This window comes from Tasmannia lanceolata, unplaced genomic scaffold, assembly GCF_043159265.1.
Source record: "Tasmannia lanceolata isolate RefF3 unplaced genomic scaffold, GAP_Taslan_0.1 ptg000008l, whole genome shotgun sequence".
Taxonomy (NCBI): Eukaryota; Viridiplantae; Streptophyta; class Magnoliopsida; order Canellales; family Winteraceae; genus Tasmannia; species Tasmannia lanceolata.
In genome coordinates, this window is record NW_027518685.1 from 64,983,475 (window position 1) to 65,127,653 (window position 144,179).

The 144,179-nt window shown below is 40.3% G+C and overlaps 2 protein-coding genes and 1 long non-coding RNA gene across 7 annotated transcripts; 2 read left to right on the forward strand and 1 right to left on the reverse strand.

Annotated features, from left to right (window-relative positions):
• Nucleotides 1-21,220: 21,220 nt before the first annotated feature.
• On the reverse strand, nt 21,221-22,285 carry LOC143883167 (uncharacterized). Its single transcript, XM_077386520.1, has one exon. It carries the CDS (start codon nt 22,283-22,285, stop codon nt 21,221-21,223), a length of 1,065 nt encoding a protein of 354 aa, XP_077242635.1.
• Nucleotides 22,286-36,656: 14,371 nt separating this feature from the next.
• Nucleotides 36,657-91,213, forward strand: LOC143885476 (UDP-Glycosyltransferase superfamily protein). 5 transcript variants are annotated; one of them, XR_013253281.1, is made up of 17 exons: nt 36,657-36,793; nt 50,004-50,075; nt 50,315-50,408; nt 50,553-50,695; nt 51,195-51,265; nt 55,077-55,158; nt 65,364-65,465; nt 65,639-65,694; nt 67,067-67,101; nt 69,773-69,995; nt 72,649-72,870; nt 72,983-73,042; nt 73,199-73,238; nt 74,570-74,791; nt 80,665-80,755; nt 90,566-90,687; nt 90,803-91,213. XR_013253281.1 is itself a non-coding variant. In XM_077389680.1 (16 exons), exons 1-15 carry the CDS (start codon nt 36,725-36,727, stop codon nt 80,731-80,733), a joined length of 1,560 nt encoding a protein of 519 aa, XP_077245795.1. In that variant the 5' UTR covers nt 36,657-36,724; the 3' UTR covers nt 80,734-80,755; nt 90,566-91,213. The 5 variants fall into 5 exon arrangements, 3 of the variants coding, with proteins under 3 accessions (XP_077245795.1, XP_077245796.1, XP_077245797.1); XR_013253282.1 differs by having other exon boundaries at nt 74,562-74,791; nt 90,566-91,213; XM_077389680.1 differs by having other exon boundaries at nt 90,566-91,213.
• A 43,830-nt stretch (nt 91,214-135,043) lies between these two features.
• On the forward strand, nt 135,044-136,062 carry LOC143883735 (uncharacterized). Its single transcript, XR_013252496.1, has 2 exons — nt 135,044-135,312; nt 135,640-136,062. It is a non-coding gene; the product is annotated as an uncharacterized LOC143883735 (long non-coding RNA).
• Nucleotides 136,063-144,179: the final 8,117 nt, after the last annotated feature.

The window sequence follows — 144,179 nt, forward strand, 5'->3', positions numbered from 1 at the left end:
GAAATGGACTTGAGTTGATGATTCGAAATGAACTTGAATTTGGAGATTTGAGCATGAACTTGAAAATGATAAATTTTGAAGTTGATGAACTTTAGATGAGTGAAATTGGATTCGAGGACAATAGATATTGTGCAAGACCGAAATTCAAACGAATGACGAGACAACGTATGATAGGAGTAAAATGCAACGGCTATTGACATTTATCCTTAGAGAAGAAACGATGAAACATGACTTATGAGAATTGCTAAGAATGCTTTCAGGAACTTTTTAAGAAAATGTTACTGCCTAAAGACCATTGGTCTTCATTGCTGGAGATTCTTGGTATTCATAATTGAAACCCTGATCTAAATACCTGAACTGGTAATCTAGAACAATGGCTCTTTTGGATACTGAAATTGGAAGGCAGGATTTTTTTTCTGGCAGGTATGTTGACAAACATTTCTCGACGGTAATGATATGCAATACGCTGGAAAGAAATTCTGATTTTTAATGCTTCATCTTGTTGAGGAATCGATCCAACCATCGTCAAGTATGAGACTCTCCCAAGCCTATGGTGCCTTTCTGAGACATGGTCTTCTTATGGAAACTGTGCCTTTTGACGTTCTGCTTCTAAATTCTTTCTGAAGTGGCTTGCTTAAACCGAATCTTTCATATGACGACTCCTGAGGTTCTTCCATCAAGATTTGTATGGCTCAAGTGCAGTTGCAGATAAGCTGACGTCTTACCTCTTTCACCAAGACAGTTGCGACCTTTGGACTCAAAGACAATGACCGACTCTATTCAAAGGAGAAATCTGGTAAAAGACACTATTCGAATAATCGAGGATTTCTGAAACAATAGAAATGGATGGACTGACTAGATCAACTGAAAGTAAGGCTTCTGACTGTAGACACCCCATTTTGACCGCGCCCTGCACCTCCTTGTTGTGTGCGTACCTTTTTCAAATCAGTTTGTTTGGACCCCAAATTATACCCTAAGCTGGCTTAGGGTCCCACCAAGGTCCCTGTGAAATTTCGTCAAGATCTAAGCTGATTCGCCTAGTGAGCAAGCCTCGATAGTGTCGCGGTGCAAATTCAGATAGGGGGTTAAGTCATCCAAGAGGGAGTGCCCTGTAAGTGAATTAAAGAAGAGAGGATACATTAGAAAAGGTCGTCCAAGGAATAAATGGGGTCAAATATATCATTTCTCTCAGGGGTCTGTTCTACCCAGGCACCTCCTTCTGAGATTAAAAGAATAGTCAAATACACCATAGAGGGCTGTACTGGGGAGAAAGGGGGTGAGCATATATCATTATTTTTAGAGGTCCATTTCTTACTCAAGCCCCCTGCCGATATAGAAAAGTTTCAAAAATGCACTGGTAGGGGCTGCCCATTGAAACTGGAGGGGGGCCGAATATATCACTTCTTTGATTTTTTCCTTAAAAACCAGCGAACTAGGGTTTGGGAGAGGAGGATTTTCGTTTTTTTAGAGGAAACCCTAGCCGCAAAGAGGGAGGAGAGGGAGAAGGAGAAGGAGCTCGCCCCATCGTCATCTTCCCCAACCATCCGGCCATCCTTGCGAGAATCAGGCCAAACCCATTCTCTCCGGCCCCATGCCATCTTCTCCGGGCCTCCGGTCATCTTCCCCGGCCTCTCCCTCGCCGCCGATCGTCCCCATCCCCTCCATAGTCACCCATTTTCTCCCCATTCCACAGCCACCTCCACTACCCCTCTATTTTCACCATCCATTTTCACTATCACCTCCCCCATTAAAACCCGTCTTCCATTTTCTCCGGTAGCTCCCGCCGGAATCCGGCAAACCCTATTCCATCAAAACCCATCTCACCAAACCCATCCACTCCGGCCGGCCAACCTCCATTAAATCCGAAAACACCCATCCCTCTACCACCACCTGCAACACCCAAACCCAAATCCAGTCATAAACCTCGTTGAATCCGCTCAAACCCCTCGCCTTCTTCAAAACCCCCATAGAAACCCACTTCAAAACCCAAAATCAGTTCAAAACCCAGCAACCCCATTAATTCCATTATCCACTGCCCAACCCCCTTTTTTCCCTTCGACCACTCTTTCTTCTCGGTCGGTCTCGCCGGAGATCCGACCCTTTACCCCTTTCCTCCATTCTCCGGCAAGTTTGTTTTCTTCGGTTGATCTCAGGTGGGGGTCCGGCTAGTTATCACGTTCAGCTCATTGCTGTGGCCATAAATTGCTTGCAAAAGAGAAGAAGAAGCTAAGAGGATTTTTGAAGAGCCGAACCCTCGATCCTTGCCAGCCATCTTCAATCTTAGGTAATAATCTTCTTGCAATTTCCATCATTTTATTTTCATGGTTTATGAAGTTGGGTGATGTTTTGATCATTGGTAGCCTGTTTGATGGTGGTAGAAAAAGTCCACTATTTGGATCTAGCAGAGTAGCACTGTACAAGTGTGGCCCAAAATACAGTAGGGTTTGTATTATTGGAGTGGCCAAGTAATTCATTTGTTGGCCCCTGAATCAAATAGGGTATATTCTGCAAAACCTCTCCACAAAGTTGATTCTGATCCTATGGCTTCTTAGGGTGTAGATCAAAAGGATGCAACTCAGTGTAATACCTTATTTCTTTGGGTCTTTGTTTGTGAACTGGTAAGATTGCATGGTTAAGTCTAGGTATTTTAACCCTGTCTTCATTTGGTCCATTAGGGTTCCCATGTCAGGAATTTGCTATGAGCTACTTGTATTTCCTCGAGTAAGCAATATTTGGTAGTCATTGTTGTGGTAGGGTTCAGTTGTTTGGCTTGTGAAAATCTTGGGATTATCATATACTTTGAATAGATATGTTCTTTTACAGTCTTGATTGTTGGGGATTTGGGTTCGAATGCTATACTGTTGCTACCATCATAAGTTCCCATATTCTCTAGTGCTCATATCTAATTGTCCATGGAGCACCTGTTAAAGTTCTCAAAAATCTTATTTGATGTAGACAAGACTTAATTATAGTCGATGCATATAGAGTCCCCATTTTGGAGTTATGTACAATTTGATGCCGTGTGTACTTGCACTACAATTCATCCCTGCAGATATCAGGTGGCTATGCTTCTTGTGCATGCTTGAAATCATATTTGCCCATGATATCTGAGCTGCCATGTGTTGAAAATTGTGATGCTTCTTCTATGGAAATTTTAGACGCCATTTTTCTTGTCCATTGAAGTGTATTGAGTACTTTCTCTTTCTTCTGTTCCATGAGCAACTACATTTTTGTTTTAGTACAGTGGCTTGGTAATTTCTAATTTGTTTGTTCTTGAGAATACAAAGTCCCATGTAAGCCTTGGATTTGGAGCCTTCTTGATTAATCCCTGCCTGTTCGGACTGTTTGGGCGATGAAGGCGATAGCCCAAGCCCATCTTTAGGGGACTCGCTCAATCCAAGTAGCGCTCCCCTCTTTTGTTTAGTAGGCCTACCCAACCTTTTGGATTTCTTTTAACCATTTTTTTAAAAGAACTCTTCTCTGGGCAATGATAAGGTTACTTGGAGCCCGTCTTTATATTTTCTGGCTCACCGCTTCGCACTTGGATCTGCACAAGTTAATGTCCCCTGTATGCACTGAAATTTTTACTAATTGGAATTATCATAATCTTTTGATATTTCTAATACTCTTCTTATCTTAAGCATTGAGTTAGGTTCTGAAGACAATAATGAATGGACTGTTCAGGTGAGATTATCTTAAAGCTTATCATATTTGTTTAATTTTATTTAAATAAATTGTTTTAGGAAAGAAGGAGATCAGATGACTACTCTATTCGATATTATCGACATGAGTACTGTCTGATTTCAAGGCGGGATTAGAAATATTATCATGTGTAATATGATATCAGATGATTACTTTAGCATCATCTGATTTCATCCCCATATTGGGGTGGTGTTTGTGGTTGGGCATAGAAGTGTTTGATATTGTTTTTGCTTTATTAGGCTATCCAGCGGCTGGTCTGGACTAATTTATGTTGTTTATCATTTTATGATTGCTATAGGTTGTGTATTTTTTAATTGAAAATTCTTCTTTGCTTAACACTTGATTTATTTTGATAATAATTGAATGGTAATCTGAGTTTACTTGATAAATTTTTTCTTCACTTTGATTAGAGACTAACTCAGTCTTGTTAGAGCTTTGCTTGCTTGGGATCTTGGATCATTTTCTCTGTTCTTGGGGCACTTCTTTACGTGTTGTGGTTCGTCTCTTTGAGACGCTAGTTGCTTGTTCGAAGTTTTCCCTTTAGATTTAGGGCTTTGTCCTAGTTTGTGGTATTACTTGCGTGTTCCCTTTAAGATTGAAAATATTTAAAGGTCCAGAGCATTGGAAAAGCTTTAAAAATCCAAAAACATTAGAAATTTGAAACTCAAAAACATTTGAAAACTTTAAAAATATCAAAAACATTTGAAAAACATAAAAAACTTTAAAAAATCTGAAGTTTTGAGTGTTTCTTTTAGAAGCGTAGTTTGAGAGTTCGTTTCGAACTACGTTGGCTTGATCCTCTTCCACGAGGTACGTAGTGCAGCTTGGGATCTTCATCCCAAGTCCAGCCAAACTTTGTAGATAAATGCTTTAACCATTTTTCTCTAAAATCTTATTTTCGACAAAATCTTCCTCTAGAGTTAGGAGTTTGTCCTAGATAGAGAGTTTTAGAGTTAGGAGGTTGTCTTTTATTTGTTGTGTGCTTGTCTGTGTTGTTTTAGAGTTAGGAGTTTATCTTTTGTTGTGTGCTTGTTGCGTGTTTGTGTTAGAGTTAGGAGTTTGTCCTAGCTAGGAGCGCCTCCGTCCGGTCAGTTGGCGATTTACATCGCCGACTGATGACTAGGTCTAAGATGCGTTAGTCAACCCTTTGTTTTCCTTAGGAAATACAGCCTAGTTACACATAGGTTGTAGGAACCACCTGCATTAGCTTAGGGCTAACCTGCATTTAGTTAGGGCATGTAGGGTGTCCTAAAATCTACAATTCACTGGAATTTAAATAATCGTTCGAGAAGCTTTAATAATTAGTCCGGTCTTTTAGATCGAGTCTAAGATAGAGGTCTAGGTGTCTTAGGCATCCTAGTTTAGAATAGGTGCGAAGAACTACGTTGCCTTGATTCTCGTGGAGGCGGGGATACGTAGGCTTCTTTGGATGAATATCAGACCATCCGAGGACTCGGGCTAAATCGTTTAGAGTCTTAGGATTTGTTGTGTTATATTGTATATCTTGATGTGTTTTCTTACTTTCTTGTACTGATCCTATACTTTTAGCTGTAGCTTGCATGTGTATGTCCACCAGAATTTAGACACCAGTTAGGCATGTCACTCACAACCTAGTTGTCATTAGGTGACACATCTTTTATCTTACTTTAAGTGTGCTTATTATTTCATCCCCGAGTCATGCATGATTAGGTAGACGTTCACTCGGGGATATTTGTTCCCATTTCACGCGATTTTACCCAAACTTCTTTAGAGATTAATGAAAATGGCATAAGAGACCAAGTGCTCGCACTCGGGCGAATTGGGGGTGCTCTTCGGACCTTCTCCATTCGTCACCAGGCACGGACCTTTTGTATCTCTGGTTATCCATTGCAAACAGAGCATTTGTTTTGGTTCCATGGCGTGTCCATGGATGGCGACTCTGAGTTATTTTTAGATATATCTTGGTTTCGAGCCCTGGCTCCAGATCAGGATGTATCTCTTTTTTTTATATCGCCACTCATGCTATGTTGTGACGGTGGCACAGTTTCGAGAGTTCCTTGGTAGAGCTCTCCTTTCATTGTGGAGATCTTAGAGGATGGTATGGGGACCCGTTCTCTCATCGTCATCTCCGGATCGGGGTCCACAGGCTGGCGACTCTGCTGGGGAGTTCTTGAAACATTGCCTAACTCTATAAAAATGCCATTTTTACTAACTTTGGAGAAATTTGAGCTAAAATCATTTTAAATGGGAACTTTATCGTTAGAATCCAGGGGCACCAGATAGGTGCATAATTAAAACAAGGGATTCACACACTGCACATCATGCATTGTCATATTTTTTATCTCTTTCATTGTTTTTCATTATTTTTCATTATTGGCTCCACGGGATAGATTCAATGCATGCCTGCCTGGGATGTTATTACATCCTGATGGTGCTGTTGAATCTATTTCCAAGCTATGCGCCGGTGCTGCAGCTGTAAACACTAGGTGTACTTGTGTTTACAGCAGCCGATGAGCAATGAAGCATACTATGTATAACACTAGGTGTACTTGTGTTATACATGTTAGGTATGTTTCATGCGCATAGTACCCGATAGATTGAGTCCGGAGCCCTACTTTGTTTTATATATTATGTATATACGTACTGACTTAGTGAAACCCAACTAGGAAGTACCCATGTTTATATATGTATATTTTGCATTTATTTAGCGTTGAACATGTGTTGCTCACGCATGTGAAGCCTAGAGTTAGGAGCTTTGCCCCATTTGTAGACTAGGGTAGCTCATTTTATATGGCTACAGCACAGTCTTAGTACACTCATCAGGCTGTCTTGAGTCGAGGCTTCCTTGACTCCGCTAGATTAGAATTAGGGCTGGTGCCCCTGGTTAGGATTTGTGTGTATGTGTATATACCTATATATATTGATTATGTATATTTTGGTTCTCCTCTTAGTCAGAGATTCCTTATTCCTTTCAATTGGTTATATCCATTTTTTTGTTCAGATCTAGATCTAGTCAGTGGCTTTTGCTTGCCATTTCCTTGGCCGGGTTTTGTCCTTTGATCTGTTGATTATAGGATTTGACCCGTTGTCATATGTTCTCACCTATGATCAGTCCTTCATTTGGTTACCTTTCTTTGGTAACCTATTTCGTTTATCGATTATGAATTGATTTTACCACCATTATTTATATACCTTTGGTTGAGTTCTGGGAATCTTTTCTAGCGTCGTCATGCTGCCGGATTTTGTCCAGAATATTTTGAGCATGACCGCTATCCTTAGAGTTAGTTAAACCATGAGTTTACCTTACCTTGACTTTCTTGTCTAGTCGCTATGCTGCCGAATTTTTTGCAGAATATTTTGAGCATGACTGCTATCCTTTAGAGTTAGTTAAACCATGAGTTTACCTTACTTCAACCTTCTTGTATAGCTGTTATGCTGCCGGATTTTACCTGGAGCATTTTGAGCATGACTGCTATTCTCCAAAGTCAGGGATAGACCATGAGTTTGTTGTATCGTGATCTTTTTGTTTATTCCTATTTATTCATTTGTGGATTATTATCAGATTTTTTACTTTTGTCATAATCTCTTTTTTTTATCTTTTGTGCATATAATTGATTCATATTTTCCGTCATGGATTTACCCTTCTTATACCATGATCGTTGTTGGATTAGCTAAATTTTGCTTATCTGTCTCAAGCGCATGATTATTGTTGAGGTCTAAACTCATTTAGATTAGGGGTGTTTATCATTCTTAATTTTTTTCATACCTCAAAGGAGAGCGGCTCATATCTCAAGAAGACTTAAAGGATTGGATTGAGAATTCCTGGAGACCCTGTTGATGTAGGTCATGTTATCAATGCCTACCTTTCTTTGACCTTCATAGATGGACCTACTTGTTTTGTAATTCAAACGTGTTCAAGATTGTTTTGTCTCTGTTTGTACAAGATATTTTATCCCCGTTGTCATCCATTTAACCTAGTGTTTTAACCTCCATTTCAGGATTCTAAAGAGTGCAAATCACTGTTCCTAAAAAGACAATCCTAGCCAAACCTGCTTGGTCTAGACCATCTTCGGTATCTAGACTCAGTTGATCCTCCCATTACATCAAGAATACCTTTACTCTCTTTGTTTGAATTACCAGAGATTCATTCAATGGCTGACCCAGTTGATCCTATGATAGCCATTCAAGAGATGCTGAAAAATCTCACTCGCGACATGGCGAGCATGAAGGAGGAGATTACCCACTTAAAAGTTCAAAGTACTGACAAGGCCCCCAATTCTAGAGAGCCAATACCCCAATCTCCTCGAGTTGCGTCTCCAGATTCGAACAGACCAACCGTTTTGCCATTTGAAGTCAATTTAGAAGATGAGCAATGTGCTGAAGAATATTGTGTACCTGTGGTCAGTAAAGAGAAAGAGATGTATGACAAGTTAGAGAAGTAGATGTACAACAAGTTCAGAAAGTTGGCTCAAGATGTAGAGAATATGAAATTTCAGGGGCAGAAGAAGTTTGACATTTCTGAGTTTATGATACCTCCTGAGGCTATTCTGCCACCCAAATTCAAATCCCCAGACTATGATAAATATGATGGGACTGGGTGTCCTCGGAGTCATGTAGGATGGTTCATAAAGCTTTCCCAACAACATGGACTCAACCCCGAGCAGATGGCACAATTATTTCCTGTGTCCCTTGTGGGAATTGCAAAACAGTGGTTCTTGCGCTTGAAACCCGAAGAAGTCAGAACTATGGAGGCCATAGCAAACAAGCTTGGCGAACAATTTTCGATGGAGGACGGAATAGAGGTTACGAAGAGGGATTTGAAGCAGTTGAAACAAGGTCCGCAGGAGACCTTTACCTCTTTTATCAGGCGATGGAAAAGAAAGTTAGCGCAATTGAGTCAAGCACTCTCAGAGGCAGATCAAATCAAGCTGGTAGTAAAAAGCCCATCCTCCGAATATTTTCATTTCATGGCACCTCAGCACTACCCAAGTTTTGACCATCTGATAAAGACGGGAACTCAAATTGAAGATGCTTTGGTAAAAGGCCTGAGGTCCAAGACTTTATCTGATATTAAAGAAGGGAAAAGACCTATGGTCGAGCTAAAGGAGGTACATAATGTCAATTCTGTTAGGACTCCAGCCAAAACAGTATTGGAAAGGGAAGAGACAGCAGAAAAGAAAACAAGAAAATTTACTCCGCTTCCTTGCTCGTTATCCTATCTTCTCAGGAGATTGATCAAGGACAACAAGATCGAATTGCCTGAACAAAGAGTCCTACCCAATCCTCTGCCTAAGAATTGGAGAAAGGATTTATTTGGTGCATATCATCGTGGTTCGGGTCATACGACTGATAAATGTTATACTCTGAAGCATAAAGTGCAAGATATGATCGATGAAGACGAGATCACTATTGAAGAGCCTTCTGATGCTCATGCTGTCCCTCCACCAGCTTCGATAAATGTCATTTCTACTGAAGGAGCAATCTTGGATCCTGCATCTCTCATTCACCCTATTTCTGAGACCCAATTTGTCCCATCAAGCACCCGATCTGTAGAAGAATCTGTTGAGAAGACTACACTTGTCAGAATGGAAAATTGGATGGTCAAACTCTTTGGTCAGATGGCTATGCTAACTGAGGAAGTAAGAGAGATGAAAATTCAGATGCAGCACCTATCCATTAAATGTGACTCTGTTCCAAAACAGCTTGTTGATATGGGTACTATGACAGAGGAGGCCTCTGTTCAGAGTTTAATCCTTGATAGATATGTTGATTTGCATAATGGAAAAAAGCCTTGCATTGCTCCAAGGGAAGTTAAAAGTGTTGGACCTTCTCGCCAACATCTTAAAAAGCCTCTCATTGCTCCGAGAGAGGTTAAGAATGTTGGACCTTCTCGCCAACCTTTAAAGAAGCCAGTGGTAGAGGAAGAAAAGATGGGTCAGAAATGGGAAAGAGAATTCACTCAAATGCCTTGTTCTCTTATAGCCATCATGAAGAAATGGGTCGGTGAAGGTTGTTTGAGACTTCCAGATATTAAACCTGTGCCTGAACCATTCCCCAACAATTGGAGGATGGATCAACACTGTGAGTATCATAGAGGCCCAGGTCACCTGACGGAGAATTGTTTAGCTTTGAAGCATGCAATCCAGAACCGGATCGAGAAAGACTCTTCTGCTCTCGCTGAAATCTATGCTTCTGCGAACCAGGCACTTGAAAGAACCAATCAACCTCGCAGAGATCCCGTCACTTATGTCACTCCAGAGCCAGAGAATAAGTTGAAGGGAAAAGAAAAAGTGTCAGAGTTTGAATATCTTGAGAATGTTCAGGCAGAGAAGGTGATGTCTCCAGCCAGTTTTCAAAGACAATTTGGGCCAAGTCAACAGGACTTCAGATGACCACCATTTCCAAGGTTTCTGAACCAGGGTCGAACTTCTTAGCGAGCATTATCATGGAAGAAGGCGTGCTACTAGTGAACTTCAGTGCTAATTCCTTGCCTCTGTTCAAGTATTATGTTTCAAGAGTCATATGTCAAGTATCTTGTTTCAAGATTCATCCTTTGTCAAGTTTATACCAACTCCTAGGTTGAAAGTTGGTGAGTCTTGTAGTGTCAATGTAGAAAAAAAAAGGAAAAAGAAAGAATGTGTGTCTTGTTTGTTAAGTCTTTACTATTCAGAGTCAGTGTTTAATTTTTTGTCAAATCAAATGTAAAGCTCATAGAGGCGTCTCTATGAGTCATCTATGTACTTCAAAGTTTTCAATCCAATTAAGCATTTGGTTTCGTATTTTTAAATTTTTATGATTCACTCTTGGATTTAATGTTTAAAACAACTAAAGACCCCCTTCTCGGATGAGAATGCAGACGAAATTCACCTCGAGATATGAAAGATGGTCAAACGAGAGGAAGAGCGTCGAGCATAGCCACTTGAAGAAGAAATCAAAGCCATTGATAGTGGTATCGAAATCTGAAACTCGGGAAAGATGGATTGGCAAAACTTTATCTCCCGAGGAGCGTGAAGAATTGATAAACCTGTTTAGAGGGATTTAAGGTAGTCTTGCTTGATCCTATAAGGATAAACCAGGGGAATACCCTGTCGTTGAACAAAGCAAGACTTCATCGTCTTTAGACATCCAGTGGAAGTGTAGAATTTTGAAGAGATGAGCATCAGACATCCTGTGGAGCTGATGAGATATTGAGGGAATGCTTCCATGCAAGGAAGTCGTATTATAAATTTCAGCCTTAAAAAGAGCAATTGGGCTGCATATTTTTAGTATGATTGCGAGGTGGAACATTTCAAGAGTAAAGACATTCCGCATGTAAAAAAAAAAAAAAGAGACAAGGAGTTGTGGAACCTTGAGCATAAATTTAAGATCTTCGAGATAAGAGATAGAGCATTATGTTGAAGTCTTGCCTGAAAAACCGCCAGAGTCTTTTAAAAAATTTTCATAGTCTTTGAACCTTAGCATGTAAGAGCTTACAAGTTAAAACACCAGGAGGCCATCCTTGATCGTTTGAACTTTTATAGCTAAAATCCTAATATTTTAAAATCCATTTATAAACCCTTTGGCCCAAAAGCAAAATTAAACAACTTCTTTTCAAACACATTATAAACCCGAGGCATTTATGCACCCGAACTACGTCGGACCTGATCCCCAACTCTTCAGGGGTACGTAGGCAACTTAATTAATTCAAGTTCGGTCAAACCTTGGGATAAAATCCCTTTCAGAATTTTGAAGCTAAGTGCTAAACCATTCTTTGAAAAACACCAAAGCGAACTACGCGGATCTGATCCTCCATTTTTGGGGTACGTAGGTAGTCTGGCTAGACCAGATTCGGTCCAAATCGTTTGAACTTTAAATATCCTACCCTTTTGAACCGAAGCCTTCTAAGAAAGTCCTTCCGGTGAAATAAGCAAGAGTTGAGACAAGTGGTCTTTTAGACTGAAGACTTGGAAAGCAAAAATTGTGACTTCTTTGGAAGAAAGAAATCAAGGAGACGGAGAAGCAACCACTACACAGGGCAGGATCCTGGAATTCGAGTAGTGTCGACAAGACTTATTTTGATATCCTTTTAAACTAGGGGCATTAAAACTGGGCAATCCGAAGGGGGTAATAACCATGACGGATGTCCCGATGGAGGAAGCTAGAGCCTCTTGACATGGTTTTCGAGAGTATTCTAAGAGTGGCTAGCCTTACCATAATAAAATAACACATTTTATCTAAGGGTGAATCAAAAGTGAGTCAAGTCCCTTGAGTAATTTGAGTCTTCTTTGATTGAGTCTTTGGAAGTCTTTCTCTTATTTTTATCATTTTTTCTCTCTCAATGTCCGAAGTGTTTGGCACTGGAAGAGCGAGAGTATACCTTTTTAAATGTGAAGAAAATTCAGAGTAGATCCTGGTTTAGAAATCAAGGAAAGGGCGAGAGACATTTTGTTCAAACTTGCCAGATGCATCAAAGCCTCAAGTAGTGAGCAATGAAAGAAAAAAAAATTCTCAGACTCATCCATTGTGGATATCCTTTTGCTTATATACCAAAGAAAGAACCCATGCAAGCTCAAGCTTTCTTGCCTGTCCTGATTTTACTCTCTTATGAATCCTGTCATGGAAGTACATCGTACTAGGGGCATCTTTTATGACTTGCGTCATAAAAGATATCAAATACAAGATAATTGAGATAAATATTTTCAGCAAATAGAAGCAAAAGAAGCTTGAACACTCTCTTGAATCAAATTCATCAATTGAACTCATTCTTTGAAATAGTCAATGTTCCAGAAAATCCAGTACCCAACGGAGTCTAGAATTCTTGCTTTTGCAGTTTTCAAATCTTAGCAGAATGCTTTTCCTCTCTTTAAAAGAGTCAATATCCAAAAATCCCATCAAGTTTTTCGAGTCTGGTCTTCAGCAATGATCATGCACTCCCATTTATTCTCGGCAGGAGATAGCTATGCTATCAATGAACTCGATATAAGATCGATAAACCCATCAATCATGTTTGCAAGCCCTTTGGGCCCAAAAAACTCTTTGTCTTTGTTAAACCCAAACAAGGGGCATTTTTTTTTTTAAGAAGAAAAAAATCTTTTGATTGTTAATCAGTGAGGTGCCAAGTAGTGGCCTGTTTATTTGTTGCTTGGCGAAAAGTAGTTTCGCCTTGGTATTGAAAGATCGGGCGAGAAGTAGTTTCCCCGTTGTTTGGAAGATCGGGCGAGAAGTAGTTTCCCTGTGGATTTGAAAATCGGGCGAGAAGTAGTTTCCCCGTTATTTGGAAGATCGGGCGAGAAGTAGTTTCCCCGTGGATTTTAAGATCGGGCGAGAAGTAGTTTCACCGTTATTTGGAAGATTGGGCGAAAAGTAGTTTCCCCATGTTTGGAAGATCGGGCGAGAAGTAGTTTCCCCGTTGATTGAAAAATCGAGCGAGAAGTTGTTTCCCCTTGATTTGAAAGTTCGGGCGAGAAGTAGTTTCCCCGTTGTTTGGAAGATCGGGCGAGAAGTAGTTTCCCCGTTATTTGGAAGATCGGGCGAGAAGTAGTTTCCCCGTGGATTTTAAGATCGGGCGAGAAGTAGTTTCCCCGTTATTTGGAAGATTGGGCGAAAAGTAGTTTCCCCAAGTTTTGAAGATCGGGCGAGAAGTAGTTTCCCCGTTATTTGGAAGATTGGGCGAAAAGTAGTTTCCCCATGATTTGAAAGTTTGAAAGTTCGGGCGAGAAGTAGTTTCCCCGTGATTTGAAAGTTTGGGCGAAAAGTAGTTTCCCCGTGGATTGGAAGTTTGGGCGAGAAGTAGTTTCCCCGTTATTTGAAAGTTTGGGAGAAAAGTAGTTTCCCCATGATTTGGAAGATTGGGCGAGAAGTAGTTTCCCCATGATTGGAAAAATCGGGCGAGAAGTAGTTTCCCCGTGGATTTGAAAATCGGGCGAGAAGTAGTTTCCCCGTTGTTTGGAAGATCGGGCGAGAAGTAGATTCCCCGTTAATTGAAAAATCGGGCGAGAAGTAGTTTCCCCGTGATTTAAAGATTGAGTGAAAAGTAGTTTTCCCTTTTGATTTGAAGATTTTTTTTGAAGAGAAAAGTCGTTTCTCATTTATTTGAAGATTTTGGAGGAGAAAAGTAGTTTCTCAGATTTGGTTTTTGGAGAAAAGTGGTTTCTCAAAGATAGAGTTTTTGGGAGAAAAGTAGTTTCTCATGGTGTGAAGGAAGTGGAGAAAAGTAGTTTCTCAATTATTTGAAGATTTTGGTTTCTCAAATATAGAGTTTTTGAAGAGAAAAGTAGTTTCTCAATTATTTGAAGTTTTTGGAAGAGGAAAGTAGTTTCTCATGAATAAAGATGTTGGAGAAAAGTAGTTTCTCAGAGATAGAGTTTTTTGGAGAAAAGTAGTTTCTCGTGATTATGATGTTTGTCGGAAACGTAGTTTCCTTTTGGTTTTGATTGTTTGAGAGAAAAGTAGTTTCTTTCGATTTGGAATACTTGTTTGAAAGCAGTTTCCCCATTGTTTTGATTGGTTCAGGTGAAAAGTAGTTTCACCGATGTGGTTTGTTTTGCCAAGGTTAGAGTTTAAAAGAGAAGCCATCTCATTGATATATCATGATATGTTTTCTTGAGTTAAGAGTCGGAGAGAGGCTATCTCACCAATGCTTGCAGATCTTGAGTTTTTTGAAAAGTCTTTTTGCCAGTTTACCTTTGTTTTCAAAGCCAAAAAAAAATAAAATTTCTTTGCTTTGTTTTCGGGTCGATCAAAATGTGTTGTCTGTTCAGCTTTGCCATTCGCGTGTTGTACACGCTCTGCCAAAGAGGGGCATCTGTAGACACCCCATTTTGACCGTGCCCTGCACCTCCTTGTTGTGTGCGTACCTTTTTCAAATCAGTTTGTTTGGACCCCAAATTATACCCTAAGCTGGCTTAGGGTCCCACCAAGGTCCCTGTGAAATTTCGTCAAGATCTAAGCTGATTCGCCTAGTGAGCAAGCCTCGATAGTGTCGCGGTGCAAAATTCAGATAGGGGGTTAAGTCATCCAAGAGGGAGTGCCCTGTAAGTGAATTAAAGAAGAGAGGATACATTAGAGAAGGTCGTCCAAGGAATAAATGGGGTCAAATATATCATTTCTCTCAGGGGTCTGTTCTACCCAGGCACCCCCCTCTGAGATTAAAAGAATAGTCAAATACACCATAGAGGGCTGTACTGGGGAGAAAGGGGGGTGAGCATATATCATTATTTTTAGAGGTCCATTTCTTACTCAAGCCCCCTGCCGATATAGAAAAGTTTCAAAAATGCACTGGTAGGGCCTGCCCATTGAAACTGGAGGGGGGCCGAATATATCACTTCTTTGATTTTTTCCTTAAAAACCAGCGAACTAAGGTTTGGGAGAGGAGGATTTTCATTTTTTTAGAGGAAACCCTAGCCGCAAAGAGGGAGGAGAGGGAGAAGGAGAAGGAGCACGCCCCATCGTCATCTTCCCCAACCGTCCGGCCATCCTTGCGGGAATCGGGCCAAACCCATTCTCTCCGGCCCCATGCCATCTTCTCTGGGCCTCCGGTCATCTTCCCCGGCCTCTCCCTCGCCGCCGATCGTCCCCATCCCCTCCATAGTCACCCATTTTCTCCCCATTCCACAGCCACCTCCACTACCCCTCTATTTTCACCATCCATTTTCACTATCACCTCCCCCTTTAAACCCATCTTCCATTTTCTCCGGTAGCTCCCGCCGGAATCCGGCAAACCCTATTCCATCAAAACCCATCTCACCAAACCCATCCACTCCGACCGGCCAACCTCCATTAAATCCGAAAACCCCCATCCCTCTACCACCACCTGCAACACCCAAACCCAAATCCAGTCATAAACCTCGTTGAATCCGCTCAAACCCCTCGCCTTCTTCAAAACCCCCATAGAAACCCACTTCAAAACCCAAAATCAGTTCAAAACCCAGCAACCCCATTAATTCCATTATCCACTGCCCAACCCCCTTTTTTTCCCTTCGACCACTCTTTCTTCTCCGTCGGTCTCGCCGGAGATCCGACCCTTTACCCCTTTCCTCCATTCTCCGGCAAGTTTGTTTTCTTCGGTTGATCTCAGGTGGGGGTCCGGCTAGTTATCACGTTCAGCTCATTCCTGTGGCCATAAATTGCTTGCAAAAGAGAAGAAGAAGCTAAGAGGATTTTTGAAGAGCCGAACCGTCGATCCATGCCAGCCATCTTCATTCTTAGGTAATAATCTTCTTGCAATTTCCATCATTTTATTTTCATGGTTTATGAAGTTGGGTGATGTTTTGATCATTGGTAGCCTGTTTGATGGTGGTAGAAAAAGTCCACTATTTGGATCTAGCAGAGTAGCACTGTACAAGTGTGGCCCAAAATACAGTAGGGTTTGTATTATTGGAGTGGCCAAGTAATTCATTTGTTGGCCCCTGAATCAAATAGGGTATATTCTGCAAAACCTCTCCACAAAGTTGATTCTGATCCTATGGCTTCTTAGGGTGTAGATCAAAAGGATGCAACTCAGTGTAATACCTTATTTCTTTGGGTCTTTGTTTGTGAACTGGTAAGATTGCATGGTTAAGTCTAGGTATTTTAACCCTGTCTTCATTTGGTCCATTAGGGTTCCCATGTCAGGAATTTGCTATGAGCTACTTGTATTTCCTCGAGTAAGCAATATTTGGTAGTCATTGTTGTGGTAGGGTTCAGTTGTTTGGCTTGTGAAAATCTTGGGATTGTCATATACTTTGAATAGATATGTTCTTTTACAGTCTTGATTGTTAGGGATTTGGGTTCGAATGCTATACTGTTGCTACCATCATAAGTTCCCATATTCTCTACTGCTCATATCTAATTGTCCATGGAGCACCTGTTAAGTTCTCAAAAATCCTATTTGATGTAGACAAGACTTAATTATAGTCGATGCATATAGAGTCCCCATTTTGGAGTTATGTACAATTTGATGCCGTGTGTACTTGCACTACAATTCATCCCTGCAGATATCGGGTGGCTATGCTTCTTGTGCATGCTTGAAATCATATTTGCCCATGACATCTGAGCTGCCATGTGTTGAAAATTGTGATGCTTCTTCTATGGAAATTTTAGACGCCATTTTTCTTGTCCATTGAAGTGTATTGAGTACTTTCTCTTTCTTCTGTTCCATGAGCAACTACATTTTTGTTTTAGTACAGTGGCTTGGTAATTTCTAATTTGTTTGTTCTTGAGACTACAAAGTCCCATGTAAGCCTTGGATTTGGAGCCTTCTTGATTAATCCCTGCCTGTTCGGACTGTTTGGGCGATGAAGGCGATAGCCCAAGCCCATCTTTAGGGGACTCGCTCAATCCAAGTAGCGCTCCCCTCTTTTGTTTAGTAGGCCTACCCAACCTTTTGGATTTCTTTTAACCTTTTTTTTTAAAAGAACCCTTCTCTGGGCAATGATAAGGTTACTTGGAGCCCGTCTTTATGTTTTGTGGCTCACCGCTTCGCACTTGGATCTGCACAAGTTGATGTCCCCTGTATGCACTGAAATTTTTACTAATTGAAATTATCATAATCTTTTGATATTTCTAATACTCTTCTTATCTTAAGCATTGAGTTAGGTTCTGAAGACAATAATGAATGGACTATTCAGGTGAGATTATCTTGAAGCTTATCATATTTGTTTAATATTCTTTAAATAAATTGTTTTAGGAAAGAAGAAGATCAGATGACTACTCTATTCGATATTATCGACATGAGTACTGTCTGATTTCAAGGTGGGATTAGAAATATTATCATGTGTATTATGATATCAGATGATTACTTTAGCATCATCTGATTTCATCCCCATATTGGGGTGGTGTTTGTGGTTGGGCATAGAAGTGTTTGATATTGTTTTTGCTTTATTAGGCTATCCAGCGGCTGGTCTGGACTAATTTATGTTGTTTACCATTTTATGAATGCTATAGGTTGTGTATTTTTTAATTGAAAATTCTTCTTTGCTTAACACTTGATTTATTTTTATAATAATTGAATGGTAATCTGAGTTTACTTGATAACCTTTTTCTTCACTTTGATTAGAGACTAACTCAGTCTTGTTAGAGCTTTGCTTGCTTGGGATCTTGGATCGTTTTTTCTGTTCTTGGGGCACTTCTTTACGTGTTGTGGTTCGTCTCTTTGAGACGGTAGTTGCTTGTTCGGGGTTTCTCCTTTAGATTTAGGGTTTTGCCCTAGTTTGTGGTATTACTTGCGTGTTCCCTTTAAGATTGAAACATTTAAAGGTCCAGAGCATTGGAAATGCTTTAAAAATCCAAAAACATTAGAAATTTGAAACTCAAAAACATTTGAAAACTTTAAAAATATCAAAAACATTTGAAAAACATAAAAAACTTTAAAAAATCTGAAGTTTTGAGTGTTTCTTTTAGAAGCGTAGTTTGAGAGTTCGTTTCAAACTACGTTGGCTTGATCCTCTTCGACGAGGTACGTAGTGCAGCTTGGGATCTTCATCCCAAGTCCAGCCAAACTTTGTAAATAAATGCTTTAACCATTTTTCTCCAAAATCTTGTTTTCAACAAAATCTTCCTCTAGAGTTAGGAGTTTGTCCTAGATAGAGAGTTTTAGAGTTAGGAGGTTGTCTTTTATTTGTTGTGTGCTTGTCTGTGTTGTTTTAGAGTTAGGAGTTTATCTTTTGTTGTGTGCTTGTTGCGTGTTTGTGTTAGAGTTAGGAGTTTGTCCTAGCTAGGAGCGCCTCCGTCCGGTCAGTTGGCGATTTACATCGCCGACTGATGACTAGGTCTAAGATGCGTTAGTCAACCCTTTGTTTTCCTTAGGAAATACAGCCTAGTTACACATAGGTTGTAGGAACCACCTGCATTAGCTTAGGGCTAACATGCATTTAGTTAGGGCATATAGGGTGTCCTAAAATCTACAATTCACTGGAATTTAAATAATCGTTCGAGAAGCTTTAATAATTAGTCCGGTCTTTTAGATCGAGTCTAAGATAGAGGTCTAGGTGTCTTAGGCATCCTAGTTTAGAATAGGTGCGAAGAACTACGTTGCCTTGATTCTCGTGGAGGCGGGGATACGTAGGCTTCTTTGGATGAATATCAGACCATCCGAGGACTCGGGCTAAATCGTTTAGAGTCTTAGGATTTGTTGTGTTATATTGTATATCTTGATGTGTTTTCTTACTTTCTTGTACTGATCCTATACTTTTAGCTGTAGCTTGCATGTGTATGTCCACCAGAACTTAGACACCAGTTAGGCATGTCACTCACAACCTAGTTGTCATTAGGTGACACATCTTTTATCTTACTTTAAGTGTGCTTATTATTTCATCCCCGAGTCATGCATGATTAGGTAGACGTTCACTCGGGAATATTTGTTCCCATTTCACGCGATTTTACCCAAACTTCTTTAGAGATTAATGAAAATGGCATAAGAGACCAAGTGCTCGCACTCGGGCGAATTGGGGGTGCTCTTCGGACCTTCTCCATTCGTCACCAGGCACGGACCTTTTGTATCTCTGGTTATCCATTGCAAACAGAGCATTTGTTTTGGTTCCATGGCGTGTCCATGGATGGCGACTCTGAGTTATTTTTAGATATATCTTGGTTTCGAGCCCTGGCTCCAGATCAGGATGTATCTCTTTCTTTTTATATCGCCACTCATGCTATGTTGTGACGGTGGCACAGTTTCGAGAGTTCCTTGGTAGAGCTCTCCTTTCATTGTGGAGATCTTAGAGGATGGTGTGGGGACCCGTTCCCTCATCGTCATCTCCGGATCGGGGTCCACACTGACTTAGTTAACATTTTGTTTAGTAGGTTTAGCCTTTCAAAGAGTAATTTTACAATTGGCTTTTTTGGATATTTTCTCCTACCATGACCAAGTCACCTTTTTAAGGTTTTCAACTTGGCGGACCGCTTGACCTTAACTTTTGCCTAAGTTGCCCTTTCAGGTTTTCAACTTAACAGGCCATCCCCATAACTTTTGCCTAAGCTGCCCTTTCAGGTTTTCAACTTAGCAGGGGAATGATCTTAAATTTTGCCTAGACCGCCATTTCAGGTTTTCAGTCTAGCAGATCTTCAAACTCCGTTTTTTTTTTCTTTTTCTTTTTTTTTCTTTTTTTAAGGCCTAGATCTTTGATTCTGAACATCTGAAGGACTTTATAGGTAGGATAGGGCTTTTCAAAAAAATGGCTTAAGGTTCAACAAAGATTTCGACGGAACCTGTGAACAGGTTGCCTACGTATCCCAAGGTAGGAATCAGGTTGTGCGTAGTTCAGGGCGAATGCCCCTAGTTTGAAGATACATTGTTTGAAGGTTAATTGATATTTATTTTTTCTTTCTTTCTGGAATGATTGACTTCTCTTCTTTTGGAACTTGTCCCTCTTTTTTTTCTTGGAACGATTGAATTTCTTTTCTTTTTTTGAATCGACCGAACTCGGTTTAACCGAGCTGCCTACGTACCCCAGTGTAGGGATCAGGTCTCGCGTAGTTCGGGGCGGATGCCCCTAGTTTGATGGATTTTCAAGAAAATTTCATTCAGGCTCAAAGGGTTTGCAAACCGGTATTCTGTTGACACTAGGTTATGATTTTGGGATTTATTCGGCCAAAGGAGGCCTCCCGATGTTCAGATTGGGAATCATTCTAGGTTATTAGAGTCCCTCTGGTATTTTTTTCTTTTTTTTTCTTTTTTTTTTCACGGAGTTTGACGGCATTTCCAGGTAAGAGATAATGGATCTTCTTTTTTCAAGATTCTGATATGTGCTTTCGACTTTGATGGAGCGAAACTTGTTCTTTGACATCTTCCATCTATGGATCTGTAACTCTTGATATTTGATGATCGTTTTTCAATGATTGCTCTTGAATTTGTTAGTTTCATATTATAAATTTGGGAACTAAGGTCATTGACTGGAGATATGAAAGTTGTTTCCAATCCATGCCCCTTGTATAGCATATGTCTCTTACTTTCTTCATTCTCTTGAGCTTTCTATCTATGTCTTACCCCTGGTATCGGTTGTAGTGCTTCTAGACAATCTTCTTATCCTCGAAATGAGTTTATCAACTCCTCACACTCTAATGTATTTCCCATAGGCATTCACTGAATCAAAGTTTTAGTGCCAATGTTTATCATTTCAACTTTCTCTTTAAGAGGCTAGGTCTGGCGCTTCTCCTCTTGTTTGAACATATGTTGCCAACCAAGGGGAGTTTCGTCGGCATCTTTTTCCTCATTTGAGGCGGGAGTATTATTTTCATTTGAGTCAGAAACATACGCACTAGAACATAAACTTTATTGAATGAAAAAGATTACATCATTATAACTCATCCTGAACAGGCTCAGGATTCACAACTTTTAAAACGAGAAGAAAAGCAAAGATAATTTGCCTGGACTAGGCATCGACTCTATAACCTTGTAAGACTAGACTCAATTTCTGAACTAACATATTGACTGACTCAACACAAAATAGTAAATGACTGAAAATTTAACTTTAAACTCTGCAAAGGTCTGGCTTTGGAGGCTCAGCAAAGGCTGGCTCATGACTGGCACTTTCAACCCCCTTCTTCACTGCAACTGGACCTGTGCTTCTTTGAACCCTGGTTTGTCTTAAGCATTGGCCGGTGGCGGTGCTGCATGAGTCGGCATAGGATTATTGATGACGTTCGGCCTCTGCTGCAATGCCAATTTTTTCTCATCAATCAACTTCTGGATCACATACTTCAAGGCTATGCAACGATCAGTGACGTGGCCTGGGCCTTGATGGTAATCGCAGTGCTCATGGGCTCTCCAACTTCGGGGTAAAGGATTGGGAGGTAGTCTAATGGAAGGCAAAATAATGTGCCCCGAGGCTAAACAATCTTGTAGGATTTTAGAAGGTGGAACAGGTAGAGGATCAAAATCCTTCTTTGGTTGCTGCTGGGGTGCGACCATGGGCTGATCATAATCCATGACTATAGGGTTCTGAGGTCTCGGCAGTTGAGGATTGGCACGAGAGACGCTGCCAACCTCTTTGACCTGTGCGGGTGCAGGCTTCTTAAAATCTCGAATATTAGGATTACTTCGGTTATACACCCCTTGTGATATTGCTTCTTCAATTTGTATGCCAGCATTTATGAGGTGCTCGAAGTCAGGATAATACTGGAGAGACATGTGATAATAGAGCTGAGGGGACAGGTCTTTTAGTATCATCTGAACTTGCTCTTTCTCAGTAGGACGGTCAATCATCTGTGCTGCCAACCCCCTCCATCTTTTCACAAATGCCAAGAAAGACTCCCTTGAATCTTGTTTGGTCTTTTCCAAGTCTTTCTTAGTCATCTCTGCCCCGTCATCATACTTGAATTGCTTCACAAACTGTTCGGCAATGTCTTTCCATGTCCTATAGCGGGTCTTGTCAAATCCCAAAAACCACCTCCTGGCTACCTTAGTTAAAGAAACTGGGAAAAGCTGGGCCATTTGTTCAGGAGATAAGTTTTGAGGTTGGCATATGATAGTGAACATCTGGAGATGGGAAGTAGGGCACCCCATGCCATCATACTTGTCAAAGTCTGGCATCTGAAAATTCTTCGGAAGCCGAATTTCCGGGAAGAGCGTGAGATCATTTAAGTTAAAGGCCCCTTGCTCTTGAATCTGCATATTATCAACCTTCTTAGTTAGCTGTTCCAACTTCTCCATAACCTACTTATCAACTGGCAATGGGGCCGGGTTGTAGTTCTCTTCACCATATTGTTCTTCATCACTAACATCAAATGGGCCTTGAGGAAGGGGAATCACCATAGGCTTAGGATGAAGCTCTGACCTGACAGGGTTCATAGGTTCTTTGCCCTGTGAAGGTGAAGGAAATGATGGACCAAACTTCTCGGCGAATTGGGCTTTAAGAAACTGATTATCTTCTTTGATTCCTTTCATTTGTTCAAGGAGTGCGGCCATCATAACTTCAAGGTTATTGGTCTGAGGGCTCTCAACATGTTCTGCCATAAGAGTAGATGGAGATGATGAAAAAGCTTCTGAAGGAGATGGAGGAGGTGACTTCCTGACCAGACGAGAGTCTATTCGAATCCAAGTTGCTTGAGCGGGATCAATGGTGAATACTCCTGACATGAAAACAATAAGTACAAGGTATAAGATTGAGATTCAGCATGTGTTTCTTCTCAATGATTAGAGATGACTGTGGCCTTTGCAAGTAATGGGATGACAGGATGAATCCTGAAATGAGCAAGGTATGATAATTACGACATGATAGTAAAGGGGAATGCCACTAGTCTAAGGACTATGGAAATGAACACTCAGTTATTAAGAGAGAAGATTTGAATAATGCCCCCTAGTACAAAGTAACATAACCCTATACTAGGAATGCACTGAGCTCAAAATCGGGTGTCATGGAACGGACTTTCTTGACTAGAATGAGTCCAATGATTGTTCAAACGCAGCCTTAAGTATGAGAGACGAATGGGCAGACAATTGAGAGGGAATGACAACCTTGACAACGATCCGAACAAAGACTGACGAGGTAATTGACTTATGAAATGGACTTTTTAAACCTCAAGATGATGAAGATTAAGCAAGGAGAATTTAGAAGATGAAACTAATGAAAGCAACGGGATCAGAGGAATATGGAGATAGAATCACCGTTCTTGATAGATAGATCATAGACGAAGAAGGATACGGTCGAGATGAGATTGTACACGAGGGATAATCTAAGAAGACAACCTATGAGATCTTTAAAAATGATGAGATTTATATCCTAACTCCAAAGGGAAAGTTTTTAATCTTCGTACATTTTAACAGTGTTACCTGAAGGCATCAAACCCTAATCCTAATCTAGCGGAGTGGAGAGAGAATCTCGACTCATGACTTTGTTTGTGTACTTAAGGACCGATCGTAGCCATTTGAAGATGGACGACGGCCTAATCTAGACACAAATGGGTAGGATATCCTAAACTAGGCTCACACACGTGATGCACGTGTGTTCGTATACTACATGCATGCGTGGGTTAATCTAGGGGTAAGGCCAAGAGTTCCCTTAGCGCGAATCTGTGCTCAATAAACTGTACCAGTGTTCGGCGTATCAGTACGTGAACAAGAGATCCGTTTACGTACCATAAAGGTACTAGGCTAAGAGTGGAATGCTTCTCTAGCACAGAGGCACCAGGTGATGAAATCCCAGTCAACCATGCTAGATAACACTCCGGGTTCCTAAAATAGGACGTGTGTGCATGTGAGATGCAGGGGTTTAGATGCAAGTGATGCAAGTGTGTGAAATAAGTTTGCGCAATCTATGATGCCTTCAGGTTTTGTTAGATTAAATTTGAGAAAAATGTGATGAGAAAATAAAACATACAAACTAATCTAACAAGTATAAGATATAAGATAGAGTTTTTATGAGCCAGTTAAAATAAATTCAAATGAGTTATCCTTTGGAATTTTAATGAAGTTAGGTGGTCCCCAGCAGAGTCGCCAAACTGTGGGACCCGATCCCGCGAGAGGGGTGGGGCGCGAGCCGCCACGCTCTCTCTTGGTCTCTCGTACCCACGCGATTGGCGTGTGCTCTTTTATTATTGATTTTAATTCGTCTCTTATGTGAACTTGGGATCACTAAGGCAATCCGAAGTCCACACAAAAGAGAGTGATAGAGTCGCCACCTAGATGTAGGATCTAAAACCCATAATTAACCAGAAATCTAGACTCGTTACCTGGTTACAAGAATGGAAGGTATGGGGAGTTACCACCACATGCACCATTCCTTCCCGATAATCGGTCTTCAATTCCAAAAGTTAACTCTTTTGAATTTCTTTTAAATGGCTCATTTAACTCTATGTTAATGTGCGAACTATGTGACATGCATCCTATGATCTAATTTCAAAGTAAATCCTAAATGTGTATCTTGATTTCTTAATTTGTTTGAATTCAATTTAAGTGAAAGTTCTCCTAAAGTTCTCCTAAAATTCTAATTTCATGGAAAGTTCTAAGTGATTTAATTAAGAATTTATAAGAAAATTAATATACAAAACCCCACAATTTATTGTGGAGCCGACTCGTGATTGGTATGCCATCAAGCATCCAAGCTGCCTACGTACCCAAGCCTCACTGGGAACAGAGTCGACGTAGTTCGGTGCAGCTAAGCTAAGCTACTTATGCCTAACTCAACTAAGACATCGATCTAGACTAGTTTGACTGTTTCAAGAGTTTTATGAGAAGTTATTTAATTCAAGTTGAGGATTTTATTATCCTAGGATTTCATCTAAGATGCTATATGATCCTATCTAAGTGCAAGTTGTCCCTTAGACTAATGCAGGTTAACCTACATCTTAGGTAACTAGGCTTGTCCTAGGGAAAATTGGGTGACTAGTGTAACTAGACTTATGATACGGTTGCTATCCATAGCAAACGCCTGTGATGAGGCTGGACTCCTAACTCTAGGACTCCCTAAAACCTAGGACACGACCTGACGTAAGTGTTCCTAAATTGGGCTCTAATGGTTCTTATGACGGAAACCGTAATCTAACGATTCCGAAAGACACGAGGTAAATCGATTCAAGCTCTTGAATTTAATGAATTTTAGATTTCAGGGATTTTCGGTTTCTGAACATTTAAGGAATACCAAAGGTTCTATGGTTCACCAATTTCGGCCTCGAATAGCATCCACGAAATGGAATCGTGCGCTCTTTCCTTGTGCAATTTAATACTTAAGTTATAGCATCCTATTGCCTGGCATATCTCAGGATTTCCATGGACAGTAAACCTCGAAGCCAATAACATGCTATAGCTTAAATATTCAAATTGTCAAATATCGATTGCAATTGAGATACAATTATAGATACGCTGGCCATTTTACCAGGAAAATTTAAGACTCCTAAGATTTCTGTTTCAATGAATTAAGGAGTGAATATGTGACAGAAATTTAAGGTTCTTTAGAAAATTTCATAATATTTTTAATAAATTTCAATTTTTAGTCGATTTTATCAATTTTAAACCATATGAGTGATTTTACAAGTGAACTTATTGCAAGCAAATTCGAAATAAACTGAAATTTCTACAGCAACAAGATATGATGGAATGTAGCGTACGGGAAGAATTTTACAGATTTTTATATTAAGCTTCTATTTATTTTTGATTTAACAATAATGAGACCAGATTGTAAAAATAACATAGAAACTACTAGAAATAGAAATCTAAATTCATTGAAATTTATACAGTAGTAATATATGGGTAAACATAGCATGCTGTGAAAATTTTATGAATTTTAGAGACTATTTACTATCAATTTCGGATTTTTTAATTTTCAGACCAGATCATGAATTTACACTACATCCCATAGGAAACAATATCAAAATCAATTGAACATTTTACAGCAGTAGGAAATATGGAACATGAGACTACTGTAAAAAGTTTGTGAATTTTAATTGTGATTTGATGTTAGTAAAAAATCTCACAAAGTCTGATTGTTTTCAAAGAAAGCATCGAATAATATACCAAATAAAATCCAAAATTCTTTAAAACATCATGGTAGAATGTATCAGCACCATATTATTTTTCCAAGAAATTTCATTAATTTTGGAATCTATTTAGTATATATTTTATTTTTCTTCGTCAAAAAGATGTTTTTGAAGAGTTTTCTATTTTTAAAACATGATTTTTGAGAAAATTACGACTTCGAAAAATGTCCTTTAACCTTGTTCTGATATGATGAACACAAAGAAATTTTTCAATTCTAAAAAATAGATCATCCTGAGATAGCTATTTTTTCAGATTTCGTAATTTCTCGGTCATTATTTTAAATGAAATTCCATTCTTCAATCAAATTTTTGAAATCCTTTGATCCAATGTCCGATCCAATCCGATGGTTATTTTAGTTTATTTAAGTAGATCAGTGTATTAAATTTCGAGACGAATCGGAATTGAAACACTCATGTAGATCATGATTTTAAGCACACACATATAATATTGAATTAAATTCAATTAAATGCTAAAAACCATGCAAAAATATTTAAAAAATAGCAAATAATCCTGGAAAAATCTGAGAATTGTGCACCTACCTGTGATAGAGATCCTCGCCGAATCCAAGAGCCTGATAATCCGAAAAATCTCGCCGACGTGCAATCTGCTCCGCTTTTTTTTTTTTTTTTTTTCTTTACCACTGTGAGAGTGCCGTTCCTCTGTTGAGTGTGAGAGCCGCAGTGGGGAGCGAGAGATAACAGAGAGAGTGAGAGATATAGAGAGAGTGATAGTTAGAGAACAGAGAAAGTGAGAATGATAGAGAGTTGAGAGATAGAAGAGAGAAAGTTTAAGAGTGAGAGAGAGATTGAGAGAAAAAGTGAGATGAAGAGAGAGATAGAGAGACAGAGAGCAATATAGAGAAACAAAATGAGAGAGGGTGAGATGGAAAACGTGAAAACAGAGGGTGAGAGGGGAATCGAGAAACACAGAGGGTGAGATGGAAAACGTGAAACACAGAGGATAGTGAGGAGAGGGAAAACCAGAGGTTTGTGAGCGGAGGAAGAAAAAAACCGAGGGTGGTGAGCGTAGGAGAGAAAAACAGAGGAAGAGAGAAGAGAGCAATGGAGAGTGGCTGCTGTTGGGATCGAGAAACCGAGGGAGAGCCCAGAGAGCAATGGAGTGTGGCTGGTGTGTTACCGTTCTCTTCTTTTTTTTTTTTTCTCTCACTCTATATTAAGACCGATTTTCTCATTTTTATTTGAGAAAGTTTCCTCTTCAAAAATCCTCTTTCCTTCCCCATTTAGTGTCTTGCTAAACCCATCATATATGAAAAGAGTATTCGAATATTGTTTCTAGAAAGGGAGAAGATATTTCAAAAAAATTTCAATGACCGAGAGTAACTTTACACCATGCCTTTCTTAAAAAATTTCCTTTTCAAAATAATAACATAGGGAATCCCCAAACATTGCCGAATTTATTTATTAGGTGGTGGAATTACCAAACCTTATGGTCATCTACATCACGCACGTAATTGAGGGTATGGTGGGCCTCGCAGATCAGACCATTGAATTCTAATCATATTCGAAATATAAAATGATAGGTCTCACCCAATCATAGCTCGATATGTAATTGTAGGTCCCACACATCAGATTATGAAGCTCAAAATGATAGTGGCACCATCCATAAAAAAAATTAATGATAGTGGCCCCACAAATGATAATGGCCCTACCTTTAAATTTTTTATCATGGTGGCCCCATTCCAATTTGTCTAAATGCTTTACAAATATGGTGATGGGCCCACACCATGTTGAGCACATGGTGGGCCCCATCCCTTGGCTTAAAACACATGGGCACCTCCTCATAGAAATTAATGTTTCAATGTTAATTCCAAATAAAGCCGAAATGCATTTTTCATGGAAAAATGTATGGTTTCATTGTTTGACCCAAGTCTAAACAAAATGCTCAATGCGGGCCCACCGAATGGGTCCAAATTCCCCCCTTGCTCGGATTCTCGTGAATAACCTTTCTCAACACTTAGCGGAAAAATGTGAAACACGACAGAAATGATTGAAAAGATTAAGAAACTATAAGAGACGGAGACGGAAATAGAAAACACTGGAAAACCGATAGAAAAATACTAACTTCTTTGTTGACTAAGGCGGAGCAAAATGGGGGTGTCTACAGTCTCACTCCCTGTCTTTTTTCCGGTCCTTTATTTATCGTGGACCGGAAAATGGAGATACACGCTGCTTTGGTAGAAATGCTTTTCCATTAATTTGCAAAGGGAGAACATGCTCCTGTCTCTGGAAATGACAAGAAGAAGACAAACAAAACATTCGTCACATTCTAAAAGTAAAATATGGACATTACCCTACCTTTCTATTGGTAAAATTCTCGGAGGTTGTCCATGTTCCAACTTCGCGGGACTGGGGTCCCGTCGAGGCGCTCCAGTTGGTAGGCCCCGGAGCGGAGTGCTCGAATGACCCTGTAGGGTCCCTCCCATTTAGGTGCGAGTTTCCCGGTGTTTCGGGGGTCGGATACCTCCGCCCGCCGTAGTACTAGGTCTTCGGGTTTTACCGTGCGTTTTTTTACTCGAGCGTTGTAGTACCGTGCCACCCTTTGCTGGTAGGAGGCGGCCCGGAGGAGGGCCTGCTCTCTTTTCTCTAGTACGAGGTCGAGGGTGTTCTGGAGGAGCTCCGAATTTCCCTGTTCGTCGTAGTTCTCCGTGCGGAAGTTGGAGAGGCCGATTTCCAATGGAATGACTGCCTCGGCCCCGAAAGTCAAGTTAAAAGGGGACTCCCCGGTCGCAGTTCGTGGCGTTGTTCGGTAGGCCCAGAGGACGCTAGGGAGCGCTTCTACCCAGTTCTTTCCAGCTTCTCCCAGTCGCTTTTTGAGGCTTTGGAGTAAGATTCTGTTAGTTACCTCTACCTGCCCGTTGACCTGTGGGTGTGCTACGGAGGCGAAACGGTGTTCGATGCTTAGATTATCGCAGAATCTGCCAAACTCCATACTTGCGAACTGGGGTCCATTGTCTGTTACGAGTATTCTTGGAATGCCGAAGCGGCAGATCACATCATGATAGAAAAACTTCTCCATTGGTTTCGAGTTGAGTTTGGCCACGGCTTTGACTTCGACCCACTTGGTGAAGTAGTCGATGGCGACGTACAGCATCGTGTGTCCCCCCGGGGCTTTTGGGAACGGCCCGAGCAGGTCCATCCCCCACATGGCGAAGGGCAGGGGCCCTACCATTGCGGTGTAAGGGGTGGCCGGTTGAAGGGGGGTTGTGGCGAACCTTTGGCACGGGCTGCATTTTTTGACGAACTCCTTGGCGTCCCTGAGGATCGTGAGCCAGAAGTAGCCGTGCCTTACGATTTTCTGAGCCAGGGTCCGGCCGCCTCTGTCGTCCCCGCAGATTCCTTCGTGTACCTCCCGTAAGGCGTAATCCGATTCGGAGGGTACCAGGCATCGGAGGTATGGCCATGTGTACGACCGCTTGTACAGTCTGGGCCCGTGGGCGGCTCTTGGGGTTAGGCGTCGAGCTTCCAGCTTGTCTTCGGGTAGTATCCCGTCCTTCAAGTATCGCATGATGGGGTCCATCTAGTTGGGTCCTGGAGGAATTTCTAAGACTTGTACCTCGTCGATACTGGGGTGGGACAGTATCTCTGTGAGCACGGTACCGAAGTCATGGGTTTCTTCCGAGGCCATTTTTGACAGAGCGTCCGCTCGATTGTTCATGTCTCGTGGTACCTGGAGGACCTCAACTTTCCCATTCTTTGCAGTTTTTCTTTCACCTTTTGGAGGTATTTTTTCATTCTGGGGCCTTTGGCCTCGTATGCCCCGTTCACTTGGTTGCCGACCAGCTGGGAATCGCTATAAACTTTCAATTTTTCTACGCCGAGTTCCGAGGCTAGGTTTAGCCCAGCGAACAAGGCTTCGTATTCAGCCTCGTTATTGGAGGCTGTGAATTCTAGCCGGAGGGCGTACTCTATCGTGAACCTGTCGGGGCCGTGGAGGACCACTCCCGCTCCGCGTCCTGTTTTACTTGCTGAGCCGTCAACGTGCAGGGTCCAGTGGGTCCCGTCGCTTTGTTCCGTGTCTTCACGAGTCGTGTGCTCGGTGGGGCCCCTGGTCTCTCCTATTATCGCTGGTTCTGTGGCGGGGGCGGTGGATTCTACTATGAAGTCGGCGAGTGCCTGGGACTTGATGGCCGGTCTCGGTCGGACCTGTATGTCGAATTCTCCCAACTCGACGGCCCAACTTACCATTCTGCCCGAGGTCTCCGGCTTTTGGAGAATTTTTCTGAGGGGTTGGTCGGTCAAGAGTATTATGGGATGGGCCTGGAAGTAGGGGCGGAGTTTTCGGGCGGTGCTGACGACCGCGAGGGCGAATTTCTCTATGTTCAAGTATCGGGTCTCCGCCCCGTGCAGGGTCTTGCTCACATTGTACACCGGGTGCTCCTTTTTGTCGCTCCTTTTGGCCAGTACCGCGCTCACCGCCGTAAGACTTACGGCCAGGTACAAGAATAGTTCCTCCCCTGGCTCTGGTTTGGCCAGTACAGGCGGTGTTTGGAGGTACTGTTTCAGGGCGTTGAAGGCCTCTTGGCAGGCCGGGGTCCACTCAAATTCTTATATGTTTTTCAGCTGTTTGAAGAAGGGCTGACATTTCTCAGCTGACTTGGGCATGAAACGGCCGAGGGCGCTGATTCGTCCCGCGAGTCGCTGCACCTCTGCCACCGTTGCCGGGGGTTCCATGTCCAGGATGGCCTGGATTTTCTCGAGGTTGGCTTCGATGCCTCTCTGGCTGACCATGAATCCTAAGAATTTCCCGGAGGTTACTCCGAAGGCGCACTTTGCAGGGTTTAGCTTCATCCGGGCTCACCGCAAGGTGTTGAAGGTTTCCTGAAGGTCGGAGATGTGCTTGGAGGCTTCCAAGCTTTTCACCAACATGTCATCAACATATACTTCGACGTTTCTCCCGATCTGCTCCCGGAACAGTTTGTTTACGAGTCGCTGGTATGTGGCTCCTGCGTTTTTTAGACCGAAGGGCATGACGGTATAACAGTAGACGCCTTGGTCTGTAATGAATGCGGTCTTCGAGATGTCTGATTCGTGCATCTTTACCTGGTTGTAGCCGGAGAAGGCGTCCAGGAAGGTGAGGAGTTCGTGTCCGGACGTGGCGTCGATGAGCTGGTCTATACGCGGCAGAGGTAGGGATCTTTTGGGCAGGCTCGGTTTAGGTCTGTAAAGTCTATACAGGCCCGCCAGCCCCCGCCGGCCTTCTTGACCATGACTACGTTGGACAGCCACTCGGGGTACCGGATTTCTCTGATGAATCCGGCTTGTAGTAGCTTCTCTACTTCTGTTTTTATGTGGGCTTGGCGCTCCGCTGCGAAATTCCTTTTTTTCTACCGGACGGGTTTGAGGGTTGGGTTCACGTTTAGCTTGTGAACAGCCAATTTCCTGGGTATCCCAAGCATGTCTTGAGCGGACCATGCGAACAAGTCTCTGTTGGCTCTGAGGAAATCGATCATCTAGTCTCGCAAGGTGCCTTTTAACAAGGAGCTGATACGGACCAGCTTCTCTGGTTGATCCTCAGCTATGGGAATGGAGTCTAGCTCCTCGGCGGGCTCTCCTCTGATCGTCCAAGCCCGCTCTCGGGGGTCCTCACCCCCGATGGCGAAGTTTTCGGTCGGGGCGTTGCTTCCTTTCAGGCTCGCTGCGTAGCATTGGCGTGCTACCATCTGCTACCCTCGTACTTCCCCTATCCCGGTCGGAGTGGGGAACTTCATTTTGAGGTGGGGGGTGGAGACCACCGCTTCCAAGTCTCTCAGGGCGGGGCGTCCTATGATGGCGTTGTAGGTGAACGGTATGTCTACGACCATGAAGGTAGTCAAGATGGTCTTTTGGAGGGGGTACGTTCCGAAGGTTACGGGTAGGTCTATTTTGCCCTTGACCCGTACCGAAGCTCCGGAGAACCCGTAGATGGAATACTCCGCAGGTCCTAGTCTCTCTTCGCATAGTTTCATTTCTTCGAAGGTTTCGAGGTGCAGCACATTGACGGAGCTCCCTGTGTCGACCAAGATTTTTCCTACGTCGAAGTTGGCGACGACCAGCATGACGACCAGTGCGTCGTTGTGTGGGACTTGTAGTCCTTCGAGGTCTTCTGGGGAGAAAGTGATGACCTGGTCTTTATGTGGGGGATCTGTCCGGGCCCTTTTGGAAGGCATCTCCATGGAGAACACTCGTTCTGCGTATGCTCGTCGGCCGGCTGTCGTCGGTCCTCCTGCTGCGGGCCCACCCGCGATGACATTGATTTTTTTGATGACGGTGGGTGGCTCTTCCCGGGCTTGCGGGTGTTTGGCTGGCTCCTCTCTCTTGGGGCGCTGGTGGCGGCGCGAGTCGTGCCGGCTGCACGATCGGTGTCTGCTACGGGAGCGACACCTGCTGGGGGAGCGGTGTCGACTATCAGACCGGCGCCAGCTATCTGACCGACGCCTGCTACGCGTCGGGCGCTTATCTCTGGGCTCGTCGTCGTGACAGGGGGTCTCGTACGAGTTCTCAATAGGGTTTCAGAGATACTGGTTTAGGTGCCCCTCTTCTGCCAGTTTTTCTAACTAGAGCCGGAGGTGGAAACAATGGTCGGTCTAGTGGCCGTAGTTTCCGTGAAACTCGCAGAACTTTTTGATGGATCGCTTCTTTGGGTCTGTGGCCATTCTTTGGGGGGGGGGGTCAGGAGACCCTGATCTCTGATGGCGAGTAGGACATGGGAGAGGGGAGCCTTTAGGAGGGTCGCTTCCGAGCCTTTCGAAGACGGGAATGGCGTTCCGGTTGGCTGGCTCTTCCCTGGCCCGGGGCCTTGGTACCTTTCGGCCATCGTCGCCTTTTCTTTTCTCGGGGCCGGGTCGGCTCCGCTCTCGTACGCAGGCCTCTTCTGCTCGTACGAACTTATCAGCCTTGGATTCTAGTTCCTGCAGATCCCGGGGTGGCTTGAGGGTGAGGTGTAGCTTGAGATTTGGGTCGGTGGTTGCATGCTTCAGTGTTGCGACCGCTATTTGGACGTCCATGTTGGAGAGTTGGGCAAGTTCGGCGTTAAATTTCAACATGAAGTCTCTTAGGATCTCATTTTTCCCTTGTCTGAGGGCTAAGAGGGCATCCGTCGGATCGTGGCATAGGCGGTTGTTGGCAAACCTTGCATTGAACTTTCTTCCGAATTCGTGGAAGGACGCAATGGAGTCAGGCTCCAGCCTCATGTACCAATCGTTGGCAGTCTTTCTTAATAGGGATGCAAAGGCTCTGCACATGAATCCGTCCGACGCATCGCGGAGCGTCATTACCCTTTTGAAAGTTTGGAGGAATTCGAGAGGGTCTGTGCTTCGGTCGTATAGACCAAAACGGGAAAGGTCTATTCCTGCTTCCACCGGGGTCCTTAAGACCTCAGAGGTGAATGGAGATGTTATTTCTTTTTCCCATTCGTCGAGGATGCCGTGGGCGTAGGGTTTTTTATTTTCAGTCTTACTTCTCGGATTTGCCTTTGTAGGTCCGCTATCGGGTTTGGCCCTGCGGGTTGTGCTGAGGTTGCTACCTCTTTTGTCCGGGCTGGGGGCGGTTCCTGATGGCGAGCCGGCAGGAAGGGGGGAGCGCGGCTGAACGTCGCTTGCTTTCCGTCGGTTCGCTGGTGCCCCCTGGCTGCGGGAGGCAAGGGACTGTTGGTCGATGGGGAGGGCGTTCGGCGGGCTGGTGCTTGTTTTCGCCGGGGATAATGCTCTCCCGGCTGTTCCTTGTCACCTTCGTCGTAAGCCTCCGTCTGGTCGTGTGCTGTGGGGGGCCTCCCCGAGGCCGGGGGCTCCTGCGGGGGCAGGCGTTGGAGTAGCTCTTGGCGGAGTTCGTTGAACATTTCCATGGTGGGGACCATTTGCGGTGTGCTGGAGGAGGGGTTGCGCCGGCCCGAGAGCGGCGAATTTGGCTCCCGGGAACTTGAGGCGTGAGTCTGCGCGTGTTGGGCCTGGCTTCTGGTCATCACCCTTATTTCTTGCTGTTGGGTGTGGTTTCTCATCGCCATACGACGTTTAGTACTCGACGGGTCCCACGGATGGCGCCAATATGATGGCGTCTGAATCCGGGCCTGCGATCGCGCGGTCAGTAGAGGGCCTCTGCGGGGTCTGCAATCACAAACAAAGGGGGTCAGGACAGTCCGGGGTGGGTCCCGGACGACTACTTCGACACCCAAGTCAGATCCTTCGACCAAACAATATAAAGGACAGCAAGAAGGAAAGAGGGTTCTGGCCGGGTTTACCAGGACCAAGGCGCAGATTCTTTTCTGGGCGCGCAGGTGGATGGGTCGGAGGGGACTAACCGGGAGAGTGAGATTAAATTCCAGCCTCCTCTGTCGTAGTCCTGCCTCTTTTTTTCCTGCTGTTTCTGTGAGGAGTAAAAAAAAAAAGATCGATCCTCTTCTTCTTTCCCTTGCCTTCCTTTTAAAGGGTGGCGTGTGGGCATCTTCATCATTATGGAGAGAAAATCTTCCTTAGTAGGATTGGGCCGCCTCTCTGTCCGGACGGCGTGCGTGGCTTTGGTAGGATAATCCCTTCCGCAATTCGTGATGATGAGTTTTGAAAGACGAGAAGGTGACACGTGTCGTGGTTGAGCCGCCTTGCCGTTTCCCTACACCTTTCTTCATGATGGCGGGGCTCTTTAGTGCATGGGTGACACGTGTTGAGCAAAGGGGGCTGTGCCGTATTTATGTCCCATCAGGTACTAAGACTAAGTTGTGATTTGAATGAGCTCTGAATGCTCTAAGCCTAGATTTTCACCTCATTTAGTTTTGTGATCAAATGGTTAGAAATATTCGATTGGCGAGATCTTCAAACAAGGGGCCATTGGATTAAAGGATTTAGATCATGTTGACATCATCTCAAGTTCAAGTTTTTCTTATGCTTCTCCTTAGCAAGAGTTTCTCCAATATCACCTCTCTATTGCCAGTAAACAAAGTAGCCATTAATTTATTTTCTAAGAAATATGCTAAAAAGTTGGTTGCATCAGCTTATCCTGACTAACACACCATAGGCCCGGCTTGTGATCGAATCCGTTGGTGCCACTGGAGACCACCAGTCCAGCCAAATGGATATCTTGATCGGATTATCTTAAGTTCTTGATCACAAGTCCTTTATAAGAAAAAGGTTCAGCCTGCAAAAGCTAAACATGGGATGTCCGTTTTGCTTGGGAATAACACAATGTGTCGTCGTATGATGTTTTACAAGATCAACTGTCTTGATTGCACATAAATATCCCTGCCTGAGATCATAGAATTGGTGACCATTATTGACCCTGATTCCCGATTTAGTGGGACCTTCGTAATGGAAAATGAACTAAATATTTCTAAATTCTAACTAGAGGAAGTCTAAACTGAAGGGAGCCCTTGCAAAAAAGAGGTGAAAGGGCTCCCCCATTGGCTCCACATCACCACCGTGTTTGACTTTTCAGCCGTTATTAATGCATGATGGTGATGTGTAGCCAATAGGAGAGCCCATTCACTTCTTGTTTGCAAGGGCTCCCTTCACTCTAGAATTCCTCTTCTAACTATTTGATGATAGAAATTAGAGAACAACTAGGCAGACGTACTGTTGGATCAACGGTGAGGATTAATTGTAGGATCTCACAAGGGGACATGCCCTTCGCTGCTGTTTCCATTGCTGAGCCATGGAAATAGGTTATTTTCTTCGAATTTTCACTACTTATTGCGACCTAAACCTAACTCAAGCTCGAATCCACATCCAGTTAAGGAAAGCAACCAAACGGGCCCATTAGGAGCCAGCCCCACAATCCCAGTCTTCTTATCATTTTCTTGCAAATTAATGTAGAATGCTGTTCATTTTTCCTAACCATCCATTGAAAACTCATTGATCGGATAGCTAGGATCTTTTAAATCTATGCTATGCTTATGGGTTATGTCATCTACACTGTGGGACCTACGAAACTAGCGTCTTGATCATGCTAATATCATATTGGCGGGACCGGATTAAGCTTATCACGGGCTTCTCATATTATATTTTCATAGTAGAGAAATAATATTTCCAGTCCCATTACTTGGACCTTTCCCAAAAAATGAATGGTTTTTTTATATGGCGCAAGCCCTTTAAAAGGTACTGTACCCCCACACCATAAGCTGATCAAAACCGTCAATTTGATGGGCCACAACTTAAATAGGCTGTGCCCCAAAAAAATCATTTCCATAGATGATCATAGCACTCTGATCTATAGAGGAACTGCATATTATGGAAACCTCTATCAATCGGAGGGTTGGGATCATCCTATGGAAATGATTTTTGGGCACAACTTATTTACTTTGCTTGTCATCAAATGGACGGTTTGGATCATCCTACGGGGTGGGCCGTACAGTACTTTCTAAAGATCGGAGTGTTGGGATCATCATACGGAAATGATTTTTTGGGCACAACCTCTTTACTTTAAGGCCCATCAAATGGACGGTTTCGATCATCCTATGTTGTGAGCCATATAAAATCTCCCACAGGTTGACTTCACTCCCTTCTTGTTCCTAATATAGAAAAGACAAAACAAAAGGGGTGGATGTTGGAAAAGGGAGTGCAATGTAATTTTCCTTCACGATAATATCATTCCACAAATAATAAAGCTCGCGTTTACAACCCCATCCAAGTGAGTCATGGCGAGTTCAAGACCTCGAGCTGTTTTCATGGCTTTCGGAACCAAAGGCGACGTTTTCCCAATTGCGGTACTTTTTATTTTTCTCATTCATTTCCTCTCTCTCTCTCTCTATATATATTTTTTATTTTCTTCTCTCCCTTTCTATTGCTTTCTATTTCTGTTGCTTATGAAATAAATATAGAATCCTAAAACTTTTCGAGAATTCTTACATTCACGAAATTTTTTCTATAATTCTGATTCTTGAAGGCTGTTTGGGAATAAATGAAGTAAAACATTCGACTTTTAATGGTTTTTTATCACTTAATTCGTTTGAACATCTTGGATTAGGTCGGGAATATGTTTGCACATGCTTGAATCGTGAGCAAAAATATGCACTTTTCTTCCACTTGATGTCGTTTGGTTGCCAATGTAGCATCGAAATCCCTGGAGACTACCATACAAGTTTCAGTGGAAATAATTGCATGTCTGGTGTCACGGACCTTAAGTCTAGCGACTAGGTCCGTGCGGCACTCGCGTCGCCCTGGGCAAAGCAAGTCAGCCACGCAAAGGATAAAGGCTCAAACCTACAAAGCAGAGTTTAAAAGGGAAATTAAGCACACAAGCACACAAAGATAAAAGAGGCACAGACAAGCCAGAAGTAATCTTTATTGCTGATTCTCAAACAAGTTACATCTTGATCGCCCGTTGAATAGAATGGAATCCCTGCTAGGATATTCACTAGCAATGCACCACTCGATGGCCAACCAAGCTTTCAAGGTAAAGAGCTTTAGCAACCTACTCACTTAGCCAGGAGTGCCCACCAAAAGTACTCTAAGCGACTACTTTGGGAGACGCAACGAGACGAGGCAAGTTTGGGTTTTAATACCGACTACGTCCCTACTACGACAAGTACATTGACAGAACTAATACATACTACATTGATAGACAAAGTCACGGGCCATAGGGCATGTGAACAACGCTGGACGAAATGGCCCCGTGACACCCCCACCCAATTGCGTCAATGCCCTCGTCGACATCACGTCCATGTAATCGCATGCTTGATCTTCCGTTAGGTTGAGCTTTCCTTGGTTTCCCAGTTGGCTTCTGATTTGGTTAAGCCCTTCCATTTCACAAGGTATTCTGTTGCTTTCTTTTGAGAAGGCCCTCGTGTCACTGTGCACTCGGCTAGGATGCTTTCAACTTCGCGCATGAACGATGTTGCATGTGGCTTTTCGCGAAGGGACGTGTTCCTGCTAGTGTCTTCTATATCGGCATGATATGGCTTCAAACAAATGGAATGGAAGACAAGATGGATCCTCAGCCACGGGGGCAGTTGGACCCAGAAGGAGACTTTGCCAACATGCTCAAGGATGGGAAGGGGCCCTTCATACTTTCAAACCAAGCCTTTATGCACTATGCGGGTGAATTTGAGCTGACCCGGGTTCAATTTGACCTGAACCAAGTCACCAACTTTGAAGTTCTCTGGCCTTCTATCTTGATCTACCCACTTTTTCATCCTCCTTGAAGCTTTCTCCAAATACGCTCTAGCGATATCTGCATTCGTATGCCACTCTTTTGTCATATGATAAGCAGGGGGAGTGCTACCAATTTAACCAGCAACGATGGAATGAGGGGTGGAAGGTTGTCGGCCAGTCATTAACTCGAAGGGGCTTTGATTAGATGAAGAGCTCCTTTGTAAGTTGTAGCCAAATTGGGCTATATCGAGCAGATGAACCCAATTTCGTTAGTTGGCGCTAACAAAGTGCCTCAAGTATTCTTCAAGGAGTGCATTGACCCTCTCGGTTTGTCTGTTGGCCTGGGGGTGTAGGCCAGTGGAGAAGTTCAATTTTGTGCCCCACAGCTTAAACACTTCGGTCCACAAACGACCTGTGAATCTTGAGTCTCTGTTGCTGACAATGTTTTGGGGAACTCTCCAATACTTCATCACATGGTGGAAGAATAGTCTAGCTGCCTCCTATGCATTGCAATGTAAAGGTGCTGGTATGAAGGTTGCGTACTTGGAAAACCTGTCCACGACCACTAAGATGGAGCCGAACTCCCCCACCTTGGGTAAGCTCACAATAGTCAAGGGAGATACTCTCCCAGGGTCCCTTCTGCACTGGTCCTTCTGCACTGGCAACGGATCTAGCCAACGGCTTATCCCTTTCCACCTTATCTTGTTGGCATGTGAGGCACGTTCGGACATACTCTTCAACATCGTCGCCCATCCGGGGGGAGAGTGCGATGAATCCCAGGGTGCCCTGCCCACAGATTATCACGACACTCCCTCAAAAGTTCCTTAGGTCACCTGATCGTGGGATGTACACTCGACTCCACTTGGTTAGTAGGAGACCGTCTTGAATCCAAAAACGCTGTGATTTTCTCCCCTTAACAAACTACATGATGGTTTGTGCGAAGGGATCTTTCTCAAGCCCTTCACGGATACGGTCTTATAGGTTGCTCTTTACTCGACACATGGTGGCTTGTTCTTCCAATTTTAAGGTCGTCAACTCAGCCTTTCGACTGAGTGCGTCTGCTACTTTGTTCGATTTGCCCGCCTTGTATTCTATCACCATGTCAAATTCTGCAAGGAAGTCTTGCCATCGAGCTTGTTTTGCGGATAACTTTCTTTGGGCATGGAAATAGCTTGTGACCACATTATTGGTCTTGACAACAAATTTGGAGCTAAGAAGGTAATGTCTCCAGACTCGCAAGCAGTGCACTATTGCGGTCATCTCATTTTCTTGAACGGCGTACCTTCGTTCAGTGTCATTGAGTTTGCAGCTCTCATAAGCAATCGGGTGCCCTTCTTGCATGAGCACACCCCCAATAGCATTGTTATGGCGGAGCTGCAACATTGGCTCCGCCATAACAACATTCTTTAGATCTTGGAAGGCCATGTCACACTTTTTAGACCATAACCGCGAGCGATCTTTCTTCAACAAGTCCGTCAAAGGGGGCGCTCGACTTGAGTATCCTGATATGAACCGCTGATAGAAGTTAACAAGCCCGAGGAACGATCGGAGTTCTCCCACCTTGGTTGGGATTTGCCACTCTTGGATGGCGTGAACCTTCTCATAGTCCATGTGAATTTCTCCTTCACCCACTTCGTGACCCAAGAACATAATGCGTTCTTGAGCGAATGAACACTTCCCTAGCTTCACATAGAGTTGGTTATTTCGTAGTACCTCAAGAACCTTCTTTAAATGATCACTGTGTTCTTCGAGGGTGTTGCTGTATACCACATTCTCATCGAGGTACACCACTAAAAACTTGTCTTGAAACTCATGAAACAAGCCATTCATCAGAGTACAAAAGGTCGCAGGGGCATTAGTAAGGTCGAATGGCATCATCAAGAATTCGAAGGCATCATATCTTGTTACACATGTTGTTTTGGCCTCATCTCCTTTTGCAATTCGCAACTGGTAATAGCCAGATCGCAAATCCAGCTTGGAGAAGTACCTTGCCCCTCCCAATTGGTCAAATAAGTCTGCAATTAGGGGGATAGGATACTTATCCTTCACAGTCAACTTGTTAAGGGCCCTGTAGTCGATGCACAATCGTAGACTCCCATCATGCTTTTTTTGGAATAGTACTGGGGCACCAAAGGGGGCCTTTGAAGGCCTAAGGAATCCTGCTTCTAGCAGTTCGTCAAGTTGCCTCCTAAGTTCTGCTAACTCTGGAGGGGCCATTTTGTATGGGACATGAACTGGGGGTACGCTAGGCTCTAGCTCGATCTTATGGCCCACTGCTCTCTTTGGCGGCAGTGTCTTGGGTAGCTTCTCGGACATGACATCTTTGAACTCTTCTATAACATGTTCGACACTCGGGGGGATGAGGGTCTCCCCCACCAGTGGCTCTCCCATCTTTAAGGTTGCCACGAAGGTGGGTTCTCCTTTCTTTAAACCTTTTTTAGCTGAATGACTGTTAAATGTTCGACGTCTTTCTTCTCTTGTCTAGTAGCATGAATCATGCAAGGTGCCTTCTCTCCAAACATGCATAAAGAGTTTAGGTAGGGCATTGGTACTACTTTGGCCTGGTTCAAGAATTTTATCCCCAGGATGACATGAAAATCATCTAAGGGTGCTGCCATGATGTTGGTTGTTCCAGACCATACCCCAATCTTGATTGGTACACTCCTTAAAGGAGTTATTAGAAACCTAATTCTAATGAATTACCTATTGGATCTCTTTATAATTCAAATTATATTTAATTCCATTGAAAATAGTTGATAATTATGAAATGATTCTCCATAATTCACAAATTCTCTTTGAATTTCAATAGAATTTAAATTCCAGTATCTTTTTCTTGAAATTTTGATCTAGATCTAATACATTTGGGGTGAAAACATCAAGAATTAGGGTTAACAACCCTAATTCTCTAGGTTTTCCCCTAGATCTAGATTGTTTTTAGTTTAAAATTCAAATGATATGAAATAAGAACATGTTTTGATGTAAGAATCGTTAAGAATGAAGCGAAGAAAACGAGGGTGCTTTGACAAGAATTCCGGCGACGCTCCGATTCCTCAACCAATCTTCACGAACAATTCGGCGAAGAATTCAAGAAAGGAGATCGAATAAGGCCTTTAAAACCTTAGTCTTCGTTAGGATTCTTCCGGTGAATTCTCCGATCGGATTCCGACGAACTTTGGCAAGGTTTCTCCCTTTTAGGAAAAATTTGGAGGGAAGAGTTTTGGAGAAAAGAGACCACCAAAACTCCAGCAAAAAATCTAACCTCTAATTCTCTAGAACTAGGGCCTATTTATAGGCATAAATGGGAGGGAAAATTCTCGCACAAATTTCAAAAAGTTACAGTTATATTTTTTCGTACGGTTGGAATTTTGTACATCAATTTCGTACACTTAGGGGCCGTTTGGATATGCAGATTTTAGAATCCGGGATTTCTTCAAAATTGTAGCTAAGAGACAAGAGAAGAAGTGGACCAGCTGTCGTTTTTGACTTCTCGCCCTTCTTTCCATCAGCAAGAGAGTAGCAGATCCTCATAGGTTTTAGAAATCTTAGTATGCAGGAGAGATTTTTAAAACCTGAATTTCTCACTTAAAATCCAAGAAACGCTGTCAGGACAGCATACGATAGCTTGATCATGAACCCTCTTTACACTGTTTTCAAACTAAAAACCTAGGTTCTAAAATCCGCTTCTACAAACGGCCCCTTAGGGGGTATACGAATGCAAATTTTGTACAAAGACAAATTTCACCAAACTACTAGAATTTCGTAGATATCTCATATTTACTAAATCATTTTCGTACATAAATAAATGTACGAAAACATTTTCGTACACTGAGAAATGTATGAAAACATCAACAAATGTTCAATTGGGCTTAGAAACTGGCTAGCTTTCTGCTGTTTTGCTAGTTTTTGGGCTCGATCTCGGGGATCTATAATATACAAGCTCAGGGCTATGACTGCAAACTGATTGGGTCAAACTTTGTGCTGATTGGGATCAAGCAAAGGTTTTGTGTAGGAATTTACCCACCCGTTATGCCTACAATTGACAATGGTTCTATTTCCTAGGGAATGCCAAAACTCCTGGGTTCTCATGCTAGAGATAAGCATAGATTCTTCTAGCACCGATTCATCATTGGAATCATCATCGCGCCAAACTATCATTAGTCCAATCTTGGAAAAATGGGGTGTTTACAATCGGTTGTCACAATCTCAAATAAACAGGGCCAATTGTAATTGTGAGCTCAAACAAATTATTGGACTGAAAATTAAACAAAATTTTGAATCCAATAATAAGTTTTGGGCTCTCAATTGGTTGTCACAACCTAAAATAAAGAGGGACTAATTACAATTAGAGAGAGAGAGAGTTAGAGAGAGAGAGACATGGAGAGAGAGAGAGAGTTACTGCACCGGAGCTTTGCTGGAGCCTCGCCGGAGCCGCCTGAGAAGGAGAGAGAGATTGACAGGAGGGAGGGAGAGAAAAGAGCGTCAGGAGAGGGGAGAGAAATCGATTTTGGGGAAAACACCTTAGTTTTCTATTTAAAAAGGCTTTTTAAAAAAAAACCACCCCCCATTTTGATAAATAAACCCCCTTGTTTTATTTTACTTTTTAAAAATGAGAAAAAAGTGTCGGGTGCGCACCCCAGTGCACCCTAACATTTTTTTCTTTTTTCTTTTAAAAACCAACTGGGTATGCACCCGGGACGCACCCACAACGTACCCGCACCCCATACGAACCCGACACGAGTTCGTGGGGCTTGAGGGGTGTACCCGTGCTTCCTTGCTATCAAATGAATGCTTTGGATGATCCAAACAATGTGGGCCCACTGTGTTTCTGCCGATCGAGTAGATAATGTTATCTACTCGATTGAGTATAAAATGTGAGCCCTATATATATATGTATACTTACACGCGCGCGCACACACATACACACACACACACACAAAACCACAGACTTTGCTGATGCAATGACCAGTCACCACTCGTGTCATTCTTCCTACATTCGTGATAAAGGAAATCGCTTGGATGATTGATTTTCCAATTTGGTGGTTTTTGTGAGTGTTGAGAGAGAGTTTGAGAAGAATGAAATGAGTTTAGGAGATCTCCCCCTCACTCGTGTATTTATACTAAGAGATCATGTAGTACAAAGTCTATTATGCCCTTAGGCATATTACACACTCTAACACTCCCCCTCAAGCTGGAATGTATATATCATACATTCCTAGTTTGTTACAAATCACTCAATTTAGCCTTGCTTAATCACTTTCTAAACATATCAGCCAGTTAATCAACTGAACGAGTAAACACAATGCCTATCTCTGCCTTCTGGATTCTCTAACGATTAAAATGACAGTCTACCTCAATGTGTTTAGTGCGCTCATGGAAGACCGGATTGGTAGCAATGTGTATCGCAGCCTTGTTATCACATTACAACTGTGAAGGAGATGATGGAACAAGACCAATCTCGGATAAAAGTGAGCGCAACCAAATGAGTTCAGTACTTGTGTGCCATTGCTCTGTATTCTGCTTCTGCACTGGACTTGGCTATGACATTTTGCTTCTTACTTCTCCATGACACTAGATTACCTCATACAAAGGTACAATACCCAGTAGACTGCTGGAGATCCAGTCCAATCCACATAAGAGAAACCTTCAATTTTCATATGATCGTGCATTTTAAACAACATACCCTTTCCTGGAGCACCTTTTAGGTACTTGAGAATTTGGACTACTGCAACCCAGTGAGAGGTACGTGGAGAGCTCATGTACTGACTGACCACCCCAACAACATATGATATGTCTGGGCGAGTAACCGTAAGATATTTGAGCTTACCAACCAGACTTCTATATCTACCAGGGTCTTCCAACAAGTCACCTTCTTTTGGAACAAGCTTCACGTTAGGATCCATGGGTACAGATGCTGGCTTGACCCCAAAGTTTCCTGTCTCTTCTAGTAAATCCCTGTCTCTTCTAGTAAATCCAAAACATACTTCCGTTGCGATAGAGAAAGGCCTCTAGAAGAGCGTGCTACCTCTATCCCAAGAAAGTACCTGAGGCGGCCCAAATCCTTAGTGGAAAATTCTTTCTGCAAGAAGGTCTTCAACTGCTGTATACCTTGTGAATTACTACTTGTGATGATGATGTCATCAACATACACGATCAACAATGTAGCCAGCTGAGGAGTGATGACTAAAGATTGAGTGGTCTACAGCGCATTGTTTCATGCCAAAACGCATGACTGCCTCACCGAACCTCCCAAACCATGCGTGTGGAGATTGCTTGAGGCTATAAAGTGATTTCTGCAGGCGACACACAGAGGTGGACCTCTCCCCCTAAGCAACATACTTCAGAGGTTGTTCCATATACACCTCCTCAGTGAGGTGGCCATGAAGAAATGCATTCTTCACATCCAACTGATGCAGAGTCCAACCATGATTCACGGCCAGAGAAAGTAGTACACGAACTGATGGAATCTTCGCAATGGGATAGAACGTCTCAGTATAATCAACACCGAAAGTCTGAGTATACCCTTTCGCAACCAGTCGCGCCTTCTAGTGCTCAACAGTACCATCGGGCACATATTTAATGGAGAATACCCATTTACAACTAACAGGGTGAGCACCAAATGGTAGAGGAACCAGATCCCAAGTCTCATTAGTGTGAAGAGCTCCCATTTCCATGTCCTTTGCCTCACGCTAGCCAGGATGTGCAAGAGCCTCATCCACAGACTGCGGTAAAGAGATAGAAGACAAAGAAGACACAAAAATTTTGAAGGCAGGTGTGAGATTATCATAGGAAACAAAATCAGAGATAAGATGTGCAGTAGAGTGAGAACGAGTGTGGGAAGCAATAGGAGAATTAGAAACCTCAACCGAGGAAGGGAGAGATGATACTTGAGAACTGGAGACTGGGATCACCGTCTGAGAAGATGATGGATTGAGAGGAGGTGGTGTGGGACCATCATTGTGCCGGTGTCTTTGATACTGCTTCTTAGTGGCTGGATGAAGTGGCGGCGCCAAAGGTGTAATAAATGGATGAGCCATAACCGGTGGAGCTGCAATGACAGATGGTGACACAAGTGGGATCACAATGGAATCCGGCAGACCCGGGAGAGGAGGTGAGACCTTTGAGTCTAGGAGGGAAGTGCGAGGCTCTGAGGGAAGAATGGGTCAGACTCAAAAAATGTAACATCAACGGACACAAACCAACGACGGAGGCGAGGACAATAGCAACGATATCCCTTCTGCGTATGAGAGTACCCCATGAAGACACAACGTTCGGAGCAAGATCAAGTTTATCATGACCTGAAACTAGATGATAAACAAAACAGACGCAACAAAAAACACGTGGGTTGAGAGGAAATGGATCTTGGCCAGGATGTAAAACCATAAAGGACAAGTCACCATGAAGAACGGACGAGGGAAGGCGATTAGCCAAGAAGTAGGTAGTAAGGATGGCATCACTCTAGTACATTTTAGGCACCCGCATTTGAAAGAGTAGGGTACGGGCTACGTCAAGTAAATAATGAAGTTTCCTCTCAGCTACACCATTTTGTTGAGAGGTGTATGCACAAGAGGGCTAATGAAGGATGCCGTGAGTGGATAGATAATCCTAAAAGCGATGCGAGCCAGGAAAATACTCCCTATCATTATCAGTACGGAGGCATTTAATATTGCAATTATATTGATTTTGAATTTTAGCATGAAAAGTGTGAAAAGTAAAGAAGACCTTAGAACGGTCATTAAGTAAATATATCCATGTCATACGAGAATAGTCATCAATAAAGACAATACAGTACTTAAAACCAGTTGCAGACGCGACCCTAGTGGTTCCCCATACATTAGAGTGAACTAACTGAAACGGACTAGAGACTCTACTAACGACCGGGAAGGAAAGGACACATGATGGTGCTTCTCGAGTTTACACGACTCGCACTGAAAAGATGAAATAGGGCCTGGAACAAGATGCGTCTGTTGAAGCTGCTGAAGCGAGGGATGGCAAAGACGACAGTGCCGACATGCGTCCACAGAACTATGTATGATAGTAGGCGGTCCGTAGTCAAGACGATATAGCCAATTCACCTCACGACCCGTTCCAATCGCCCTCCTGGTTGAGAGATCCTGAAAAAGACAATAAGAAGGATAAAATGAGGCAGAACAATGGAGACTTTTAGTAATTTGACTAACCGAAAGCAAACTAAAGGGAGATCAAGGCACACATAGTACTGAAGATAAAGTGAGACTAGGATGAGGACAATTAGTACCAACAACGGTGATAGGAGTAGTGGACCCATCAGCAAGGGTGATGGACTGAGAGGCAGATGGAAAAGATCTAAACAAGGTGAGTTGAGAAGAGTTACCAATCATGAGGTTTGAGGCTCCTGAATCAATGATCCATGACCCAGCGCTAGAGAGAAGGGTAGTGGGTGAACTACTTGGCTGGGCAAAGCCTGCAGTAGGTGGTCGGGTACTGAGACGAAGACGCTGAAACTCCTCATAGTCAGCACGAGCTAAGGTGTATGAATCATCAGTTGGCACAGTAGCAGTAGCAGAGGGTTGAGAGAACCAGTAGCACTCAGGTGGGCCAAGCGATCTTGACGAAGCTCGGGATGAAGAGCGTAACAGATGTCAATATGATGGCCCTCTCTCTGACAATGAGTGCAAAACGACCGTCCATGGCACCACCAGCACGACCACCTCCTCGTCCTCGACAGTTATGACCACGACTAAAGGAGCCACCACTACAGCTGGTACGACTACTGCTATCATAGGTTGGTAGAGCCGAGCCATCAACAGAGACAGGGGTCAAAGAATTGCCAAGAGAGCACTGCTGAACACGGGAGTAAACCTTTGTGAGTGAAGGAATGGATCCAGATCCAATAATCTGCCGACGGAGATGAGTGTACTCAGGACCGAAACTCTCCAGATACTGAACAACACGGATCTGGTCCCTTTGGCGAGTAGCAGCGGTGAGATCGGATGTGAGAGGCATGAAGACATCAAGCTGCTGACAGAGGGCTACAAACTGGCTGTAGTGAGTGGCAAGGGAGAGATCCCCACATCGAAGGTGTATCCACTCAGAGTACGAGAGCAGATACGGCTAATGTTGGCCACACCAGGATAAAGGAGGGTGGTCTGACCCCAGATCTGCTTGGCAGTAGGGGGAAGCATCAGAGGACCAGCAATGTGAGGAGCCATACTCTGCCAAAGTAGAGTACGAACTAGAGCATCCTTCTGTTCCCACCTATCATAGGTAGAGTCTGTTTTAGGAGGGAGATCACGACGAATAACGTGGGCCTTGCCACGAGCAACAAGATAGGTCTCTATTGCTGCCTTCCAAGTAACATAGTTTGCCCCATCTAACTTAATAGTAGTCATCTGTGGGAAGGAACCATCCACAGAGGTAGAAGGAGCCGGAGAGGGTGTCGCACAGACCATAGGAATCACGCTTGTAGATGGATTCTCAATAACTGGATCCATAATGACAAACAACAAGTGAAAGGACAACCCTGACGACGACTGGGCTCAGAGAACAACGATAGGTGATAGGAGGGACAAACTAAGGCAAGGATAGTATGCTAGACGCGGCTCCATTGAAGACATACATCTGAATCACAGCGCCAGAGAGCATTCATAAGTAACAAATATGGAGCCGTGAAGAAGAAAAAAGAAGAACTGAGCAAGAATCTGGTGCATTAGGGCACTAGAGATGGTAGAATAAAAAAAGGTGATTAGGGTTAGGGTTTTCTAAGGGGAAGAAGAGAGAAAGAGAGAAGATGGGGAGGGGGGTTGGAGGCTGAGAGATGTGAGAGAGGGAGAGAGAGAGCGAGGGAGGGGGGCGGGGGTGAGAGATGGGAGACAGAGAGAGTGAGGGAAGGGGGGGGGGGGGGGGGAGGGGGAGTGAGAGATGAGGGAGGTGTGGGGGGGAGGGGTCAGATTGCGTGGTGATCTCCTGGATCCCATACGTTGTAAAACATAGTGGGACTCCTGGTCTCTATCTTATATATATATATATATACTAGTAACAACACCCGTGCGATGCACGGGGTGAGAAAAATATAAATGGTTAATCACTTTCCCATTTGATGCGGTGGAGGATTTCACACTCATGCTTTGACAGGTGCGTCTCACGCACCATCTATAGCCAAACCCATGCATTCGAGTGGGACCCGGAATATTTTGAAAGGTGGCCGAAATCCGTAGTATTATGTACTAAATGAACACATTCTGTATTAAAAATAATTAGGTTCGTATTTTGAAAGGCGTCCTGAATCCGTAGTATTATGTAATATGTTCACAAAAATCCGTAGTATTATGAAACATATGTACCCAATCCGTAATTTTGTAAAGAAAAAACGTCACTATGCTGACTTTGTCCACTTTTTTTATTACAAAAGCATAAAGGAGGGGGTAGGATTGAAATTATGTGGCTTTAATGGGTGCCTTTGTTAAAAAGCATAAAGGAGGGGGTAGGATTGAAAATATGTGGGTTGAATGGGTGCCTTTGTTAAAAAAAGTCAAAAAAAGTGATGTGTAATTCTCATAGAATTTTGGGAGAAATTCAAATAATTCTCTCATTTTCTCTTCTGCTGGGGGGGGGGGGGGTCGTGGTGGGGGGACACAAGAGAGAGAGAGATGAGGGAGGCGGGTGGGGGAAGAGAGAGAGGGGGGGGGGGGGGGGAGGGTGGCCGAGAGAGAGGTTAGGGTTAGGGCATGAGTGGGTGGCGGTGGAGGGGGTCTTCAATGGATTTTCCTAGGGCATGCTTACCCTAGGGATCTATACCATGTTGAGAGAAAGAGTTTGAGAAGAATGAATGAGTCGAGGAGATCTCCCCCTCACTCGTATATTTATATGAAGAGATCTTGTAGTACGAGTCTATTATGCCCTTAGGCATATTACACACTCTAACAGTGAGAATGTTGTATCCTGGCGGTACACGCCTGATCTATATTTTTTGTTTTACGAGGAGATCTCCCCCTCACTCGTATATTTATATTAAGAGATCTTGTAGTACGAAGTCTATTATGCCCTTAGGCATATTACACACTCTAACAGTGAGAATGTTGTATCCCGGCAGTACATGCCTGATCTATATTTTTTGTTTTACGAGGAGATCTCCCCCTCACTTGTATATTTATATTAAGAGATCTTGTAGTACAAAGTCTATTATGCCTGTAGGCATATTACACACTCTAACATTGAGAATGTTGTATCCCGGAGGTACGTGCCTGATCTATATTTTTTGTTTTATGGAAGCCCCCTATTGGGGATTTCTTAGTCTTTTATATATTTTCTTGTTTGCTATGTAGTTTTATGTATCTTTTTGGAAGAAGGGAAAATGGGATGCTATGGTATTTTAAGTGGGTCATTTTATATTGCATGGCTTGCCTGCTGAGAATATCTCCCGCAGTATTCATTTCATGTATCTCTAAGGAATTTAAACTATTGCCTTTAAACTATCTGTCACAATATCAGCTATGCCAATGAAATTTTGTCCGCTGTTTGTTACATTTCAATAGCTACATTTGATGTCAATTCATCATCATTTTCCTTGTAATGGATTGCATTTTGGTTCACTAGTTTAGCCCTTTTACATTCCATGATTATTTTCTCTTGGATTGCTACTTGTATATTTCTTTTGACCTTGTTATATAGTAATGCCCCTGGATTTCATGATGACTATGCTCAGTTGTTTATAACTTTATATCACCATTCTTAATAAGGCTTTTTTTCTGCTGCTTATGAAAACATTGTTCCCTCAAGATATTCTCTTTCCTTTTGGGTTAGGGAGTTTCCTTCAAGATTTAATCAATAATTGATTATCATTTACAGGCTATTGCTGCAGCTTTTGCGTGTGATCAACAACAATACCATGTAGTGCTGATAACTCATGCGGCTCATGAGGTTTTTGTTAGAGATCTCCAGATTCAGGCCCTGTTCATTTCAGATTGTGATAACTGATTGTGGGCCTGAAACTGATTATTGGACTCAAAATTACATTTAATTCTGAGTCTAATAATCGGTTTGGGGCACACAATCGATTGTCACAATCTAAAACGAACAGGGCCTTAATGTCTTCCTCTTCTTAATTCTAAGTTGGCTGATGTATCCTTTTCATTTATTTCATGTTTCCGATGTTGCAGAATTTAACTGAACATTTGGCAGTGAAAAATGTTTCCTTCATCCCGATTTCATCACCACCTGTTCTCTCCGCTCCGCATGATCATGATATCTCAGGTTGAATCACCAAGTAAAATCTTGGTTTAATCTTTAAACTTTTATTCCGTTACTTATTTAGACAATTTGTTTGTTTGCAGCAATGACTGTTGATTTTTCTGTAAATAAACAAGATTCTGACAGTGCTCTCTTTATTTTGATCAGATTCTGTGGAGTTCTCATTCTCTCTGAAGAAAAAAATTATCATGAGAGAACATAGACAAGGTTGCTTATCTGCAATGGAAAATATTTTTGCTGATGGGCCAAGCATGGAGGGTGATTTTGTTGTGATAAACTTTTTTGGTTTGGTACTGTTCAAAAGACCCTTTTTTTGAATGGTTCAAAAGAATTTTTTTCTTTTCCATAGATATTGTTTGAAAGATTTGCATTGTTTGTTTTTCAATTAGTCCTGTTAGATTGTTTGACCTGATTAACTACTCTTGTTCTTCAACGGAAATGGTTTCATTTTCTTAGTCTTCTAATCATTCCAAATTCTCATTAGTGGCATTAATGAAATTCCTTTTTTCTTGTTCCATCTTTTAGTACTATCCACTCACTACAAACTCATCTGCTCCAATTTCCATGTTCCACAATTGAGCCCCAGCTTTCTTGGATTGTGAAGGGCTCCTCCACTTAGTTCTTTTGGATTCGAATAGTACTAAAAATCCTCTGTTTTGGATTTTCTCTCAAGTCATTTCAAGTTTCTAAATTTCTTGAAACTGCATGTTGCTTCTTATTCCCGTGTGTTATTTATCCTACATGCATTTACTTCTGTTAAAAATTGATTTTCTTTGCTTGATGAACCAGGAAGGGTGGAATCTTGCAGAGTTGTTTAGGGTCCGTTGTGTTGTTGCTGCTCCTTATGTTGTTCCCTATAGGTAACTATAAGTTATTTTTTCAATATATTTTCTTGATGCTTCATATAGATCCACGTATCTATGTTTGATACTTATTCCACACTGGATTTTGCATTCTTGGATGTTATCACATCATCTTTCTGTTGTGGTTTCTAATGTGCACATACATCCTTGCATATGTACATGTATAGAAGGTTTTAACTTTCGGTTTCAGTTCCCACGGAAACAAAACTTATTTCTGTTTTGGTTGGAATTTCGGTGTAAATCCTGTAAAATCACATAAACATAGGAAACATATGTAAAATCACAGGAACGAAGAAATCACATATGGATATAGTATACCACCAATGAACTTACGATTTTTGTTTCAGTATCATTTCGGTGATAATGAAAATAAACACATTTCGGTCGTTTCGTGCTGGTTTCAGTGGAAGTTTAAAATCCTGGTGTACATGCCGAAGGGTTTACAGTTTACATTTGTAACCTCGATCTCTTCAGCCTGTACACCATGATTTTAAATTTCTACCGAAACCAGCATGAAACGACCAAGTGTTTCTATTTCCATCCCCACCGCAAAACCCATACTGAAACCAAAATCGTAAGACATTAGAGGTATACTCCGTATACTATATCAGAATGTGTTACATAATTATATCAACGTGAATTGCATGTGAAATGTGGTTTATGTATCATGTATACATATTTATATGAATTACATGTGAAATGGGGTATTTACTGAATTATCAGGCATGCGTGACAGCGCATGTCAGTAGATGTTTGATGTTGTTAAATCATTATGGATGGATGTCTTGCTTGTGTGATGGTTTCTAAGAGCGTATTTGTGTTTATCCTAGCATTTCCAAAAGTTTCATCTTAAAATTCTATCATTTGCAATCATTTAAAAAAAAAAAAAAAATTCTATCATCTGCATATGTTGCTATACGCTTCTATGATTTTACAGAATTTCCACCCAAATTCCTACAGAAACTGAAATGTTTCCGTTTCCGTGGCAACTGAATCCTAATTTTAAAACCTTGTCGTGCACAACTGTACACTTCACACATGCACCAGATTGGCTTCCCTATTAATAGAAAAGCCACACACATGCATCAGATCGGCTTCCCTATTAATAGAAAAGCCTTACAGTCGGAATACATGTGTTAGTTCTTTTTAATGATTTCAAAAACAAGTATGAGGCAACTATCTTTTGTCCCTGGCAAGAAAGTAATGGATCTCTCCCATTAGCTAGGGGTAGCTGGGACTATAACAGTCTTAGCAGTGTAAGCGAGACTCAAATCCATAAATATCAAAAACTGACAATTTAGGCTTTCCTGTAGATTCAAATTCAATAACTATTTCCTCCTTAAAGGTAAAGACTGCAAAGGATAATAACTTTGTACATAGGGAGTCTAGTGAAAAGGCCAAGAACATTACAAAGTAGCAAAAGAGGACTATTTTTGAAAGGGCGGGTTCAAAACACCATAAGTGATGAAAGACATGAGTCCCCTAAACTCTCAATTCTAGTTCATATCTTAAAGATCCAGCTAAAAAAGTTTCAGTTTTTGTAAGAAACAAGCTTCGTAAATATCTTTAAGCCTTCCACATGAAGAAAAAGAAAACAAGTGGTTTTATCAACGATCTGCAGAGGAAAAACTTATCAGAAGTTGATAAATTAGGTGTTAAAAATGGTGATCCTCTATAGGGAAATCGACGTCAATTGGATCTAAGGAGAAACATATTCCACGCAAAAAAAAAGTCCAAGGTATAGCAGGGTTGAATTTTTCCTAGAAAACAAGAAAAAAAAAGTTCAGTTTTGGAAAAAGTTTTCCATGGAAAATGAAAGCACCCAATGCTGGAAAAAACATTTTCCAGGGGAGTTTTTCCAAGATATTTTTTGCACCCAATGCTGGAAAAAGCATTTTCCAGGGGAGTTTTTCCAAGAAATTTTTTCTCAGTATTCAAACAACTACTACAACGCTCCAAAAAAGTTCCCTACGGTGCTCAACCATAAGCTTTTACCCATTAAGAAGTCTAAAGTCCCTAAAATCCCTTCAAATTCTGTTACTAAAGTCCCTAATTTCTCAGTATTCAAATACTTTCCTAAGCTAATGAAGACATAAAAGCGGGATTTTCATCGTAAATAGAAAACCTTTAAAACCCATCCTAACAAATCTATAAAGTTCCTAGAAAATACCCATTTTTTTCATTTAGAAAAGACAGCGGTATGGGTGTTTGCACTCAGCTTTGACCAGATGTGGGCCCTTTGCTAACGTTAGTTATCACCTGTTCTGATGTCAACATGATGCCTCCACTTCGGTTGAGTTGGGCCTTTTTTTTATTATCTTCTCTTGTAATCAATTGTAAAGAACCACTTATACATTTTTACATCAATAACTGATGCGATCTAGTATTATGATTATTTGTTTTATTGACATATTTAGTTGTTTTTATTATATTTAGACTTATTTATACATACATTTCATGTTTTAATAATCTTAGATGTGGGGGATGTCCACATCAACCTATGACCCACTTTAGTTTCTTATTACCTATGGGCACTACCCAAACCTAGGCCCAAGCCCATATAAAGAGCATTATAACCTTTTGCCCCTCCACCATGGCCCACCACGTAAGCTTTTAAAACCCCTCTTTATTTCCTATTCAATAACCACCTATGTCACACTACTTTAGCGTTTAAAACCCCTCTTTATTTCCTATTCAACAACCCCCTATGTCTCACTACTTAAACCTAACCCTCTCCCATATAAAATTATTAAGCAACTCCCTTTCAACCTAATTTCTTGAAATCGAAAAGATGCCCCCTTTGCATTAAGCAAGCCGTACCCCCCCCCCCCCCCCCCCCCCCCTCTCTCTCTCTCTCTCTCTCTCTCTCTCTCTCTCTCTCTCTCTCTCTCTCACGGATTGGGTGAACAACCGCCCTTTCTCTCCTTTCTTTGTTTCCGTCTTCCTTCTTTCTTTACCCTCACGGATAGGGTGAACAGCTGCCCTTTCTCTCCTTTCTTTCTCCCCACCTTTTCCCCTTTTTCCCTCTGTCGTTCCCTTCTCATCTTGCCCCTCAACCCACGGCCTGGTTGCTAGTTGCTTCCCTTCCCGCCTCTTTTCTATTCCTCATCCCTCTATGATAGTTTTATAAGCTGCTCTCCTTTTACCCTCTTCCTCTTTCTCTTCCTTCTCTTAATATGTTTCTCCACTATTCTCTCTCTCTCTCTCTCTCTCTCTCTCTCTCTCTCTCTCACGCCTTGGCTGTGATCCATTCTTCATTCCTTTTTTAATGGCAATCAACCTTTCATTACCTCACTCTAGTTTTCTCGCTTTCTTCTCTTGGACGCTACCTACAGTAGACAATCAAGGGACGAAGCCCAGCATGACATCCCACATACTGATTCCATTTCCCTTTTACTTTCCTATAGCCTACCCCCACATTTTCACCCTTTGAACTTTCCTCATTCTTTATTTCTAAATAGCTGATCCTTCCCATCAGTTTTACATCCTGCCCTACCCTTATCACCCATTCAATGCCTTATGGATTCCATGGGAATTTGGTCAATTTTCCTTGGTGCCTTAATTTAGGGAGTCTAACTTACATGGTTTATTAATACTATTCATATAAAGTAGTTGCCTCTCGTGTTGGTCAAGTTGGTATTCATTTTCATTTATATTTTTTCTCACTTAAACCTCTTATTGAACTGCATTTCCAACTATTTTAGGATTTTTGTAAGGACCACTTGTTGTATTTGCATACCTTGTTAGCCATTTCTTTCTACATAGGTCTTTGTGATAATACTATTCACGTGTTTAACATATTGTACAGTGCGCCTTCATCGTTTGAACACCAATTTAGAAAAGATCTTCCTCTCTTATACACGTATCTTCATGAAGCTCCTAGGAACAAGGTTAGCCATACTATTGTTATTATTATTGTTACTATTAATTTTTTTTTTATGGTTGAAAGTTCATTCTGATGCTGTTACCACAAATGCTGTTTTTGTTATGTCACTTGATCCATCCTCTGAATACGGATGATGTCTGTAGTATTTTATAAAGCGTAACATACTTTCATGTTAGGACACCAGTTGTTTTTTTTCCCTATGGTATACATAGCTTCAAAAAATAAAATAAAATAAAAAATTTAAGGTGTATTTCTCACAAGGCTCCAGTTCTTTCGACGTAAAATCGGCGTAAAACAATTTTTACGCTCAATTCTAAAAGCGGTTTTACAGATGCATTTTCATTTGGAATAGTTGCAGCAGTTTCTTTTGATATTGCATCTAATTTAGAAAATAAATCTAATTTAAAGGTTAGCCATTTTGTTATTAGTATTTCATTTAAAAAAGCCATTTATTATTATTACTTTTTTAGGTTTGAAAGTTCATTATGATGTTATTACCGCAAATGTTGTTTTTGTTATTTCACTTGATCCATCCTTCGAATAACAAATTAGTACGGATCTCTGTAGTCTTTTATAAAGGGAAACTTACTGATGAGGACCCCAGCTAGGATTTTGAGTATGCTAGCATAGACAGAGGCGCCAACAGGCCAACTATCACGTTCATTTGGTCCAGTGGTGGATTTTCGAGCTTTGATCGAGATGGATCTGGACTCCAGAGCACAAATTGTCCATAGTTTCATAGGCCGTTAGATTATTAGTTATTTTGTGCTAGGTTCCTATTAGGACATCGTGGGGTATAACATTTTTTTTATGTGTCTTGTGTAGTTTTTTATGTTGTAAATTTGTAATATTGTATTAAGACAATTATGGGATGCCATGTGTCAGCCCTGCCTTTAAAGATAGTCTCAAGTAGTTATGTCCTACAAAAACTACTCATTATCATGTGTCATTCTCTCTCTTAAAGAGAGTACTAAGTAGTTGCCCCTGCCCAATTAGTTATGTCCGACAAAAACTGCTATTGCCATGGGTCATTTTCTCTTTTTTAATAGAGTGTGTCCTAAGTAGTTACCTAAGTATTTATCTCATACCAAAGCTACCCATTGCTATGTGCCATTCTCTTTTAAAAAGAGTCTCAAGTAGTTATGTAACTACACGAACTTTCCCTAACATTTTGAAATGATAGGACGAATATAAATTTTGGGTGAGCCTTTCACTTTCTTGCAGGGTGTGATTCTTTGCATATTCCTTGGTATGAAATCAAGGGCTCGTTGTTGTAAGATTAAGGATTTTTGTGTGAAGGATTGTATTTCTCAACCATTTCTATGTTTTCTTTCATTCATCTCTCTTTCTTGAATTTTTGACTTCAAACTCATAATTTGATCAAAATCCATTCCTACAGCCTTGAATCTTTTTTTTCTTCTAATCTTCTCAGCCTCTTTTTTCTCTCAAAAGGATCAAAATGACCAAAATTTTAGCCGGGTAGATCTTTTCATCTTCTTCGTGTAAATTTTCTATAGGATTCATTAGCCGACCCCAACTAGTTTGGGGCAAAGGCTTAGTTGAGTTGAGTTGTTCTCAAAAAGGACCAAAATAACCTGCCCAAATTTCTCAAATCCATCCAAATTGAAACCAGATTTCAAATTTAAATTTAGACCCTTCTTTTAGCCTTCTTAAAAGCCTATTGCAACTTTTAATTAATTTCATTAATTTCTAAATCCCTAAAATCCCTATTTTTTAACTTGATCCCTTGGAATTTGCCCTTGAAAGATCAAGTCCTCCATATTGGAGTGTTTGCCTATGCTGGATTTTTTATTTAATTGGGACTGCAATTCTAGAACAGCAATGAAGGTCCGAATCCATTTCTATTGAATCCTTCTTTGGTGCTCTTAAGGTGCCAATTGTAAGTGTTAATTTTTTTGCAATTCTTTTGTACTAATCAATTGCTTGTTTGGTTAAATTCTATGTTTCAAGCATGCTATTTGTGTATGGTGATTGCACTTGTTGGACATTTCCTTTAGGAGTCTCAAACCATAAGATACAACCTTCGACGCTTACCCAAAGTTTTACGAATAGTAGACACCAATCCTACGTAGGCCCTTATTGTCAAAAGTTGTAGCCTTGTTGGATAGTCAACTTGTGAGTTGCCCTACATCATCTTTGCTATCAGAGCCATAGGTTTGTTTTCTCAGGTTTAGCATAACTAGTTGCCCATTTTAAGACTCCATTTAGTTCCTCACTTGCACGTCCATGCCCACCTGTAATGGAGTTCACTACCACATGGGATGGGATCACCTTCGGACTCCCAAATCTTGACCAATGGGTTGAGATCTTAGCTAGCATCACTTCTAAGCTAGACCATATGATTACCCACCAAGAAAATTTCGAGGCACGTGTAGTAGTGTTGGAGAATGGCATTAGTATTGTGGAGCATGAGAATACCAGCAATGACGAACCTCCTAGTACTTGAATTATGAGGAGAAACTCAACCTACTCCCAAATCTTGACCAATGGGTTGAGATCCTAGCTAGCATCACTGCTAAGCTAGACCATATGATTACCCACCAAGAAAATTTCGGGGCACATGTAGTAGTGTTGGAGAATGGCATTAGTACTGTGGAGCATGAGAATGCCTGCAATGACTAACCTCCTAGTGCTTGAATTATGAGGAGAAACTCAACCTACACGAATGAAACTCCACCTTTTCCCAACCATCCATTTGAGCATGAGGAGTAGGTTAGACCTCCTCGATCTCCACATCCCCGTGTTCCATACCCACCACTTCGTGAGGAAGAGGATTGAGATGCTTAAAATCATTAGTACAACTTGCACGTGCCCAACTGTAAAGACCTGACCTCACTAATGGTGGGAAAATTAATAATTATAATTAAATCTTGGCTGTAGATCCCCGATCGAAGATCAACAGTTTAGATCTTCGATTGGAGCCCGATTACCGGATCCCTCAGACTGTCGATCAAGTTTGAATGGATGACAAACCACGTCACTTGAGTATCGATCCCCCTTGATCTTCAAGAGACCAAGAAATTTCGGAAAATCGATGACTCATAGTTTATTCCCGTCATTTTATTTATAGCTTGATGTTAGGGCATCAAATCTTGTCCGTTTGACTTAATTTTGATCTCATTGGATGGGTTTTTCGATTATCTATCCAACGGGCCCCAAGATTTCGCGATTTGGCAAAGTTATTGGCCTTTTTTCGTTAACGTGGGACCTTATGACGGGATTTGTTCTATCAGGCCACATAATGTTAAAAAAAAATTCACATATTAGTTTCCATTTTTGTAATAACTTATTTAATAGGGATAATATTAAAGTGACCTAAATAAAAAGGGACGCTTACCATTCATTTCAGGATTAAAATAGGAATCATACATTAAATAAAAGAAAAAAAGAAAATTTGAACACAATCTCTTCTCCTCATTCACGTATGCACTTTGAGCACGCGAAACCGAAAGAGAGGAAGAAAGAAAGAAAAGAAAGGTGAAAAAGAGAGAAAAAGAGGAGAAAAAGAAAGGAAAAGAAGAGGAAGATCGAGGGCTTTTCTCTGATCCGATTTTTCGTCTTCGTGGTTGCTTCTCGATTGATACTTCGAGCCTTCCATCATCTTCTACACTCAAATACTAAGTTTTTGTTGGTTCTTCTACACTCAAACACTAAGTTTTTGTTGGTTGACATGATGACATGAATACAAATGAGGGAGCTTAAAGGGATCAAAGGAAGAGTGCTCGGCCAGGTGGCCTTGTTGGTTTAACTAGCCATCCTTGTGAGGGAACTTTTGGATTTTTGTGATGGTTTGTAATTTCAAAAGAAATATAATTAGTAATGTATATGTGTTTGTCAGTTTGTTTCCCTTTAGGGGTAACGATTCGGATTTTGGGATGTTAAGGAAAAAAGAAAAAAAAAATCATGTCTAAAAATTTGCCCCGAATCTGGGTCCTTACAGTTGGTATCAGAGCTTAGGTTGTAGGTCCCTAGGGCTAGTATCTAGCAAAGTTGTGAGACAGGTAAAACTAGGCAAGGAGCACATAGGAAACGACGCAATAAATTCATGTGTGCAGGCCGGGCACATAATTTAGCTGTGTTGTAAGAACCAAGTAACGAACTCGCGTGCACCGGGGATGCCTGATTTGACATGTGAGAGAGTTTTGTCGGCAAAAACCAAGAAAGTTAGTTGTGAGCTCCAAGGGCAATTTAGTCATCTCACATGGAGTCAGAGTATTTTTCCCGTAATGCAATGTTCCAACAAGGACGATGGGCTCCAAGAGGGATGGATTGTAAGATCTCACATAATAAAATCTGTGTTAGGTTTTCAAGAAACTTGATACGTTGTATGGGTACGTCCTAGGAAAGGGTGGTTAGACATAATTTAATTAAAAGCTATGCACCTCCCTCATGATTCTTGTAATACACTTAAAGGAAAACACAGCACCAATATACATTACTTGATCACATTTGACAACACAAATAATGGACCAAGCCATATCATAAAACTTTGTTTGTTTAATGGCTGAATTCCATGACACATTGTTTACTCAAGACAAATAAAGACCAAATAAACACCATAATACGTTGTTTGTTTAGCTTAAGGTAGAGAGCTATGCTTTTGTCATAATTAGATTACCCTCTTTCCCACTAAGGGAAGTGGAATTTCAGGGACAAAATTATTTTAAGGGGGGTAGAATGTAAAGACCCGGCCTCACCCATGGTGGGGAAAATTCATAATTGTAATTAAATCTTGGCCGTAGATCCTCGATCGAAGATCAACGGTTTAGATCTTTGATTGGAGCCTTTCAGACCGTTGGATCGATTACCAGATCCCTCAGACTGTCGAGGAAGAAAGAAAGAAATGAAAGGTGAAAAAAGCGAGAAAAAGAGTAGAAAAAGAAAGGAAAAGAAGATGAAGATCAAGGGCTTTTTCTCCGATCCGATTTTTCGTCTTCGAGGTTGCTTCTTGATTTATACTTAGAGCCTTCCATCTTCTTCCACACTCAAACACTAAGTTTTTGTAGGTTTACATGATGACATGAACACAAATGAGGGAGCTTACAAGGATCGAGGGAAGAGTGTTCGACCAGGTGGCCTTCTTAGTTTAACTAGCCATCTTTGTCAGGGAACTTTTGGATTTTTGTGATGGTTTGTAATTTTAAAAGAAGTATAATTAGTAATGTATAGGTGTGTATCGGCTTGTTTCCCTTTTTAGGGTAGCGATTCAGATTTTGGGATTTTGGAAAAAAAAAGGAAAAAAAATCATGTTTATAACTTTGCCCCAAATCGGGTCGTTACACCAACCGTGCAAGCGATAACACAAAAAAGTTAAAAGCTTCTTAGACTTGATATCAGACAGGGACCACTACTTTGAATGGTATGAAATGTCGGATATCTGACAGGTTAGGTTTGCGAAGATGAAACTTACGGGTTATGCCAAATTGTATTGGGCCAATGTAGAATGCTAATACCATAGAATGGGACATGATGCAATAATTTAATGGGATAAAATGAAGGAGAAATTAAATGTGAAGTATCTTTCACTTACTTCAGATATCATGTCCTGGATCAACTACCCACCTTTCGCTAGGGCAATATATCTGTGGCCGACTACATGAGCCGATTTGTTGAGCTAATGGTCTGTTTTGATGTTGTGGAGGACCCGATGTTGTCTCTCTAGGTTTCACATTGGGTTGAGACCTGAGATTAGGAGAAATGATTCCTCATTTTGTTGAGTCCGTGAAGCAAGCTTTCCAATTGGCATTGGAGTTAGAACGATACCTTAAGCCCCCAATTGTTAGGAAGTTTGGCCACCAAGCTCGGGAGTTTTCAAAAACGAGATTTTTCGAGGGAGACCGGCAACCCAAGTCTATCTCTCCCCAATCCTATCAAAGAGACACCACCAAAGGGAAAGAAGTGCCTGTTGAGAGCTCTAAGGATAATATCAAACAAGTGTGGAGGCGCTGGCCACTATGCTTATCAGTGTCCTACCTGAAACTTGTTTGCAGAAATAGATGGAGATGAAGAGGACCAAGAATAAGTTTTCGAAGAGATGCTCCATATCTTAGAAGAGGGGGCGAGTGATGAGGATACCCTAGAGTTGGATGAAACCACCCCTAGAGTGAGTATTGTGTGTAGTATGTTTTCTCAACCTAAAAGTGAGGATGATTTGATGACACCACGCCTAGAGTGAGTATTGTGCGTTGTATGCAAGGTTATCATTGATGGTGGAAGTTGTATGCATGTTTTGTCACAAACCATTGTCACCAGATTGGGACTAAAACTCGAGTCACAAATTCACTCTTATAAGTTCGCTTGCGTAGATTAGAATACCATACTAGTGTCACAAAGGTGCCTTGAACCATTTCAATTTTCTACCTATATGGTCCTCATCTGGTGCGATGTCTTACCCATAGATATAGCCATGGTTTTAAATTTCAGTTTTGGTATGTGTTTCGGCCCTCACTGAAACTGAAATTTTAGCTGAAATCCAACGAAACCATAAAAAGTAATATTTTATTTAATACAAATTTAGTCTGAAATTACCGAAATTTCGGGAAAATATTAATTAATTAAAAATCAAGATTTTTGGGGTGAATTCCTAAAATTTCGGGAAAAATTATGCCAAAAAAAATGTAATGTTTTGGGTATTAGCCATTTCGGTTTCGGGCCTGACCGAGATCCGAAATTTCGGATTTTAGTCGAATTTTAAAACCATGGATATAGCACACATCCTCCTTGGTAGACCTTGGTTGTTTGATCTAGATGCCACACATTTTGGGAGATCTAACACTTGTGTTTAAACATGATGGGAAGAGAATCAAAAAGTTAAATACCATCCAACTCAAGGGGTTGAGATCAAGTGAAGAGAAGGGGTCTACTTCAACGGCCAACTAAAAGAAGTCCCTTCATCTCCTCAACCAATAACAATTTGAATGGATTATACACAATACATTCACTACATTTCACTTGCAATTCATATAAACATAATTTTGTAACACATATTGATGTAGTATGCCACTAACACACTTACGGTTTTGGTTTTCGTATGCATTTCAGTTTCGGTATGTGTTTCGGTGGGGATGAAAATAAAAACATTTCGGTTGTTTCTTTTCGGTTTGAGTGGAAATTTAGAACCATGTTTCTAAATATGTCCATCTGTTGGTTCACCATGTCCTATTGGTCCTGAAGCCATAAGCTTGGCATCTAACAATTAGACACCAATAACTTCTTTTACAATCTTTTTCTTCATTATATTAATGAATTTTACCTTTCATGTGATCTTGTGGCCTTTTAGAGACCAACTTTAGTTTCAGGCTATGTTGCATGGATTCTTTGCCCTCCTCTACCGAATCTGTGTCGACACGTCTCCGCATCCGAATCGGATATGGATTCACGTGGGACACACCTGTATTCTTGTCCTAGCCGTGTTCCGCACGAATCCTGTTTTTTTTCGGGCGAATTCGATTCATCGTTGTCTCTTTTGAAATGAGAATCCCGTATATTCTCCCTTTAAACGTATTTTCTTCTTAACTTTTTTTTTATATGAAAGCACAACCTGTACTCTTTTAATAAAAACCCTAGTGCCTCAAACATCGACCCCCTTCCTCCAACACAAAACTCGCCTTAACCCTCTACCCTCAAAGTTTTCATGAGCATATATATATATGAGGAAATGGTTTGTGAGCAGGTGCTCAGATAAGCTTATCTGAGCAGAAGCTCAAAAACACGTGTGGCCCCACATTTTTGGGGGGGGTCCAAAGCATTCATTTGGAAGGAACTTCCATGGATAGGGTGTGTACCAAAAATCAGCCCTACAGGATCATCCTAATCCTGCCATTTGTGGAGGGAAAAAATGGGCAGAAACATGGACACACAATGCCTTTCCATATTCCCCTCCACCTTTGATTGGGTTAGGATGATCCTATTGATCTGATTTTTGGTACACACCCTATCCATGGAAGGGCCTTCCAAATGAATGCTTTGGATCCCCCAAAAAATGTGGCCCCCCCATGGTTTGTGAGCTCTGCTCATATAAGCTTATCTGAGCAGCTGCTCACAAACCATTTCCTCATATATATATATATATATATATATATATATATATATATATATATGAGGAAAGTGAAGCTACACCGCCGGTGTAGCTAACTTAGCTACACCGCCGGCTTAAAATACAATGGGCCCACATTGTTTTGGTGATCCAAAGAATTCATTTGATTGGCCCTCACATAGATAGGGTGTCCACCAAAAATCAGCTCCATAGGATCATCCCAACCCTACGATTTGTGGAGGCAAAAATGAACGTGTAAAAACCTTCACAAATTTGTCCATTTTTGCCTCCACAGTTTGAAGGGACAAATTTGTGAAGGTTTTTACACGTTCATTTTTGCCTCCACAAATCGTAGGGTTGGGATGATCCTATGGAGCTGATTTTTGGTGGACACCCTATCTATGTGAGGGCCAATCAAATGAATTCTTTGGATCACCAAAACAATGTGGGCCCATTGTATTTTAAGCCGGCGGTGTAGCTAAGTTAGCTACACCGGCGGTGTAGCTTCACTTTCCTCTATATATATATATATATATATATATATATATATATATATATATATATATATATATATTAGGGGGGTAGGGGGGGGGGGGGGGGGCGAGGTTTCTGAGCTATAGCTCAGATAGCTTATTTGAGCAAGCCACTATAAAAACACCATCTCCCATGTTTTTTGACTCATCCAACCCATTCATTCCATAGAACCTCACATAGATAGGGTGTTGCTAACAAACCATCTTCATACAATCATCTTAACCATTCAATTTGTAGAAGCACGAAATGGACCCATTTTCTAGACGTCCATTTTAAACCTCCACAAATCAACACTTACCATGATCCTATGGAGATGATTTCTTAGGGACACCCTATCTATGTTAGGTCCTATAGAATCAATATGGTACATAACCCAAACAACATAGCTACCTACTCTATTTATATGAGCTTGCTCAGATAAGCTATCTGAGGTATCACTCAGAAACCTTTATCTGATATATATATATATATATATGGGAAATATTTTCTGCACGATACCTTAGATAAGTTATCTGAGCAAGAGCTCAAAAAAACTTATGGGCCCACATTATTTGGATGATCCAAAGCACTCATTTGGATAGTCCAAAGACAGATAGAGTGTGCACAAAAAATCTTGTTCACAGGATTATCCTAACCCTTCGATTTGTGGAGGTTAAAGTGGATGGGTATAAACCTCCACAAATCTGTCCATTTTTAACCTCCAAAAATCGAAGGGTTAGGATGATCCTATGGAGCTGATTTTTTGGGCACACTCTATCTATGTAAGGGCCTATCAAATGAATGCTTTGGATCATCCAAACAATGTGGGCTCACATGATTTTTTGAGCTCTTGCTCAGATAACTTTTCTGAGGTATCACTCAGAAAATGTTTCCCTATATATATATATATATATATATATATATATATATATATATATATGAGGAAAGTGTTCCTGAGCTCGAGCTTAGATCAGTTTATCTGAGCTCGAGCTCAAAAACACATGTGGCCCCACATTTTTGGGGTGATCCAAAGCATTCATTTGGAAGGCCCTTCCATGGATAGGGTGTGTGACTGTGTACCAAAAATCAGATCAATAGGATCATCCTAACCCAATCAAAGGTGGAGGGGAAAATGGACAGACACTGTTTGTCCATGTTTCTGCCCATTTTTTCCCTCCACAAATGGCAGGGTTAGGATGATCCTATAGGGCTGATTTTTGGTACACACCCTATCCATGGAAGGGCCTTCCAAATGAATGCTTTGGATCACCCCAAAAATGTGGGCCACGTGTGTTTTTGAACTCGAGCTTAGGAACACTTTCCTCTCTCTCTCTCTCTCTCTCTCTCTCTATATATATATATATATATATATATATATATATATATATATTTTGGAAATTTTATTTTATTTAAAAATTACCGAACCCGAATCCTACTTTTGGAGGTTTGCCGAATCCGACACCTCGAATCCGTGTCCGATCCCGACATGTGAATTCGAATCCATGCAACACTGGTTTTGATACATATCTCAATGAAGTAATGTATTCTTCTGTTGTAGAGGCTGCCCATTTTAGTTTTATACTTACATTATTTTTGGATAAATTATTAGAAGGCAATTCCTCACCTTCGCATGCCTATAGGTTTGCTGGAAAGATGTTATTCATTGGATCTGGCCACTTTTTACAGAAGATTGGGGATCATGGCGAAGTGATTATTTGAATCTAAGCCCTTGTCCTTTCACGGTTGGTGCCTCCAAATTCCAAGTTACCTGATTTATGTAGTAGTTATGTGCCTCATGCTCAAATTTTGTATTCCTATACACTACCTACTTTTATTAAGATATATTTTAGTAATTTAAATTTCAATTTTTGATGTTTTTTTGGGTATCCATCAGTTGATCTTGTATCGCTTGTAGGATCCTGTAACAGGTCTTCCCACGTGGCATGATTGGGCTCAATCACCACTGCTGTTGTAAGTTCAAAGTGCTCCTATTCTTTAGAAGGATATATCATTGAGAATGCTTCATTAACTAAGAAATAACAGTGTAATTTTATTGCATGTACTTTAGCGGATCGAGTTGTGTTTTTAGTTCTTTAGATGAAAATAAATGTTGAATCATAGTTACAGTTATATGATATTATTTGTCAAACCAGGAGCGGACTATAACAAATGTGCCTGTAGATTTTTGTGTAGGAGTTCAACTTCTGATTGATGCGTATGCCCTTTCTTTGGCATGCGGATCTATATTCAAGTTTTTGGTATTTGGTCATCATATCAATTTTTCTAGTTATAGATAAAACTAATATTTTCTTCCATCAATCCATGTGTAGAGGATGTGAAGATATCATAGTTTTCAAATAGATGAAAAAGCTTTTTATTTTAGTTCTCTGGAATATGTACAGGACCCACATCTGAAAAACAGGCAGGATCCACATCTGCATGTGAAAATTGTTTAGTGAGTCTGATATAAGTCCCATCGCTTTTGCCAATCAAGGAAAGATTGCCCAAGGGACAGGGAAGAAGGGAAAGAGAAGAAGGGGAAGAGGGAAAGAAGGAAGAAGAGAAATAGGAGAGAAGAAATTTCCTGTAAAATTATTCTATCAAAAACTAAAACTATCCAATACATGAGGCTTTCACACACAACATGGAAATAAAATCCCTAAATCTAAATAACATGAAAATAAAAGTCCTCAATCTAAATAACATGGGAATAAAATTCGTAAGACTAAATAGAAGGGAAATAAAATCCCTAAAAGTCAATTATGCTACTTATTGGGCAAGTATACCACTCATTGGACCCCCATGGGTTTGCGACGCGCATACGTTCCTCATCGTTATGGCTTATGATTAGGCTACAATATTAAGGGGGATTGCTCTTCTATGTACTTTAGATGGACTTTTTGTGTAATTAATGAAATATTTTGAATTTTCTCTCCTCGTTGTGTGTGATTGTGTGATGCTAAAAAATCTCTTCTTATATGACAATACAAGGTTCATGCAATGTGACACTACATCTTTTGGTTGTCCGATCGGTGAGTTCGGCTAGGCTTAAGTTTTATGCTTTTGAAAATTATTAGATTTGTGATAGGAATGAGAAAATTATTACCTGAAGCTTTTAAGACCGTTCTTGTTTCTATTATATTTCTTTTTTTGCTGGAATTTGCCTCCTTAATTTATTATGAAGGCAGTTTAATTTCTACATTACCATGTACAGGATAAGCTTCAATAAATGTTCTCTCAATGCAATTATTCTCTATACTTAAGTGTAGGTAGTCAAGCATGCACATCTTTTTCCCAAGTTTGCACGCATTAACTTGTTAAAAAATTTATTTTTTTATCATAGGTATGGGTTTAGCAAGGAAGTTGTTGAATGCCCAGGTATGATAATTTTATTTATTTTGGTCCTATGTTTGCATCAAGTTTTGAAGGGGATTTCTTTATAGAATCTATACAATCACACATTCGATAGAATTTCAATATACAACAGCTACATATTCCTTTGTTGACTTTTGGAAATTGAATATTAAGTTGGCTCTAGAAGTAATAGCTGATAAAAAACCAAAAAAGGGAGAGAATGATGGATGACTAATTGGTCTCTAGGATTCATTGTTTCAATAAAATTGGATTAGACTTGCACAATAATAATCAATGAATAAAAGTAATTAAACCTTGAATTAATATGATATGAATTAGCTACCCTTAAACACTTCTATATTCTCCCCTCTCTTGATGTAAACTTTTGGTAGAGCTGCTCATGAAATTGTAAAATTTCAGCAAGGAACACTCAAGAACAGTTTAGAACAGAAATGGAACGAAGAAATTGCTCAAAAACAGTCCAAAACAACAATTGCAGTCCAAATCTGGTTATGAACAGTAACATGCTGAAAATGATATGAAAATTAATCAAAAACATCAAGAAAAATGATGGAGAACAACAGATAACAGATAGAAACAGAGATGGATCGATAGAAACTGAATTTTATTAAGATTTTTCATAGACAAAACAACAAGTAGTACTTATCTTGGCAATGAACACATATCAAGATGAAGAAAAGATGGAAGGCCTTCAATGTGTAGGAATACCTTTCTTACATCACACTAAGATCTCCTTACAAGCTCCAACTTCTCCCTTCCCAAGCGAGGGTTACAAATCGTTCTCCAAATTCAGCCAAATCTCATCGGCTATAAAAATTCCCTAAAACTACAAGAGAACTCCCTCCAAAATAAAAACCTCTTTACAAAATACCCCTCACAACATCTCTTATTCTGCTTTGTTAATCTCCATGTAAATCGCATGTCTCTGCCATGATAAGGTTAAGTCTAGAAATGGGTCATGATGGAAAGTCCCCGCGACAATAATATGTTCCTTTGTCGTCTCAAGAGCTAAACTATCCTCTGCTATCTCATTTGATTCGGCATCGCCTCCCTTTACAAATGCATAGAATCTTCATCACTTTTGACTTCTCATATAGAGGAAATCCTCTATAATGCACTCATCATTTAGCAGGCCTGTGTAGGGTCAAGCATAGTACCAAACTCTACACAAGCATCTACTATCTCATACTCCATCTGCTCAACTGGCTCATCTTGACCGTCCGATGTACTGTCTACTCCGGTATCCGGTTCCTTGATTAGAAGATCACGATGGTTGATCAACTCTAGGTAGTCCTTTGTCAATGTACGCTCTAGGCCAAGCTCTGTCTGACTACTCAAGTCGACCTGATCATCCGACATTGGAATAATGAACTCTGTTATCTGCTCAGTCTGTACGCAAAGCTCGGCTAACTGCTCATCCATATCCTCAAAGCAATCAGTCTGATCTCCTGTCTCCTCACAAGTAGTAATAATGGTCTCAAGGCTATCCTCAATCTGCAGGCTCCTCAAACAATGAAATTGAGTCTTAATAACAGGAGAAACCTCATCCTCATCCTCACTATCGGTCTCATCAACTGTAGTATCGGCCTCATTTGTACGAAGGGAATGTGTAGGTGCCAGTGTCTGTTGCCTCTGCAATTGTTCAACAAGGAATTTGAGCCTATCCCACCCGACATCAATTTTGGCATGCTTTTCACATATTGCTTTATCTTCATCTCTTCGCTTAGCCTCTCGCCCTCTACGTTCGGCTTCTAACTTACGTCTTTGCCAATAGGTTCTAGGGGCATACTCATGAAAATATCAAGTATCTCTTCCCATTTACAAAATGGAGGTTCGCCCGTGTCACAACGCTCATGCTCCCAGTGCTCCCACTCATCTCTTGCATAATGTTTCATTGTCTCCTGGACATGCCAAATGGTCTTTCGGTGATCCCGAGTCCCGACCATGCATGTAATGTATGTTTCGAGAGCATCAATCTAGTGTGGACACTCGATCTCAGAATCGCCGTAGTAGTCGTATCCGTCGAAAATAAGGAATATACAAATATTAGAGTGTCAATCCAACGTAGAGAGTCGATCTCGGAGCCCAGTTTTGATTCATCCCTGAAGAATATTAAAGTATAAATTGTGAACTTCTTTGTTTGAATGCTCCGATATCACTTTTTGATGTTGAGCGCTTCCTTTCATATTAGAGAAGATGGTATTTGTAGAGAACCTCCGACATTCTGGTTGTTACACGCTTCAGTATTGATCATATTAATTCACAATCTTTACAATAGGACCAATATTCAACCAGTTACACAATATACACCATTATGCAGCTAATAAAGAAATGACTAAGGAACCCCTCTTTCCTTTTCACAATTCAACAGTATTTTTTAACTTCAATTGATATTCAACTATTTTCACAAACTTATGCTGTACATAACGGGGACCACTCTACTGCCTAGCCTGTCTAACAAAACTTAGTGCCTACCTTCTTTTACTGTAATTCGTAGAATTTAAGAACAATTTATTTATTCTTCTGTCATTCATAACAAAGTGGTAAGTTTAGTTTTATTATTTAATTGAGTTCACCATTTGTACAGTTCTCTTCATAAATGTTTGATTCACGTACACTTAATATTTTGTTAAGCTGTACTTTCTGAGCATTACTAATTTGAGTGCAATAACAGGTTATTGGCCATCAAATGTTCATGTTTGTGGTTTTTGGTTTCTGCCTATGGAGTGGCAGTTTTCATGTAATAGGTGTAGAGAAATTTCAGCTGTCTTCTCTTCTGGGCATTTGGATGCAAAAGATGAACTATGTGAAAGTCATGTTGATCTACAATGTTTCCTTGAGAGTTCTAATTCTAAGTCATGCCGTCCCATATTCATAGGACTAAGTTCTATTGGGAGGTAAGTTGTATCACTTTTCCTCTGTAGTGTTTTACTGACAGTTTCCTTTAACATGTTAATGCTATTTGATGAAGCAAAGTTGCTAGGAGATAGCATGGGGTTCTAACCAATCACAAAAAAAAGAAAAGAAGATAGCATGGGGTTCTAAAGCGGGTATTGGAATTTTGGGGCATGGTAGTAGTTCCAGTAGCTGGCTATTTCATTTTAGTGGGTGTTTTCACTGTTCTTCTTGAACCGACCATTTCAAGATTATCATGAGGGAAAAGAAAATCAGAAAAACTTTAGGCCAACATATAGTAACTCATAAACTCTTTATTTTACTTGATCAACCATCAATTTACCATCCATTAAATTTAACAATCTCCAAATCAGCTATTGATGAGCCTAAAAATCACAAACATAAATATGTAAATTATAGCAAAAGAAAACCCAATTCAATTGTTCAAACAAACAAACCGTTGCTCAAAATTATAACCCTCGCCCTCTTCAACACTTTTCCCTTACCTTTGTGAACATAAATATACTCTTTGGAGTGGCCACAACAACACGTATACTTCCATGGAAGCTCATCATTAGATGCAAGTGCAGGTTCCTCAACCACCCAATCATTCATAATGCCTGGGTCTCTGTGCTAATTTGCTATGATTTAGCCGACAATTTGAATTTGTTGTTGACACATGTCCTCCCGTGTTTGACACGACACTCGTGTCCACCCTTGTCGACACTCATTTGGACACTTTTTAATGTACTGCTGCAAGTGTTAGACTGAATGTGGGTGTGTGGACACGTTTTTTGTGCCCTGCCAAGTGTGACATGCTGTTTTATTATTGCATATTGTGTTTTCTTCTTTTATTATAAACTCTTTTTCTTGTTCTTCTTTAACTAATATTTGCCGTTGCATCATATATACTTTCTATTTTAGCCGTGTCCCCGTCTCTAAATTTTGGAGATTTGCCGTTTCCGACACTCTATGATCGTGTCAACATGCGACACTCGTGTCCGTGTCTACAAATCATAGCTAATTTGGGGATATGGACCCATTATATTATAATAACAATTCTATTTACTTTCCACCTATAAAAATTTGTATTAACTTGGACTATAAGAATTTAGAGTAAAAGAAAAAGTATAACTTATTGCTAGACTTATAAGTCATGCCTCTCGAAGCTTGAGATTGTAATGAAAATAGACTAGGTTAGTCATTGTTATTCACTATTTGACACCTAATAAACTACTCCTCTTCTTGAAGTGATATGCTTGAAGTGTTTTAATTCCTTTTGTTTTCATGGCAGTGTAACACTTGCTAAGAAATCGAACATCAATCTTTTGTAGCTTAGGATATTCATTCATGTTAAACCAATGTTTAAAAACGCGAATGCGGACAAAAACACGGCCAAAGAAAATCCTAGTCCACTCGTTGCTGCTCAATCGAGTACTCGGTTGACGCGGCTTAGTTGTAAGTTGATGCGGTCATAACTTGAGAGTTAAATGAGTTAAATGAGTTTGATTGACTTTGTAGGGAAAAACACTGACTTGGACTAGTACTCGTCCAAAAAAAATTGAGTTTACTCAAGCGAGTCGATGATGACGCAAGAGAGAGAGAGAGAGAGAGAGAGAGAGAGAGAGAGAGAGAGAGAGAGAGAGTCTCCGTTTTTGGTTTCTTTTTTCACCTCCATCTTCATTGGGGATGGCATCCATGAATAATAATTAGATCTTATCTTGGTTTCCCCCTTGTTGGAGATCACACCTTTTTTCTTATGCTTCGTCTTTGGGATGAAGATTGAGGTCTAAATATGCATTCACCATTATTTGGGTTGACGACTCTCGATCCAGATCAAAATCTAGATTTGGACCAAACTCAAGGTCTGTACTTAGATCTGATTACCCACGCTTTAAAACCCTAGATCAATCTTCTACTCACTTTGAAGCTCTAGATCTTCCTTCCTACACCTTTTGAAACCCTATATCTTCTGTACATCTCACGGGCTCCAACACCTTTCGAAGCCCCCGATCTACCTTCTACACCTTTCATCTCCCTTGATATATCTTCTCACCAATTTGAAACCCTTCATCTAATCTCATACCCTAGATCCACACCCTTGATAATGGATCTCTCTCATTGATTGGTCTACTCTAGATCTAATCCCATTCTTCTTCTTCCCAATTTGAAACCCTTCATCAAATCCCATGCCCTAGATCCACACCCTTGATACATTGATCTAATCCCCCCCTCCTATTTTGAACTAGTAGGCTGTGAACGAACTGTTACATTGTGCCGAAGAGGACCGTTAACTGTTGTGCTGTACTTAAAGATCAGACATAGTGTGGACTGTTTATGGACTGATTCCATTCAAAATGAATAAGCTTATTCTTTTGACATTTAATAAATATTTCGGAGAAAACTTTTAGCTGTGGCTTTTGTCCTTGTTATGATTAATTTGGCATTCCTATTTATGATTCTTTTTCTATGGAGTTCTGTGAAAAGCTTCGTTATTCTGAAATTAGAGGTGCACATAAAACCTATCTAATTCCATCTTCTTGGCTGTAGATGTCTTTTTTCTTCTTTAATGTGCTATATGCCTTGGCGATTACATCCTTTCTGTTATTTGCTTTTCTTGGACTTATTTACTCAGACAACTGTTGTTCTGTTCAGCATGGGTTTTCTAAGGAATCCCAGAGCATTTCTTCTAGTACTTAAAGCTGTTCTGGAGAGCTCCAACTACAGGTTCATCCTTTTTTCAGCTGGATATGAACCTTTAAATGCTGCCATCCGAGTGATTGATGAGGCATTATCAGGTTCACATCATAGGCAGCACTGTAACAGTAAGAAAGATGGAACTCTTCTGTTCAGCGGCCGACTCTTCTGTTTTTCTGGGTGAGCAATTCTTGATCCATTCAAGTAGAATTTGGTATGTGGCTCATCCATTTTTAGTGAACCATTTCTATTTATGGACTCATGTGTCCTTGTTGGTCACTTGAGAAACTAGTACCATTCCATATCGTTGGCTCTTCCCAAGATGTGCGGTTGCGATTCATCATGGGGGCAGGTGAAGTCTTTTCTTTGCCATTATCTCATCATTGTAGTCTCTCTCTCTCTCTCTCTCTCTCTCTCTCTCTCTCTCTCTCTCTCTCGGTTGGGATACTCTGTAGCAGAGCACTGACCTAATGATCACTTTTTATCACTTGGTTTGATGTGTAAACAGTGGATCGACTGCTGCTGCATTGCTTGCCGGAATCCCTCAGGTTGTTTTCTTGGGGCAACATATCCTTATGTTACTTCTTAAATTAGTAACTCCTGGCTGCCATGGATTAATATAAGTGATGTTATGTGTGTTAGTGTTTGTATGCATGTACAGTAACTTCAATGTATGTGTTTGCATGCACTTCATTGCATATATTTATAGGAGGGATGATAAATATGTGAATAGGTGGATTACCTCCCTGACACATGTATATCCTCATGCATATTCTTTTATAATCACGAGTCTGTACACATAGATACCTACTTGTATACATAGCCACAAATATTTGTCTTGGGAATTTCTTGGGAAGGCTGTATCTCGGAATATTTTTATTTATTTATTTTCGGTTTATATCGGGAAACTCAACTCAACTCAACTCAACTAAGCCTTTGTCCCAAACTAGTTGGGGGGTTTATATCGGGAAACATGGAAAAATAAAATAAAAAATTTAAGAACAGAATTAAGCCAACTAATAATATCGCCAATTTATTGATGTTTTTGTTATATTGTCATCGTGAAAAAAATGAAGATATCTCTATTATTTTTCAGAATTAGAGAAGTTTTGAAATTTTGTCGTTTTATCAAAAAATTGCAAAATACCTTGATATTTTCTAAAATATCAGAGATATATATGACTATGCTTTTATATGTATTTCTGCAAATGATGGATTATGTATAAGTGAATGGCCTAGATATTTCTTGATTCGAGGATCGTGTTCATGTCTTGTCAAAGACATCTAAATCATAGTTGCTGGAAACTCCTTGGGTCTAAAACGCATTTCTCGCGGTTGGGAAACTCATTTCCCCTAAAATGAGGGAAACACATTTCGGAAACGTTTCCAAATATGATACAAAATTGGAGAAATATTCCTGAAACACATGGGAAACATACGGAAAACTTATGTAAATAATGTGTAAACGCATGATAAACGTATGTAACACTCGTAGAAAACACATATGAAATGTGTAGGAAACATGTTGTGGAACTTACGAAAATCATTTTGGAAAAAACACATGATTTCCTAAGACCTTTCTCGTACGATTTTCAATTGTTTCTCGTTTCTCGTTTCCCCTGTATTTTTTTATCATGCGTTTCCCGTTTCCGTTTCACGTTTCGTTTCCCGAATTCTTTTCCCACCCTGGTAACTATGATCTAAATTAGTGTATGTGCTAATTTGTAGGTAGTATGTACGAGTTGTTAGCATGTTTTATAACTTCTATAGCTGCATGTTTTTTTTTGTTTGAATGTGGATTGATTAATTAATGGCTTTATGCTAATTTTATGCATATACATGTTACATGATTTCAACTGATTCAAACTCAGAATGACAGGTATTATGCCCCTTCATGCTTGATCAATTTTATTGGGCAGAAAGGATGTTCTGGCTTGGAGTTGCACCAAAACCGCTTCAAAGAAAGAACTTGCTTCCAGATAATGATGATGTAATGAGCATTGGGCAAGCTATAAATGCCCTATCAAACACCATAAAAGAAGCATTATCCCCCGAAATAAAAGCATGTGCAGCTGCAATTGCTGAGAGAATTTCTTTAGAGGTATGCATATTCTATGAAATTTGCATATAACACACAAAAGGCATTTCACGGATGGCCGGTTGCATGTCAGAGCAGCCACACAGGCTCACTTTTCAGCAGCTTTTGTCTTCATTCACGAGGTGGCTGCTCTCACATGCAACAGGCCATCCGCGAAATGCCTTTTGCGACGGACACTAGCAAATCCCATGCAACTCGTCTTTCTTTTCTTTTATAACTGGCTGCTGATGCTTTTGGGAATTGTAATAGCCTTTGACAACTTAAGTTATAAAAGACGGGTTCTTATATATATAAAGACAAGGTGGGTTTGTCTTATTATCAAAACGAGAGAGAGAGAGAGAGAGAGAGAGAGAGAGAGAGAGAGAGAGAGAGAGAGAGAGAGAGAGAGCAGTTGCTCAGATAAGCTTATCTGAGCAGATCTCATCAACCATAGGGGGGCCACATTTTTTGGGGGATCCAAAGCATTCATTTGGAAGGCCCTTCCACGGATAGGGTGTGTACCAAAAGTCAGATCAATAGGATCATCCTAACCCAATCAAAGGTGGAGCGGAAAATGAACGGACACTGTGTGTCCATGTTTCTGCCCAATTTTTCCCTCCACAAATGGCAGGGTTAGGATGATCCTATAGGGCTGATTTTTGGTACACACCTTATCCATGGAAGGGCCTTCCAAATGAATGCTTTGGACCTCCCAAAAAATGTGGGCCCCCTATGGTTTGTGAGCTCCTGCTCAGATAAGCTTATCTGAGCCGCTGCTCACAAACCATTTCCTCTCTCACACACACACACACACACACACACACACACACACACACATATATATATATATATTAGGAAAAGGTTTCTGAGCTCGAGCTCAGAAACCACCACTCCCACAGTTGTTTGACTCATCCAACCCATTCATTTTATAGGTTACGATTAGGGTTATGGTTATGGTCATGGTTACGATTATAGGTTATGGTTAGGGTTATGATTTGTGGAGGTTTAGAATGGATGACTAGAAAATGGGCTTCTATAGATTGAATGGTTAGGATTATGGTATGGAGATGGTTTGTTAGGAACACCTTATCTTTGTGAGGTCCTATAGAATGAATGGGTTGGATGACTGAAACAACATGGAGATGGTGTATTTATAGATCTCTTGGTCAGGCTGAGGTAGAGCTCAAAAACCTCGTCCTCTCTCTCTCTCTCATATATATACATATATATATATATATAGAGAGAGAGATAGAGAGGGAGGAAAATGATTGTGCGCTCAAGCGCATATAGGTTATATGTGCTCGAGGGCCCAAAAGTTCTCTCTCTCTCTCTCTCTCTATATATATATATATATATATATATATATATAGAGAGAGAGAGAGAGAGAGAGAGAGAGAACTTTCCCTACTATTTAAATAATACTTTCTTATATATAAGTATTTTTGAATGGTTTCCTATATAAGTTTCACTTAAATTGAATGAATTTTTAGAAACAATTCTTTTAGAAACTAGTGCTTAGAGAAGACTAGTAAGTTCTAACCTTTGGAGACTAGAAGAAATTGTTGCTTCACCAAAGATATTCCCTGCTCCCCATTAATCAATGAGCCGATGGGGATGAGGATGATGATGGTCAAATTCTTGTGCTGATATACACAAAGATACATTTGCATTTATAGCTTTATTTACATACTAAGGTTGGGTCACCTAAAGATGGAGGTAGACTGGTTTTGCGCCACTTGTGCTTATTGGAACTTCAAATGGAGGCGTTCTTGTCGATGGTGTAAGCAAAACAAGCGGGACCTCGTATCTGGAGTCAAAACCTCACCCCCCTGGCGGTGGTTATGGAAAAGAAAGGAGGAGGAGGAATCAACCTCGCGGCCAGGAGATTGGAGGTGCTTATCCTGTAACTACCTTAATTTTAGATGGCGGGATCTATGTCAAAGGTGTCGTTTGAATAAAAAGGAAGTGCGCACCCCCCCTCCCTTTTCGGGCAATAAGAGGATCATCCTGGAAGTCGTTTTGGTTAACGTTGAGACGGAAGATGTCCGATGGCCCGATTCTGGGACGATTTCTTCCCCGGCTGAGGGAGGTGCCCCGGCTCTATCTATTTCGGGAAAGGAAGTGGAATCGAGATTAGAATCGCTCAAAAGTTGCCATATAGGGAAAAGAAGGGACAATTTTGGATCCCTTCATGACCTTTGGTTGTGGGCTAAGAGAGCCTGGAATCTTCCTCTTTTACCCTGTCCATGTGCTCTATCAAAGGATGAAGTACTATTCATATTCGAGTTGGAAGAGGAAGCTGCAATAATCCTGGATAGAGGTAAGAAAATGTGGGATGACCAACTATATTCTCTCTCTACTTGGAGTAAAGATTTTACCCCAGGTTTGGAGGAAATATGGGTTAAGTTCTATGGCATCCCCCTTCATGTATGGGCCAAATCAACAGTTGAAGCATTAAGCAATTTGTATGGTCGAGTATTGGAAGTGAAAATGGAAGGGGGCCATAATCATTGCATGACATTTGTGTCTGCTAAAATTCTCGCCCCATGGTGGAAGCTTCCACCATCTCTTACTCCGATTCAGGTTTCAGGACAGTGTTACATAATCGACATTGAAATCCAGAGCAATAGGCGTTAGATGGTTCCCGACACGGAGTTTCTGAATTTGGCTTCACAACTTGGTCCGAATTTAGCTCCTTCGGATTTCGTTGAATCTGGCTTTAAGATTCCGGAAATGCCCCCGCTGGCGTCGGAATCGTTGCCGTCTCACCCACCAGAAAATCTAGACGGGGGACCCGTTGAACTTTTGGGGCCCACCCAATTGAATTCAAATTTGACTTTGTGACTAAAAGTTCAAATATGTCCCTGGGTATGGGCCCTTTCTCCTTTCTGTCTACCCCTGGGAAAGAGTCTAGATTGGAGGGGGGCCATCTTAAGCACCCCTCAGGGCGTGTCAGTTCTTTCCGCTCCTGGTCGCGGAAGGGTAGATTTGCAGAATTAAGGAGAGGCCTGGGAACCGCAAGATCCGGAAAAGCACCAATGGGGAAAGCAGGGAAGCACATGCCTAGAGTGGTAGCAGCAGATTTGTTTGGGGGGACCCCTTTTCGAAAAATCTCACTGGAAAAAGCAGGTTTAACCTTGGAGCCCATACCAGAAAGGGTAGAAGTATAAAAAATGAAAGGTGGCACCCGGGGTGGGGCCTATTTGATTCCCAAGGCATGCGTTTCCTGTGGATTAAGGATTTCCCAATTATTAGGATGACTATAGGATGGAATCGTTTGGAGAATGGAATAGACTATATTCTATACTCTTTGCTTTGGGTTTAAATCTATAGTGACGGTGGCAGTGGGAGGAATGATTAACCTTAGTTAATGAAAGGAGTGTCTATGATATCGTTTCTTGCAACAATCATCCAAGGCAAAAAAATTTGATTAAAATACTCATTCTTGGGTCTCAATATATTTTGGGAAGAAGAAAAGATCTACTCGTATCTTGATAAGGGGCAATGACTTCTACGACGCGATCTCTGCTTCTATTGGACACAAGGAGACATTTGCACGCCTCATTTAATGAAAGTCAGATCATTTGGCCTATGGCTGGTGGTCAGCTTGAGGCGGTTTATGTTCACCTCCATCGCCTCTTCATTTTGCCTCCAAATTATAAGAGTAAATGAAAAGTAACTACATCTGGAATTATTTTGGTATGGAGATCTCAAAGGATTCTTCTTCCTCTCAACCTTCCTCCGTGAACCCCATGGATTTGGGTAGGAAGAGGAAGCGAACAATGGACCTCTCTGAGCTGGAAAATACTTTAAAAAGGGTTAAAGATTTGGTGTTCAATGAGGAACTAGCCTCTAAGTCTTTGCCAACACCTAGGGAAACCATAAAGGACTTTTTGAAGCAACAGTGGAGGCTCTTCAAAGAGGCCGGAGGCTCTTCAAAGAGGCTGCTAATAGAAGGCTGACGACTTTCTATAGTATAACATCACTCCATAACGTTAAAGACTCCCACTCCCCCATGCACAAGCATCCCTTCTTTATCAAGATGCTGGCGGATGAAAGGGCTGCAAGATTCACCCGTTGGGTGGAAGAGAAGGAATCAGGAATCAAAAGACTAGAGGTTATGATTGATAGGAAGCGGGCCTCTGGACAGAAGGATCCAAAGGATGAGGAGCTCTTGGCTATGAGTCTTGATGAGGAGGTATTTGTTACTAAGATCGATATGATTTTGTCAGAATTACAGAAATGTTCGTCTTAGGGGGGTGACTCTTTGGTTTCTAAGTTTTTTTATTTTTACAGATCTCATGGTAGAGGGTTAGAGGTCTTGTGCTTAAAAGTCTTGGTTTTGAAGGTGGTATGGTTTTAATGTGGACATATCCCATGATCAGAAAATGTCTAAAACCTACAGATGTAAATATGTTAGGGACTACTGGTCCCTGCTTTTTGTAATTTTCGTTTTTGGATTATAATATATTTAATTGTCGCCTTTCAAAAAAACCTTTGTAGACTATGGCTGTTTTAGCCCAATGGGAAACCAAGTACCATCCCTGTATCTCATAAAAGATGTGAGCATTATTTTTAGGGAGGTTTATCTTTAATCACTCTTTAGGCATTGGTGTTTCTTCTAATTTATGTTAGCATAAAGATTACACAATGGCTCCTTATGGGAAATTAGGTAACCTCCCTATGTCTCTTAAAATGTGTGAGCAATATTTTTTTAGAGAGCTTTCTCTTTAATCACTCTTGAAGCGCAGGAGTTTCTTCTATTTTGTGTTGGCAAAAAGATTTTTAAGGTACTTTTGCTGTTTTTTGTGCCTTATATTTATCAAATTTTAAATTTAGAGTTGGAAATTTTTTGAAGGTACTTTAAAAAATGACCACCTTCAGAAATTGCAATGGAGGTCTGATTTCACAGGTTTTTGTTCCATTGCTCTGAAAATTTGTTTTTCCTGTTCCTGCTAATGTAACTGGTCTTCATTTTAAGCCAGGTACACTTAATGGCAGTGAAATGCTAATTTTACATTCTGTAGGTCAGAACTTGAGTATTAGTCACTGTTATATGACTTACCACCCACAGAATGCATCCCTTCTATTCCAAAAGTGGGCTGCGGACACATTTATCATTTGGAATAAACTGTATTGGCGAGTACACAAGTAAAGGCGTGGAGTATCAATCTTTCTCTGTTATGGGTACTCTTAGGCAACTGGGTAATAATGTGATGTATAGTGTCTAGTCATTAATTTATGTATGGTGTGCTGGTGATGAATTTTCTCGGAGGACATGACATAAACAATATTTTAATTTTATTCCATAAGAAGTATGGACCTGTAGAAAAAAGAGAAATCTTCAATTTCTCAAAACTGGATCAAACACGACACGCTATCGCTATGTGCAGCAAACCTGAAGAAGAGATGCAAGAAACACAAAATTTAATTGGGTTGGCAGTTTGCCTACGTCTACGGGAGAAGAGTTTCACTATTTCGGTCTGGGCTACGAGACTCTCATTTTTTCTGAAGACCAAGAAAATTCAAAGAAAACCACACAGCCCACATCCCTAATGTGTTTCTCACATTAATCCATCTAGGTGTTGTGTGTCACTGCTAGAATACAGGACATCTACACAACAGGACCTACCAAGAACAAAGGGTGTATGAATGCATATACACTAATGATATGTATATTATACACCCTATCGTTCCTTGCAATAAAACATCTCTTCAATACCGAAACAAAACAGGATTTATAGAATATGATTTGCATATTTTCCATGTCTACATTTGCCCACAGTTGTGGAAACTGCAGTATGTTTATCGCTACTGTTCCTTGCAGTAAAATATGGCATTCTTTGAACTCCAAGACTCCAAAATTGCAGTTTGTTAAAACCTCTTTCTTCATTCAGGATGGGGTTGGAGAAGCTGTGAAGGCCCTCAAAGAAGAGATTATCTATCGAAGCAAGCCGAAAGACTAAATATGAGTGCCATTAAACTTTGGTAAGTTTATGTATTCTGGGCCTTCATTTGAGAAATCTATCTGAAAACTTTTCTTGTAGATATTTTTCATGTATAGATTCTTTCGTTGTTTATGTTTATTTTTATTTTATTAATTATTTTTATTTTATTAACATATGATTAACATATTGAAACATTTATTCCTGCACCTGATAACAATATTTTAATAATGACGACTAGAAGAAAAACTGTACAATGTCCCAAAGGAAAAAAAATACAATTGCTAAGAGTGTGATTATAAATTTAACAGAGCTGCAATTAACTTGAACTGCAAAGAGTACATTTGGGCCATGTTTGGAAGCCATAAGTTTTTCAGGTTGTGGTGGTGGAGTGGGGAGAGGCCATGTGGGGGTGGGGTGGATATATCATTTCCATTTGGAAATCATTTGTTTGGTTAACCCATGTTGGAGTACCGAAACTACTAAAATTAATTTGAAATCTAGAAAGTGGTATTTACCGCCTTTTCTTTCCCGGGCCACCCACTTTTATATCCCTTTTTTATATCGTGAATTTGGGGCGTTGGATTTAGATTTGGAAATCGAAATCGAAATTTTGCATTTGGATGCACATTCTGTGCTTGGGATTTAGCTTCTAGAAGTCCAACCTCATATGTGGGTCCCAATGCGGGCCTCACTAAAAAACGCCAACATGAGATGCTCTAGTGGAGTAATAATATAATATGCACGCCATAGAGAAATTCGGTGAAAGAATGTAGATGGGAGAAACAGTGAAATACTTACAGAGAGAGAGAGGGAGAGAGAGAGAGAGAGAGAGAGAGAGAGAGAGTTTTTTATTTTACAAAATGTAATTAATATTCTTTTTATTTTACAAAATGTAAATATCTCTTAGCTATTATTATTAAAATTTCAAACTGTACATGTATGTATGTATGTATGTATGTATTCAAGCCTCTATACTTTGACTTTTATGTTTTTTAAGTTTTCATTGACTTTTAGATTTTACTATACTAGGCCTACCTTCAAATCGAGTCGAGTTTGGGCAATTGAGCTATGGTTGAGATGCCACTATGTGCTAATCACATGTATGTGCATGGGTGTAAAATGGTGGCCCCATCCCATCAGTTGCAAAAATGGTGGCCCCAATCCAAGGACAACAAAAACATTCCGCGACAAAAGAATAGTTGTTGAAATTATAATTTCACATAAGTTTAAGCTCTGTTTTGATGTTCCTAAAGTAAATAGAATGGAGATTCGCCTGCAGCATTACTTATAACATAGGCAATAAGGGGAAAAGATGTCCAAGGTTATACTACAAATTTTTGTAGGAAAGTCATTCCCACCATTTTAATCCACAAACAGATTCAATAATCAGTTTTGGACGCGCAATAAGTTCTAAAAATTCGAAATGAACAGGGATAATCTTTAACTGATGGAGATAAAACAATACTACAATTTGCCCTTCTCCGGTCTATTACAGGGTTGGGATCCACCCATGTCCTCCTTGTAGAATCCGGATCATGAAAAGTCACCTACATATACAGAAATTCATCACCGAGAGCACCAAAATTGGGGAACAAAAAAGAAAGAAAGAGAGAGAGAGTGATAAAGAGAGAGATGGGGCTCACAACTATATATCCATTAGATCTTCTGCAATTCTTATCAGTGATGATCCCAGCCTCTATTGTATCTTCAAATTGTTTGAAATAGCTTCTGATTTTCTTCTCTAGGCACTTTGATGAACATTCTATATTTAAAATGGCAAATTCATATTTTAGAAGGAAAATTTATAGCAAAATCTAATTAGTTACCCAAAAAAAAGGTAAAAGATATTTTTTTTGATAGGTAAGCTGGGGTTTGGCGGGGACCCCTACCGGTTTATTTGATAAAAAGAAAGATGATACAAGATTAGGCACAAAAGCCACCCTAACTCGGAACATGCTCAGCCTAGGAGACCTAAATGCTCAGTACTTTTGAGTTACATAATCAGTTAATTTGGTAGGGGTATGTTGGGCTCTTTGTGAGCGTCTTAGCCAATTTTTCTTGTGAACTTCCTGCCATGACTCATTTGGTTCATCAAATTCTGGATTCTTTTCTACACTGTCTTCTTGCTTGACCAGGATCAGGTGGACTAGATGGCCTTCATCTGCCCAGGATACTCTCTTTTTTCAAGCTTCTTTGGGACCTTTTGTGTTTGTTGGCTCGTCTTCATTTTCTGAGGAGGATTCCAGTGAGGAGGGAACCTCTTCACGGTCAGAGTAGTCCTCTGATTCAATGTCCTCCTCACTCTTTGTTCCTTCCTCTTCAGCAGATATCTGACTTCTGTTTTGGTTGGTAAATAATAGCAGTTATGGGGAAAAATTGTGGGGATAAGATTGGCAAATCCGAATTTTTGGGGAAAACTTTTCAAAATCTAGATTAAAATGGCAAAATTACTTGGGAAAAATTGTAAACGCCAAATTTATGGGATTCATTGCCAAAAAAGCAAAAGATAATTAGTAAAGAGAGGGCGAGAGCAAACAACAAATACTAATCTTATGAGTTTTTTCCTGCCATAATTCTAGTGGTATGATTTAGTTGGATTTTCGTCTTCAAACCCATTGGACAACAACATAAACTCAAATTAGAATGTGTGGGCAAAATGGATTAGATTTTATAGGGCGGCAAAACCAATTTAGTAGGGATTCGATTTCATAGGGCGGCAAAACCAATTTTGTAGGGGGCAATTTTGTAGGAGCCGGTAAATTTGCAAAACCGATTCGATTTTTGTAGGCGGGAAAACTAATTTTGAAAAATGAACCCAATTTAGTAGGAGAAAAATATTTTCCAATAAAAAATTTTATTGGAGAAAAGACAAATAACAGCTGAAAGAAACGTGCTTAGTGGGAAATGATAAATGCGCCCCTTTTATCGACCAAGAAAAAAATGCATCCCTTTTCATCACTTGGGACACCCAGCTACAGTGTATCTATGAGTGCAAAGGAGTTGATGTACATCACATTTGAAGGGATGAAGTGACTTGATTGCCACGGACAATGCTGTTGGGTGTCCCGAATGATGAAAAGGGGCGCACTTATCATTTCCCTTATTAAAAATATATAGATAGACAGTTTAGTGAGTGGCCTACAAATGGATGGTCATGATAAGTGTTGGAAAGTTGCCTTATTTCCCACCCACCGTAGGTGGCTTGCGTGGGAAGGCAAGAGGCAAAGATAGAAATCCTCTTATTTGGGTTTCTTGGAAACAACTAAAAAGACGAAGTGGCTTTCTTCTTTTGAGTGTGGAAAAATCAAGAGAGGGAAAGAGAGAGAAAGAAAAAGAGAAGTGAAGAGAGAGAGACAAAGGGAGAAGAAGAAGAATAGAGGGTTTTCTTCTTGGGGTATTCTCTTGGGGTTTTCTCTCGGGTTTTCTCTTGGATACGATCTTAGGTTTGAGAAGCAAGGAAAGGGTTGCGGGTTTGAGATTAATCCATTGTAATCCTTGTATATTGTTTTTCTCATAGTGGAAGATCGTGTTTCTCGCCCGTGGAGTAGGCTTTGCCGAACCACGTAAAATCTTGGTGTTCATCTTGTGGCTTGTTTGTTTATTTTATCTTTCCGTTTAATATGTGCACGATCGGATCGGATTGCCCGGCGGAATTTTCTCAACAAGTGGTATCAAAGCTCAGGTGGAGCGATCGTCGAGGCCTGGTGGAGTGATCGTGGGTGTTGTGATTGGATCGCGGTTAGAGGAATTTTTTGGGGTGGAAAGATTGTCAAAGAATTCTTGTTCGAGGTGGAGCGTTACACCGAGAAGTGTGAAGTAATCTGAGATGGCGGTAAAATCGAGTTCTACTCAGTTCAACGTGGACAGATTTGACGGAAAGGGCAGTTTCTTCCTATGGCAGATGAGGGTGAAGGACATCCTAATTCAACAGGGCTTGGCTAAGGCGTTGAAGGGAAAGGATGGAAAGCCGGAGAAGATGACGGGTGTCGAATGGGAAGACATAGAGTCGAAGGCGATCAGCACAATTCGATTATGTCTGGCAGATAGCGTTATGTTTAATGTTATGAAAGAAGAAGATGCGCCTAAATTATGTGAGAAGTTGGAAAAGCTTTACATGTCAAAAAGCTTGGTCAACCGGTTGTATCTGAAGCGGCAATTGTACGGGCTGAAGATGAGGAAGGCGGAGATCTTCTAGAACACATCACGGTGTTCAACGGGCTTGTGGATCAGCTCCACAAGGTTGACGAAAAGTTGAAGGAAGAAGACATGGCCCTTTTGCTTCTTACTTTTCTTCCTGATTTGTATGACAACCTGTGACGACTTTATTGTATGGTATGGATACAATAAAGTTGGAGGAAGTCACGGCGTCACTCTTATCGAATGAGATGCGGAAGAAACATGTTCTTGGTGCAAGTGAAGAGCACGGGTTAGTTGTTCATGGTGGGAATCAAAGAGGAAGGTCGTCTGACAGGGGATCAAGAAAAGGTAGGTCAAGATCTAGGGTCGGCAGAAAGGGCGTGCAATGTTACGGTTGCAAGGAATATGGTCACATCAAGCAGGATTGTCCAAAGCGACCTGACCAGGTGGACAATGGTGCTACGAATACTGTGGTGACAGTAACAGAGGAACAGAGCGAAGAATTTGGAGACGTTCTCACAGTCTCCACAGGTAATCACACTTCTCCTTATGATGAGTGGATTTTAGATTCAGGGTGCTCTGTTCATTTATGCTCCAGGAGGGAATATTTTGATACGGTCCAGGAGACAAGGGCAGTTGTAGTGTCCTTGGGTGACGGATCTACTTGTGACATCACTAGAGTTGGAAGGGTAAAGATCAAAATGTTTGATGGAGTGGTTCGTACTTTGGGTGGTGTGGCATATGTCCCAAAGATGCGAAGGAATCTAGTGTCTCTTGGCCGGTTGGACTCCAGGGGTTGCAGGTTTTCAACTGCAGGTGGAGCCATGAAAATCGCACTCGGTTGTATGGTTCTGATGAAAGGAGAGAAGTGTGGCGGATTATATCGTCTGGTCGGGGACACGGTGACTAGTGTTCCCAAGATCTCGATGTTTAGTTGGAAACAGAGTAGTAACGCGTAGGGTCTCTTTCGTAGTTGGTGCAGAGACAGGTTTCCAGGTTGCAGACGATGGTGAGTGGATGACGATACCTGCTTTGGGGAGGATGGATCGAGATCCCTCCCCAGGGTTGACTGGGTGAGTCAACGGGCTGGCAGCTACACATGTGCATTGGCCGTGTTGATCGAATCGGGAGGAGTCAGAACCAAGGTGATTCGAGGGGTGTGTAGCTGGTACTTCAGAAGGCCAATGGTGGTTTGTAGTGATAACAGACCGGTGGAGACATCAACGGAAAATCTTCAGGTGGCTGGGAAATAAGCCAAGGTGGAGATTGTTGGAAAGTTGCCTTATTTCCCACCCACCGTAGGTGGCTTGCATGGGAAGGCAAGAGGCAAAGATAGAAACCTTCTTATGTGGGTTTCTTGGAAACAACTAAAAGAAGGAAGTGACTTTCTTCTTTGGAGTGTGGAAAAATCAAGAGAGGGAAAGAGAGAAAAAGAAAAGGAGAAGTGAAGAGAGAGAGAGAGACAAAGGGAGAAGAAGAAGAATAGAGGGTTTTCTATTTGGGTTTTCTTCTTGGGGTATTCTTTTGGGTTTTCTCTTGGATACGATCTTAGGTTTGAGAAGCAAGGAAAGGGTTGCGGGTTTGTGGGTTTGAGATTAATCTATTGTAATTCTTGTATATTGTTTTTCTCATAGTGGAAGATCGTGTTTCTCGCCCGTGGAGTAGGCTTTGCCGAACCACGTAAAATCTTGGTGTTCATCTTGTGGCTTGTTTGTTTATTTTATCTTTCCATTTAATTTGTGCACGATCGGATCAGATTGTCCGGCGGGATTTTCTCAACAATAAGAAATTACTAGGCCCTAGTAGACCTAGTTATAAAATTATTATGCAAATGATATAAGCACAACCATATTTTAATAATTGCACTAACTCAGCTTGTCTTTTCTTTTTTAATTGACTTGTTAGAGCTTTTTGGGAACTGTAATCACCTTTGACAGCTCTTTATTTAATAAAAGAGCAGGCGAGTTAGTGCAATTCTTAAAGCATAGTTGTGCTGATATCATCTCTCAAGTTTTATGGTCATCAGGGAGTGAGGATATCTTCTAAGAAAAGAGACTTCGGATTGAAGACTCTAAACTCCATTCCCAGGGGGTTTAAATTAAAATAAATGCTGACAACTACGTTCTGAATGCCCTTTTTTGTCAGGCACCCAGATTTTGACAACCTTTATTTTGAAAGGTATGCAATGACTTTGAATGCCGGTTGATGGAAGCAACCAACAGTGTAAAGGTCTAACATTGATAGGATGCAAAAATGAACTCAATCTTGGCCCCATTGTACCAAATTTTATTTACCCCAAATTGCAAATGGGGACACCAAAATACGGGAATTGCCAATGAGGGACAATCTTTTGAAAAATTATAAATTGGGGTCGAAAACAGAATTTGCCGGCGAACCTAACCAAAATGCCCCTATGGGTTATCAAGTCTAAAACAGGGTTAACAAGTCTAAAAAGAGGTTATCAACTGGTTAACAGGTCTAAATATGATTTAACAACTCTAACCTAAACAGGGTTATCAAATCTCGCCCAGGGATATCAAGTTCTCAACAGGGTTATTGAGTCTCACAAGGAGTTATTTAGTCTTTATGAACTTGCTAATCCCTGTTTGAGTACTTGATTACCCCTTTTTAGACTTGATAACCCCTAGGGACATTTTGGTCGGGTTTTCATTGTTTACTGATAACCCCTTTTCTTTTTTATTACACGTTTTCGACCCCCCCTTTATAATTTTTCAAAAGAGTGTCCCCCGTTGGAATTTCTCGTATTTTGGTTGGCAATTTTTCCTTATCTTTATCATCAAATTTCATCAAAATTTGTCAAAGGTATAGACTGTTAAATTTTAATTGTTTTACGCTCTGAAATAATTCACATATTAATCCTAAAACTCATAAAAGAAGAAAGTGCCTAGAAAATAGTACCGACCAAATTTTGGTTGGCTAGATGGGTAAGATCAATAAAACCAGAGTAGCATCAGTACTGCAACTCGAATTAGTCCTGATGCTCCCATTCTCCAAGAAATTGCTTCCCATAAGTGCCAGGTCAATAGATTTTTGGAAATTACAATTGTGAGTGATAGCACAACTAAAACGTCTCTTCGCAGGAAATGGAGAAGAAGCTGATGATATATGGTTATCCGTTGCAAAGAAGAACAAAGGCAAGAAATTAGTCAGATAGAAGACTTGAAATCCCTCCAAAAGCCAAGCAAATAAAGGATTAATCTCTAGTCTAGTCACGAAAAAGTGAAAAAATTTAATGCTAAACAAAAAAAAACCTATTGAGCAAGACAGAGAGCTCGTAAATTGAACAGAGAAAAGGAAAAAGAATATAGCATAGTATCTTTCATTCATCAAGGAAGTAAATGAATGAAAGGAAAACATGATTTCTATTTTCTAAACCCTTTACATGGTTTAGAAGTCATCCTCAGAGCTCAAGTACTGGCCATGATCTTTTGGTCGCCAGTATATATTGGTTTCTTCTCTCAAAACTCTAATAGCGATGAATATCGATGTGTCTAAAAAAAGAGGGAAAACAGTTTGGCTTTCCTCTTCTGGCTGAAAGTAAGGACAATGGGGATATTAGGGTTTCTTGGGGACAGATAGAAGAGAGAAAATGACATGTGTTGGGTTAAGCACAGAAGTTGCTGAGGAGAAAATATCTCTGACTTTCCAGAGAGAGAGAAACGGAGGACACATATTAAAGAGAGTGGAGGTACGATTTTACCCTTCTATATAGCCATCGAGAGAGGAGAAATCAAGGCCTCTTTCTTGTCTTGTGTTAATAGAGACAAACAAAATGAAAAATATCTCTAGAATGACTTGACACGTTGAATAGAAAAGGAAAAATATCTCTGCAACAACCTTGACGTGTTAAATTACATACATTCAGTATTTTTCTCTTTTCAGGATAAGGCTACTGAAAGGGCAAAACTACCCCCACGAAATGGCTAGATAGATACACGGGAAGAGCCTTAAAACGGTAAAAATCAACCACCTTAACGTGTTAAATGCACAGAGTTTTCAAATAAATGAAAAAAATTCATCATTTTCTCTTCTGCCATATAGTAGATAATATATATATATGTGTGTGTGTGTGTGTGTGTGTGTGTGTGTGTGTGTGTGTGTGTTTAAGCTTAGAGGACAACTACAATTGAGCTATTAGTTGGAGTTTGGAGTTTGGATATAAAGTAGTTAAAAGAATGAGGGGTTTATGTGCGTACAGCACTGTGGTGGTGGTGGTGTTTGTGACCTTGGTCAAATTTGAATCACATGAGATGAAGAAAAAGCGCATGATACAAGCTGCCATAGACAACAATCCTCTCCAACCCAATCTTCCAAGACAATATAAGTACCATTATTTGGAGGAAGAGAGAAAAGCTCTCTTACAATTGAAAGACTCCATCAACCAACCAAATAATGGTACTTATATTGTCTTAGAAGATTGGGTTGGAGAGGATTGATGTCTATGGCAGCTTGTATCATGCGCTTTTTCTTCATCTCCTGTGATTCAAATCGACCTTACCAATGTAAGGAATTTTGCGTTGGGAAAATGGTATCCTAATGCTACTCTGTTTGCCCAATTCAAAGAATTGGAGTCACTAGCTTTGGGTTGGAATCAGATCGGTGGGTGGATGGGTTATGCCAGAAGGTAATGCTGGTTTCCTCTAATTTTATAAATTCCTTCCTCAATTTACTTAAAGACCCTCGATATTCTTTCTTAGGCAATTCAAATATATTTTGTATTTTCAACGTATCAGATTTTTCATCTACTTCAATAAAGGCCTAAAATGGATTAAACCTCTACATATTTTTCTTGAATTCTCCAAAAGGAAAAAGTGTTAAAATAGATACAGACTAATTTGCGTAAGCGTACCTCCTGCCATGGCAATTAGAACCCAAAGAAACGAATTCCGGTTATCCATCTGGTGAATCTCTCGATCTCCACGCCCACCATGAATACTGAAAGGATTTCTTCTAATCCGATGAAGGCTTTATGGCTTGATTGATGGAATCACAAGCTCTTTTCCTTCTCAGACTAGGGACCCCTTTAGATGGAATTCTTTATCTCTGAATGCCTTTCTCTCCTCCGGTTGATCTAGAAATGAATTCCAAAGATCTTAGGCAAATCCAAGGAGAGTTTTCCTGTACGTTCACCACATAATCTTTCTAGATCTTAGGCAAATTTGCATTGGATCAAATATCAAGGGTGGTACAGCCCACACTTGACTTCACAGAAAGGCACCATATAAAATCTCCAACAATCATTACTAGCATGAGGCTATAAAATTTTTAGTATTATTATAAAAGAGGAGGAAATATAGAATCATCATCAACTCACTTTCTCATCGTCTCTTCTTTATTGCAAGCTTCATTCAAAGGAAAAACTTAAAGATACTGAATCTTGGGTACCATACGCTAAACGAAAGAAGCCAATCCTTGTGGAGTATCGACTCTAACTCGATTCTTTAAAACTCAGAAACATACAAAAATGCCAATAAATATTTAGTGTAGTAAAAGTCCACAGAATCGTATTCTATATATTGACATGCCTTGGATAGAAATCAAATCATGTTTATAATTTGTATGAAACATCTTCTCTTCTTTAATTTCTTCTTTGTTTTCACTATAATTTGCTCATTTGAATGGAATTTGGTGTTTGGTTACACATGAAATGGGCCATGTTATGTATATATACGTCTTCATCATTTTCTTGTAGGTTTATGCAGCTTGAAGAGACTCAAGTCTCTAGATCTCAGTGAAAGCCATCTCGACGATCAAAGTCTTCTGTTATATCCACGTCCCCTGCTGCTTCCACGTCCACTAGCCCTGCTAGCTATGGTGAGAAGAAAATGATGAAATTCAAATAGAAAATAGGTTAGCTCAATTCGAGGAGAGCTGGGACCTACAAATACGACTCAAAATCAGAATGATCTTATTCCATTGACTGTTGCAGGTTAAATACAAGAATCTCAACAGCAAATGACTCCAACAAATCTTGTAACAGCACAGCTACTTTCCCTATCCAACAAAGCTATAACCCTTATCCAATCCCAACTACAAATCCCTAATAACTTGCAACAACCCTTTATTGATGAGTCCCATGAAAATAACTTGGTGGCAGTTTCCCCATTTATCAGGACTCTTTGTAACATCTTCCATCATGTCTAGGCAATCTTTCCTCCCTGGAAACACTGGATTTATCTTATAATAATCTGAGATTCAAATTTGGCTGCACAACTGGTACGCAGCAATAATATTTACTCATCCAAAATGTTGATGGATTTATAGTAGTTTTTTGTCTTCACTTTCATTTCTCTTACCTTTTAATTAATGATAAATTGATGCATTTGATAGGCCTTTATTGTCTTTCAGCTTTGCTTGTTTCAATCATATTACAGGTCTTAGGGTATCTGTAAGGACGCTGCACCCTTTACAATTTAATTTTCAAATTGGTAGCTGAGAGCATTTAGGCGCATACGATTTTGAATCCTCGTCGGACTTCTCGGACTATGGGTCACTGTTGGGAATTCCAGCGAACTATGGGTCACTCTAAAAAATCCACAGGAACTTAAGAGTGATCAGGTCTTCGAAGTTCTACATTAGTTGTGATGAAATGATAAATTTTAAGGTCCTTTTTTCAAAAATTTTACATTCTAATTTTCATCACCCCAGGAAGTTTGTGGGCCCCATTTGTGAGTGAACCCCACTATATATATACTTACTTATTTCAACATTTTCCATGAGACAAGTGTCTTTTGGTTATTTCAGTGAGATAAGGGTATTTTGGTTATTTTCCATGTGACAAGGCATTTTGTAAGTTTTCACGACATAGGGGTGTTTAAGAATTTTTTTTTCCTTTCTTAGTATTATTCATTTTTTCTTATTCTTTTTTCAATTTTCTCATTTTTATGAGATAAGGGTATTTTGGCCATTTTCCATGAAATGAGGGTATTTTAATAATTTTTCATGAAATAGAGATATTTTAGAGTATGTGTCCACTTTAGGAAGTGTCTATTCCGTACAGTTTTTCTATGTTTCATTTAGAAAAGTGTATTTTGGGTATTACCATGAAATAAGGACTTTTTAGTATTGTTTCGCTGTTTAGGAATTTTTCTATTTTTTCTACATTTTGTATTTTTTTTTTCTCAGTTTACATGAGATAAGGTCATTTTCTAGTAGATAAAGGCATTTTTTATTTTCCATAACATAGGGATATTTTAGAATTATTTTAGTTTTTTAAAAACTTTTTCATTTTTTATAATTTTTATTTTATTTTTCTAACGTTTCCATGAGATAAGGGTATTTTTGTCATTTTTTCTTTGGTATAGGATTATTCTTGTCTTTTTCCATGATATAGGGATATTATAGAATATTTTTAGGATTTTTCATTTATGACAATTTCATCTATTTTTTCTCATTCTTCCGTTGGATAATTGTTTTGGGCATTTTCATGAGATCCGTGTTTAAGGATTTTTTATTTTTATCATTTTTTTTCTAATATTTTATATAATAAGAATATTTTGGTCATTTTTCATGCGAGAAGGAGCTACCCAATTAGAACTTTGAAGTTCTTCCTGTTTAAGAATGATTCTTCAGTGTGCTTTTGGAGGTGTCTTCTGGTAAAATCCCAAATCTTCTGACTAACTTGGGTTTCTACAGTGGAAGTCAAAAGTCAGGTGAGTCTATGGGGTTACTCCTCAAGTCCTCCAGGGTGACTAAAGAACTTCTAAGTGAGAAAAAAACGTATGTCTAAATGATAAAAAAGTACCATTGTCTAATTGTTGAATTTTCAAACAAAATGTCATCGTTGTTGACTTTTCCTTTTGTGAAAAGGAGAAAGTCTAATTAAAATTCAAAAGGACAAATGATGAGAAAAATGCAATGTTTATTCAAAATTCTTAATAAAGGGTAGTAATTTGTAAATTATAAAAAAAAGGGGTGTGAGGTAAGAGAAGATTTGTATGAAGACAAATATACCCTTTTTAAACTTCTTATTTTGTTACTTTCGTTTACACCTTTCTCGTCTCTCTTCTCCGACGAGAGTTCTCACCGTCGGTGAAGAAACTCCCTTTCTCACCGTCGTACGTCGGCGTCAATCTCGCTGACGCACGACCTACTCGCCGGAAAGCATCTCCTCTTGCCGGAAATCAGATTCGTCCACTATTCCAAGGTAATTTTTAAACATTTCATCTAGGGTTTTGTTAATTTTGGGTTTTTTTCGTGATGGGTTGGATCTCACGTATCTGAAGCTGTTTTAAGTACCTCTTTGGTAGTTTGTGAGAGGGATTTGCATGAGTATGTAGTTTTGAAGCCTTTGAAATGCTTTGCAAGGTGTTTCATTTGTATGGATTTAGAAATTTTTGGGTTTTAATGGGGTGGAACCATTAATTGTTAGAAACAAAATATTTTGATATAGGGTTTATAGGTTTTGAATGGTTGGGCTTTGATTTTGTGTTTGAAAGGGTTTGGTTGAGGGCTTTAAATGTGAATAATGAGTAGAAAAATCAGAGGAGATCTAAATCCCAAGGGTAGGAGAGAAGAGTATGGGCATGGAATAGTCCTGACCAGTTTCCAATCATGTCTTTTTATAAAGTCCCCTCTCCTCGGGCAATCTATCACCTGGTGCCAAAGTGTGGCATGTCCGTATCTCTGAAAGAGGAGAAGCTTTCAGTTCCTGGGAGCAACAAATAACATTCTAAGTTGCAATCATAACCAAAATAAGAAGATCCATCTGGCAAATTGGTGAACTCTTGTAGGTGATGAACCAGTTCTTCATTCAATGTTCAATCGTAAGAGTTGTTCAATTTAAGAGATTAGTTTTTTTTTATCAATCTTTCCGCATGAGATGATATTTCATCAGTAGCATGGTTGAGAGGGCCACTAACCGTATAACAAGGTGCATCTTTAGGAAACTATATCATATGCTATTATGTCATTTTGTTCAAAAACTTGAAAAGAGAATGGAAGATCGTTTAGCGATAAAGGCACATCTTTTCCTTACTGGAGATGAAGATGTTAGTAATTCATAGGAAATTGTGAGGAAAGGGATTAGAGACATCAACGTAGAAGACTTGGAACAGAAATAGATGATGCAGCAGAAAGTCATAAGTCCTTGAAACAAGAAATTGGAGAAGGAAAGAAAAGCTCTCCATGGTGAAAGTCATGATAAACCACGGGCCCAATTCCTCAATAGTGAAAAAAGGTGAACAAGAAGAATTTAAATACCAACAGAAGGAAGGGGTCACTGATAAAAAAGAAAATGTCGCAGAACTTTTGGGCAGACACGGCTTGGTTAGGAGAAAAAAAGTAGAGGGTGGTGTTGTTTGATATAATTGGATTTATTGATTTTGCTTGAAATTGGATGAGTCTACGTTTGCATTTGGTGAGCCTTACCCAGAAAAACAATAATAACGGTGATAGGGTTGTTTGCTTTTACTTTTGAATTAGTGGTTAAAGTGTTATACAGAAGTTGTCTTAGGAAACGATTGAAGTCCAGACAGAGGAAGTTGTGTTTTTGGAGTTGAAAAAGGGTTTATTAGGTTGAATTTAACTAGGTAAGTTAGAAAATAACATGTTTCCCAAGAGTAAATGGAACTGATATTAGAAAGCCATTGACGTCTAGGTAGGAGTTAAAATTTGTCGCAAGATAGTAGAAAGGCAAAATAGAAAGGTGTTTACGATTGCCTTAAGTTATTATAAGCATATAAAAAGGTGTCTTATTATTGATATAGTCACTCAAGGTTTGAATTTGGAAACCTCTTCAATAGATCATGGTAGCGCAAATAAAAAGGTGTCATATTCCGTAGTGGTTCCGGCGTCTAAAATGTGGTTTTCAAGTCATTCCGGGGTATAAGATGTGGTTCCCTAGTGGTTCCGGTGTATAAAATGTGGTTCCCTAGTCGTTCCAGGGTAGAAAATTTGGTTCCCTACTGGTTCTGAGGTATAAAATGTGTTTCCCTAGTGGTGCCGGGGTATAAAATGTGGTTCTCGAGTGGTCACGGGGTATAAAATGTGGTTCCCTAGTGGTTCCCTAATGGTTATGAGGTATAAAATGTGGTTCCGTAGTGGTCCCGGGGTATAAAATGAGGTTCTCTAGTGGTTCCGGGGTATGAAATGTGGTTCCCGAGTGGTCCCGGGGTAATAAATGTGGTTCCCTAGTGGTTCCGGGGTAGAAAATGTGGTTCCGTAGTGGTTCGGAGGTATAAAATGTGGTTCCGGAGTGGTTGCGGGGTAGAAAATGTGCTTCCGTAGTGGTTATGAGGTATAAAATGTGGTTCCATAGTGGTTGTGGGGTATAAAATGTGGTTCCGTAGTGGTTCGGGGGTATAAAATGTGGTTCCCTAGTGGTTCCGATGTATAAAATGTGGTTCCGTAGTGGTTCAGGGGTATAAAATATGGTTCCCTAGTGGTTATGGGGTATGAAATGTGGTGCCGTAAGGGTTCCGGCGTATAAAATGTGGTTTTCAAGTGGTTCCGGGGTATAAGATGTTGTTCCCTAGTGGTTCCAGTGTATAAAATGTGGTTCCGTTGTGGTTCCAGGGTAGAAAATATGGTTCCCTAGTGGTTCCGAGGTATAAAATGTGTTTCCATAGTGGTTAGGAGGTATAAAATGTGTTTCCCTAGTGGTTAGGAGGTATAAAATGTGGTTCTGTAGTAGTTGTGGGGTATAAAATGTGGTTCCGTAGTGGTTCCCGGGTATAAAATGTGGTTCCGTAGTGGTTCAGGGGTATAAAATATGGCTCCCTAGTGGTTCCGGGGTATGAAATGTTGTTCCCTAGTGGTTCCGGCGTATAAAATGTGGTTTTGAAGTCGTTCCGGGGTATAAGATGTGGTTCCATAGTGGTTCCGGTGTATAAAATGTGGTTCCTTAGTGGTTACGAGGTATAAAATGTGGTTCCATAGTGGTTGTGGGGTATAAAATGTGGTTCCGTAGTGGTTCCGGGGTATAAAATGTGGTTCCCTAGTGGTTTCGATGTATAAAATGTGGTTCCGCAGTGGTTCAGGGGTATAAAATATGGTTCCCTAGTTGTTACGGGGTATGAAATGTGGTGCCGTAAGGGTTCCGGCGTATAAAATGTGGTTTTCAAGTGGTTCCGGGGTATAAGATGTTGTTCTCTAGTGGTTCTGGTGTATAAAATGTGGTTCCCTTGTGGTTCGAGGGTAGAAAATATGGTTCCCTAGTGGTTCCGAGGTATAAAATGTGTTTCCCTAGTGGTTAGGAGGTATAAAATGTGGTTCCGTAGTGGTTGTGGGGTATAAAATGTGGTTCCGTAGTGCTTCCCGGGTATAAAATGTGGTTCCCTTGTGGGTCAGGGGTATAAAATATGCCTCCCTAGTGGTTCCGGAGTATGAAATGTTGTCCCTAGTGGTTCCGGCATATAAAATGTGGTTTTGAAGTCGTTCCGGTGTATAAAATGTGGTTCCCTTGTGGTTCGAGGGTAGAAAATATGGTTCCCTAGTGGTTCCGAGGTATAAAATGTGTTTCCCTAGTGGTTCTGGGGTATAAAATGTGGTTCCCGAGTGGTCACGGAGTATAAAATGTGGTTCCATAGTGGTTCCGGGGTAGAAAATGTGGTTCCCTAATGGTTTTGAGGTATAAAATGTGGTTCCGTAGTGGTTCCGGGGTATAAAATGCGGTTCCGTATTGGTTCCGGGGTATGAAATGTGGTTCCCGAGTGGTCCCGAGGTAATAAATGTGGTTCTATAGTGGTTCCGGGGTAGAAAATGTGGTTCCCTAGTGGTTCCGGGATATGAAATGTGGTTCACGAGTGGTCCCGGGTAAAATATGTGGTTCCCTAGTGGTTCCGGGGTAGAAAATGTGGTTCCGTAATTGTTCGGAGGTATAAAATGTGGTTCTGTAGTGGTTGTGGGTTAGAAAATGTGGTTCCCTAGTGGTTCCGGGGTATGAAATGTGGTTCCCGAGTGCTCCCGGGGTAATAAATGTGGTTTCCTAGGGGTTCCGGGGTAGAAAATGTGGTTCCCTAGTGGTTCCGAGGTATAAAATATGGTTCCGTAGCGGTTGCGGGGTAGAAAATGTGGTTCCGTAGCGGTTGCGGGGTAGAAAATGTGGTTCCCTAGTGGTTCCGAGGTATAAAATGTGGTTCCGTAGCGGTTGCGGGGTAGAAAATGTGGTTCGCTGGTGTTTCCGGCGTATAAAATGTGGTTCCGTAATGGTTCCGGGGTATAAATATGTGGTTCCGTAGTGGTTCAAGAGTATAGAATGTGGTTCCATAGTGGTTCCGAGGTATAAAATGTGGTTCCCTAGTTGTTCCGGGTTATAAAATGTAGTTCCCTACTGGTTCCGAGATAGAAAATGTGGTTCCCTATTGGTCCTGGAGTAGAAAATCTGGTTCCCAAGTGGTTCCGGAGTAGAAAATGTGCTTCGTTAGTGGTTCGGAGGTATAAAATGTGGTTCCGTAATGGTTCCGGGGTATAAAATGTGGTTCCGTAGTGCTTCCGAGGTATAAAATGTGGTTCACTAGTGGTTCCGAGGTATAAAATGTGGATCCGCAGTGGTTCGAATGAATAAAATGTGGTTCGAAGAGTCTAACTAATTGTTCCAATTGTGGTTCTCACATTCTAAAGTGGTTGTATCATTGTAAATGGTTGTTCATATATTAGTTTGTATTCAAATTTTATGAGGGTTTAATAATGGTTCTTATCTTAATAGGGTTTGCGAAAATGGTGGAAAGAAGGGCTTCTTTTATGTTACACGTTGATGGGTACTTGAAGGATAAAGTATCATTTGAGTATATTGGCGGGACGAAGATGTCTTTAATTGTGAATCGGCATATAAAATTTGCAGAATTTGAGTCTCTAATTCACCAAAAAATTCAGACCACAGCTACCAGTATCTCACAATCTATAAAATGTCGATATGTCGTGGAACCATATCAAATCGTGTTGTACGACATTCGAAATGATGATGACCTAGCTATGGTGATGATGCTTTTTGAGAATAGCCTCTTCAATTGTATGAGCCTGTACATAACCAAAGAGTACAGAGTAGGAGGAATTAGTTCTGCACCGATCCCCATCCGGAGGTAAAATATTCAGTGAGGTGGAAATTTTTATTCTTTGAACTCTCATTCGATTACACTATTAGGTGATGTGAAATTTGTCATTGCTCAGGAATATGAGGGATGGAATTCAACATTATGAAGAACCTATTTTATATGAAAATATTTATGAACCTTTTTCTCGTCCTCTTGAATCGCCATTGAACCTCATAACTAAATCCATCCGTGCAGCGTCAGCAACACCTAATCGAAATGACGTTGGTGGTCCGAAGAACATACAAATATTGGGCAGAATACGAGAAGATACCAATATGCCTCGGAATCCGAAAAGATATTCAGTGGACTTGAACGAAGACTATGAGGACCCTATTTTTAATGAGACAGAGGAAAATACAACTCATCATATGAGCACTGCCATGTATTCTTCTAATTACTAATTACATTTACTTCGTCAGTTCTATGTTTCTCTCATACAATATTCATTCTAACGTACTCCCTACTGTGCAGGCACGATGCAGAGTTCAGCAGGGATTTCCATAGTGATATGCATGTTAGTGATGGCATTGAATGCGAGGATGGTAACAGTATAAAGGGTGATGATTCATTTGGTGATGATGACTTCGTTGAGGACAGTGTGCGCGAAGGTGACTTTGGTAAGGAAGATGAGTGCGAAGCTGTACGCCCCCTCGTTGGTCTACAGAACGTTGTGGGCGACCCGTTGTGTAATACGTATACAAGGGAGCGGTTGGAAGTAGATGAGATGGTTGTAGATGAATTAAATGAGGGACGTATAGGACTTGAGGAGATGACGGTGGGGGGAATCTTCCCGAATTTCAAAGTATTTAAGAACAAAGTGAAAGAGTACGCAATTGAACGGAAGTTTGTATTCGTCCCAGTAGATTCAAAGCCTACAAAGTATGCTGTTAGATGCAAGGATAAAAGTTGCCCCTTCAGAATTAGTGGGATAATTTCTTTGGATCATGTTATGGTAAAAAGGTTTGTGCCAGAGCATACATGCTCAGGTACTATGAGGGGTAATGACCATCCCCTTGTCACAGCAGCTTGGGCAGCAGACACCTGTCTTGGGTTATTTCCCTGCCCAGGAGACGTGAGGCCTACTTTGATAAGAGCATACATCAAGGACAAGTGGGGTATAACCATAAGCTATGTGAAGGCTTTCAATGCGAAGGTCATTATACACGAAAAAATGTGTGGAAATGCCGAAGCGTCTTACCGCATCCTTCCTGCATATGCTGAAGAGATGGAGAGATGCAATCCTGGCACCATTATGTGTGTATATCGAAGTCGTGAGCTATGGACGGGTGGAGATAATACATTTTGTCGTTTATTTTGGTCATTCGGCCCTAGCATTCGCGCCTTCAGTCGAACAATTAGACCACTGATACTAATTGATGGGACACATTTGCGCAGTATAAAGGAATTTTATTAGCTGCCACTGCAGTAGATGGTGACGGTGGATTATTTCCGTTAGCATATGCAGTGGTTGAGAATGAGATGTATGAGAGCTGGCTATGGTTTCTTCGTTTACTCCGCCAAAGGGTGATACCAACAGAAAAAAACAACAACGAATTCACTATTTCCTCTGATAGGATGAAGGGTTTGCCTAGAACTATAAACGAAGCATTGCCGGGATCATACCATAGCTACTGTATTCGTCACCTCAATGCCAATTTCCTGAAGACCTTTAAGAGCCAAATACTTTGCAAACTTTTTTCGAGAGCCGCATATGCTTTAAGGGAGAGAGACTATAAGGAGATGATAGAATGTATTAAAGTGAAGAACGCAAAAGCAGAGAAATGGATATCTGAGATTCCTAAAGAAAAGTGGGCTAATGTATACTTTAAAAGGTCTAGGTGGAATATGTTGACAACTAATGCAGCAGAGTCCTTCAACAACGTATTAAAGGGCGCACGGGAGTTACCGATCGCGGCTCTAGTCGATCACACTAGATGGAAAGTACAAGAGTACTTCCACCTTCGCCGCAAGGCTGCTTCTGAATGGAAAACGCATCTGACCCATAATGCAGCAAAATGGTTAGCCAGATCATGTCTGTATGGCAGTAAGTTTACACCCCGGCCGTGTAGTTGGAATGAATATGAAGTGATATCCTCAACTAATACGGATCGTGTGGACTTAGAGAAGAGAACGTGTACGTGTGGTCTTTTCCAAATTATGGGATTGCCGTGTGGGCATGCCATAGCAGCCATGGGAGTCAACAAGCTGGACAAATATAGGTACTGCCAGGATTGGTTTTTGGCTTCAACTTATCGGACTACATATGGCGACGTGATTCACCCTACTTTAGATCGCACACAATGGCCGGAGCCATCCCATGTTTTAGAAGTACTGTTGCCACCACGAGTAAGAAGACAGCCTGGACGACCCAAAAAAGTACGAATGGAAAGAGGGCTATAATTTGGACAACATCACAACTGCAAATCATGTGGGGAACCTGGACACAACAAAAGAACATGCAAAAATCCCCCCCTTGTAAATTGTCAGGTAAATATGACGCTCATCGGTCCATCCGCACCTACAGAAAATAGGTATGTTCCATTATTACTCACTCGATATGATTTCTCTATCAAACCCATAATTTTATTGATTGTTGCATGTTTTTCTTGTAGGTCTGGTGTCTCATTCGCACCTCCTTTCTTTGCTTAGGGATGGAGTTATTGGTTTGTTTGTACAAAGTGGCATTGATTTTGGGACACTTCATACTGCACATAAATATTTACTCACACAGAATTTGTATAAATTAAACGTTATTATAGACTTATAGTATTACATTGGTTGTACAGCTGATCGTGACTGTTGTAAAAGTGATCATTAATGTATCATTGGTGTTGGAAATATCATTGGTTTTTACTCTCTACCGAAAAGTCAGTCGCCCCACATTGTTTGGATCCTTGAAAGCGTTCCTTTGATGCGCCGTCACATATGTAGGGTGTGCTCAAATAATCAGGTCCATCGAATCATCGTAATCCTTCCATCTGTGGACGAACAAAGTGTACGTACGATTACTCGAAAGTCCGAACCCAGCGTCGGACTTCCGAATGACTTCCAGCGGAAGCGCAATTCCACTGGACTCCAGTCGGAAGTCCGAAACGTTGTTCGGAAATCCGACTCGTAAGTCCGAATAAACGTCCGGACATCCGAAGGAAGTCCAGTAGAGTTGCCATTCTACTGGCATTCATTCGGACGTCCGACAACTTATTCGGATTTCCGACTCGGATTTCCGAACAAATATTCGGATTTTCAAAGGAAGTCGACTAGGATGGCAACTCTACTGGACTTCCTTCGGATGTCCGGACGTTGTTTCGGACTTCCGAGTCGGAATTCCGATAACAGCTTCGGACTTCCGAATGAAGCCCAGTATAATGGCAACTCTACTGGACTTCATTCAGAAATTCGGACGTTTTTTCGGAATTCCGACGCGGAAGTCCGCCCACATTTTCGGACTTTCGTCGGAAGTCCAGTAGAAAAGCAACTCTGGTGAAAGTGAATCGGAAGTCTGATGCATGGTTCGGACTTCCGAGTCGGAATTCCGAAACAAGGTCCGGAAATCTGAAGGAAATCCAGTTGATTTGGCATTCAACTGGCTTCAATCGGAAATCCGAAAGGTTAGTCGGATGTCCTTATCGGACGTCCGAACCATGCGTCGGACTTCCAACGGAAGACCAGTACAATAGAAAGGCCATTTCAGTGGTCTTCATTTCGAAGTCCGAAACAAAGTTTCGGATTGCCTATCTAACACCAATTCAAATCCCAGAGTTTCGAAAGGGGAATGGGGTTCGGAGGGGTGTATGGGGTCTTCATTACCATTGCTTCTGTTTGAAAGAGGGGGCTATCTTATACAAAATGAAACCTTTAAGAGGAGTTCGCCCTAATATCAAAACATTGTACTGCCAATATCAGCGAAAATAATAAATTGCAGATTACATATATAAATAGTGAGAGTCCAATGGCAGGGGGAAAAATTAGCACCTGCCTCTTGGTTTCATTGAACATAGAGACTGAAACAAAAAGTCCCAGCTGTGTCAGTTATGGGTTCAAAATAAAGATACAATCAACATTTAGAAGTTAAAAAGAACGCAAATTTCAGTGTGCACAATGACTACTACTACTAAAAAATCATATGAGACAATCTCTTCTGTAACATCCACGACTTCTTCAACTTCCACTTCTTTGGCTTCATGTTCTTCCTCTTCATCACTAGCTTTGCCATCTCATGCAACTGTCTCCAGTGCTTCTCCCATCTCCCCCATTCTTCCTGCTACTTCTTCTGCTTCTCCCGATCCTGGTCACTCAGAAGCTTGCTATTGAAGGAGCAGATGTTGAAGCCATTCCTCATCCACGACTTCTTCAAGTTGGCACTAACGCTGAAGAGAGCCAGGATTTGGAACAAGGCTTACCTGCAAACAAGCACAGTTATCATAATGAATTACTACAACATTTTGATGTTTCCCAATTGTTTGCAAAATATCCACTCACCCTAGCAGGTTCATTTCCGCCACCTACTTCTGGAATGAAGAGAGCAAGTATCGGATCAGCCGACTAGCAATTGAAGTCTAATACATGTACAACCAACAACAATGACTCCCAAGTAAGAATGTCAACAACTTATAGGGATACTTTCCCATAGACCCCATTCAACATTTCCGAAAGTAGCGAAGCTCGCATAGCCGTAATATCTTTCTGGGTGAAATCGAGGCTAGCGTCACGGGTAATGTATTCCATCTCTTTCAAAACGAACAGCCCACAGTCGTGGCTGCAAAACATGAAGAATATGCAAGAAGAAGAATTAATCGTTTACGGAGGATTCGTAAACTGAAGTAATTGCATGTAACATACCTATTACCTTGTATGGGCCGATCGACCACTACATCAATGGGGAATGCACTTATATCAATGTCTTTGACCCTTCTGAACCATTTAACAAGGTAATCGACCTACAAATCAAGAATTCCGTACGTTAGGGCAGTAGTAAAAAAAATTAATTAATAATTGCCATACGAATCAAGTTAAGAGTAGTACTCACAAGGGGTTGCACCCTCCTAGAATCCGTGCGACTGTAAAGAGAATCGTAAAGAAGGAAGGTACGATGCCCCATATCCAACACTAGAAGTACCCAATGAACCATATCTATGTTAATTGGAATGAGTACTTTTCGTATCTCTTGAAGAGGGATGTTCTGTACACGAGTTACGAATCTGGAACATGCATCGGGACGTTCACATCTTTCGTCAAGAATAAGTTGCTGCAACCAGAAAAAGAAATGTTAGAATTGCCCGCAGCTTCAAAAATAAAAACCATTACTTATAAGTGAATTTAATCTCACAGCTAGATGGGTAGTAAGGCAAATGCATGATCCCTTTTCTGTTGCTCGCAAACATTCGTCTCGCAAGTTCAAGTAATCCGTATATACATTAACAATCTACAGAACAGACCATAGGTCAACGAGAAGGAATTTAAGAAGATATGTGTACCAACGCATTATTCACTCTTTACGTTACTAACTGAACCATATAACATCTTACCGGAGATGATAACCACTCTCTACGATCGGTTAGTATAAGCAAGTCTTCTTTACACATGTGGTACCCATCACTGTGAATGACTCTCTCACTGCAAATGGAGTAAAAAGTCACCTACCTCTATGGACCTTTGGTCATATAATTGTACTGAAACAACCTATGTATGAAATTAATCGGAGAAATTAGAATTCCAAAACAATGTAGGTTGTACAAAAATTTACCTAGGTTCTAGCGCTGCCAATGCATCCACCTTCATCGCTGCAGGCCCGGTGATATTGCGAAGAGCATACATGCTTTTCCGGTTGCTTATGACATACGGTGAACTGAGTGCTCTACTAGGTTGTAACCTCCTTCGACGTTGCTTCACATTTTTTTCAATGCTCCCAATCACTTTTTCATCTTCTTTCTTATTTGATTTCTTACTCTGACTGAGGTTCAAATCAGGACTGTCAAGCAAGATAACCATATTAGCTGCAGCATCCCTGACATCCTTAGTAATTAGGCTATCAATAGAGATATGTTCTACGCTATCATCAACTATGTGTTTCCCCATATCATCTACAAAAACACCATCCCCTACTTCCCCCTTCGCAGTCACTATCTCGGCTTCCCCATCCATATTGTCTGCCTCTCGTTCCCTCTTTCTCGTTATCTTCGTTGGGATATTATTCCCTGACTCCAAACCTTCCCTCTTTCTGGAATCTCTCCCGAACAAATGAATTTTTACCTCCCTCATTTCACGTTCAACTTTGGCTAACCTCTCCAACAATGAACTCTTTGTAACAGATTCATCTACTTCGGACTTCTCATGTGCCCCACTTCCTCTCCTACTCCTCCTCCTTCTTTCCATCCCCTGCTCTGCTGTAGTTGGCGCCATTGAATCCCCCACTACAGGCATAATTGGACCCATGCCATCCCCCACTGACCTCTTTGTAACGGAGTCATGTACCTCAGACTTCCCATGTTCCCCTCTTCCTCTCCTACTTCTCCTCCTTCGTTCCCTCCTCTGATATGTCGCAATTGGCCTCATTGGATCCCTCAGTACAGGCACAGTTGAACCCATGCAATCCCCCACTACAACCACAATTGAACCGACTGGATCGCAACGAATACTACCATCGTCGTGTTGATCATCGACTCGAAGTAGAGATTCTTCCCTTGCCGTAGCTTCGACCCTCCTAACCACCTGGAATACATTTCATATTATTAATTACAAATACGACTGTAAAAATAACACGAAAGACATACAACGACCAACATGCATTATACTCTCACCTCTGAGGCTTTCACCTTCCCATGAAGAATACAGTTAATCAACTGTTGATGCTCCATCTTCTTCTTATTCATCTGAGCGGTCCACTTAAATAGACGCGGATACGCATGAGGAGAATTAGGTGCCCATAACGTGGTATGCTCAAATAGCCATACCTGATATCAAACTAGATTAGATCCGCATAAGATAGAAAGAAAAAAACTATATGCAATGAATGGAAAATTACCTGTAAAAGGATAGAGCAACCCAATATATGTCCATTTCCACGGAGTGCAGCATGTGAATCTAATGATCTGACCAAGAACTCATGAACGGGATAAGCCCATGCAACATTTCCTATAGTTTGCAGATCAATATACGGGAAGAGGCAAGAACATGCCTTCTGGTCCCTCTGTGCAAACAAGACAGTGCTGCAGAATAACAATATCAAATGCTTCACAGTCGACTTCACGAAGTCTTCTTCGTCTGAATCCATATCGGCATGAATAACCTTGACCACCTCGTCAAAGGTGGCGGTTGGACCCCCAAACCTCCAACCATCCACAGTATCCCTGCTAGACCAATCAAATTGCGGCCTTTCCCCAATCATACTTAAACCTAATATTTTCGCTACATCACTAACTAGAAATGGGAGTATGATGCCACCCAAACAAAAAGCTTTCCGTTTGGGATCCCATTTATTTACCATTATCGTCAAAATCTTCTTCCGCAACTCCACATCTTCGAGGCCCTCATGCAGAATCAAATCTGTAAATGGAGTATCCTTTATGAAATCCCTATGCACATCCCGTAACCGAATATTTTGTAGGGACTCGTGAAAGCGTGACAGACAGCATCTAGATAAGACATATTTAGCCTGCAAAAAATGGCACTATTAAACAGTTGAGCTAGAAACACGAGGCGATGCAGACGGAAAATATAACAGTTACTCACCATGATGAAGATGGAAAGAATTGATGGGAAAGATCAACAATTTTCTTAACTTCGTCTGTATCTGTCGAAACCAGCAACAATCACTTGAAACACAATATTAGTCTATTCAAACACAGTATTACTCCATTGAAACAACAAGGATAGAGAAACCATATGTAATCACTTTAAACAACACAGGGCTCCCCAACTAACATGAAACAACCATACGTAAAGATCATCAACACCATATATGACAACCGTAGCTAATCCCTTCAAATTTAAACAATCAAACATCGGTTCAAACAACATATGGCTCCCCAACTAATAGCAACCATAACAAACCGTACGAGACTCAAGCTAAACCATTCAAAATTAAACCACCAAAAATCACTTAAAACAACCATAGCTATATAGATACTTGAATCAAATTCATAAGAACCATCAGAAACATACCATGCAAGCAAGACACAGAAATATAACCATAATAACATTTCATCCATCCATCCATAATAACATATGAAACCCGTATATAACATAACATCCATCAATCCATAAATCAACCACAACAACCATAATAACATACGATCCATATAAATGCCAAAAACAGTAAAGGGAAAAAAAATTTGCACAGCAACGGTCTAATGATCTGGGGGCAACAGACGGTGGACCAAGTTGGTGAGTGAAGAAACCTGCTCCGTGAGTGAGGTGACCGCTGTGCCGTAGTCCTGGCGGAGGGTGGAGACCTCGGTGCGTACCCCAGTCAAAGCTTGCTGAGTCGCCAATTGGTCCTGATGATGGGATTGTAGAAGCTGATGAACCGCGGTAAACTGCCCGTCAAGGTACTGACGATGTGCACGAAGCTCCTGCGCAACAAACTCCTGTGATGCAAAATGCTGAGCCGGCTGACGAGGAGGGGGAGCAGGGCCCTGTATATCAAGCCGCATGGCCTTTATAGTTTTAGCATTGAACACAATAGAGGGACTAAGGCGTTCTTCACCACCTTGTATCAACTTCTCATGGTTGAAGACATGCGTGAGAAGCATCCCGAATGGTAGACTAGCCAAGGCCTTCATCCTCGTGTCCTCCATGAACCTAAGGAGGATATAGCCAAGGTGAAGGGGCATGCCGCGAAGAAGTCGGTGCATGATAAAAGCCTCAAAAGGCCGGACCATGTCAGCATTGCCTCCGCGAGGCGTGATATTGCTCGTCAGAATCTTGTGTAGGACTTTGCACATAGGGCTGAGGGAATTGTAGGATACGTTGGTTGACCCGTCAGCAGGTGGGCCTTCGCAACCAAGCTCCCCTTAGGCGGCGACCGGATCATGTATACAGGCACTAATGTCATCCATGGTTCCGGGCCAAAAGTAGATTTCGTCGCCTATGGTGGGAAGAGAGACAACTTCACAAAACTTGTGAACTGTCATATGGATGGTTTTATTGTTTACTCTGGATTGGAACACCTTCAAATCTCTGTCGAATGTGTAATTGGCATAGAATTGCTTGACGAGAGTCGGGTACGAGTCACAGTGAATTTCAAGAAAATTGACCCATCCAAAGGCCAGAAATAAGGGTTTCACATTAAAAACTTCGACATCTTTAAAAATGACTTTCCTACCTCGGAGTATGCCCTTCCTTTCTATACGACCGAGGGACCCAACCTCTACATCTGCATCCTCATTGCCCATATCCTCGTCAGAGGCAGGAGGACTAGGGGAGGGCTCACGGATAGCCTTCCCACGCCGTTTGCGGGTGGAAGACCCTTCATCTACATTCACATTCTTCTTTCTTTGCTTCGCGCGCTGCATGACTATAGGGGTTTTGGGTTAGGTGCTTAGTGGGGTTCACAAAGTAAAAGGGGAGCCGCTTCCGGTCCTTATCTGCAGAAAGCAGGAGAATAAACTTGGAGGGGAAGATACTTCAAGTAGAAGATAGTTGAAAAGTTGAAAATAAAGATACTTCGAAGAAAACCATGTTTCAGAAAGTTCGTACAAAACACACTATTTAGAGACTTCGAACCACTTGAAACCAATGTTAGGATAGAGGAACTACGGAACCACATATTAGAAAGTTCACAAATACGATTAGTGGAACCACATATTAGAAAGTTCAAACCACAATAACTGAATAGAGGAAGTACAGAACCACAAATCACACAGTTTGAACCACTAATACTGGATACAGGGTCCATGGAATACTGGTTCCAACTTGGGCAGAATATGTGGTTTCATGGATCCAACTTCCATGGAATAACGGTTCTAACTTTCAAACCCCTAATTGAAACCCTTCAAACAAATTCAAAACATTGCAACCATTGAAAAGCATTGAAAACCATGGAAACCCCAAATGAAACCCTTCAAACCATTGAAAACCTATATGCAACCATTGAAACCCTAAATGAAACCAGCCAAACCATTGAAACCATAAATGCGAGCCTAAACCATTGAAACTCTTTCAAACCAAAAATTAAACTATTGAAACCCTTTGGAACCAAAGTTGGTTCCAACTATATACAAAAAAAGAAACCAGATGAACCTATTGAAAAATGCCGAAATAGAGGATCCTTGTTACGTGCAGAATCTGTACCAGTTATTTAGTTATTTTCCTTTATGTTAAGTATATGTAGGGTCACTCCCATGTATGTAATGGAGTTGGTTTTGAGTGATTGTGGTGTCAGTTATGGAGTCCTGTTACTAGCACGTGGAGTCAGTTGTGGAGTTGTGGTAGTTGTCATTTGGAGAATTGTATTGTACTTAAACTCTTTTCTCATGAATGAATGGTAGACAACTTTCTTCTCCTAAAAAGTATACTCTTTCCTGCAGGTTGGCTCCCTCGAAGTACCCATATTTGAGGATAGGAAAATCCAACAGAAAGAACGTAACAAATTTGGTATCAGAGCTAAACGGTTTTGGTCTGGCGGACGGAACCCGCTTCACGAAATTGGATGAGCCAGTCACAGAATTGAAGGAGAGCACCATGAGAATACAGTGGGGATTGACTCTACAGCTTCAACTGATGAATGATTTCCTTCAAAGATTTTCCACACTAGACTCCAACTACGAACACCTTACATGACAGCCTTTTCAAGATAGAGCGGAGGATTCAAACCGCCAATCCGTGAATAGGCAACCCGCGACTTCACCAACTGATGGGAGTGGGGGGATCGAAACGCGGTCTACCATGTCAGTTACTAAGCATATTGAAGTAGTGTCATGTTGTGTGATAGAAGGTTATGGGTGGAGAGCTGGAGATGTTTCTACACCATTTGTGTAAGTCAGAGGATCAGTTAGCCGACTTGTTTACCAAGTCGTTGAATCGGGGGCGTGTGGATACTATCTGTGCTAGGCTAGGATTATATGATATATATTCCCTACCTTGAGGGGGATGTTAGAATATGTTTATAAGTGTATGCGCATTATTGTTCATCGCAATTTTAGTATATAAATATGCAACGTGAGTGACGGTTATATACTACCCTCTTATCACAATTCTATCCTCTCTTCTTTTCTCCACCTTCCTCTTTCTTCTTCCTTTGTTTATTGCCCTAATATGCAACCACTAACATGAGCATAGAGATTTACTGTTTTCTTGCAAATTATGGGTATAAGCAGAAATCATCATCCCCGGTACTTCTTTATTTTGGTAGATAACTTGGTATCAGACCTGCATGATCAAGGAATGAAAATGCATTTCGTGCCTTAGCCATTAAATAATAGTTGTTTCGTAATGTGCACAGCAATATATTGCCATCATTCTAATTCTTTTTTACTTCTTTTTTTATCCAAGTTTGAAATTTCTTCTCAATATTTGCACTTCGCAATTGCTAGAACAACCTCTTTCTGCTTAGAACCTTCAACTTATGCAATTCAATGTTAAGTGGCTAAGTTCCTTAACGTGGGTAGGTTCATGTCTAGCTTTTCAATACTTTTAATGGATCTAAGGATCTTATGTGTTGCTCTGTATTGTTAATTCTGTTGGTTATCTATCTCCATTTGATTTCTACTTCTCTTATTTTAGCACTCCCTTCTGAATGTTGTGAAATGAATATATTCCCCTCCACATATCAGCAGTCCCTGTTCCCACACCGGTTTGACATGCTATTTCTGTAAACAAATTCACCCAAAAATGTGGTTTCATTGTACATATTGTTGGAAATAGTAAATCAAAATTAATATTAGTATGGTTTTGTGGAAAGTCTATGTAGTCTTCTAGGTTATTTATTATTTGTGGAAAGTCTATGTAGTCTTCTAATTTATCATAGAGACAAATGTGGATTTCCTATGTAGTTGCGTAGACTTCCTAGATGACTCATGGGAACTACAACTATGGTTTAATGTATTTACTATTTTTAGGAGTCTTTTGAGTCTACAAATATGGAGTAGTGTTGTAGAGATTGCAAGCTTAAGAACTTCAAGGGAAAGTTAAGAGAGAAGTTTCAAGGGTGAAGGCTTAAGGGAGAACAAGTGTAGAAATCTTTTGTAAGTTGTTTTGATCTATATAAAGAGTTCTTATTTTGGTGTTACATTTCTTGTTTTTAGTGGAGCTCTACACGTGCCCTTTGGCCGTGTATCTCCAAGCCCCCTTACCTTTCTCTTTTCACCTCAACACAATATAATCGATCCATGTTTATTGGGGCCAACACATATATGAATGACATTTTTCCTAAACCATCACTATCTTTTCTTTTAATAAAATATTTAACTTTCAGAATTTATTGCTGATAAGCCTTTGCTATGTTATGTCAGCTTCTTTTACTTAAGTAACTATTTTGTCCTTATAATGCAGGCAAGGTCAGTTCACCCAGACAAAAATCCTGGAGATCCCCGGGCAGCTCATAATTTTCAGGTAGGCACATACATGCTGGAACAGTCACAAGTTGTTATGCTATATATTCCTTTGGATATTAGATATTTTCCCCTCAAGCCTAATCTTCTCAGTCCTTACATGACCTCTATATTATCGGTGCGTATTTTTTATTTTCCAATATTGTTGTATGTGTCAAGGTACTTGGTGAGGCTTATCAAGTTCTAAGTGACCCTGGAAAACGTGAAACATATGACAAGCATGGAAAGGCCGGTGTATCACAGTAAGTTTACACGAACAAGCACCACCACAGTGCGAAAGGGGCACGCATGAAACACTTGTTCCTTAGATACTACGCCGTCCATTTCATTGCATCAAGTTTATCATGTTTACTGGTTAAATGTCTTTTTGTCTCTTTTTTTCCCATTTTTTCTAGTTTCAAATACTGGAAAGAGGAATATTAAGGCCAATATAAGAAAGGCACCTTTGCGGTTTTATGTAATACACTCAACACATTAACCAGTTCCCTAATTTCAGGGATTCTATGGTGGATCCTGCCGCAGTATTTTGAATGCTTTTTGGGAGTGAATTTTTCACCAACATGACACTACTTCAATATGCTTACTAACTCACATGAATTACTAACATCTTCATTTCCAGTAAGGATCTACCTTTATCGCTATACGATCTTCCATTCTCTTTTCAAGTTTTTGAACAAAATGACATATTAGCATATGATATAGTTTCCTAAAGATGCGCCTTGTTATACGGTTAGTGGCCCTCTCAACCATCCTACTGATGATATATCATCTCATGCGGAAAGATTGAGAAAAAAAACTAATCTCTTAAATTGAACAACTCTTACGATTGAACAATGAATGAAGAACTGCTTCATCACCTATGCTGCCTTCGTACAAGAGTTCACCACTTTCCCAGATGGATCTTCCTATTTTGGTTATGATTGCAAGTTAGCATGTTATTTGTTGCTCCCAGCAACTGAAAGCTTCTCCTCTTTGAGGGATACAGACATGCCACACTTTGGCACCAGGTTATAGATTGGCCAAGAGGAGATGGTGTAACGCCCCGGATTTTTGGAAATACCAACTCGGTGCGTAGAAGAATATTACATCATCTTTTTCAAAAACTTTCATTATTCCCAAGATCTCAAATACAACAACTACGTTTAGAGGGTTTACAGAAATTAGGTCTAACTTATTACATCTTAATTCAAGACATAGTTGATACATATTTAAAACATATTTGTCCTTTAGAACAGTTCTGGATTCAACTCTAGCATTCCTCATCTTTCATCTATACTTCACCTGGGGGTTGGAACAATAAGACAAGGAAAAATGGTTGAGCTCAAATAGCCCAGTAGGGTATAAACAACAAGTGATGTAGAATTGTCAAGCTCATAAGAACATGATATTTTGCAGATAGGACATCTCACATTATAAACATGGAAAGAAAGAATAAGCACAACATACTTTCCAAACGTACAGAGAAAACTTACAGAACTTGATATATATAGAATTATATATATATATAGACTTCATTAAGCATAGATGCTTTCATTCATAGCCATATCTCGGCCCATTCATAGCCATACCTCGGCTCATAATCCTCTAGATTTACACTCTCTAGAGTCGTCTTTACCCACGTGCACATGGAGGACTATAACGCGTCCACCCGTCATCATATCATAACTCAGTCCATATTCAGAATTAGGGTATCACAAGATAAACCCTAAACATAAACATATCTCACGGAAACAAGTTTCGAGGATAGAATCATTTATCTGAAAGGAATGGGGTCTGAAAGAAAGGATCCCCCTTGGATTCTCATCAGTTTAGAAGGATAGAAACTCTCAAAGAATATGAAATATTCTCATCCAGTATATCAAAAGATAATCAATGGAGAAAACTCTTACATAAAAGAGAATCAATGGAAGAAAACCCTTACATCAAGTTTAGCAAAAAGAGAATCAAAAGATAGGGAACCCTTACATCAAATATAACAAAAAGAATTAGAAGATAAGAAACCCTTACTTCTAGCTTTCCGATCACAGGTTTGTTTGAGCTTACACCTTGGAGTGGATAACCTGTAAATTTATTCTAATTTTATCAAATTCATGTTTTAAGGCAGTGTCCTTTCTGTCCAGGTAATGTCCATCTATGTCCAAAATAATGTTCCCTGTGTTCAGTGTTCTTTCTATTAAAATTTTAAAATCATGGGGCCCAGCATGCACTATTCATATGGACCCCACATGTTACTATTCATGTGGACCCCACATGTTACTATTCATGTGGACCCCACATGTTACTATTCATGTGGACCCCACAGGTTACTATGCTCAGCAGTTCACCATTCTTTGATTTAGTTTATTTCTTGGCTATTATGCTCAGCAGTTCGCCTTTCTTTGATTAAAGTTTACTTTACGGTTACTATGCTAGCATTTCACCGTTCAAATAAGATGGGCTACTATGCTCAGCAGTTCGCCTTTCTTTGATTAAAGTTTACTTTACGGTTACTATGCTAGCATTTCACCGTTCAAATAAGATAGGCTACTATGCTCAGCAGTTTGCCTTTCTTTGATTAAAGTTTACATTACGGTTACTATGCTAGCATTTCACCGTTCAAATAAGATGATAAAACTTGCATAATCTATAGCGAGTTATCGCCTCTTATGCATGCTTTATCCTATTATTTACATAGGTGGTAGAACCAACCATATTACCCATAATAAATACTTTAACTATCTATATGAAAGACTTACCTTAGTAGTGATGAAGTGGATTTCCTTTTCCTTCTCCTCTCTCTCTTTTTCCCTCTCTCTCTTACTCTTTCTTCTCTGAATTTTTAGCTCTACTAGGGTTTGTCGAAATAACAAAATGAGAGCTTCTATTTATAGATACTACATTATTAAATTCACAACTACCCTCTTAAATGCTTCTCTTAAATGCTTTTAAAAATATATGAATAGTAAAGGTATAAATAAATGAATAGTAAAGGCTGCTTGAATAGTAACAGATGATTAATATTATTTAATTATTATTTTCTTCGGTGAAGCGCAACTACTCATTAATTATAGTGGTTGTGGAGTGACCCGCTTAACCAATGAGTTAATGAAAGTGGTTGCGGTGTGTCCTTCTGGTAGTGGTTCCCACTGGTGTTGGGTTCCGCTGGCGTTGGGTCCCGCTATTTGTGGGTCCTGCTTGTTGTGGGTCCCACTGGTGGTAGGACCCGCTTGTGTGGGGCCTGCTGATGTGGGACCCGCTTGTGTGGGGCCCGCTGATGTGGGACCCGCTTGTGTGGGGCCCGCTGATGTGGGACCCGCTTGTGAATAGTACTCGGTGGGTCCTACTGTGAATAGTAATTTTGAATAGTTTATCTCAATAGTGAACTTGCATAGTAATCTTACGTAGTATTTCTGCATAGTAATCTTGCATAGTGACTATTGTGAATAGTAATTATGAATAGTGACTATTGGTAATTTTTAATATGTGTAAGTATCTACTCATTTTTAGTTGACATCTGGGACGGTGGTTTAGTGGTAGGAAGCCGCAATCCTCGCTCAGCGTTGGGTTCGAATCGCGTACGCCTCATTACGCCAGATGTCTTCATGCCCGATTAACTCGGGGAAAAATGAGTAATGGCCGATGATTACCCACCTATGAGGCCATTTTTATTTATTTGTTATATATATATATTTTTTTTTACCGGTTATTACAGATGGGACTTTATAAAAAGATATGATTGGAAACTGGTCAGGACTATTCCATGCCCATACTCTTCTCTCCTACCCTTGGGATTTAGATCTCCTCTGATTTTTCTACTCATTATTCCCATTTAAAGCCCTCAACCAAACCCTTTCAAATACAAAATCAAAGCCCAACCATTCAAAACCTATAAACCCTATATCAAAATATTTTGTTTCTCACAATTAATGGTTCCACCCCATTAAAACCCAAAAATTTCTAAATCCATACAATTGAAACACCTTGCAAAGCATTTCAAATGCTTCAAAACTACATACTCATGCAAATCCCTCTCACAAATTACCAAAGAGGTACTTAAAACAGGTTCAGATACGTGAGATCCAACCCATCACGAAAAAACCCAAAATTAACAAAACCCTAGATGAAATGTTTAAAAATTACCTTTGAATAGTGGACGAAGCTGATTTCTGGCGAGAGGGGATGCTTTCCGGCGAGTAGGTGGTGCGTCACCGAGATTCACGCGGACGTACGACGGTGACAAAGGTCGTTTCTCCACCGGCGGTGAGAACTCTCGTCGGAGAAGACAAAGGTAAAAGAAAAAAACCGTGTAAAAGGTTAAAAACGAAAGTAATAAAATAAAAACAGTGTAAAAGGTTAAAACCTAAACTATGGGTATATTTGTCTTCATACGATTTTTCTCTCACCTCACACCCCTTTTTTATAATTTCCAAATTACTACCCTTTATTAAGAATTTCGAATAAACTTTGCATTTTTTTCATAATTTGCCCAATTCAAAATTATAATATTTACTCTATTGTCTTCGGTCTTTTAGTTTTTGCACTTTAAGCTTTTGTGGTCTTTTCAAAGCAAATTTGAGTTTCCCTCCTTTCCCTTTGTCTTTTGTGGGGACATTTAGTCCCGTATTAGAAAGTGGAGGAAAGGTTCATGGGCTTATATTGATTTTCACTTCTCTTGGTTTGTGGATGAGAAGAGGAAAAGATGGGCCTACGCGCATGAGTAGCTTAGTGGACCTGGTGGGCTATTGGCACAAGCACGGCCCAGCCCAGGGCAGCTTGGTTGGACGAGCGTGTGGCTCCAAGTTTTTTCTCTTCTATTATATTTTTTTGTTTTGTTACTGGCCAAGTATATTCTCCCACAACGTTGAAGTTATTGGAGAATAACTTCTCCGTTCCTTGGAGAATAACTTCTCCTTTCCCTTTGTTGTTCTTGAGAACTTTGAAGTTTTACAGGGTTGTTTTGCGACGTTTGGTTTTGTAACCGCCCATTAAGTGTGGTTTTCTCTTTCTTCCCGTTGGGCAACGTTTCCTAAACGTGTCCCTTAATAAGCGATTATGGACCCGACTTTTGGAAGTCTATTCAAAGCGTCGTTTTGGGTTGAGAGAAATAGATGAACAAAAAGTTTCTCTCTGTATTTTCTCTTCTTCGACTTTCTGGTTCTTGCTTTTGAGAAGTTTTTGGGTTGTTTTTCACCTCTGATCAAGGTTGCATAAACGTGTTCGCTAGGCATCCAGGTGGCGTGAGTGCACACCCCCTCGAGCGGAGTTGTTGAATCGTGGAGATATACGCCAAGAGACCCAATCTGTACCACAATTCGTTGTATGTGGGGGCGATATGTGTCTCTAGGACAGCGAATTAAGATTCGTGCCTCAACTCATTGATAAGTTCTCTAACTATCATTTGATTACTGTTTTATTTTTACCAATCAGTTATTGCACAGATCTTGCTTTATTATTAGATTCATATTAGATTACTGCCATATTATCAGTTTCAAATTCATCAAAGGTATAATCCGAAATCCCCATATCCCAAACAACAATCGTCACAAAAGCTATCATTTGTGACTAGATGCGACCTGTCCAATGATGATCAGAATCTTTTTACCTTTCTAATACTTTGTCAAAGGAGACTCTGTTAAGTGAAAGATTAGTGAAAGAGTATCTGATTACCATTAGAAAATGCATCCATAGTCTATGTTTGATTTTGGATCGTTTACAGACAGCCGAAGGCCCAACCATCACTTGAGGGACTTATCTATGAAGCTGTATTGACTGGGCGAAGAGATTCCGGTCATTACTAATTGCATCCGTCCCCAGGGATCATTGACTGTAATTAAAAAAATGGCTACTCGTACAGGGTATTTGGTCATTTTTGTTGAAAAATTATACCAGCTATTAGTGAACAAAACTTGGCTCCATAACGTTATGGAGGAAGTTCCTCCATAACAAGGGGTGTGGAAGTATCAATTAAAAGAACAAAACATGGAATTGATATTTCCACACCCCTTGCTATGGAGGACATTCCTCCATAATGTTATAAAGCCAAGTTCTGTTCCCCATCAATGGTATGAGCTTCTTTCTTGTCTTCTGTTGCTGGTGAAATTTGACCTAAGGTTGAATGGGTCCCAACTTGTAGCACACTTGAGAAGATGATTTGTGCTCACATTCAAATGGTTAAAAAGCTACCCGGAGTTTTGGACTCCGGGAAGGCTCTCCGATGCTTAAGTCAGAATTGGCAACCATGATATGAGCTCTCTGGTGAGGATTATAGAAAATGACTGAATGTAAAAATGATCAAAAGTCCTTACCTTGGAGACCGTGCCTCTATTTATATAAAGAATTAAAGTCCTTACTTGGTATTAGTTAGATGCCTGCTACGTGTCCATCTCTGATTGGTGCCACATGTCTGACACTAAACAAATGGAGAAGAGAGGAGGAAACACACGTGAAAAACTTAGATGAAACAGCTCACCACCCAAAGGAATCCATCCAAGGGATAAGAGCAAATAAGACAAGAAGAACTCCTTCTTCTTCAAAAGCCAAAGGCTAAACTTGATTCAAATTCTCTGCAAAAAGTCTATTCTCTATAGCCCAAATGAATATTTAGGTAGGCATGGAACAACCCTCCAGCCATAGGTGCATTTCCAAAGGCTTGAACAACATTTCCTAGCTTGACAACACAAGTTCCAAGAGAAAAGGGAGAGGAAAACTACATCACTTTGACTAACCTATAAGGCTATTTAACTAAAATTAATGGGGGTCTTTGGGAATTGATAAAGCATAAAAAGAGCTTCAAAATTAACTTAAATCATAGCAAAAAACGTTTAGAATAATAAGCTGGATAGTAGGAAAAAAGAAACCCAAAACTGTTGAAATTCGAATGTTGCAAGCAGCTTTTACGCTTCTCAGAAAATGGCCATAATTTCCTCCACATAACTCCGATTTGCGAACCATTTGTTGCGTTGGAAGGTAGACTCGTAGATCTTTCCATCCATGTATGGATTGCTATACTTAAGGCTTTGAGCAAATTCAGTTTTGACCCAAAAGATGCCCCAAATTCATGGACTGCAACTATTTTTGGACCTTTAAGCTTGGGGCCTAGGTTGGCGGGCCTAGTGGGCTCGGTTTGGGGATCCATCTAAGGTAGCTCCGGCGTCAGTGTCAGCCTCCTAATGGGCGCTAATTTTTACCCCCAAACCCCCAACCTCTTCTTATACACATGTAGCAATCATTTGTCCTTTTTTTTAGAAAAGTAGGTGTAGACACCCTCATTTTGCTACACTTTAACCAATAATGATCTAATATATTGATCCGTGAAATTTCACTGGTAAAATATGCATTCTCACAATAATAAAGAGATGTACCTGGTCAGATGATTAGATCTGAAAAATTAGAAAAATGCCCTGATTGGTGACTTTAGAGTGTTAAATCCATGTAAGAGTCCCTCTATCATGGATTTATATATTTTAGGGTATTAATATCTCGATCTGACTTTGCGGATCATCAAACAGGATAAAATAAGCTTAGGTTACTTCACAGCCCGGGCCCTGATTCCATTCCGAGACCCGATTTCCGTAAATCTTCAGATCGAGGGCAGACCTTGACCTGGGTGTATTTCTTTACCAAGGATTTGTGATCATTTAGTCAAAATAATATCAATCAAGGTTAATCTCAAATCCGGATTAAACATTGGGTTACTTAACTAAGCAAAAAACTAGTGAAAAGTCACGGATCAAGGCGGGTTAAGCGAGATCCGTCGAAATCATCCCATTAAATCATTGATAACAGAACTTGTTTATGTCTCAATCATTGTCAATATCATGGTTTAATAGTTTTAACCGTTGGCCCAAAGTTGATCGAATCAGTTGTTTCTTCGGACCACCGATTTGCTCGATCTTTGGAAAAATAATCTACCGACGGAGATCGGAGGCTCGCATTGGTCGAAAATTCTGAAAATAGTATTTCTACGGCAATATTGGGCTCAAATGAAAGAGGAAAAATCAACGATTCCAATGGCGAAAGAATTATCGAAATCGGACTTCAAAATCTCCTGAAAACCGCATTTTTGATTTTCACATTCAAAATATTTGAAAAATCTTTGACAAAGATTCTAGGAGATTTGGTGGCATCATCTCATCCATTCTTTTGATCCCCTAAGGATTGCAATTGATCTCAACCACCCAATCTTATTTCATATCTTTGCAAAGATTTCAGGATATTTGGAGACCCGATCTCGCCCGTTCTTTCGATCACATGGAGATTGCAGTTAATCTAAGCCACCCAAGCTGTTGCCATTCTCAACAAAGGCAACCAAATTGGACATTTCCCTTGTCTTGAAATTTGCTTCCAAATCCACAAAGATTTCAAGGACAAGTGGCATCATCCTGGACCTTGATTTGTTCCTAAATCTTTAGTGCTTGATCCTGACCACATAAATACTTGCCATTTTGAACATAGCCATGGCTTAAATGGAAGATGCCAAAGAAGAGGGAGAATATTCTAGAAAAATTCGATCTTGGCCATTCTTTCCCCTTCCTTTTTCCATCACTCAATCTCCACCCTACACCTCTAGGCCCTAAAGATGGCAACCTGGCTCATCCCTCCCCTATAAATACCCCTCCATTGCTCCATCCCAAGACACAACTGAATACTCCAAGAGCCCACGGACACGAAAAAAAATCTCTCTCCCCCTCTCTCTCCCTCCATCTTATAGCCTTTTCTCTAATTGTTAGATCTGGCCAAAACATCTCTTTGGCCGAATCCATTATTTTGGATCACTGGGGTTGGGAAGCAACAATCGCAAAGGAGTTATATTCAACAAGGAAACATTATTCTTCATCAACAAAAGGGGACCTTCATCAAGAGAGGTAGGCCATGATTTATATTACATGAATAAGTTTGTTTATCTTTGACTTGCTTCTCTATTCCTCTTCCTCTCATCTCTTTTTGTTTACTTTAGTCCCTTAGCCTCAATCCATGTAACCTAGTCTACTAGCCTCAATCGATGAAACCCCAACCCATCGGCATTAGGCACTGTACCTAATTCCCAAACCCCATGGCTTCGGTCGTTGCCTAAAAGTCAAAGCCTATCATCCCTAAACCATGGGCTGGGCATGTACATGGATGATCTAAACACACACCATGTGTCGTGTAGATCAATTGCACTGTGTGTTTGGCATGCTCGAGAGTTACTCAAATCCATTTTAGTATGCATACCTTGCTGTGCATATTAATTTGTTGCCCCGTGTGTATCTCCCCAAAGGCCCAATGTGCGGTGTACATATGGCTCACCGGCCCAACCCGAGTCAACCCAAGCCTACCGGGTCTAAACATGACCCAACCCATAAACCCACATGACCCATGCTTTCAATCTCAGCAGAACCCACGCAATGGCCAACCCAAACGTCTAAACTTACCCATAGTGACTCTGAGCCATATCAAAACCCACACCCAAAGCCCGCACCAAGCCGCGCCCTAACCTGCACCCAAAGTCCGCACCCTAAGCCGCACCTCTAACCCACACCCCTAGGCAGTACCTGGACCCGGACCCGCAACATGGATCTGCACCCAAAACTTGTACCCCAAACCCGCACCCCAACTCAAAACCCGCACCCTAAGCCAAACCCGCACCCCAACCCAAAGCCAACCCCAGCAGCTCACTCGGCCTATATTAAATCTCAACCCCACTTGTCCAAACCAAATCAGCAGCCTCCATTCACCCCTAACCCAACCACCGACCACCATATTTCATCCACTCCATCAACCCATAATAACTCACCATAACAACATCCATACACTCCACGCACGGAACATAACAACTCCCACCTCCCCCATCTTAGCCAAATCATACCTCATAATCAAGACCAAACCCATGTAATTCAGACTGTACCGTGCAATATATGCACGAACACATTGCCATGTCACTCCCAACTCAACTTGTTCAAACCCAACTCAGCCACAAACTAACCATAACAGCCCCTCTTATCCCCTGTTTTACCGGCCAAAACGACCCTCTTGTTCCCTGTTTTACCCAACCAAAACAGCTCCCTCTATCCCCTATTTTGCCAACCAAAACAGCCCCCATTATAGATGAACAGACGCCATCCCATTAACATCACCATAACCATCCCATCCTATTAGGCTTACTACCTAGCCGAACCCAAGCCCCACACACCTATTGTTATATATGCCAAATTAATCCCATGCCCATCAACCATCACCCACATACCCCATTCATCCCATACGGCACCTCCATATCCCTATATGTCCATATCCCATCCGATATATAAGACCAACATCTCAACAGCATAGCCCATAGCCATTTCTACATATCTGCAGCACCATAGCCGAATCCCATATTCTAACCAACATCACCATCCACCATAGCCCATAGCCATATCCTCCTAGCCACACCCCATCCAAACCCCAAGTTTAACCCAAGTCGCGCCCCTAGCGACACCCCATCCAAACCCCTTGCTCAACCAAGTCACACCTCTTGTTCAACCAAGTCACACCTTTGCCTAATCTAGTCAGACTCCTACCCTTTCGATTAACCTTAGCTCTATAAACCCAAACCTTAGGATCCAAGCTTGATAGCTGAATGCCCTTAGATCCTCAAGCCCAATTCCTTAACTCCGTCCCATAGATCCAAAAAGCCCAACCTACTTGATCAAATCTCATGGGTTCATCACTTGGCCGAAATCTCATATGCTCATCCCTTAGATTCCAAATCCAAATCCAATATTCAATCCTACCTGTAAAATTCCCAATCCCATCGGAACTACGTGTGGCTTGATCCCCACGATGGGGTACGTAGGCAACTTGGCAAAACCAAGTTCAGCCGCACCTTTCTCCATCCTTCCCGTTCCCTCACACCCTTCTCCGTCTCTTCCATCCCTCTTTCTATCCCTTCTCCCATTCTCAAATCATTGATTGCATGTTTAGTTCTTTGGTCATTCTGCATGATTAGTTACTTTGCTTCCCATGTTTAGTTTCTTTGCATGTTTTATCACTTAAAAATGTTGCATGTTTAGTTATTTTGTTTGAATTGGGGACTCTTTGAAATTTGAAATCCTTAAAGAACTTAAGAACTTTCACCTAATTGGAAAATCACAATTCAAGATCAATTGTAAAAATGTTTTAGGTTCTAAACTTAGAGGTTGCACTTTAGGTTCTCCAATAGAATCTTAGAGCCCAAACTTCACAAATATACTAAAAATGCAACTTAGGTCCATTGCATTAGATCTAGGTTCATATAGCATAGGTCACTTCACCTCAAATCAATCAATCTAATTCAACTCAAACCAAATCTCATCAATCTCATAAAATGTCAAAAACACTCACATAGGCACATAGGCATGTAGTTGCATGTAGGATGCACTCCTGGCCCGCATGAGTCTAAACTGTGAACGGCTAAACAGTTAGAATGCATTTATGTTTATAAAATTCACATTCCCCCCTTAGTTAAAATTAAATAATTAAAGCTTTTAAAAGTTAGGCAAGGTCGGTGCTATACACTTCGTGCGGTATACCTTCCGATCTCGTAACCAGGTAACTTACCCAGAACTCGAAACGTAAACCAAATTAACAGAGTTAATCATGGGTCCTAGATCCCTAATCTAGGTGGCGACTCTGGTCAGTTGCTTCTTTTGTGAAGTTAGGATTTTTATCCTAAATTTATGGAAAAAGCAACCATATTCAAATCCAATGGACAAAGGCGCTATCATCGTCATAAAAACACACACCCTCGTGGGACCACCCCCCTCGGGACGGGATCCACAGTAGGTTTCCCTCATCCAAGTATGTAATACCGGCCCTACCAAGGGTACAATAACAATCTATTTTACTATTTGCAAGTAAAAAGGTCATATACTATTCATATTTACCATTCAAAATTTCTACTAACTATTCATATTTACTATTCAAAATTCCTATTCATATTTACTATTCAAGTACTATTCATAATTACTATTCATCGATTACTATTCACGGTTATTATTCACCATTTACTATTCACTATTTCCCATTTACCATTTAATATTTACCATTTACCATTTACTATTTACTGAGCGGATCCCATCACCAGCGGGTGCTACCACCTGTGAGGTCCACCCGAGCGGGGCCCATCGCATAACCTTGCCATTAATTATCATCTGTCCACCGAATAAATAGATACTCTTCAACTACTTTAATAAATGCACTGAAAATGTAGTTGAGTTTCACCGACGAAAAGAAAATAATAAAATAAATAATAAAATAATATTTTCTGACGAAAATAGTATAAAATAATATTAATCGTTCTGCAAAAGCTTTACTATTCATTTATTTTTCACCTTTATTATTCAAATATATCTACTAAAATAATAGATAAGGTTGACGAAAATTGCCATTTACTATTCAGTCATTATTCATAGGTCACTATTCAATCACTATTCATGTCACTATGCATGTAACTATTCACTCCAGTTTTTCCTATAAATAGAGGAAGAGAAGAAGAAGAAAAATAGAAAGAAAGAGAGAAACAGGGGGGAGAAACAGAGAGAGACTGAAAGGAGAGAGAAAAGAGGAATCTAAGGAGAAAAGAGAAAAAATCCTCCTTATCTGTAAGTCAGGATTGTCCTTCGCATCCACGTCAGGAATTCTTTTAGGCCAAACATTAAAGCAGGTGATAGCTTACTCAACTATGTGAACTTCAGTGCATGTGATAGTGATAGTGCAATTTGTTACCTATTTGTAATCTATCTTTCCGATTTTATGTCGATGTCTGTAATCCGTTTCTGATTATAAGTTTTAGCTTTTGGTAAGTTTTGAAATTTGGTTCGCTCGATTAATGGCATTTTGTGAAACATGATTAAAGAAGAAAAGTAACTCTTAAAGCCAAACACGTATGAGTTTGAAAGACAGCTTGATGTATAAGGGTGGGAAAAGCCAAACACATATGAGTTTGAAAGACAGCTTGATGTGTAAGGGTGGGAAATATGAATATGAAAAGTTGAGAAACCGAAACAATTAGCCTATTTTGTCGTTATCCGTTCTTTGGATTCACTTTCTTCTGTTTTGAAATCTGTCTCAAACTTGTACAAATCTGTCTCAACTCTTTATTTGTACATGTTAGAGACAGATTTCAAAACAGAACAAAGTGAATCCAAAGAACGGATAACGACAAAATAGGCCAATTGTTTTGGTTTCTTAACTTTTCAAATTCATGTTTCTCAGCCTTACACATCAAGCTGTCTTTCAAACTCATATGTGTTTTGCTTTTCTCATCCTTACATATCAAGCTGCCTTTCAAACTCATACGTGTTTGGCTTTTTCCACCCTTACACGTCAACATGTCTTTCAACCTCATACGTGTTTGGCTTTAAGAGTTACTTTTCTTCTTTAATCATGTTTCACGGAATTCCATAAATCGAGCGAACCAAATTTCGGAACTTACCAAAAGCTTAAACTTATAATCAGAAACGGATTATAGACATTGAACTAGAATCGGAAAGACATATTACAAATAGGTAACAAATTGCACTATCACCATCACATTACTGAAGTTCACATAGTTGAGTTAGCTATCACCTGCCTTAATGTTTGGCATGAAAGAGGTCCTGGCGTTGATGCAAAGGACAATCCTGACTTACGGATGAGGAGGATTTTTCCTCTTTTTTCCTTCTTAGATTCCCCTTCTCTCTCTCTCTCTCTCTCTCTCTCTCTCTCTCTTTCTATGTTCTTCTTCTTCTCTTCCTCTATTTATAGGAAAAACTGGAATGAATAGTGATATGCATAGTGATGTGAATAGTGATTGAATGGTGACCTATGAATAGTGACTTAATAGTGAATGGCAACTCTTGTCAACTTTATCTATTATTTTGTAGAAATATTTGAATAGTAAAGCTGAAAAATAAATGAATAGTAACGCTTTTGCAGAATGATTAATATTATTTTATACTATTTTTGTTGGTAAATATTATTTTATTATTTTCTTTTCTTCGGTGAAACTCAACTACATTTTCGGTGCATTTATTAAAGTAGTTGTAGAGTATCTGTTTATTCGATGGAAAGATGATAATTAATGACGATGTTATGCGTTAGGCCCCGCTAGTGGTGGACCCCGCTCGGGGTGGACCTCACTGGTGGTGGGACCCACCCAGTATATAGTAAATGGTAAATGGTAAATAGTGAATAGTAACCGTGAATAGTAACCGTGAATGAATAGTAACTATGAATAGTACTTGAATAGTAAATATGAATAGGAATTTTGAATAACAAATATGAATAGTTAGTAGAAATTTTGAATGGTAAATATGAATAGTATATTATGACCTTTTTACCTGCGAATAGTAAAATAGATTATTATTTTACCCTTTGTAGGGCCGGGTATTACAAAGTAACTCTCTTAAAAAATGTAAAGTTAAAGGTGTACTGTCATCATTGGATCCAGGGTGTGGGAATATCATTTACCACAAAAACAGACATTTATATTTACATGAATATAAATTGAAAAAAAGTAGCTTGATTAGAAACTTTGGAAATAGAGGTACATGCCATTCATTTTACCAGCATGAGGCTGAGTTTTGTTTTCAGTTCTCATTTGTAAAAGACATGTTTTATCTCTACAGGTATATTATTTTGGAAGAATTAAATGAAATATACTTAAGTGGGAATAAGAAATGAATGAGCAACCAAAGGATTTTTTATGTTCTTTATGTCTTTCTGTGCACATGGTACATGTTCCGGCTTCACAAATATAAAATTTAACTTTTTTTTATACAGAGACAACCAATAAAACAATTTAGGTGACATGTCTTGTAGGCATATAATCTTTTGGTGGCAAAAGCAATAACTTCACATCTTTAATGAACTAATTATGCTATTAGTTTTAGTTGTCATGGTTAGGATAAAACCTAGGGTCAATATCATGTCCCACATAGGGATAAGGGTGTTAATCAAGACCGTTGATTTGCCGAAACGTCATGAGGCCAACTATATGGGTTCTAACCGCATGCCTAATGGAATTGTATCCGTTAGAATAAGGCCTACAAATATCAAAGCCTTAACTCCTCTTAGTAGAAACCTTAACGAGACCTAAAAAATCAGTGGCTAGGATCATCCGATCAAGGTTGAACAAACAACAATGTGTCATGTATGTTTGTCGATGGGATCAATGGAATTTATCATATCCATAAGGCACAAGTGAGCCCGGAAAGTGACCATTTGAATGTGTCTTTCTGTCATCAAGCATAAACCCATATTTATAAAAGTTGTTAGGGTTAATACTCCTAGGGCAAGACACCTTCCTTCTTAAATTTGTTCTTCTAATGGATTTAACAATCAAATTATCTAAAAACCCATTTTAGCAAAACTCCTAAACACCGATTAATAAAAAATCGAAGGGCCAATGTCGGCCACCCTATTAGATCTTACGAGAGATCTGTCCTTATGATACTTCTATGTTCTGAAAAAAGACTAGGTTTTAGATGCTTTAAAATCTTGACGTATGAGCATACATTTCGAACAACAAATAACCCCTTTAGTTCATACTTAAGGAAAATATACATTCATGTAAAGAGATTCAAACATATAGATCATGGCAACAAATGCTCAAATAATTATATGGCATTTGCTAGCGTCCATAGTAAAAGGCATTCCGTGGATGGTCTGTTGCATCTGACAGCAGCCACCTCGTGAATGAAGACAAAATTAGCTGAAAAGTGAGCCTCTGTGGTTGCTGTCAGATGCAACAGACCATCTGCAAAATGCCTTTTGCGATGGACGCTAGCAAATCCCTATATATATATATATATATATATATATCGAGAGAGAGAGAGAGAGAGAGAGAGAGAGAGAGGAAAGGATTGTACGCTCGAGCATACCAAGCTTATGGTACGCTCGAGTGCCAAATCACATGGGACCCACATTTTTTGTGGTGATCCAAAGCATTCATTTGCAAGGCCCTATCATAGATAGGGTGTGTACCAAAAATTAGCTCCATTGAATCATCCTAACCCCTCCAAATGTGGAGGGCAAAAATGGGCAGATTTGTGGACGAACAGTGTCTGTCCATTTTGACCTCCACAAATGGATGGGTTAGGATAATCCTATGGAGCTGATTTTTGGTACACATCCCATCTATGTAAGGGCCTTTCAAATGAGTGCTTTGGATCATCCTAGCAAAGTGGACCCACATGTGATTGGGCACTCGAGCGTACCATAAGCTTGGTACGCTCGAGCGTACAATCCTTTTCCTCATATATATATATATATATATATATATAGAGAGAGAGAGAGAGAGAGACAGAGAGACAGAGAGAGAGAGAGACAGAGAGAACTGTCGGTGAGCTTAAGCGCACCATAGGTTTGGTGTGCTTAAGCTCCCCAATCACATGAGGGCCCACTTTGTTAGGTGATCCAAAGCATTCATTTTAAAGGCCTTATGATAGATAGGGGGTGTACCAAAAATCATCTCCATAGGATCATCCTAACCCCTTCATTTGTGGAGGACAAAAATGGGCAGATTTGTGTCTGTCCATTTTTGTCCTCCACAAATGAAGGGGTTAGGATGATCCTATGGAGCTGATTTTTGGTACACCCCCTATCCATATAAGGGACTTTAAAATGAATGCTTTGGATCACCTAACAAAGTGGGCCCCCATGTGATTGGGGAGCTTAAGCTCACAAAAAGTTTGGTGAGCTTAAGCGCACCAACAGTTTCCTCATATATATATATATATATATATATATATATATATATATATATATATAGAGAGAGAGAGAGAGAGAGAGAGAGAGAGAGAGAGAGAGAGAATAGAGTTCCTGAGGTTAACCTCATATAAGCTTATATGAGGTGGCGCTCACAAAACATAAGGTGCCCACTTTGTTTGGATGATCCAAACCATTCATTTGTAAGGCCTCATCATAGATAGGGTGTGTTCCAAAAATCAGCTCCATTGGATCATCCTAACCCTTCCAAAAGTGGAGGAAAAACTAGGCAGATTTGTGGGCAAAAAGTGTCGATCCATTTTGCCCTCAACTTTTGGATGGGCTAAGATGATCCAATGGAGCTGATTTTTTGTACACACCCTATCTATGATGGGGCCTTTCAAATGAATGCTTTGGATCATCCTAACAATGTGGGCCCCTTATGTTTTGTGAGCGCCATCTCATATAAGCTATATGAGGTTAACATCGGGAACCTTTTCTCATATATATATATATATATATATATATATATATATATGAGAGAACATTTCCTACACACTTGTGTAGGTAAGTTACCTACACACTAGCTTAAAATACAGTGGGGGCCCACATTGTTTGGGCGATCCAAACAATTCATTTGAATGGTCCTCACATAGATAGGGTGTCCACAAAAAATCAGATCCATAGGATCATCCCAACCCTACGATTTGTGGAGGTAAAATGGACGTGTATAAACCTTCACAAATTAGTCCATTTTTTGCCTCCATAGTTTGAATGGTTAGGATGATCCTATGGATCTGATTTTTTGTGGACACCCTATCTATGTGAGGATCATTCAAATGAATTGTTTGGATCACCCAAACAATGTGGGCTCCCACTGTATTTTAAGCTAGTGTGTAGGTAACTTACCTACACAAGTGTGTAGGAAATGTTCTCTCTCTCTCTCTCTCTCTCTATATATATATATATATATATATATATATATATATATATATATATATATATATATATATATATATATATATGAGAAAAGTGTTTCTAGTCCGGCCGACTAGAGATCATTCTCTAGTCCGCCACCCAAAAACACATGGGTCCCACATATTTGGGTGATCTAAAGCATTCATTTGATAGGCCTCATCATAGATAGGATGTTCACAAAAATTCAGCTTCATAGGATCTTCTTAACCCTTCGATTTGTAGAGTTAAAAAATGGACAGATTTGTGGCGGTTTATAGCCGTCCATTTTAAGCGCCACAAATCATAGGGTTGGGATGATCCTATGAAGCTAATTTCTTGTGGACACCGTCTCTATGTCAGGGCCCATCAAATGAATGCTTTGCATCACCCAAATATGTGGGACCCATGTGTTTTTGGGTGGCGGACTAGAAACACTTTCCCCTATATATATATATATATATATATATATATATATATATATATATATATATATATATATAGAGAGAGAGAGAGAGAGAGAGAGAGAGGAAAGTGTTGGTGAGCTTAAGCGCCCCAATCACATGGGTCCCACATTATCTGTGGTGATCCAAACCATTCATTTGCAAGGCCCTATCATAGATAGGGTGTGTACCAAAAATCAGCTCCATAGGATCATCCTAACCCCTCCATTTGTGGAGGACAAAAATGGGCAGATTTGTGAACAAATAATGTATGTCCATTTTGACCTCCACAAATGGATGGGTTAGGATGATCCTATGGAGCTGATTTTTGGTACACACCCCATCTATGTAAGGGCCTTTCAAATGAATGCTTTGGATCATCCTAACAAAGTAGGCCCCAATGTGATTGGGCGCTTAAGCTCACCATAAGTTTGGTGAGCTTAAGCTCACCAACACTTTCCTCATATATATATATATATATATATATATATATATATATATATGAGAAAACGGTTCCTACACATATGTGTAGATAAGTTATCTACACACTAGCTTAAAATACAGTGGGGGCCACACTATTTAGGTGATCCAAACCATTCATTTTTAAGGCCCTCACATAGATAGGGTGTCCACAAAAAATCAGGTCCATAGGATCATCCTAACCATTCGAACTGTGGAGGCAAAAAATGGACTAATTTGTAAAGGTTTAAAGACATCCATTTTACCTCCACAAATCGTAGGGTTGGGATGATCCTATGGATCTGATTTTTTGTAGACACCCTATCTATGTGATGGCCTTTAAAATGGATGGCTTGGATCACCCAAACAATGTGGGCCCCCACTGTATTTTAAGCTAGTGTGTAGAGAACTCTCTACACATATGTGTAGGAACCGTTTTCTCTCTCTCTCTCTCTCTCTCTCTCTCTATATATATGTATATATATATATATATATATATATATATATATATATATATATATATATATATATATATATATATATATATATATATATATATATATATATATATATATGAGTTAAGTGAAGCTACACATACGTGTAGCTAACTTAGCTACACTGACGGCTTAAAACACAGTGGGCCCACATTATTTGGGTGATCCAAACCATTCATTTGATAGGCCCTCACATTGATAGGGTGTACCCAAAAAATCAGCTCCATAGGATCATCCCAACCCTTCAAACTGTGAAGGCAAAAATTGATAGATTTGTGAAGGTTTTTACACGTCCATTTTTGCCTCCACTAATCGTAGGGTTGAGTGATCCTATGGAGCTGATTTTTTGGGCACACCCAATCTATGTGAGGGCCCATCAAATGAATGGTTTGCATCACCGAAACAATGTGGGGCCCACTGTATTTTAGGCCGTCGGTGTAGCTAAGTTAGCTACACTTTTCTCTCCCTCCCTCTCTCTCTCTCTCTCTCTCTCTATATATATATATATATATATATATATATATATATATATAAGGGTTCCTGCGCTCGAGTGCTGGAAACGGGGGTGGGGCCACATTGGGGGGGGATGATCCTAAGCATTCATTTGATAAGCCCCATCATGGATGGGGGGTGTACAAAAAATCAGCTCCATTGGACCATCTTAGGGTATCCATTTGTGGGGCAAAAAATGGACATATATTGTTTGTCCACAAATCTGCCCATTTTTTGCCCCACAAATGGACACCCTATGGTGATCAAATGGAGCTGATTTTTTGTGGACACCCTATCCATGAAAAGGCCCATCAAATGAATGCTTTGGATCCCCCCCCCCAAATGTGGCCCACTCCTGTTTCTGCACTCGAGCGCAGATAAGCTTATCTACGCTCGAGCACAGGAACCCTTTTATATATATATATATATATATATATATATATGTATATATATAGAGAGAGAGAGAGGAAAGTGTTGGTGAGCTTAAGCGCCCCAATCACATGGGTCCCACATTTTCTGTAGTGATCCAAACCATTCATTTGCAAGGCTCTATCATAGATAGGGTGTGTACCAAAAATCAGCTCCATAGGATCATCCTAACCCCTCCATTTGTGGAGGACAAAAATGGGCAGATTTGTGGACAAATAATGTCCGTCCATTTTGACCTCCACAAATGGATGGGTTAGGATGATCCTATGGAGCTGATTTTTGGTACACACCCCATCTATGTAAGGGCCTTTAAAATGAATGCTTTGGATCATCCTAACAAAGTAGGCCCCAATGTGATTGGGCGCTTAAGCTCACCATAAGTTTGGTGAGCTTAAGCTCACCAACACTTTCCTCATATATATATATATATATATATATATATATGTGTATATATATATGTATATATATATATATATATAGAGGAAACTGTTGGTGAGCTTAAGCTCACCAAACTTATGGTGAGCTAGCTTGCCCAATCACATGGGGGCCCACTTTGTTAGGATGATCCAAACCATTCATTTGAAAGTCCCTTACATAGATGGGGGGTGTACCAAAAATCAGCTCCATAGGATCATCCTAACCCCTCCATTTGTGGAGGACAAAAATGGACAGACACGACCCTATCTATGATAAGGCCTTGCAAATGAATGGTTTGGATCACTCCCCAAAATGTGGGACCCATGTGATTGGGCAAGCTAGCTCACCATAAGTTTGGTGAGCTTAAGCTCACCAACAGTTTCCTCATATATATATATATATGTATATATGTATATATATATGTGTGTATATATATATATATGTATATATATATATATATATATATAGAGAGAGAGAGAGAAGGGTTCCTGAAAACATGTGTAGGTAACCTGCACACGAGTGCAGAAACATGGTGGGGGGCACTTTTGTGGGGATCAAAACCATTCATTTGGAAGGCCCTTCCATGGATAAGGAGAGAGAGAGAGAGAGAGAGAGAGAGAGAGAGAGAGAGAGAGAGAGAGAGAAGGGTTCCTGCAAACATGTGTAGGTAACCTGCACACGAGTGCAGAAACATGGTGGGGGGCACTTTTGTGGGGATCAAAACCATTCATTTGGAAGGCCCTTCCATGGATAAGGTGTGGCCCAAAAATCAGTCCCATTGGGTTGTCCTAACCCAATCAAAAGTGGGGGGAAAATGGACAGACATTGTGTGTCATGTTTCTGCCCATTTTCCCCCTCCACAAATGGTAGGGTTAGGATGATCCAATGGGGCTGATTTTTGGGCCACACCCTATCCATGGAAGGGCCTTCCAAGTGAATGCTTTGGGCCCCCACCCTGTTTCTGCACTCATGTGCTGGTAAGCTTACCTGCACACGTGTGTAGGAACCCTTTCCTCATATATATATATATATATATATATATATATATATATATATATATATATATATATATATATATATATATATATATATATATATATATATATATATATGAGGAAAATGATTGTGAGCTTGAAGCTCATATAGCTTATATGAGCTTGAAGCTCATATAGCTTATATGAGCTTGAAGCTCATATAGCTTATATGAGCTTGAGGGCCAAAACACATGGGTCCCACATTTTTTGTGGTGATCCAAACCATTCATTTGCAAGGCCCCATCATAGATAGGGTGTGTACCAAAAATTAGCTCCATTGGATCATCCTAACCCCTCCAAAAGCGGAGGGCAAAATGGGCAGATTTGTGGCAAACGATGTCTGTCCATTTTGCCCTCCACTTTTGGATGGGTTAGGATGATCCTACGGAGCTGAATTTTTGTACACACCCTATCTATATAAGGGTCTTTCAAATGAATGCTTTGGATCATCCTAACAATGTGGGCCCACATGTGTTTGGGCCCTCAAGCTCATATAAGCTATTATATATATATATATGTGTGTGTGTGTGTGTGTGTGTGTGTGTGTGAGAGAGAGAGAGAGAGAGAGAGAGAGGTTCCTGCAAACGTGTGCAAATAAGTTACTTACACACGAGTGCAGAAACAGGATGGGGGCCAAATTTTTGTGGGGATCAAGATCATTCATTTGGAAGGCCCTTCCATAGATAAGGTGTGGCCCAAAAACAAGCCCCATTGGATCGTCCTAACCCAATCAAGGGGGGGGGGGGGGGGGGAGGACAGATACTGTGTGTCCATGTTTCTGCCCATTTTCCCCTCCACAAATGGCAGGGTTAAGATGATCCATTGGGGCTGATTTTTGGGCCACACCCTATCCATGGAAGGGCCTTCCAAGTGAATGTTTTGAACCCCGAAAAAATGTGGGCTCCCACCCTGTTTCTGCACTCGTGTGCAGGTAAACTTACCTGCACACGTATGCAGGAACCATTCTCTCTCTCTCTCTCTCTCTCTCTCTCTCTCTCTCTCTCTCTCTCTCTCACACACACACACACACACACACACACATATATATATGTACATCTGTCCATTTTGACCTCCACAAATGGATGGGTTAGGATGATCCTATGGAGCTGATTTTTGGTACACACCCCATCTATGATAGGGCCTTTCAAATGAATGCTTTGGATCATCCTAACAAAGTGGAACCCCATGTGATTGGGCACTCGAGCGTACATCATCCTAACAAAGTGGAACCCCATGTGATTGGGCACTCGAGCGTACCATAAGCTTGGTACGCTCGAGCGTACAATCCTTTTCCTCTATATATATATATATATATATATATATATATATATATATATATATATATATATAGAGAGAGAGAGAGAGAGAGAGAGAGAGAGAGAGAGAGAGAGAGAGAGAGAGAGAGCTTAAGCTCACCAAACTTATGGTGAGCTAGCTTGCCCAATCACATGGGTCCCACATTTTGGGGAGTGATCCAAACCATTCATTTGCAAGGCCTTATCATAGATAGGGGGTGTACCAAAAATCAGCTCCATAGAATCATCCTAACCCCTCCATTTGTGGAGGACAAAAATGGGGCAGATTTGTGTCTGTCCATTTTTGTCCTCCACAAATGGAGGGGTTAGGATGATCCTATGGAGCTGATTTTTGGTACACCCCTCATCTATGTAAGGGACTTTCAAATGAATGATTTGGATCATCCTAACAAAGTGGGCCCCCATGTGATTGGGCAAGCTAGCTCACCAACAGTTTCCTCATATATATATATATATATATATATATATATATAGTTGGTACTTTATTCCCAAACTACCTTCCTCAACCTCTCCAACAATTCATTCTATAGGGCGAGAGTGAAAGCCCCCTGTTAGTAATGCTATATATTTCACATTAACAATGTTTCGTCTTACGAATACATTATATGGTTCCCTCCTAATGATAAGGCTAACTAATGTCCATTCCAGTCCAACTTTATTTTGTCTTCATAGTTAATATATTCTTAATTTTCTTATATACAAAAAAATAGATATGATAAGAATGATCAAATTCAGTTTAAATATTAAACTTAAAAGTAGTCTCATAATCACAACAAAACACTAAGGGCATGTTTGTTTTAGATTTTGAGAACCAATTGTGACTGAGCCCATAACCGATCATTGGAGCCAATTATCGGTTTTGGATTCACAGTCACTTCTTAAAATCCAAACAAACAGGGCATAAAGATGAACTAATCAAGCTCATACGTTCCACATGTCCCTTGCATAATATGGGTGGAAGTCCTTTTGTTATTTGGTCTGCAAATATCAGGTCAGTGTAGATGTATTTAGCAGCAAACTGATGATCCCTAATATTCGCTCTAAGAATATGATACTTTATATGTTAATATGTTTATTGTCACTGCCACTCTTTTTTCATCTTAGAAAAGATTCCCACTAAAAAATTAGAAAAATGAATAACCAATACCTAGGAATAGAGTGTATGACTCCAAGCCTTGTGATAAATTCCGTAACCAAAATGCCTGTAAATTACTCGTGTAGAACACAACAAACTCTGCCTCTAGATTAGAAAAAGGGATTTCACATTGCTTCTACACCCCATGTTAGTAGGAAGTCCTATCCTTAAATAAACTTCATATAATGAGGTATTAAATTTATCAGATGATTTAGCTTTTTGATAGCGAACCTTAAATCAGAGCTTCGCTAAAAGGAATCTCATATGTGCCTTAGAATCAAGCCTAGGGTGCAACATCATGTGGGAACAAGGGTGTGGAATCAAGACCATTGACCTAGTGGACCATGATGTGGCAAACACATATGGGCCTACTCTCATTCCTAATAATCAAGCCCATTGATCTGGTGGACATCCCATTCATCCAATTAACGGCTATAAATATCAAAGCTTTAGCTTCTCTTAGCAAAACCCTTAACAAAGCCTAATAAATCAAGGGATAGGATCATTCAATCGAGGTTGGCAAACAATAATGAGCTAGGTTTGTGTTCGCTAGTGGGCCCGGAAAGTGATGCTTCCCCATGGATGCTGAGATGGATACCTCGTAGGCTATGAAAAATATGATAATACAAAGTTAACCTAAGATTTTTTTTCTTGGACAAATTAGGATTAAAAAGAAAAAGGGAATAAAAGGAAAGAAGTGGAAAGTGGGTCCCACAATCAAATACTTCTCTTGAGGCATATTGAACTTGGAGCTTTGATGCCTGAAGGTTCAGGCATCATCACATGGAAGTTGTCATGAGTAGTCCCACCTTTGGTTGATCTAAACCGTTTATTTCATTAGCATTGTTTTAGATCTCTTAAAACCCAAGATTCAATCCAAAATACCCCTTGTTTTTTAACTATAGTAAAAAGCAAGGAACAGATGAGCGGTAAAAAAAGAATCAAAATTTCCCTTCTCTCATCGCCAAATCTCACGAAGAAATCTTCCTCTTCCACCTTCGGTTAACTTCTACAATCGTGAGGTACCTTTGTTTTGCCCTTGTGTATGTTTTTGTGGCATATGTTATGGTTTTCTACATAGATGTAGGGTTTTTTGAACTGAGACCCTAATATTTTATAGTTTTTTGGTGTTTTTTATTGTTTCTGTTGGATTGTGGGTTTTTTCCCTTTGGAAATCTTATTTTATAGGAATGGGTTGTTTGTTTACTGTTGTATGAATAAATTAGGGGTTTTTGTTGTCTTTGTTCGATTAAATTAGTGGCTTCCGTTCGAATAAATTAGGGATTTCTGTTCTTTTTTTGTGTGATTGTGGTCCCCCAGTAATTTTATATCTTTTTGGCTGTCTGTAGTGTAATGTGTTGGGAATTAGGGTTTTCCTGCAGCAAAACCCTAATTATTTTTTTCCAAATTTGATCCTTTACGAAAGTGCACGCGCCTTCCTTTGGTGCTTCTTCAATGCTTTTGGTTACACAGTGGGTTGTTACGAAACAATGTCATTTGAACAATGTTTATTTTGAAGTATGTATAGAGTGGTCTTTATCCTTCCCAGCAGTGGGTTGTAATGAAACAATTTCAGTTTTTTTTTATCGTTTGGAAGTTTACATGGGGTTGGAACAGTTTGATGGTCATCATGCTTTTGCAAGGAATACAACTGTTATCACTGAATGTGGGTTGTAAAGAATCTGTTTGTAATGAATGTTCAGAACAGGTTGTAATGAATCTGATTGTAATGAATGTTCAGTACAGGTTGTAATGAATCTGTTTGTAAACAATGTTTCATTGTTCTTTTGTAAGGAATGTGGTTCTCTTGGTTCAGTTGTAATGCTTCATTTGTAAAGAGGCTTGAACCATATTTAACAGTTGATATTTACTGACTGAGTGTCTTTCGGAAGGGTTCAAACAGGTTGCAGGGCTATATTGAATCTAATATTGGTTGTATTCAATGAAAGAGTGCCTGGGTGTGTAATGGCACCTGGGCGTGTAATGCTATTCATTTTATAGTCTTTCTGTTCACTGACAGAGTGCCTGGGTGTGTAATTCTCGTCACTGACAGAGTGCCTTCCTGGGTGTGTAATTCTGTTCACAGACAGAAGGTGTGTAATTCTCCTAATTGCCTGAGTGCCTGGGTGTGTAATTCTCCTAATTGCCTAAGTGCCTGGGTGTGTAATTCTGTTCACAGATAGAATGCCTGCATGTGTAATTCTCCTAATTGTCTGAGTGCTTGGGTGTGTAATGGCTGTGTAATGCTATTCATTTAATGAGTGCTTGGGTGTGTAATGTACTGCCTGGGTGTGTAATGGTTGTATAGTTGTTCATTCAATGAAACTGCTCTGTGTAATGTAGTGCCTGGGTTTGTGATCTGCCTGGGTGTGTAATGTTATCCAAACAACTGAATTGCCATTTACCCATTTCTAAAAATTGCCTGGGTGTGTAATGTAGTGCCTGGGTTTGTAATGCTATTCAACAACTGAATTGCCATTAACCCATTTCTAAAAATTCTCCACATTTGCAACCTGAAATGCTCAAACTAACATCAGATAGATGAAGAACAAATCACGTCATAAACAGAAAATTTGTAGATTCATAATAACATAACTTCCATTACTCAAAATTCACCACAATTGCCCCCTCAAACAGAACAATTGTAGCAGATTACAAAAGTACATCAATTCCATCACTTCTATTTTAGATTTCTTACATTAGGTCAGATTACAAAATGTTCCTAACATCACTATCATCTTCCTACATCCCATAAAGTACAACCATTAGGAAAACAACAAAGAGGATAGCTCTACGCCATGAAACTGCAAGTAAGGTCCGAAAAAACTTCTGCCGTCGACGATACATCACAACATCGGCCTCAAACTTCTCCAACCTTTCAATCTCCTCCATCAATTTCGAAAACCTCTCCATAACCTTCAGTACAATAGCTCGTCCTTGAAGACAAATTGGCGGATCGACCCATTCGAAGAAACCGCACGCAGCATTCATCTGAAAAAGACAAGATCATTTAAGGATAACCAACAATAACAGGAAAAAAACACCATTAACCACATTGATCACCTCAAACCCAGAACAACCCAAAAACCTTCTCCCAAAATTATTACTCATCCATGATGTCTTGATGGGTACTCGTTGCCCACAATGGCATGTTGTCATTGCATAACTCGAAGAGGAGCCACTAGTAGACCTGGCAAAATGGGACCCGTAACGGCGAGTACACCCGGCCCGCAGGGGTACGGGTACCAATTTCATTACCCGCGAAAAAAAATACCCGCACCCAACCCGTAACAGTGACCCGCGGGTGGGTCTGGGTCGGGCGTTGGTGCCCGCGGGTTACCCGCCATTCGGTTTTCAACTTTTTATTCTTAAGGCCTAAACACTATATAGTAAAAAATAGACTATGTGGGTGGGCCAACAAAACAAGTCAAAGCAATCAGACTATGTGACTGGTATCTTTGGTTGTACCAAAATAAACACTTGTTAAAGTAAATGAAAAATTGTATGATGAATGGGCGTATAAACACGTACTCATCATCCCATCCTTGATATTTGATCCAACATCAACTGACTTGTTAAGAAGCTGCTGTTGGATTAAATATCAAGGCTTGTACATCCATCGTTCCACCTTTATGTGTTCATACACCCATTCATCATATAATTTCTTTTGCTAAATATATATATAATTTCTTCTTTAAATTTGCCGGATTACCCGCGGGTATACCCGTACCCGCCCGGGTGGGATCCGGGTTCATGAAAAGCTACCCGTACCCGCGCCGGTATTTCTTACCCGTACCCGCGCGGGTTACCCGTTTGCCAGGTCTAGCCACTGGATGCCATCGACTTCGAAGGAAGAAATACAAGTTGGGGAAAATGGAAACCCTAATCCTACTATCAAGAAGAAATGCCCAACGGAAATCCCTCGTTGAACAAAAGCCAAACCCTACCCAACAATCGTTTCAGAGGAGTTACAAAAACCTTAACCCTTACCGGAGGAGTTCCAAAAACCCTAACCCTTACCTCCAATATTTTCGACGAACGGAGTTACTGAATTTCAAAAAAGAAGAAGCAACGTCTGGAACGATACTCTTTAAGACATAGACGAGAGCATTTCCGTCATCAAAATATCAACCATGGTTAGTTTGTGCCATTCCGTTGGGTTAAACAGACGCCTCGTTGACGGAGGGGGTGCCCTTAAATCAAAAATGAACTTTAGGGGGTGTACTTGTCACGTTTTGAAAGTCAACGTTAGAGTTGTATGTGTCAGAAAGTAGAGGGGGTGTAAGTGTAATTTTCTCAAAAGAGTTTAACAGTTAAAACTTATCAGTCGATGGCATGTCTAGGGGTGTAAATGGATATTCGGAAATTCGATTACCGTCCGCATCCGAATCTGTTTAAAGCGAATATTATCCGAATCCGTTTCAAACGGATATTATCCGAATCCATTTATGAGATATCCGACTCTTAGCGGATGCGAATATGGTAAATGGTATATCCGATCCTTTTAACATCCGAATCCGAGAAGTAAATCCTTTTTATTTATTATTAATAATATTAATAATATTTATTTTTAGTAATGACACACTATCTTTTGTTTCTATAAGAAAAGTGAATATTCTTTTTAGAAAAAATAAAATAAAAACAAAAATAGCCCAAACCCATTCCATCAAAATAACCCAAACCCATTCCATCATATACAAAAAAAAAAGGAAAAACCCAAAGACCACTACGAACACTATCATCCATCCACATCGCCTCCCTCTCTCTCTGCCTTTGTTTTAAAAGGAAGAAGAGGATCTCATATATTTTAGGGTTTGAGAGTTAATTTTGTGAAGAGAATGTAGAGGTCTAGTTTTAGGGTTTGGAAAATTCATTCGAGTAAGTAGGAGAAAAAAGATAAAGTGCTGCAATAATATGTTCGAATTTACCGGATAAACGGATACGGATAATATCCGAATTCGAACAATATCCGACGAATACGAATTCGGTAATAGATATTAAATATCCGGCGAATCCGAATCCGAATCCGAATTCAGATAGTGTATACTGTAATCGAATTCGGATATAGCCATATCCGCTCCGAATTCAATCCGTTTACACCCCTAGGCATGTCATATACTCCATATCACCATCACAGTCACTTATCAGTAGTTCTTTTCTTTCATTCATACGTAATAATTTCGCATTACTCAAAGTCTTATCCACAAGATCTAAAAACCAAGGGATATTTTGGGTATGATGAAGAGAGTCAAGGGTTTTCTTCTTCTTCTTCTTCTTTTTTTTTTTTTGAGGAATGATAGAATGAAAGGCGCCCTTGCAAAAACCAGATTCAACGGTGCTTTTAATGGCCCGTTTCAGTAAAGGACATCCATGACTTCTTCAAATTTATCTTGGCCAAAGCAGTTTTCATATTTTTTGGTGCCATCTTAAATGCACTTTGCTGAACTGACCAATGAGGGTGCCCTTGACTCCTTCGATTTTGACTCTATCCCCTGGTAATAACCATATAAAATTTTGCAGGGTTACTCTTTTTTTTTTTTATCTTCCACTTTTCTTTTTTGGGCCATTTTTGTGGTGCAGGTTTAAGCTAGCAATTAGAGTAAGGGAAGAGTGGGGTTCGTTCGACTTCTTGTTGTTATCACTTTTCTCAATAGCAAACATTTCTCCACCCCCCGGGTGCGTTTTCTACATGTGACCTTTGGCGTTCTTTTCTATATTTAATTGTATGAATGCAATCCTCCCTAGACAGAAATTAGAATAGACAAGGGGTGAACTAGACTCCTTTCTCCACGTGGACTGGTGCGAAAACCAGGAGATCATTGGGTCTGAGTAGAGTCGCCACATAGGATGAGGCCTAGGACACGTGATTGACTCTTTGTAGGTCTACTTCGCCATGGGTCAGGTACATTGGGTACATTGCCTAGTTACCGGAATGAAAGGTGTTACGCACCATTCTTGCCCAGAAATTGCGGTCTATATATTCCTGTTTTGCTGTTTAGAATGAATGAGATCAGAAGGGGTAAAAGAGCTCTAAGATACTTGTGGATGCGTCTGTGGACCCCGATCTGAGAGAGAGCGGAGGGAGACGGGCCCCCACGCGCTAGGTCTCACTGGATCATCCACGTGAATGGAGAGCTCTACCAAGGAACTCTCGAAGGAAGTTCCCCTCACAGCATGAGTGGCGATAAAAGGTGAGATACCTCTCGATTCGGGGACTAGCCCAGATTCGAGGCGTACCTTAAACAAAGAAGAGTCGTCATCCAAGGAAGTGGGCCAAGGATCCCATACTATGCTCTGTTGCAACGGATAACCAGAGATATAAAAGAAGGTTCGTGCCTGGTTACGAATTCGGAAGGTCTAAAGAGCACCTCATCCGCCCAAGTGCAAACACCTGGTCTCTTATGCTATTTACTTAATAATTTTGAAGAGTTTTGAGCGAAAATCATATGAAATGGGAACAAAGATCTCCGAGAAGACGTCTATCTAATCATGCATATCTCGGAGATGAATAATAACCACGCATAAAAGAAATGAAATAAGTGTCAGCTAGGAGTAGCTAGATTCTGAGTGATAAGCCTAAAAAGCTAAGTTATGAGTGTCATACTTAATTGGTGTCTGAGTTCTTATGTGCAAACACATGCATGTTACCGCTAAAGGTATAGGATCTGTACATGAAAGTAAGAAAACACATCAAAACATAAAACACAAATCAATCCTATATATGACAGGACAAGACAAATCCTAACTCTAATGCGACTTGACTCGGACCAAGATGGCCGTCCATCCCAGCTGCTCTACGTATCCCGGCCTCGGGAAGAATCGGAGTCAACGTAGTTCGATGACCTATTCTAACTACGATGCTTAACCATCTAGAACCGCTATCCTAGACTCAATCCACTAGACTCGACTGATTTTTAAAGTTTTTTTGCACAATTGCTTACGTTCAAGTGAATTGTAATTTTTAGGACTCTCTATATGCCCTAACTAATACAAGTTGATTAGCCTTAAGCTAATGCAGATGGGCCCTACATCCTATGTGTAACTAGGCTGTGCATCATAAAGAAAACTATGGGCTGACTATATGCTTCCTAGTCTAGCCGTCGGTTCGACTAAATGTCTAACTGATCAACTCGAGGCCTCCTAACTCTAGGGACACTCACACGACATGACACACCATATCAATACAAATCAGGACAGACTCCTAACTCTAAAACACCCAAACAGCTAGGACAGACCCATAACTCTAGGGGAAGATCTTTTTAAAAAGGTTTTGAAGAATTTTTGTAATTTTGAAAAATGTTTATTTTTAAAGGTTTGGCTGGACTTGGGATGTGAATCCCAAGCTGCACTACATACCTCGTGGAAGAGGATCAAGCCAACGTAGTTCGGAACAGATTTCCTAACCACTCTCCTAATGACTCAAGATTTTTGAGATTTTTGGTTTTTCAGATGTTTTTGAATTTTGACACAAGAGGACAGAATCCTATCATCATAAGGGTAGGACAGACTCCTGAATATCCCGCAAAGGTTGGACAGCATCCTATGCTTTGCGGGGGAAAAAAGACAGAATCACGACTCTGCAAGGGTTGGACAGCATCCTATACCTTGCAAGAGTGGATAGAAACACAATATTTGATGAGAGGTTGGAAAGAATCCTGACCCCTATGATGATAGGACTGACTCTGAAAGATTAACTCTCTAACTAAAGACAGACTCTCTAGCTAAAGACTGACTCATATACGAAATGACTGACTCCTAGTGCACAACCCTAAGAGGGAAGTGCTAATGAGACTAGGTTAGTCTCCTAAAAAAATGGAGATAAAGAAGAGGGTGCTAATGAGACTAGGCAAGTCTCCTAAAATAAAAGGATAACTAAGGCCAATGAGACAAAGCTTGTCTCCAAAGGGTTTGATTATGTTTTTGTGAGACATAGCTTGTCTTCCTAAAAGGGTTGGCGCTCTAATGAAACAAAGCTTGTCTTCCTAAAAGGGTTTGACATTAATGTTGGGACATAGCTTGTCCCCCTAAAAGAGGTAGGATCCAGCTAGCATTATCATTACCCTTACAATGAGAGGGGATTCTACTGCCTATGATACATGTTTAAAGACTGGGTTAGTCTTCTAAAAGAAAGAGGGGAATACTATCAAGACTAGGTAAGTCCCCTAAGAATGGGCTCGGGCTATCGCCTTCATCGCCCTTGCGATGACTGGGCTTTTACAATCTAAGGTACCTAAGAGGATAAGAGGTCTCTATCTAAAGAAAACAAGAAGGAAGAGAGCACTACCATGTCTAGGTAGGTTTCTCTAAAGGATGGGCTTGGGCTAGCACCTTCATCGCCCTGCTATGATAGAGCATCTAATAAATAATTTTTAAGAGACTAAGTCAGTCTCACTTCTGAAGGAAAAAAAAAAGAAAAAAGAAAGTGATGACAATGAGACTAAGCAAGTCTTAAAAAGCAAAGGAAAAGGAGAAGATACAGACCTAAAATGATCATGAGAGGGTTGTTTTAATAGAAGATAAACATGCATACCAAAATAGAAGATGTCATAAATCACAAGGAGCAATGTTTTAATAAAGGCCTTGACTGATTAAGCACAATTATGTTGATATCAACTCTCACAGGAATACTAGAGAATAGGACTCGTTTAAGAACCAACAAAAGGAATTGTTTGAGTAATATAAAAAATCAATGGCATGAGATGCAAGGCGAATTGACAAGAATATGATATACCAAGTAAGAAAGAAATTATGAATAACTACAATATACCCTTTAATTCATGTTTCTTTTTTTTATTAACTGATATTATTAAATGGTCTCTTTAATGACTTTGCATCAACCAAGAATAATAAAATGCATAACCTGTAAAATCAAAAAGGACATCCCGAAGGTGAGAAAGTTATGGCCTAAAAGGGATTCTAAGAGGTGAGATAAAACTGAGAGAGAGAGTCAGGAGATAGAATTATTGGGTAGCTCGGCTGATTTTAAGAGGCCTAGAAAATAGAAAGAATTAGAGGATAAGGAATGTATAGTAATAATGAAGTGATATCATTCAATGACCCTAAACCATTTAATCCCAAGATTTTTTTTATTTAGGAATCATAAAAGCACATGAAAGAAAGATATACTGGCAACAGACATGAACTCCTCAGTGTAACAATTATAATTAAAGTCACATTGTGATTAGGCTAAAATCCGAATAAGTGACCTGACATACATGATAGTAACAATTTCTCTCTTTGATTCATACATATGCCTAAGATACCATGATTTTGACAGGTTTTCACAATTAATGATTCCATGTATATATCAAATATCCCCCATTAAAATACCAATAGTGCAGACATAGAACACCCATGTATAATCCAAAACCTATATTAGCAGTGAGATCTACTACTACAGCATTATTTAAGAATCAACATCATTTTAGCCAATTACCTCAAACAAATGCTTCCAACCATGTATCAAGTGTCACTCTAAATTCAGAGTAAAGTTTACTAGGAAATTACTAAGAATTAAGACACATATCAAGATCCAAATGCTTTACTTATCATTCAAAAGAGAATCACTAGAAATTAATGCATCATTGACAATCTAAACATTTCATTCCTCAAAAAAATAACTAAAACCAAAGCTTGCTTTCAAAACTAAACCTTTCTATGATCATCATCATGTTCCAAAGAAAATAAACACTTCAATTTATAAATTATTTACAAAATGATGAAATGATATCTTTGACCTCATTTTTTTTTTAAATCTATGAAATCTGAACGAAATCCATAAAATTTCTCCTCAGCTTATACAATATGAAAAATCGAAATGAAGAAAATTCATAGAAATCTTTTTGATCGATCTATTAGAGAACATCTCAAGCAAGAAACAATTATTCAT

What these genes read in the sequence shown, in the direction of transcription:
- LOC143885476 (XM_077389680.1), top strand. Translation starts at nt 36,725, where the DNA reads ATGGCGAGTTCAAGACCTCGAGCTGTTTTCATGGCTTTCGGAACCAAA. An exon ending in GGAAGTTGTTGAATGCCCAG is followed by an intron (nt 67,102 to 69,772) that starts GTATGATAATTT and finishes GTGCAATAACAG; the next exon opens with GTTATTGGCCATCAAATGTT. An exon ending in GGACTAAGTTCTATTGGGAG is followed by an intron (nt 69,996 to 72,648) that starts GTAAGTTGTATC and finishes TGTTCTGTTCAG; the next exon opens with CATGGGTTTTCTAAGGAATC.
- LOC143883167 (XM_077386520.1), bottom strand. Translation starts at nt 22,285, where the DNA reads ATGGAGAAGTTGGAACAGCTAACTAAGAAGGTTGATAATATGCAGATT.